The sequence below is a fragment of the Bufo gargarizans genome, chromosome 2 (genome assembly GCF_014858855.1).
Source record: "Bufo gargarizans isolate SCDJY-AF-19 chromosome 2, ASM1485885v1, whole genome shotgun sequence".
Lineage (NCBI taxonomy): Eukaryota > Metazoa > Chordata > Amphibia > Anura > Bufonidae > Bufo > Bufo gargarizans.
Window position 1 is genome coordinate 647,802,978 of NC_058081.1, and position 144,179 is coordinate 647,947,156.

Here is a 144,179-nt window from a genome sequence, read left to right on the forward strand (position 1 = left end):
CACATGCTGGGAGGAAAATACCTGTTTTCCCAGACCAAGCCTCTCACTGTGTCACAATACATACTAAATGGTAAAACACTGGGTACAGGGCTGCACCGCCAATTAGACGAGGTAAGGCAATCTGACACAGCTCAGGTGACAAGTGAGGGGCGGCAGGGCACAGGGAGATGAGCGCTTCCATTGTGGAAGCGCTCATCTCCATAGTCATCTGTATCGCCGTCCTCAGGACAGCGATACAGATGGATGCTGTGGGGCAGGGGAGAGGCGTCTTCCTTCCCCGTTCTTCTGATAGGCTGCAGGCACTAAGCCTGGAGCCTATCAGAGGCCGGTGCAGGCGGCATGATGACGGAATCGCGCCGCCTTAGCCGTACAGCGCGGGACATAGTCCGGAAGAGGCATGCATTGCTGCCAGCCTGATGAAGGTAAATATGTGAGTTTATTTTTTTATTTTTTGGTACAATACAGGAGAGGAGCGCTACGGGGGCACTTCTTGCTGGCACATGATTGGGGGGGCATCTATGGGGGCACTTCTTACTGTCACATGATTGGAGGGCATCTATTGGGGGCACTTCTTTCTGGCACATGATTGGGAGGCATCTAGGGGGGTACTTCTTACTGGCACATGATTGGGGGACATCTATGGGGGCACTTTTTACTGGCACATTATTGGGGGGCATCTATGGGGCACTTCTTACTGGCACATTATAGGGGGGCACTTTTACTGGCACATTATTGGGTGGCACTATGGGGGCATCTATGGGGGCACTTATTACTGGCACATTATTGGGGGGCACTATGGGGGCATCTACTGAGCCCACAAAGAAGGGGTATTTTATACGGGGGGCACTATGGGGGAGAGGAACACTATGGGGGAATCTACTGAGGCCACAAAGAAGGGGTATTTTATATGGGGGGCTCTGTATAGGGGCATTTTAAACTAGGACACATTATGGTGGGTACTATGGGGAAGGGGGGAGAGGAGTACTATCGGGTCATCTACTGGGGAACTAAGAAGGGGTATTTTATACTTGCAAATTATGGGGGACATTGAGGGCATCTACTGGGGCACAATTTAGGGGCATTTTATACTGGTACATTATGGGGGGCACTAGGAGGAAGGGGGGAAAGGAGCACTCTGGGGGCATTTACTGGGAGCACTATATAGGGGTATTTTATACTGGCACACTATGGGGGCACTAGGGGGACATTAGCTCAACTGGGGGTATATTTTTGCACTGTCACATTATAAGGAGAATTATTACTACTGGGGGGGCCTTATGGTGGGCTTTATTACTACTGGGGGTCTATGGGGAACATGATTACTAGTATGGGCACTATGGGAGTTTTATTACTTCTGGGGCCCAGTGGGGACATGTTGGGGGCACTGTAGGAGCACCATTACTACCATGTGTGCTCTAGCAGAGCATTATTGCGATTAGTGGGACTTTTGGGAGCACTATTACTGTGGGGGCACCTTGGCACAGTATCAGCTTACCACAATTATATTTGGGGTTCGTTATGTTTACACTATTAGTGTCAGGGGCACTATTTGCTGGGCGCAGTTATTTTAGGTCACTGTGTGCCAATAATTATTGAAGGGCACTATCTCTGTGGTACTAGTATTATCAGGGGGTTTATCTTTTTCTGCAGTATAATATTGGGAAGCACGGCAGGCAGAGTATTGGAGGTGGTAGGATGATTTGTCCAGAAGATGGGAGGATAATGGAAAGTAGTAAACTAAGAATTTTTTTGTCAAACTGCAGACACAAGAAATGGCTAAAAAATGGTGGTCTGGTCTGAAGGTCTGGTCTGAAAGGAAAAGATGAGGAAAGAGAACATCTACATCAAAGAGACATCACTGGATGTAAGAGGTATGGGGCGCTGTATTACCCTGTATGTTCTGTAGCGATATACATAATGTTAGGAGGGAAGGGGTTAGGTTGAGAATTTGGTATTAAGGGGCACTTTTTCAATTTTCGCCTCAGGCAGCAGAAAGGCTGGGTAACACTGGCATGGAAAAGGATCTAGGAATTTTAGTGAACCAAAAACTAAGCTGTAGAAACCAGTGTCAGGCAGCTGCTGCCAAGGCCAATAAGATAATGGTTTGCATCAAAAGGCTTATAGATGCCCGTGATAAGAACATAGTCCTACCACTTTACAAATCGCTAGTCAGACCACACATGGAGTACTGTGTACAGTTCTGGGCTCCTGTGAACAGGGCAGATATAGCAGAGCTGGAGAAGGTCCAGAGGAGGGGAACTAAAGTAATAACTGGAATGGGGGGACTACAGTACCCTGAAAGATTATCAAAATTAGGGTTATTAACTTTAGAAAAAAGACAACTGAGTGGAGATCTAACTACTATGTATAAATATATCAGGGGTCAGTACAGAGATCTCTCCCATCATCTATTTATCCCCAGGACTGTGACTGTGACGAGGGGACATCCTCTGTGTCTGGAGGAAAGAAGGTTTGTACACAAACATCGAAGAGAATTCTTTACGGTAAGAGCAGTGAGACTATTAAACTCTCTGCCCATATTACGCGATCATTACTTTGCCGATTTTTCGAGTAAAAATGCAGAATATAACGAATATTCAAATTCGCGAATATTCGACGAATGATCGACGAAATATTTGCGAAATATCGCCAATTCAAATATGACCCCTGCCGCATCAGGTACTCATGCACCTGGCCAGAAGCCACAATAGCAGTTGTCTCTTGTGTTGCCTTCTGTCAATTTGGACTCGTCTACAACTTGAGGCCACTTTACCAGTCAGCTCCTGCGCGAAAAGTTGCCATTGTCAGACGAAAAGGGTCTAAATTGACCTCCAAAATCTCTAATTTAGGTCAGCACCTCCGGAAGTTACATATTGATGAGAAGGAGAGAGAGAATTTGACCCCTTAGCTAGATAAGAAAGTGACTCAACCCCACATTTGCAGTTGCTTCTATGCAACGTTGATAAGAATTGTACCTACTTCTGAAAAGTATACCAACTTGGACCATCAGTTAAGAAAGGCCGAGTCCCTTCCTTCACTGTGTTTGTGTGCATGGCCCAGGGACTGCCAGAGCAGAATTGCAAACATGAGTACTACCACCCCCATCACCCCCCATCATCCTCTCCACCTTACGCCTCCCATGCGGTCTGCCACTCGCTTCAGATCTTTAATATTAAAGGGAATCTGTCACCAGTTTTATGGTGTCCTAACTAAGGGCAATATAAACTAGTGTACGTTATATAATTGTACGTTATATTGAATCATTACACAAAGGAACTGTATATCAACCCGCTCAGCTCCACCTGCTTTATAACCTGTTGCCTCCAGCTCAGATACCAAGTTCAACATGACAGATTCCCTTTAAGGAGATGGGGCAGGACTTGAAATAAAGTCCACATACCAATGCAGTCTCAGTCTAATATAACTATAGGGGATGTAGAAGATGAAGTAGCACCTTTGCTACACTGTTACACTAACTGAAGTGTAATAGTTGGAGGCTACGGATGACATTTTGGAATCCAACCCAAATAAAAAATAAATAAAAATCTTTAAAAAATGTATTAGAATCAGAATTTCATGTCATTTGATTCAGCAGAATCGAGGAAGAGAGAGAGACTTTTCCAGGCAAACAGAACACGTTCAATTCGAGTAGAATTTATTCAGACCAGAATCAAATCAAATAAGTGATTTGGTTGAATTGCACCAGAATCAAATTTATAACAATTTTCTCATCTCTGTTGGAGGCCCTTTAATACATTTTGCATTAAGGGCCCAGGAGCCTCACGTTACGCCCTGTAGTCTCATAGATCCGAGGCATCCCTATAGTCCCATAGATCCTAGTGAGCTTGGACACAGAGCTTGAGATACAGATACAGAGCTTGGAGGACAGAAATAACTGACTTGTTCGAGATTGTTTCACACAGAGAACTGACCATCATCCAGAGCCATCCTGGCATTGAGGTGCATTTTCTCTCTATCTCCTGCCTCCCTCTCTCTGCTCAGCCCCAGCCTCTTTTTCTCATTCAATCCCTCATGCTGAGGAATTTCTAGGTCACAGATCTGTGCATCTCCAGTGTTTCCCTGTGTTCTCATGCTTTCTGTTATTCATCACCCCCCACCCCCATTCATGGTATTCCACCCTCCCTCTGCTCTGTATGAGATCTGCCCTCCCTTTTGTTTACCTGCTCTCTCATCCGTCGCCCTCACAATACATTTTAGTCTTTTTGTTGCGCCAGTTTCCCTTCTTGTCCTCAGCTGCATCTATTCCCTTCATTGCCCCTAGCGTAACCATTGCCAACTGTGCCCAGTGCCCTGCTTTTTTGGCTTATGTTTTTATGCACTTATCCTTACAGTACCTTTCCCTCACATTAAACTACAAATGACCTCAGTTCCATGGGACCATAGTGCTTAGCTTCATACAAAAAAAATGTTTTTCTAAAAGTGTATCAAAAAAATTGTAGTTTTCAAATATAGAGAAACCAAATGTATCATGACATAAAGGTGGTCCAGAGAACAGTTGTGGATGGTTGATGGTTCCAACAGCTCCCCAACTTCGCGGGAAATGTAGTACGATATGGCAGTCTCACGGACGTATCGAGACAAACTGACATCCCGGCAACAGTGAGTGTCAGGAGATCTGTGAGACTGGCAACACATGGTTTGATCTGACAGGTTTTCCTTGTGGATCAATAGGTGTCTGTGCTGTTTCTGTAGTGGCCACACCACTTGCCTCCAGGTGTTGCTTATGTGGTCATTTAACCTTCCTTATTTATGGTTTCTTCTCCCACTATGATGTGTGGTTTATAGCTTCTGTGCCTGTGGATTGTTTGTGGTTGGATCTCGGCTGAGTTCCTGGTGCTTCCATAGCCTCTTTGAAGTTAAGTCTTTCCTTTCCCTTTTGTATTTTGTTTGGGTTTTGTGTTGCATTTCCCTATTCTTTGTATTAGGCCTGAAAGAGACTCCTGTTCGTCCTTCCTTTTGGAGGAACATATAGTATCATCCCTGCCATGAGTACCAGGGTCCTATAGGGCCAGATAGGACTCTAGGTATTCCTGTGTATGAACTCACCTACCTTTGGGGTCTGTTCATACTGGTGGTCAGTCAGGATTTTGGTTAGGGTTTCCACTAGGAGGTGTCCATCTTCCTTCCTTAGTTCTCAGGCCTGATTCCCTGTTTCCCCCCTTCCCTCCTATGCTCGGTGTGGTGTTTCCCTCCCACACCGAAGCGATACAGGCAGGCGGCAGCAATTCAAAAGAACAGTGGCCTAGTGGCTGATAGTTGGAGGTCTCAAGTAGGGAGACATCCTCTAAGGTCATGTTCATTCACATTGTGGATATTTCACGTGGATTCTGAACAGAGATGAGCAAATCAAAATCAAAAATTCAGAAATTCAATCTGAAATTTGCCCAAAATCGACACATTATTTTTTTTTATCTATAATTTTGGCACATATTTTGCTCTGGTGGGGATAAAAAATAAAGGGACATGGTGATTGGTCACTTCTTGATGTGAAATTTGCATGGAAACCATGGTGGGTGGGCGGTCACATGCGTAATAATCTGTATGCCGATCCGAAGAATGGCAAACTGAAAATCCACCATTGATTTTTCCGATGGACAAATCGACCACGTGTAGAAATCCTAAGACATTCATATTCTCCAATAGAGCATATGGATATGAATTGTGTACATGGTAGATTTTTGTGTCTGAAAAATTTGCTTTAGCATCCAGTGCTGACCCTTACTTGCCATGGATCCGCACACAGATTAGTCACATTCAATGGGGCTAAGCTCTGTGTATCCCCTACAGCAGGCATGCTCAATCTGCGGCCCTCCAGTTGTTGCAAAACTACAACTCCCAGCATGCTCGAACAGTCTACAGCTATCAGCCTACAGCAGAGCATTGTGGGAATTGTAGTTTGAGGTTGAGCATGCCTGCCCTACAGTATGCAGGGCGGAATTCGGTGGATTCCAGCTTTTGATTTCTTGTTCTTTTCGAGATGTGGTTTTCAAATCAATACTATCATTCAAAATTGCATTGAACACAATGGGAGAGGGAATGCAAGCAGATTTCATTTAGATTTCGGAAAGGAATATGCGTCAGATAGATTCCATGCAGAATTTTTACTGTGTAAACGGAGCCTTAATAGAGGTCAATAGAGGTCCTCACTCAATTTTCCCAGGAACAGATATAACTGGGCCGTATGGTGGCACAGTGGTTTGTACTAGTGTCATGCAGAGCTAGATTCAAAACTGACCAAAGACAACATCTTCCTATGTTTGGGTGGATTTCCTCCGAGTACTCCGCGAGTAAAATAAATAAGCTAAGAAACTGGCACATTACAGGGGTATTCTGTTTGTTACAAATGATCCCATATCCACAGGATAGGGGTTAACTACTAGATCGGTGTAGACCTCCTGAAAAGAACAGAGCGGTCGGTCCCACATGTGCGCGGCCGTTGCATTCTATAGGAGTTCCGGAGACAGCCGAGTATAGCGTTCGTCTATTTCCGGAACTCCCATACAAATAAATGGGGAGGCTGTGCGCATGGGGAGCTGCAGGGGACACTGGGCCCCATTCTCGTGATCGGTGGGGGTCCCAGCAGTAGGACCCCCACCAATCTAATAGTTACCCCTGTGGATAGGGAATAGCTTGTAACAACCGGAATACCCATATTTTTCAGTGTGATTTTTTTAGGGATAAATGTTCTTTACAATTAGCCAGGCCACCATAAATTGTTAGTATTTTCAGGAAGTCTACAATTCACAATTGTGAGCTTTGTGAGCCGCTGGATATTTGACCTATGTCCTGTCTTGACATGGATGTTTGTCATTAAATGCCACAGCTAATTCATCCAAACAGTGATAATAAGATTTACTGCAACATGGTGGGTTGCAGCTGTCTTCTCCCTCCAGTCCAGCAGGGTGGTCTTCTTGGTTATGGATGTGGCTGATATTATGTAAATCTTAATAATGTACAGTAAAATTCTGTATCAGCTGTGAAAAAGGTCTAAAAACTAGGTCACTTATACAAGAATGCAGCCTTCCTATGTGGTTTCTATATGATTATAAAAAAGTGAATACAAAAGTTTTTTAATTGACCTTATAAAATCAGAAGCTTCTAGCTTCTTTGATATATGGATGCAATACTAATGAATTACAAATCAAGCAAATTTGGAACGTTGTAAACAGTGTAATAAATAGACCGCGCTGGCTGTCCAGTGTACAATCGTAACTAGTGGTCAATATGTAACACAAAAGATAGTGTCCGCCGCTGTGTCCAACTTAACTAATTAAAGTAATGTCCGGAGTTACTTGTCAGTAAGTTTTTCCAATAAATCATCTATTTCTACAGATAAAAAAGGAGTACTGGTATATGTATATATAGTCACTTGCCTGTGTTGCACTGTTTTTCGGACTCCTTCCTGATCTTCCTGGTGCTTGTGTTGGAGGGTGGTTCTGACGGCTGAATCTTCAGGTTTCCTCTTACAGACGCGCACGATCCCGGCCGGTGACTCGTGCACGTGAGGGAAGCCCAGGTTGGTGATCCACGAGGACACTGTTTTCGTGTGACGTCACACTTAGGATGGATGCTCTCTCGGACCAAAATACTCGCAACGCGTTTCGAAATTACCGAATTTCTTCATCAGAGATCGCGGTGTAGGAGTCCCACTACCGGAACAATTGTACCACATTGTGAATGAGGCCCACCTTTATGTGATATACAGGTTGTATCGGAGTGCCTCTTCCTTGTAATTTTTGGCAGCACTTGCACTTTATATACAAGTAAATATACAGGAAAGAATGTTTCCAAAATTTTTCCTCTAAAATCGATTTTATCTTTGGTTTGGTGCACATTATTGTCAGTCTGTAAAAGTGGTGTACTACTTGGACAACATAGTTCCCAGCAGCAAACTGGGAGTCCAAGATGCATCCAGAAATCCTCCCCATGCTGTTCCCGAACCATTTCAGTGGTGTTTCCATCAATTTCTGCCCTTTTCCTATGAACCGGGGGTGTCTGGTTTAATCTCAGGTTCTCCTATTGACTCGGTAGAGCACCCAAGCATCCCCTAGTGTTCTACTCGAGCACCCGAGCACTTTGGTGCTCGACCAATACTAGAAACTAAATGTAGAGTAGACAAGCCCAGGAAAGTGGGGCCGGACTGGGGCGAGAGCTAAGGGGACCCCAGCATGTCGCTGGTTTGGGTAATTAAAGGGTTAATTGGCCAGAGACAGCCTGGGGTGAGGAGGTTACTAGGGCAACGGGGGAATGGTAAGTGTCAAGGACGGTGTACAGGAAACAAGGCAAAGCAACATGTATAAATGACTCGCTGGATCCAAAAGCTAAGGAACCAAGGGAGACCCCTGCAGAAGACCTGGCACTTTCCCTGGCTGCTCAGCCTATGCAAAGATCCGAATGGTGGAGGTTTGCATATCCACGAACCTTGACTATAAAGCCCTGAGCACTCTACAATAGTGAGGGGACACGACCACCGGCTCCCTACACAAGATACGGAGGGAGTCAGGGTCACCTGGGATCCAGCAAACAAAAAATAACAGATAAAGGTACAACACTTAGCTTTGAAGCAAACAGGAGAACAAAGTCAGCATGCACACACACTCCAGGAAGTAGTATAAGCCGCCCAGAAAAGCATTCTGGGGAGGAATTTAAAGGGAAGCAATTAGTCCAACACATGACAGCTGAGAGAGGCTAACGAGAGGAGGAACTGAATACCACAACACAGAAACTCAAGGAGGAGGTTCTGAAAGGCCTCTGTCAGAGCTTCTCAGCTGTCTGGTTGTGACAGTAAGGAAGGCTTTATAAGGGGAGAGTTGGGGGGGAAAGAGGAGCCAATTTGAGTAATTAGGCAAACTATCAGCTCACCTGCCATGTCTTTGGAGGAGCTTCTGGCCTAGTTCAGGATAGGCACAGGTGCGGGGTCTGGACACGATAGGGGAGGTTTATCGGGTGTATGGCGATACGGGTTAGCTTCGTTATGACGAGTAATTCAGACAGAGAAAAGCAGTGCGGCCCAATATTCGTTGGGATCACAAGGATATTGGGCTTTGGTTAAAGGTGATGGCGCCAGTACGATCTGGGCAGCCCTTACAGGGGAAGGCCAGAGGGTCGGGACAAGGTAGTTTTGCAACAGCATCAGCGAAAGGGTTGTGTTTCCTATTTAATGAAGGAAACTGTAAATTTGGGGCGAAGTGCAAATTTAAGCATGAGTGCACCACATGTTGTGGTTCCCATGGAGTCAATAGGGGGAAGACAAAAAGGGTGGGACAACGCTGGAAAAGGGTCAGACACCGGTGCAGGTGGAAAGGATGGGGTGGTTTCTAAATATGTACCCAAATCGGGAGGCAGCGGCGTTGTTGGAAAAGGATTTTAAGTGGGGTTTTCTCATTCCCTCAGTGCTGTCGTCAGGGGCCCTAGTGCATAAGAATTTTAGGTCGGCGTTAGAGCACCCTTAAGTAGTTTCTAAAAAATTGGCTATGGAAGTCACATTGGGGAGGATGGCGGGGCCGTTTCAAGAGCCACCCTTGGCTAATTTGAGAGTTTCCCTTCTAGGGGTATTGCGCACGAAAGATCCGAATGAATTTTGGCTTTCCTTCCCTAAAGGAGCATCGGTCAATCATGGTATCGATCCTAAACTATGATCAGTGGTGTGTACGTCATTTGATGTGGCTGTGGCTTGGGTAAGGAAGCTGGGCCCAGGGGCATTGTTGCCAAAAACTGACATTGAAGTGGCGTTTTGCTTGTTACCGGTTCATGCGGATAGTTTGCATTTGTTAGGTTGTTTTTGGGATGGGGGTATTTTGTGTTTTGATGTTTACCTATGGGGTGTTCTTTGTCTTGTGCTTATTTCGAGACTTTTAGTTCGTTCTTTGAATGGGTAGTGGTGGACGTCTCGGGTTGCTCGTCCATTATTCAATACTTGGACGATTTTTTGTGACGGCAGATTCAAGGGTTTGTTCATTGTTGTTACATACCGTGCAGTCAGTTTTTCAAGAGTTTGGGGTACCAGCGGAAAAGACTGTAGGGCCTATGACTGAGTTGTGTTTTTTGGGGATTGTGATTGACACGATGAGAATGGAATGTAGGTTGCCGGATGACAAGTTATTGAATTTTCGGCAGGAAATTGGTAGGGCGAGGAGATCGGTAAAGATTAGATTTCGGGATTTACAGTCCTTGTTGGGTAAACTTAATTTTGCTTGCAGGATCATGCCGATGGGGCGTATTTTTTGTAGGAGCTTGGGTTCTGTTACTGCGGGTGTAACTGCACCGCATCATTTAATTCGATTGTAAAAATAAATAAGGGGGGATTTAGAAGTTTGGGAGAAATTTTTAGAGGACTATAATGGTAGAATGCTGGTGATGGGGGCGTTTGTAACAATTATATTTGGACACTTCGGGGGGGGGGGGGGTTTGGTCCATTCTGCCATGGTCAGTGGTGTGTGGGTAGTTGGCCAGAGTTTTAGGTTGTCAGGGGTTGGGTGAGAAATGTGGTGCTTCTGGAGCTTTTTCCAATTGTCATGGCAATAGTGTTGTGGGAAGAGCGATTTGCGAATAAGAAAGTCAGCTTCCATTGCAACAATTTGGGGGTAGTGCAGGCTATCAATAGTTTGACGGCATATTCCCCACCCGGTGGTTAAGCTGTTGCAATACTTGGTGCTTAGATGTTTATCTATTAATGCGTGGAAAGTGGCCGTTCATGTGCCGGGAGTTTCTAATGGTGTGGCGGATGCCCTTTCTCATTCACAGCGGAAGGGTTTTCGTCAACTGGCGCCATAAGCGGAGGAAGAGGTCTTGGTGTGTCCAGCTTGGCTGTGGAAAATCTTGGAGGAACGGTAACGGAGCTTCTGCGGGCGTCTTTGAGTCCGGGCACGTGGGAAGCATATGGTAAGGCTTGGGAGACTTGGGAACGGTGGTGTCTGCAATTAGGCGTAGGAGGGGTGGTCAGTATCGCAGTTAAACAAGTGCATGGCGGGTTCTCACGCTATGTGCAGTCTTCACAGATGACAGCCGAGGACCAGGAAGAAGAGAGAGCAGGTGGTGAGGAGCTGTGAAGTTCAGGAGCAGGAAAAATAAGTTGTTTATTTATTTTGTTTATATATTTTATATATACATGAGGCTGGGGGCTGATATATGAGGCTGGGGGGCTGATAAATGAGGCTGGGGGGCTGATACATGAGGCTGGGGGGTTGATACATGAGGCTGGGGGGCTGATACATGAGGCTGGGGGGCTGATACATGAGGATGGGGGGCTGATACATGAGGATGGGGGGCTAATACATGAGGCTGGGGGGCTGATATATGAGGCTGGGGGAGTGATATGAGGCTGCAGGGCTGATATATGGCATTGGGGGTTGTTATATGGCATTGGGGGGCTGATATGAGGTCTGATTGAGGGTCTTAATAACATTGTGGGTCTGATTGGGGCTGTCAGCTGAGGTCTGATTAACATTGGGGATCTGATTGGTAGTCTGACCTGAGGTGTAATGGAAAATATTTTTTTCTTATTGTCCTCCTCTAAAACTTTATGGGCCGGTGCGTGTTATAGGCTGAAAAATAAGGTACTTGCTTGATCCTCCTCCTGACCTCCCCTGCCCTTTGCGTACGCCGCACACTGTGACGTCACGCGGAGGCACTGCAACGCTAGGGTGAGCTGAGTCCCGGTCTCCTTCCTAAACTGCAGAGAGGTGCCAACTTCCAGCCCTGAGCCCAGCTACCCAGAGCACTGATCCTGAGCCTGTTGGAGTCTTCAGAACTGTAAGTATTTACAGTAGTTCACTGTAAGCTATATTATATATGTGTGTGTGTTGTGGTGGAGGGCGTGATTGCATGTTAGGGTGTGGGAAGGCAGGATATAGGGGGCCCAAGTAAATTCTTGCCCAGGTTCCAATCAATATTAAAGACGGCCCTGGGTTAGGCAGGTGTTAAAAGGTTAGCAACGGGACAAGGTGGCTGAAGATCGGAGAAGGCCAGTCTCGTTTAAGTTATTATTGGAAATCCGCTCAAGGTTAGGATCGGTTTGTAGAGTGTCATGAGAGGTAAGTTTATTTGAGGCGGCTTTTTCACTGGCATTTTTGGGGGCTTTTAGGGTTGGGGAACTGGTGAGTAGTAGTGTTAATAGGGCTGGGGGATTGAGGTCTGAAGATATAGACCTGTATTTAGACAGGGTGGTGGTACGCCTCAGGAAGTCGAAAACTGATCAGGTAGGGAAGGCAGTTGATTTTGTTTGAAGTCCCGGGTTGCACACTTTGTCCGGTTAGGTGCTTGCAGGGCTATGGGGGGGTGATTAGGAAAGGCACAGCACCTCTCCTTCGGCATGAGGATGGGTAGTTTCTGTTGCAGTTTCAATTTCTTGCCATTTTCAAGAGATGCTTGAAAGTCTTGGGGGTTAATGAGGAGGGTGATACAGGGCATTTATTTAGGATTGGGGCAGCGACGGAAGCAGCTCGTTTAGGTTTGAGCGATGATATAATAAAAAGCATAGGTCGATGGGAATCAATTCAATTTCGCTCATATGTGAGATTGAGTAGATTGTAAGTTATGAGGATATTAATACAAAGTAGTTAATGTTTCTTGTTTTACTGTTTTTAGGTTTGCAGGTGGCATTGGTTTGGATCCTGGGTTATTCGTTAGTGTTCTGGGGGGCGATAAGGGCAGACGTGAGACCGAACGGGTGCTAATGTAAAGGGGGAAACAGCCACCATTGCTTAAATACGGTTTCTAATTCTGTTGATGTGGATTTTGTACTTGTTAGAGTTGTCATTGTGCTCTTTAACCACTAGAGGCCACTGTTCCTTCACACAGTTAAGTTTGGCTAAGTATTTGAATATGCTGATGACTCATGCTGGTGCTGCTGCTGTGAAGAAGCAGGAAATGGTGAGCTGAGCAGACATGTCTGGGCAGAGACTGGAAGACAGCATTGTGTGCCCTCCTTGCGTCAGTGGGACTTGGAGTGGCCAGAGTCACTGTTGGAATTGACTGATGGCTGTCAGTGATCCAGATGGCTTCCAGGAGAGAGAAGATCGGTTCCTGGAAGGCTGGAAGAGCTGTGGAACGGTCTGGGCTGCCATAAGAGGAGAAATTACTCAGCCTGGAGAAGAAGCAGTCCACCATTTCGTGAGCTGTATGAGAGGACTGTGTGGATCCAGATTCTGTTCCTAGGGATGAGCATCGGCGTCAGGAAGCTGATCAGAACAGAGGGTCAAAGTTACAGGTCCTGCAGGATCACATGTTGTGGCAGGGACTTGCTGTTCGGTTTGGAGCAACCAGCGGATACAATAAATACTCAGGTCAGTGATTCAGTGGCATGGTATTGATTTGGACTTGTAGGCTCTGCCATGTGTGCCATTGGTCAGGTCTGTTCTCCTGCGGCACAGTATTGACTTGCAGGCTCTGCTGTGTGCGCCGTGGTGTTAGAGTTGTTCAGTTGGACAGGAACATTGACCCTGAGCCTGGAGTATAGGATAACTTGTGTACTTCTATATTGCTGTGTTTGTTACTACTGTTATTGCTATGTTTTTTACTACTGTTAGTAAAATTTCTGTTTTTGCACAAATGCTGGTGTCGGTGTCACTTTTCTCATATGTGACTTTGCTGTATCCTGGGGAGCCATCCCCGGTTCACGGTTTTACACCAACTGGGTTTCGGGCAGGATGTGGCGGTGTTGCGGTGGCTGGGGACCAGAGGTATGCTATGGGGTGGGGTATTGCGTTAGCTGCATCGCTTTGTATGGTTGGATCGTCTTCCAGATATTTTAGTGTTACATGTGGGTGCAATGATCTAGAGTTAATTCGGGACATCAAGTCCGATTTACTACGGTTGTGGGCGTTATTCCAGAGGATGGTCATGGTGTGGTCGGACATAGTGCCGAGGAGGTCTTGGAGGGGTGCGAGGTCGGTTGAGCAAATAAATAAAGTTTGGGTTAAGGTAAATCGGGCAGTGGGTAGATTTGTGGCAAGGAACCGGGTGGTGGCGGTGCGGCATTCAGAGTTGGTGGTAGTTGAGAATGGGAGGGCCCCCATGGGTGGAGCTAGACTCTCATGGTTTAACTGGAGTGGAGGAATTAAGGCTTCCATCATTTGGTGCCTCCGAGATAGCGTTCATCGGCGGGGGCGAGATGGAGTTGCCAGTTTATTGTGGTGCAATTGTGTTATTGGGGCTTCTAGGACCTCCCTTGTCATTTATTCAGGTTTCTGCGGGTTATGGTGAAGTTATTTATGTAGGATAAACTAAGATATGTAATTCAATACCAATAAGATTTATTCCACTGCCAGCGTGCCAACCAATACCATCCAGTCTGCTCCCCTAAGGGGGCCAGGTCTTAATTATGACCATCCTCATATTTTGTTGGCTTTACTACTTCCAAATCATCCTACAAAAGTCAGCAAGAAGCAGAGAGAGGGGGAGCTAGATGTTCCTGATGACATATTCTCATTGATATTAGATGATGTGGAAAAGGAGGAAAAGCAGATGGTAGAAGAAGGGCTCCCACCTGTAGGGCAGGAGAGTGATGGGGTTAGAGAACAGGGTATGCCAGAGCTGATTAATATTCAGTGTTTACTGTCAAATAATCTGCAGGAGATTGCAGGCCAGAACAGCAATAATATGCATATTGTGCCCCCACCTAACCAGCCAAGCCGCATACGAGCAACAGCCCCTGTTTAAAGGTACATTAACAATAAAGATCGACTATACAATGCGGTCTTCATTGTTAAATGAAAGGTAGCTGTAGGCTAATTGGCCTCATGGTTCTTCACCGCAGTATGGCCTCAACCCGCCCGCAGCACAGCCTCTCTGTGTGGTTGTACCCTAAGGCAGAGTGGCCTGGGTACACTTAATTTATAGTAATTTGTGAAAAATTTATTCTGAATGAATCAAATTTCTTGGCAAACTTTGGTGAAGGTTCCGAATCAATTTTTTCAAAACGTCACTCATCTCTACTAAGGATGTATAATTGCTGACAGATCTCCTTGACACAAAGAGACAGACAAGATCGGCTGACAATCTAATGTGTATGGCAAGTGACTTCCCTAGCATAATGCATTTGTAACTTCTAAAGGTGTCCAACTCCCCATACACATACAAACTTGGCTGGTCATGTATGTGAGAGAAGAGAAAGCCACTGTCAAACACCTCTGAGGTGACTTATCTTCCAAAAAGAACAAAAGGATCCAGCATTAAAATTCCACATGCCTGATCCTTCTCTCCTCTGACATCATTTGTTGGAAACAGTCTGAAGCTCCCCATACATGGCCGGTTTGGCCAACAATACTATGTGTATGGGGTTCTTTAATCTTCAAACTTAAAGGTGTTGCTTATTGTGCCCAACCTTTTTACATAAAGTAAAAAACTAAAATCAGACATAATATAATGAATATGAAGTCATGAAACATAACATAACATGAAAATCTCTTTCTAACAAAGCTAGAACCAGTCCTGTACCTCACATGGATCCAGATATCTGTACATTCATTTCTCCAATTGCTCTGCTAGATTTATTTTAATTAATTTGTATACAAAATTTTTAAATATATGCAAATACTAAAGTATTCAGATCCAGGCACTGTTGAATAGTTTTCCTGGTACAATTCCATTGAAGAGCAATTCGTCTGTCACATGGATTATTTATCCCTTTGATAGCCAGCTCTTGTCCACACAAGGTAAAGCCACTGATTCTACATTAGTTTGACATTATCTTCTCTAGAGATGTGGTTCAGCACCATGTGTAAATACATTAGCATTTGGTTAATAATCCCTCATACAGTAAACCATAATATAAATGCTGAGTATTTTACCAATGGCGGCTCAGCTCTTGTTAATGAGATCCATCTGGATGGTCCTTATAAGACTGATTTTGTCTATTTTACATAACAGAGGTCCTAATGCATCTTAGAGGGCAAACAAAGAGATTGAGGGGATCCTTTTATTTGGACGGAGGTAGGGGTGGGATTATTCTAACATGAAGTATTATTCATTCATTTTAATAAATATAAATTTAGTTATCACCTCTTCATTTTGTTTAGACTAAAATTGGTCATACATGACCAATAGCTTTTCCACCAAACTGCTTTATCTCTATGTAGTGGCCATGTTTGGGGTGGCTCTAACACTACAATGGGACCTCCGGACACCGTTGAGGTATTACCACGTGTTGCTGCTCCCCGGAAAGGATGGTAAGATGTGGTGCACCCCAATTGGAAATAAGCCCATAGAGTCAAGGTCTACAGTAAACCAGTGTGCTTCTTTACTGGAGGAATTCCGATACAAAAAAAAATACAGAGGAGGCATGGGGCTGCCTTCTCCATTCTCCTCCCTGGCAGAAGAAGGGGTTAATGCTGAGGAAAGGCCTGTTCTAGCTGTTCTCTCTCTCAGAAGGCTGGTACCCTGGCCAAAGGCCGGTGATCCAGGTTCTGTTGTAGAATATCCCCATCTCTTCTTCTGGTCACTTAGTTAGTCTGGCATAGTCTCCTCTTCTAAGCACTGGTCCCTAACTGCAACACTAGGGGCTCTGACTGTTATCCTTTTATATAGTTTCTGGATAAAGTAGAAACTTCTAGTGGGAGAGGTGGAGTGGAGAAGCTCAGCACAAACAAATACAATGTTACTTCCGTCTCTCATACACATACAGTTTCAATTACACTTCAATTAAACAGGTTTTCAGATATAATAACAGAGCTAAATGAGACATCCAAAAGGTCAGACTGTCTGGTTTTGGTGGTAAACAAGTCTGACTTTTTTCTTCCAAAACATACACTTCTTTAAACATTATTGTAACTGTGGAAAATTACCAGCTTCTCATTATAGAAAGTCCCAAAAGTCTCCTAGTGTTTATTAATAGAGTTGGTAGAGTAGAAAACTTCCAGATGCTTGGGTGCTCTACAGAGCACCCGAGTACAATGGAAGTCAATGGGAGAACCCGAGCATCCCCTTCTCTAAAGAGGGGAGGGTGTCGGGACTCTAGTTCGGCTTAGGAGTCCCTGCTCTGACTCCATATATAGCTATGTCCATATATGGAGTCAGTGCTTGCGGACACCCAGTGTATTTAAATCTAATTTAGCCGGGGGCGTGGCTTGGCTGCTGAGAAGAATGGCCGCTTGAACGAACGGCTCCTGCACCTCAGCGACTGAAAAGCAGCTCCCTTCAGCTAGGACCGCTGCCATCTCCACATCCTCGCCGGCAAAGAAGCTGGACATTATCCAGGAAGCTATGGGGAAATCAAAAAGGCAGTTACCTAGACTGCTCAGCGGTAATCTGGACAGTTTCTTTGAACGGGGCCCGGCCAAAGATGGCGCAGGCTCCTGCGCCGGAACCCGCGCATCGTCTCCTCGGGACGGCGAATCGCCAAGGAGCGCTTCCAGATCTCCGTCACCTTTGCTTGAGCCCGATGCCTTCTCCCTGACAGAGGCAGAGTTCCCCTCGCTCCCACCAACTCCGAGCGATTTAGGAACTCCGGGGAACATGGAGACACATGATGGCGCCGCTGCAAACCGGAGCGAGATATCACCCTCCAGCAGCCCTCAGAAGCAGAGGCTGCGCCTGGACACTGAATGCTCCTCTAAGGTCAGTGAGGGACCCTGGGCTCAAACGGTGGAGCCTCTTGCAGCAATACCCATTGTCGCCTACCGTACCTCAGACAAACCACTCTGTGAGAAATCCATTAAAAACATGTTGCTGGCGCTGCATCAATCCATGCGCTCAGACATGGCTGGGTTAATTAACCCTTTGGCAGCTAAAGTCAAGGATAACGCGGATAAAATCCAGCATGTAGAGAACAAAATGGCAGACTTTGCCATGTCGCAAAATAGCATTATTGATGCCCACAATGACATGGCGGATGAACTGGAAACCGTAAAAAGCAAGTTAGCGGATCTGGAAGATCGTTCCAGAAGGAACAATGTTAAATTTAGGGGCATCCCTGAAGATGTAGCACCCCGAGACTTGCAACCATATCTTAAAAGCCTCATCAAGACACTGCTACCTAAAATTCCTGTTCCTGACATGATAATAGACAGGGCTCATAGAATCCCGAAACCATCTCACCTGAGTGCGGATATACCAAGAGATACACTCGCTAGAATCCACTTCTTTCACACTAAAGAAGCCCTTATGCTGGCGGCTAGGAACTGTGACAAACTCCCTGCTCCATTCCAAACTGTCAGACTTTTTGCGGATCTCTCCATGACGACCTTGAGACAAAGAAGGGAACTGCAGCCGATTACTCTTGCCCTTAGGGATAAGGACATCCAGTATAAATGGGGCTACCCACAAAAGCTACTGATCCAGAAAGACGGAAAAACACATGTGGTGAAATCGGTCTCGGATGGACGTTAACTGCTTTTAGCATGGGACATTCCTCTTCAAATGGAGAAAAGAGGGAACCGAAGAAGAGATGATCAGATGAATGCGGTTGGAGCTCAAGTTGGCTGATGCCTTCAATGAGACTGCCACAGTTCTGAATTGGTGATGTAGGAGACACCATAGTTGGCTGAAGTCGGTTTCTCAGTGGTTGGTGGAGTGGAGTTCTTTTGCTGTTTCCGCTTTCTTCTTGTGGGGTTTGATGTCTAACCTTTTTATCTAGGTGCAGATAGTGTTATATGCCTACATATCTAATACTCTTCTCAGCCTTACTAGTGGACTTACGCCACCTGTGCCATACAGGCGTGTTTCACCGTCTGGAGTCGTAGTCTCCTTCTCTGCCTTTGTCCCTACTCCCATTTATATTGACTCCCCATCTATTTGCTGCTTTGTCATATTTGCTCAGAGTTTTGTAAAATTTGCATATTGTTAGACGTTTGTCTGTTGTTAACAAAGTTGACTTGCTAATATTTGGTTGCCTGTCTACCCGCATAGACCTTGGCTCCTCCCCTCACTCCAATGGGTCTTAAAATATTGTCTTTGAATGCTAAAGGACTTAATTGTCCACAAAAGAGAACATATGTGTGGCGGGAGGCAGCCAAAGCTGGAGCGGACCTCATCTGTATTCAAGAAACTCACTTGCTTCAGGAGGATGCTAAACGTATGCATAACCGTTTCTTTCCTCATGTATTTCATTCTCATTTTAGCAAGAAGTCCAGAGGGGTATTCATAGCTGTCAAGAATTCAGTGGCGTTTACTACACTGTCCTCAAAAGTGGACTCCGGCGGCCGATACATCATTCTGGTATGTTCCATCAACAACATCACCTACACCTTGGTCAACGTGTATGCACCTAACGATCACCAAATCTCTTTCATGCGGAAAATACTGAAACAGGTGACCCGCATGAAACAGGGGAAGGTGATTATCTGTGGGGATTTTAACATGGTGATGAATCGGTCGTTGGACTCCACCAGCCTTAACCGGCGTATGGGGGGGAGACGCTGCTTCTTTGTTGAGAACAGAGGGCCTTATTGATGTGTGGAGGGCTCAGCATAGTGGAGAGAGAGATTACACCTTTTTCTCTGCCCCTCATCTCTCTTACTCACGTATTGACATGTTTTTTGTTGATCAAGCTACCTTGCTGCACACAATATCCTCGGATATTGGTCTTATACAATGGTCAGACCATGCCCCAATCACGTTGTCATTGGAAGATTTATACCAATTCCCACCTGCCCCTATATGGCGCAACGATACGTTTTTATTTTCCAACCCTGATGCAGTTAAAGAGATGTCCGCTGAACTGAGGGAGTTCTTCGCCTTTAATGATGGTTCTGTCACGGATAAGTATGTTTTATGGCAGATCCATAAGGCGTTCATAAGAGGTTCCCTGATTAGGTTGAAGTGCAAACTAAGGAAGGTCAGAGAGAAAGAGGTTTCTCGGTTGCTCCAATCTATTGCGGACCTTGAGACCCAAAATAAGGTGTCCCCTACAGCTAACTGCCCTTCTGAAAGCGGAAAGGGACAAATTATGTAGTCTACTGTCCCAAAATTATTCTAAATCCATGCTTTGGTCTAAAGCGAAGCATTATGCTCAGGGAAACAGAGCGGGTAGGCTATTGGCTAACAAACTTAAGGCTCAGCAAATTAAATCAAAAATCCCTTTCCTTATCCACCCGTCCTCTAATGCCAAATTGCTAGACCCTAGGGATATTGTAGAACAGTTCCGTACCTACTATCGGAGCCTATATAATCTCAAGGATGGAGTTGACCTACCTCAGAACTACTCTGAATTAGTGGAAAATTTCCTGACCCAATCTGAGTTGCCCACTTTATCCCAAGACCAACTCCAGTCATTAAATGCCCCTCCTACGCCTATTGAACTCCAGAAACTTATTGCTACTCTTCCATCAGGTAAATCCCCAGGCCCAGACGGGTTGTCTAATGAATATTATAAGCATTTCTGTCCTACACTGTCCCCATATCTCTTGGATATTTTTAATAAAGCTTTGGCAGGTACCCCGTTCCCACCAGAAATGCTCGCAGCCCTTATAGTCACCTTGCCGAAACCAGGTAAGCCCCCAGAGGTACCACAAAATTTCAGGCCGATTTCGCTGTTGAATTCAGACATCAAAATTTTTGCCAAACTGATAGCCAGTAGATTATCGGCTATGCTTCCTTCTTTAATTAAAGATGACCAGACGGGGTTTGTTAAGGGCCGGGTGTCGTCAGATAACACTAGACGACTGATTGATCTCTTTGAACATGTTGAACGGAATAGCCTCTCTATGGTAGCAGTGACCCTAGATGCGGAGAAGGCGTTTGACCGTCTTCACTGGTCATTCGCATTCTCAGTCCTTAGTAAAATGGGGTTTAAGGGCAGCATTTTAAACGCCTTCTATAGCTTGTATGCCTCCCCTTCAGCTAGCGTATGGGTTAATGGAGTAGTATCTGCTCCTTTCCAGATTACTAACGGCTCGCGTCAGGGGTGCCCGTTGTCGCCCCTCCTCTTTATACTGGCTCTTGAGCCTTTAGCCCAACATATCCGACGCACATCTAGTATTCAAGGGGTAGTTATTGGAGGGAGGGACCATAGGATATCACTTTATGCTGATGACATTATCCTTTCTCTCTCAGACCCCCTTCAGTCATTAGATTCGGCTTTGGATTTGATAACACACTTTGGCACCCTCTCGTACTATAAAATTAACAATTCCAAATCTCAAGCCCTATTGCTTAATATTTCCCGAGAAGAGGATAGAATGTTACGGTCCCGTTTTACCCTAGATTGGCAGGAAAAAGACCTTCCATACTTGGGAATTAAGTTGACGTTCCCCTGTATGCATTTGTACAAATTGAACTATGAACCTCTCCTCGACACCATGGCAACCGACTTCTCCCAATACTCCATGAGGGAGATATCCTGGGTTGGTAGAGTGGCGGCGTTTCAGATGATGACGTTACCTAAATTGATATACGTATTTAGAGCTCTTCCTATTCCGGTCCCAGATCTGTTCTTCCACAAAGCGCAGGCAGCATTGTCCAAATATGTTTGGAAATCATCTAAGCCCCGGATTGCCCAAAAGCAGCTCTTCTTACGGAAAAAAGCAGGAGGACTGGGTTTACCTTGCATTAGCGAATACCATAGAGCCATTGGCCTGTCGTTAGCCAGGGAATGGTGGAATATAGATTGTGACAAAGCCTGGCATCAAATAGAATCCTACTCGATTAAAGAGGGTTCCTTGAAAGACTGGTTGATTAGCATATTATGGAGCAGGAAGGTCCCTGATGTTTCCCTACAAACCGTGAGACATGTGGGGAGAATTTGGTTGCACTTTCATAGTTCCTATGCAGATTCTAAGGACACCCTGTTCTCCCACTTTGACATCTGCTCCTTGGAGTGGATATTGAAAGATATAAGTCTTCGGAAGTGGCGGAAACAGGGAATTGAGAAGGTCTCCCAACTCGTTAGCTCTGCAGGGGTCCTTCCATTTGCCACGGTCCAACAGACATTTCAGCTTCCAACAGGTGAAATATTTAATTATCTTAGGGTTAAACATCTCTTGTCATCAATTATTGCTAAACCCCCTTCTACGCACAAAGGGATACTCCAACTCTACTGCTTCCAAAACTTGCTGAAAAAAGGGGCGACAGGGCGTATATATGACTACATGGGGGATAAGTCTGAATTTGTCAAATCTAAATCATTCCAGAGATGGGAGAGTGTGTTGGGCAGCTCATATTCCACGGCTGAATGGTCCTCTGCTATTGGCTTTCTGGCCTCTAACTTCAAGTGTGTCACACATTATGAAGCTGGGGTTAAAACGCTTCTAAATTTGTATTATACGCCTGAGAGATTGCATGTTATTTATCCTACATCTTCCCCTTTGTGCTGGAGGGGGTGTGGAAGTGTAGGTTCCCTACTCCACGTCCTGTGGACATGCCCAGTTATCACTGATTACTGGAAACAGGTATTTCTATTGCTAGATGAAGTATCTGGCCAGCGCAGCCCTCCATCTCCAGGAATTGCTCTTTTGTTCTTGGGCATTCAGCAAATCTGCCCGTCATATAGACCAGTGGTAGGGCACGTTTTGCTTAGTGCCAAATTGGTTATCACCCGCCATTGGAAGGAGATGAGCCCCCCAGTGGTTGCGGAGGTGATTACTGAACTGAATAATACTTGCAGGTATGAGAGGCTGATCCCGCCTTCTGTGCTTTCTCCTTTGAAGTATAAACGCACCTGGGATTCATGGATGGCTCACCCGAAATTCGCCAGGTAGGCAAGCATTAATAATGCAACACCGTAGGGGAGATAGTCGTCGGTGTCTTCCTTGAGCATGCTTTCTAGAGGTCCCTCCTGCAATCTTGCCTTATGTGTAGACAGATTTGTGTTTGGCACTTGTTACTTACTGTTATCGTGTTTGATGTGCACTCTAAAGTTTGTATTTTGACAGTACAATAGGCCGGATCTCCTGGCTAAATGTAATGATTTGTATCTTAGGTGGCTGCGTCCACTTCAATATATCTATGCACTGTATCTATGCAATGCTTTGCTTATTTTCACTTGAAAAAAATAAGAAAATCTCAATAAAAACGTTGAACTCTAAATCTAATTTAGCCTCTATTTCTGAAAAATTTCTGGCAGGATTCAAACTCACAACCTTCTACATTATAGCTAAGAATCTTAACCACTACATTATAGAGCTGCATGGCCAGTTACTTTAAAAAAAAAAAAGAGACTTCTGCTGTATAGGAATACTTGCTAGTCAGAAATAGAGGCTAAATTTAAATTAAACATATATAAGTTTTTAGCCATAATATATTTACATATGTTATTATATATTTAGAATATATAATATATTATAATATATTAAGGCTAAAACATCAGTAGTAGTTTCCCACATATTATGCATTCATATACTGTATATCAGAAGTATAATTTTATCTATATATACATTTTTTTTGTAATTACAAATTTTTCACAATTACTAAAAAAGTAAGCGTCTATTTCTGAAAAGTTTCTGCAACACCCCAGAGTTGTGTTACGAAACTCTTTTACCCCGCTGTTAAGGACAGTAACATTGTCATCTTGTGAAATTTCACGTAATTAACTCACAAATGTGCATTCAAATCTTTGTTAAATGTATTTTGTTGTCATTCTTCATGTTCACCAGCAGGTGGCAGCAATGTGTTCAGCAAGGACTTAGCTACAGTTTACTGTTTCTGAGCTGGAATAGTACATTCTTGTTCAGCTCCCCTTTCTGTAAGCAGAAGTGGGCTGCACCCATATCCTGCCTCATGGGTGGGGAAGGAAGTTAAGTTAGTGTGCCAGCCACCCCTGCTAGGGGAAGGCTGTGCCTGTAGGAGCTCCCAGATATAGGGATCCAAAGCCAGGATCTTGTCTCGGCTGAGACATTGATCATCATCTCCAGCCTGAGCCTTGCAGTCTCAGCTGGAAGAAGCAAGCAGACAAACTCCAGAACTCCAGGAAGAAGCATACCCTGTAAAGATAGCTGTGAGTAAAGTCCAGAGACCCAGGAGAAGCCATATTCCTACTCAGCTAGTCAGTCCCCAGACAGCAGAAGATAGAAAGCGCAGAAGCCAAATTCCTGCCACAGTTCAGAGCTACTAAGCAGACGTCCTTTCCTGCAAAGCTCCAGGTACATGATAGAGCAGAATATCTATTCCTGCCACACATTGCCAATACCTGCTGGGACCAAAAACTAATGCTGTATCTTGCTTGGATGAAAGCTACAACCAGTAAAGACAAGTTTTACCAATAGTCTGGATCTCAATTACTGCTGCAAATTCCTCTATTACTCCTACTAGCACCACACTCAATTTATTGCAAGTGAGCCAAGATCCAGGAGTCCAGCCGTACCCAGGTAGGAGACACCATTGACACCATTACCACTACCATACAGAGACATTACACCACTCTGGCATTCCTAACCTGGTGCGTGAGTTACAACACCTTAAAGGGCCCTGCGAAAGTACCCTGCACACGCTGCAATTGGCGTCACAAACAAAACTATAGACTATCACTTACATCTGACCCAGCCATTGCATATTATTTGTGTCAGAGTGCATACCCCAATCCAGCTCTATTGCATTTCTCTCAGGATTTAAACTCACAACCTTCTATATTACAGCCCAGAATGTTAACCACTAAACTATAGAACTGCATGACCAGTTGCTAAAAGAAATGTAAATATGAGACTTCTGGTGTATAGGAATACTTACTACTAGTACAACTTTTTTTATTTTTTTATTTTAAAGTAACTGGGCATGCAGCTTTATAGTGTAGTGGTTAACATTCTTGGCTGTAATTTAGAAGGTTTTGAGTTCAAATCCCACCGGAAACTTTTCAGAAATAGAGGCTAAATTAGATTTAAATACACTGACTCGAGCATCATACTCAAGCACACGCGATATTCAGCCGAGCATAATGGTGTTCGGCCAAGCATGCTCTCCCAACACTATTATTAACTCTTTCCACAGTGCTGTGCAAACATAGTGCAAATGAAAAGGACACTGTATATATCACAACAAACATATAAAATACTGTTTAAACAGTAGAAGTCAATGCAAGTTGACCCTTTACAATTAAATAATGTCAGGAGTTGATGATTTTGGGGAAACAGGGGCAAATGTCCGCAAATGTCCAGACTTTAAAGTACCTTTGCTCCAGGGCACTACATCTATACCCAAGAACTCCCAAAAATATAATCATTATATATTTATTTGAATGTTGGAAAATGTTACTTTGCTCAATTGATTAGAAAATGTTTACAAAATAAATTATATTTGTATCAATTGGAAGATCATTGCTCCCTTAATGTTAGTGTCAGCAGGTTTGACTATGTTACATTGCTAACAGTACTGCAGTGACCCAGTTGATCACTGCTGAATGGGTTAATACCGTGATTCACTGTCAAAAGGTTAATATTTAGGTTCATTGCTGCACAATGTGTAATATGATGATGATTTATGCGCCATCAATCCCAAAAGGTTATATATGGGTAGGAACTAGTTAATCTGGCATTTATTTGGTTAGTTGCCGAGAGACAGACTGGTCTGTTTCTGGTTAGAGCTGGGGCCCCATGGTTGTCACTTTGATATCCTTTTTGGGGACATCCTTTAATTTGAAACTGTTCACTGTACCACTACAGTATAGACCGATGGTGCAGCTGGCCGTATGCAGCCAAGCCATGCCCGGTCACAGCATCCAAAATCGTGCACCCCTTTGTCGCTCTTGGTTGGCAGCCAGAGGCAACATGGGGCCGTATACTTACTAATGTGCATAGTGAGCGGTATATTCAAGATTTTAAAATAATGACACCCACAATAACATAAATGCATACGTATGACATACAAATAGCATATAAAAGTATGTAAAGAAAAGAACTGTAGAAAGCTATAAATTGTGCTAAAAGCTTTTTTCTGTATTTTCCGAGACATTCGTCCATTGCGGCTCTAGCCTTTGTCTGAACACAGTAAATTACATGAGAGGGTGATGCTTTGTTTGACCTCAGTCATTGCCTTATCCCATGTGCATCCAGGAAAGCTGAGTCAGAAGAGAAGCGTGTGAATCACAGACAAGCCTCCCTTCTCCTTTCACTGTGGACTCAGTCTTGGCCTTTGTCCATTGTGCTCCCATCTCCATTTTTCACCTGTGTGTCATAGAAACAGGTTCAGCACACATTTCACAGCTCTTTGACCCTTTTGCTCATCATTCCCTGAGGAGATCTACTTAAGACGGCATTTCTCCGTCCTCAGGGGAACATCACTCCTGCAGGAAATCCAGTGTCAGCTTCAAAATGCTTTCCAAAATCAAGGACTTGTGCTAGTACTAGTGCATGCATTACATTACGATGCCCTCTTCTCTGTCCAAGTAGAAGCGTAACAAGACATACAGTCATGTGAAAAAATTAGGACACCCTTTGAAAGCATGTGGTTTTTTGTAACATTTTTAATAAAAGGTTATTTCATCTCTGTTTCAACAATACAGAGAGATTAAAGTAATCCAACTAAACAAAGAAAACTGAAGAAAAGTCTTTTCAAGATCTTCTGTAAATGTCATTCTACAAAAATGCCTATTCTAACTGAGGAAAAAGATAGGACACCCTCACATGTATTCCCTCTTAAATTGGCTCAGATCTCACACAGGTATATCACACCAGGTGCACATAATTAGTAGATCGTTACTCTGCATGTTGAATGAGGCTTGCCCTATTTAAACCTCAGACATTTAGTTTGGTGTGCTCCTGACTGTTGAAGTGAGAGTGAGCACCATGGTGAGAGCAAAAGAGCTGTCAGAGGACTTAAGAAAAAAGATTGTAGCAGCCTATGAGTCTGGGAAGGGATTTAAAAAGATCTCAAAAGATTTTGAAATCAGCCATTCCACTGTCCGGAAGATAGTCTACAAGTGGAGGGCTTTCAAAACAACTGCCAACATGCCCAGGACTGGTCGCCCCAGCAAGTTCACCCCAAGAGCAGACCGCAAGATGCTAAAAGCGGTCTCCAAAAACCCTAAAGTGTCATCTCGAGAACTACAGCAGGCTCTGGCTACTGTTGATGTAGAAGTACATGCCTCTACAATCAGAAAGAGACTGTACAAGTTTAACTTGCATGGGAGGTGTGCAAGGAGGAAACCTTTGCTTTCCAAGAGAAACATCGAGGCCAGACTGACATTTGCCAGAGATAAAGTTGACAAAGACCAGGACTTCTGGAATAATGTTCTTTGGACAGATGAGTCCAAAATTGAATTATTTGGACACAACAGCAGAGGACATGTTTGGCGTAAACCAAACACAGCATTCCAAGAAAAGAACCTCATACCAACTGTGAAGCATGGAGGTGGAAGTGTCATGGTTTGGGGCTGCTTTGCTGCAGCAGGACCTGGTCAGCTCACCATCATAGAATCCACGATGAATTCTACTGTGTATCAGAAGGTGCTTGAAGAACATGTGAGACCATCAGTTAGAAAATTAAAGCTGAAGCGGAACTGGACCATGCAACATGACAATGACCCAAAACATACTAGTAAATCAACCAAAGATTGGCTGAAAAAGAAGAAATGGAGAGTCCTGGAATGGCCAAGTCAAAGTCCAGATTTGAATCCCATTGAGATGCTGTGGGGTGACTTGAAAAGGGTTGTACGTGCAAGAAACCCCTCAAACATCTCACAGCTGAAAAAGTTCTGCATTGAGGAGTGGGGTAAAATTTCCTCAGACCGATGTCGAAGACTGGTAGATGGCTACAAGAACCGTCTCACTGCAGTTATTTCAGCCAAAGGAGGTAACACTCGCTATTAGGGGCAAGGGTGTCCTATCTTTTTCCTCAGTTAGAATAGGCATTTTTGTAGAATGACATTTACAGAAGATCTTGAAAAGACTTTTCTTCAGTTTTCTTTGTTTAGTTGGATTACTTTAATCTCTCTGTATTGTTGAAACGGAGATGAAATAACCTTTTATTAAAAATGTTACAAAAAACCACATGCTTTCAAAGGGTGTCCTAATTTTTTCACATGACTGTAAGTAGTATAGGGTTAGGGGCCAAGCAATGGCATGCAATCCTGACAGGAAACAGGTTGAAGGGTTAAACAGAATTAACTGTGTGATCTGTATGAAGGACAAGAGGTTGGGTGACATCATATTGAAGGGTGACTATGTATACAATTTATGCATCTGTCATTGACACGTTCTCCAGACGTCTGTCTTCGGGGACACAGAAAGGAATCACGGTGCATAGAGAGAAGGATGATATTCTTTCACAGGTGACATGACCTAGGCTAAATCACAATGGGCAACTTGTTCAACCAGCGTTCAACTGGATCTTCTGGTGGGCCCATGCTCTGTTACCATAGTGGGCTCCAGAGGTCTAGACTCCAGAGGAAAAAAAAAAAACATTTGGAGCTGCCTTTGAAGACAATACATTGCCACTAGGGTCTATTTCTTTGAATCAAAATCTATCAGACTTTTTTGATGATATGGGGGTTGGGCCCTGAGAATAATTTCCTCTGGTGGACCCAAGGAACCCCAGTCTGACCCTGTGCACAACTTTTCTCTATTGAGATGCACTCCAACAGGGATACAATAGAGTTTAGGGACTCTATTATACAGACTGATCATTGGCTAAGTGGGCACACATTTGAACACTTTTTAGCAATCATTGCCCTCAAGCAAAGTGGGCAGAAGGCAAAAAATTGTATTCTTGTCAGCAGCATATCTCTGCATGTAAATGAGGGAGGTGCTGTCGAAATGGGTCAGATTTACTAATAGTGGTGCACTTTGCATTGTCTAAGCATACGAATCACAGTCTTAATATTAGACACTAGAGATGGACTAACATCGGCCGGGACGTTTCGCGAACGCTCGTTCGCGATCAAATGTTTGCGAACTGCTCGTTCGCGGCGGGCTGCATTCACTTTAATGGCAGGCGAACCTGAAAAACCTTCAGGTCATATTTGCAGCCACCAAATACTTACTAGAAGTGCACAAATAGTCCAACAACATGTACAGTGACATACCAGAGGGGGATCATTAGTAGAAATTTCCACAAAAAATATGTATTTTAATCAGGGGCCATTTTTATGCGTTTTAAAGGAAAACTCTCAAAAATGTGCCCTGCTGGAGCCTAGAAAAAAATGTTTAGGCCACGAGAGTACAGGCCCCAAAAATTAGGCATTCACCTGACAGAAAATAACTTGTGATGATGTGGCTGGAGGTACATTAGGCAGTCACTGGATACTAATTTTACTGTAGGCCACTGGAGTACAGGCCCCAACAATTAGGCATTTATCTGACAGAAAATAACCTGTGATGATGTGGCTGGAGGTACAGTACATTAGTCAGTCACTGAATACAAGTTTTACTGTCGGCCAGTACAGACCCCAAAAATGAGGCATTCACCTGAAAGAAAAGAACTTGTGATGATGTAGTTGGAGGTACATTAAGCGGTCACTGGATACAAATTTTACTGTAGGCCAGTACAGGCCCCAAAAATTAGGCATTCACCTGACAGAAAAGAACTTGTGATGATGTGGCTAGAGGTACATTAGGTGGTCACTGGATACAAGTTTTACTGTCGGCCAGTACAGACCCCAAAAAAAGGACTTGTGATGATGTGTCCATGGCCATGTAAGATCTTTTAAAATGGCCAGAGATTTTCCTGGCCTGCCGCAAGACGTCCTGGACCCCGGGGTATTTGGCAACGAATCGCTGCACAACTAAGTTCAGGACGTGTGTCATTTTGCCCTGGGGAGCTTGGGGGGCGCAGCGGAAGAGGCTGTAGCAGTGGAAAAGGTGGAGTCAGCTGAGGAGGAGATGAAGGATGGAGTAAAAGGAGGAGAAGAAGAGGCAAGCCTGCATGCAATCTGTGGAGGTAACACCAAATCCACACTAGAGCCACGGGTTACATGCTTGACGGCTGTCAGAAGGTTTACCCAGTGGGCAGTGAAAGTTATGTACCTATCCTGCCCGTGTTTGTTAGACCACGTGTCTGTGGTCAGATGTATCTTGGCACAGACACTGTGTGCCAGAGATATATTAAATTGCTGTTGAACGTGGCCATATAGCTCTGGGATGCCCTTCTTGGACACATATTTCCTTCCGGGGACCTTACATTGCGATGTGCCAATGGCCACAAATTTTCTAAAGGCCTCTGAGTTCATCAGTTTAAATTGCAGTAGTTAGCGGGCTAGCAGTTCCGACAAGCTAGCGGTCAGCCGTCATCAACTTTTTACGCTTGAACATTTGGGCCACAGAATCCTGCCTTCTGTCAGATGAACGCAACAACGGCACGGTGGAATGTGAAGTGAAGGACAAATGGGAGGAGAAGGAGAAGAGGCAAGACGTGGAGTGCCGGGAGTGTGGCTTTGTGGGTTCTGATGGTGTTGCTGCCACTGGGCTCGGTGATGGGAGGCCAGGTGCCTTCTTAAGGGGGTCGTCCCAAGGCGAGTGACTTATGCGTTAACAGCACAGGCTGCAGATGGCAACACTATTATCAGCAGCTGACACGTTAAAAAAAGCCCACACTGCAGAGCCATGTGCCGGCGTTCTGGGAGCGCCAGAAGTGACCGTGCATGGTGGATGGCTCACTCCAGATACATTTGCAGTCTTCTTTTTGCCTCCTGTGCCCTGCGAGCTTTGCCTGATTCTCCTCCTTCTCCTCCCTCTTTGCTGCTCCGTCTCTCCCTCTGAACTTCCCTCCTCTTCCTCTCTTGTGGGCACCCACGTGACGTCCATCGACACGTCATCATCATCACCTTCACCACCACTGACATTTGAGATCTCGGAGTAGGCAGCAACAGCGGGGACCTCCCTCCTTGGGCTAATCTGGGTACTATCGTCAGAACGCTGGGTGGAGGCCATTGCTACCTCATCTTCCTCATCCGATGTCAATGGCTGTGCATCGGTAAGGTCTGGGAATGGATGGGAAAATAATTCCTCTGACTCGAGTGGAGGGGCTATGGTGGTGGAGGTATCTTTGGGGGTGCACACACCAGAGAGTGAGAAGGGTGCAGATACAGAGGATGAGGAGAGTGCAAAAGCAGAAGGCTGAATCAGCCACTCAACCAAATCTGGTGCGTCTTTTGAAGTAATCGCACGTGCCTTCTTAAACTTCCCACTTAGGCTCAGGACTTGTGCACCTGCCCGACCCCTACCACCCCTGTGGAATGGCCTGCCTCTTCCCCTGCTTGTCATTTTCAAAATAACCCTGTGCCTAAGTCCCTAGAGAAGAGCAGCATTTGTGGAAGCAGGCATATCGCAGGCCTCAATCAATATTTTCGGGAAGCAGGCATAACAATCCCCTTAATCAGTATTTTGGGAAGCAGATATATCGCAGGCCTCAATCCATATTTTGTGGAATCAGGTATATCAAACACTTTAATCTGTATTTTGTGGAAGCAGGTATCTTGCAGACCTCAATCAATGTTTGCTGGAAGCAGGTATATCAGTCCCCTTAATCAGTATTTTGTTGAAGCAGGTATGTAAATCCCCCTAATCAATATTTTGTGAAAGCAGGTATCGCGTAGGGCTCAATCAATATTTGGTCGAAGCAGATATATCAATCCCCTTAATCAGTATTTTGTGCAAGCCGGTATATCGCAGAACTCAATCAGTATTTTATGGAAGCAGGTATATCAATCCCCTTAATAAGTATTTTGTGGAAACAAGTATATTGCAAGCCTCCATCAATATTTTGTGGAAGCAGGCATATTAAACCCCTTAATCAGTAGTTTGTGGAAGCTGGTATCTCGCAGGCCTCAATCAATATTTGGTGGAAGCAGGTACATCATTCCCCCTTAATCAGTATTTTGTGGAAGCAGGTATATCGCATTCCTCAATCAGTATTTTATGAAAGCATGTATATCAATCCCCATAATCAGTATTTTGCGGAAGCAGGTATATCGCAGACCTCAATCAATATTTTGTGGAAGTAGGCATATAAAAACCCTTAATCAGTATTTTGTGGAAGCAGGTATCTCGCAGGCCTCAATCAATTTTTGGTGGAAGCAGGCAAATTAATCCCCTAAATCAGTATTTTGTGGAATCAAGTATATCTCAGCCCTCAATCAGTATATTGTGTAAGCAGGTATATCAATCCCCTTAATCAGTATTTTGTGGAAGCAGGTATATCGTAGGCCCTAATCAATATTTTGTGGAAGCAGGTATATCGCATGCCTCAATCAATATTTTGTGGAAGCAGGTATATCAAACCCCTTAATCAGTATTTTGTGGAAAAAGGTATATCGCAGGGTCTCAATCAATATTTTGTGGAAGCAGGTATATCAAACCCCTTAATCAGTATTTTGTGGAAGCAGGTATATCACAGCCCTCAATCAGTATTTTGTGTAAGTAGGTATATCAATCCCCTTAATCGGTATTTTGTGGAAGCAGGTATTGTCATGGATGAGAGTGGGGGAAACCCTCATTCGTGCGATGTTAGGGAATAGGGAAGCTGCTCGGCCTGGACAACAGAATTAGGGAGCTGATCACCTCCTAAAGCGTCCCTAACTCTGACCCTGACTCCTAACTGTATGAGCCAACCCAGATGGTAGGAGGGATCATACTCAGGAACCTCGGGTCCCTACTAGGCCTCAAGAGATCCCTGAGCTAGGAGCTGGGTAAGACAACCTGTTCCTCCTAGACACGGACGAACAGGAGTCTAACCTGGCCAAGCTGCAAGGAAAGGGGAACATCAACAGCATATGGATATGGCAGGCGCGTGAAACACTTCCACACCTACCTGCCACAGACACACTGACTGGAACCCTTGCTCAAATGCTGTTGTCCACACCTAACACAAAAGGACACAGCACACAACATAACTCACACAGGAAACCAGATCCATAGCTGCAATAAGGTGAAACATCATAGGAACATAAACTAAACATCACGACATTTGTTTTATGACCACAAGGGTGGCCCTCACTGGCAGATGGTAAAAGAGACCAGGAGGATGACTCCAGCTTACAACAAGGCTGGAGTACCCCTCAGATTCAGGTCTCAGCAGAAGCTAAATAGACAGTAGCCACACCCACACAGACACACACTGGAAAGGGAATTAACCCTTCAAACACTAGACAGGGTAGTGAAGCCACTTAAAGGGAAAGTGCACACACAAATAAACCCCGTGCACACCAAACAGATAAAAGGCACACCTACAAAGACAGGTTGCTAGGTGCAACCGCATGCACTTGACAGCAAGCTGCTTAGCAACAGCTCAGGCTGCTATACTGCCAATACAACATGTTTCCGGCAGCAACCACACGTGAGGCTGCATACTTCAGCCCTCACCTGTGATTGACCACAAGACAAGACCGCAGGCAACTGCATGCGGTTCCAGGAGTCACGGCCATGACCATGGTCGTGACAGGTATTTCACAGGCCTCAATCAATATTTAGTGGAAGCAGGAATATCAAACCCCTTAATCAGTATTTTGTGGAAGCAGGTATCTCGCAGGTCTCAATCAATATTTGGTGGAAGCAGGTGTATCAATCTCCTTAATCAGTATTTTGTGAAAGTAGGCATATCTCAGCCCTCAATCAGTATTATGTGGAAGCAGGTATATCAATCCCCCTATTCAGTATTTTGTGGAAGCAGGTATATCAAACTCCTTAATCAGTATTCTGTGGAAGCAGGTATCTTGCAGGTCTCAATCAATATTTGGTGGAAGTAGGTATATCAATCTCCTTAATCAGTATTTTGTGAAAGCAGGTATATCGCAGCCCTTAATCAGTATTATGTGGAAGCAGGTACATCAATCCCCATAATCAGTATTTTGTGGAAGCAGGTATATCGCATGCCTCAATCAATATTTTTTGGAAGCAGGCATATCAAACCCTTTAATTATTATTTTGTGGAAGCAGGTATCTCGCAGGCCTCAATCAATATTTGGTGGAAGCAGGCATATCAATCCCCTTAATCAGTATTTTGTGGAAGCAGGTATATCGCAGTCCTCAATCAGTATTTTGTGTAAGCAGGTATTTCAATCCCCTTAATCAGTATTTTGTGGAAACAGGTATATCGTAGGCCTCAATCAATATTTGGTAGGAGCAGGTATATCAAACTCCTTAATCAGTATTTTGTGGAAACACTGATATCGCACCCCTCAATCAATATTTGGTGGAATCAGGTATATCGAACGCCTTAATCGGTTATTTGTGAAAGCAGGTATATCGCAACCCTTAATTATAATTTTTTTGCCTAAACAGTTATATCACACCACCCTGTTTATTTAGGGCAACAGGTATATCGCAGCCCTCAATCAGTATTTTGTGGAAGAAGGTATATCACACCCCTCAATCATTTTTGGGGGGGGGCAACAGGTATATAACATCCATTGTAATTAGATGTTTCAATAGCGCTCTTCTCTCTATATAGCTGCGGTATCACAGCAGAACCGCATAGAACTGCTGCACAATACAAATGCACTATATACTTTCTATGTTAGAAAGTATATTATAGATATATCACACCCCTCAATCAGTTTTTTGGGGGGCAACAGGTATATAACACCCGTTGCAATTAGTTGTTTCAATAGCTTTTGTCCCTCTGTATAGCTGCTGTATCGCAGCAGAACCGCACACAACTGCTGCACAATACAAATGCACTATAATATACTTTCTATGTTAGAAAGTATATTATAAGTATATCACACCCCTCAGTATACCAGTCCTTAAAAGGACTTTTCTGGCCCTATTAGCTAGTGTTTGGTGCCCCTAACAGCTTGTCCCTGCTCCACAAAGCAACCTCTCCCTACACTGGAAAAACACAGAATGTAAAATGGCTGCCAGATCGGGTTCTGTGATAGGGTTGGGGTTTGTCCATGTACTGAAACGTCTCAATTGGCTGTCCTGTCACACCTGATGTGTCATGGGTCAAATTTTGGCGCAATGCAAAAGAATATGGCACCAGCGGACATCGCCATATGTTCAAATGTTCGGCGAATCACGAAAGCGCAAACGACCGCCGGGAAAACCGCAAGGCCATCTCTATTAGACACATTTACTATACTGGAGCATAAACCTTTACAAATTTTGAGTGTCATAAATCCTGAGCTTCAATTCTGCCCGTACGCCCGTTAAAAAACTAAGCTTACACCACTTATACATTGGCGTAGTATTACTAAAAATATGAGCCAAAATGTTAACCCATTTGTGGCACATGGAGGTGCATTAACGCCATACCTTCTTTCCTGTGAAGCCATGTCCCCTTGTAGGGCGAGGCGTAAAAAGCTTAGAATGGTGAATGGTGCATTTTTAATAGTAAATCTGCCCATAATACGGTATACAGCACATAGTGTACAAATTAATGATTGCCCATTCGCCCACCCAGTAAAGTGAAAATGAAAGTAATGGGCACCAATCAAATTACATATGGTCAATCTGCACTTAATATGGGCAGAATATCTGCCTCTGTAAAAGGACCCTAATAGCCTACATACATAATAGTCTATAGCTCCCAACTCTCCCTCGATAGATAATGTCAAGGCAAAGAAGGATCGGGCAAAGTGAATATTCACCCTACCGTTTTGCTCTTCCTGGACATAATAAGTGTCTGGCAATGGCTTTCTCCTCTCCCCCCATTGAATACATATACACTCTCAACTCAACCTAATGTGTATGTGGGAATCAGGAGGGAGTCGAGATAGATAGCTGACATCTGAACTGAATCGTTTGGCCAACAGCTCTTGAATGCATATAACCACCTTACGAATGACAACACTGGACAACACTCCATCTTGTTCTACCTCTCACCTGTGACTAAAAAGGTCGTTTCTGGAGAAAAGCAATCAAGCTTTTCTAATCCTGGACGACCTCTTTAATGTACTCCGAAGAATACCTTCATAAAACATTTTCCTTTAAGTAGAAGACAATGCCCTCAACAAACATCTCGTCTCTGTGACTCACTTGCATTGATCCCTACCAGGTCCTAATGTCCTTGCGTCTGTCAGAAAAGTCTTGTTTAATGAGTTCTGTACATCTCAGGTTCTTAAGTCACTAATACGCCACCCATGTTGTCCCTAGTCCATTAGGATATCAAATAACTATGAAGTCTGGGTCCTCATCACCAGGACACTGACTACTCTGCACCTCTAGGGATAGGATCAAAGTTTGTTCACTGCTTCAGGCATCATTCACACCCCTCATTATGGGGTTAATTGTGTTGCTCTAACCTTCCGGGTCAATAGGTCAGGCCCCTTTAATGAGAGAACCAGTCCAAAAACAGAGAAGCCCAGCATCAGGTTTACTATCATGACAGGTATGTGCAAGGACGATGAGGAAGATGCTATAGACAGTGTAAGGGACTTCAGAGGAACTACTTTTTAGGTGAAAAAAGGCTATTGTGAGATACTTGTCCATCAAGGGCTTGGAAGGGGTAGCAAAACCCAGCACTGTAATGGGAAGCACATTTTGAATGTTGCTATGTGGTACTTTCTTTTCCATGTACGCTGCTGATGTGTTCTGTGATGCACAAGAAGAGCTTACACCTTTACTTTCCTTCAAGCAGAAAGAGTATTTTTATAAGAAACTAGATCAAATCTGCTGGTGGTGACCAAGCAAACATCTTCAGTAGGTTTCTTCTCTTGGAAGGCATAGTTTTTCTTTGTGGAGATCCAGTTGGTATAGGGGGTCTTACAGAAAGTGATGCTTCCTGAGAAAAAGTATGCAAATTTGCCCTCGTCAAGGAAGAAGAAAGCTGTCTCTAGTGCCACCTATAGGATAACGAGTGCTTGAACAGCTTCTCACCCAGCCAACCAGAACCATTCTCTGTACTGTTGACGAGCAAGAACTCCAGAATTGCTGACTGGCAATAGAAAACGGAAGCTAAAATGCTGAAATATTGCTTCAAGTATATAGCAAACGTGAACTGGATACTTAAAGAAGACTTGTCACCTCTCCTGACATGCCTGTTTTATTAAATAATTCAATTGCACATGAATTTATAATTCTGTACCATCTTTTCTTGTGACTCTATGCCGTGCCATTCTTCTTTTATTCATGCTAGCAGTTTATGGATAATGGGTATTATCAGTAAGGGGGGGGGGCTGCACAGTCTGAGCATGTCCAATCAGTACTGACTGTACAGGGACACACTCCCAATTGGTAACACCCATCTGGACCCTCATTGCAAACTGTTAGTAATTCATTCATAACTTCTAGTAGGAATAACAGTGGAATTGCACAACATAAAGCCATAAGAATAGAGGCGCTAGAATTGTTATTTCATGGGGGATGCAAGTAGTTACTAAAACAGACATGTCAGGAGAGGGGAACGCTCCTCTTTAAAGGGGTAATAAAAAACGTTTTACTGACACAGCTGCCAATGACTGGCACTAGAGGAGACCTGTGGCATGGGGACACGTCACCACTGAAGCCAAGCTCAGGCTGCAGCAGTAAGCATAACCATTGCTTATGCCCCGGCCAGAAGAAAACAAGCTGGGGACTGGAAAATGGACCAGAGGGTGCTAACAATCAGGACTGCAGCGGCTTGGAGCAGGTAAGCACGACTCTTTCAATAGGTGATGCAGGCTATGGGGCATATACGTCAAATGTGATTTATTACCGGAAAACCACTTCGAAGGGGATCGTAACCGCTTTCAAAAACAGTACAGTACCGTATCAGTCTACAGGTCACAGCTCAGCCCTATTCATGTCAATGAGGTGCAGCCGCAATACCAGACATGGCCTATAATCAAGTGGGGTGCTGTTTCTGAAAAAAGGCAGCCATGTTTCTGCATTCCTAAACCACCAATTTTAGCACAGGGTTGGGTTACGTTTTCTGCAACTGGGCAGTTGCGTACCAAGTTAAAGATTGCTACATCTGTACATGTCGGCACTCTGTTTAGAGTACTAGCGTGCATTAGACAATTCCGTACGATATATTCATTTGTTACTTATGTCTTTCTAAGGGTTTTTTATAGCCTAAACATAATAATCAGCAGCAGATTGAAATCACATCAGCCCCTGTGACCACTGGAGGGGCCAATTTACATTGCGTTTGTTTTTGAAATTTAGGAGAAACCCAGAGGAATCCTCTCATTGTCTATGGCCAGCGTTAGAGCAGCGCGCGGCTCGCCCCTGAGAGCTCCTTCTTTTACTCCTCCTCCTGCTCTTCTGAGTAGTATGAGCTCCTGCAAAGGAATGTCCCCCCTCTGCTATTGTACAGAGTCTTAGAGAGGGTGTGTGAGTCACAAATGGAGGGGCAGACTCCAAAGCTCAGAGACAATCCTTCCCTCTCACTCACCCGCCCCGTGTAAAATGCACTTCCCAACTCACTTTCTTTAAACCAGTCTGTGGAGTTTGCTTCTCTTTGAGGGAAGTTAACTTTTCAAAGTTGATTTCCTACGTTTAAACCTTTCATTTTTTACGCATTCTTTATTTGGCACAGATCTGTAGAGTTGGGATGTTTATTTGCCTTTTTTGGTTGTGTTGGTCCTGATTTTTTTCCTTTGAGAATTCACCGGCTTACATTGTTTTGGAAAAGAAAACATAAGTGACAGTCGGGAATTTGGATTTTTGGTTTTGAGTTTTGAGCTTTTCAGGGTCGGGTTCAGATGTGGAGTTAACATCTTCTTGTGTCGTCTGGAGGGGACTACATCTTGTCATCTTCAGGATGGGACTAATGTCTGGGGTGCTGGTTCTCCTGGGAACATTAGGAGCTGTATTAGCACAGAATGGTGAGTACAGACAGTCTATTGTCTACTGATTATCAGAGAAACAATGAGAAGAATGTGTTGTCTGAGGACTAGACAAACACGAGAGACCCCCGCCTCCCGAAAGAGACTCACCTTATCCCAAATAGAGACAGCAGAATGTAAACATTTCATCTCAATACACAGACAAGACGCCATATAATACATTGTCCTTGACTAAGATAGATTTCTGCAAATAGGTGGAATTTAGAAAAAGATCTCAATTTAGAGACATCTTCCTAATTCATCCTAAAACATAGACGCAGTACTAAAGTATGAACATAAAGACCAGGTATATCCCTCCCAAAATAAATAGGAGACACAACCTTCTCCTCTAATACACAGATGTCCAAGCACACACCTTAACCCTACCACGAATACAAAACCTCTGTTGTCCTTCTAATACACAGATCTATCACCTCTACGTAATAAAGGGACATCAAAGTATATACCTCTAACTACAAACTAATACATAGAGTTCAAGTTCAAACCAATAGTCTATTTCCATATCCAAGGCTGGTGAGAGATGTCCCATCATCACCTGAGGTCTGTCCCACTGGCAGGCCTCCTACAGTCAGCACAATAGTTGTGGAATCATCTCAGTGGGCAAAATATCTCATTATGTTACAAAACTTAGTATGGTGGCACCAGGATTCAGACCTGTTACCTCTTCCGAATTCCATTGACAGATGACTTCTTGAGACTGAGACTTTTCACCTCCGACACTGATAGTCATGCATGAAAGACAGACTCTAAACAGCTTGTCCTATAAATGTAGGTATAAGCTCAGTGTTGACATACATACAGGTGTATGCCTCCAAGGGATGGTAATTCAAGTCAAAGGAACATCTTTTACAAATGTCACCTCTAAACGGGCTTCTTTGGGACTTTTCAGTTTTTTGGCTTATCAGATTATACCCATTTGTCACTTCTAAAGCAAGTTCATAAAACATTTAGGGATATTTAGGGAAATTATGTGTACAGGGTCCTGCTTTTCCATATATATTAGGTGTTTCAGGCAGTAAACCAGATCAAATGACCTCTAAAGGACAGTTGAGAGGTTTCTGTATTTTCTAACATTTCAAATTTCTATGTATTTATTCAATTGGCACCAATATCCTTTGTAGAAAGTCATTCAATCAGCCCCACTGGGGGTTGCAATCCAATATCCTTATCTTATATACACATTAGGGCCAAAAGGTTAGAAATTAATATTTTCAACTAATCTAAAAGCAGCTTTGGACTAGCCCACCAGAGTATCAGAGGATTCTCAATAGGGACCCAGTGTCTGATACCATAATGGGGCCCAAAGGTCCAGAGGAGAAATAAAAAGTTTGGAGCTGTCTTTGGAGACAATAAATTGCTATTGGGGGTCTATCTCTTTGAATCCAAATCTATTAGACTTTATTGATGTTCCCCAGTCCGACCCTGCCTAGAAGAAACACAAAAAAGCACAGGGGAAACATACAGACTCCAAGCAGATGGTGCCCTTGTTGGATTCAGTCACACTGGGCCCAGTGATGATTGGCACTAGTATCATCTTCTGAGCTATCGTCCTACCATGTTCTAAGTGGAGAAGTCAGAAGAAATATGAACATATGATTCTGGTTTGAGTGTCTGAATCTTGAACTATAATTTTAAAACCCCAAAAAATTCTGTGTAAAAAGGTTTGTAGATGCCAGGATTATTGTATGACCCTAGAATGTCCACCTAGGTTGACCATACTCACGCACATTTGATTTGGGTAAATGTACATGTGTTGTGGGGAGAGGGGAGTAAGTTGCTGCTAGACATCTCTTGTGGCATCTTATCTCCCTTCTTTCCCCCAACATCTGCTGTCGAGGAAAATGATTAAAAAATGATTAAACCCAAAATGGTGCGTTCACCTTAGATTAATCTAATGTGTATGGAGAGTCAGGAGGCCCCATACACATTAATACTGGTGGCCAGTTCCATCAAATGTGTACAAGGGGTCTTAAGCGGTAAACTGTTATCAAAGTACCTTTTTGCAAATGCTCAACTACCCTCTAAAGCTTCTGATGCACATTATATATACGTTGGCACCTAAGTTGGGGAGTTATTTCAACATGTTTAATCCTTTGTTCTACAATTTGTCGACAATTTGTCCATCAGCTGTCATATGGCATAGCTATAGTGTAGGCAGGGGAAGTGGCTGCAGGGCCAAACTGGAAAAGGGGCCCCTCATCATTGATATGCAATAACATTATATACAGTGACAGTATATACAGTGACATGAGATACAGTATGTGTAGGAATCGGACAGAGCGGCTGCCAGCCCTTGTCCACAGAAGTTGGGGTTACTTGGGAGGAGGGGGTTGCAAAAAAGTTGCTGAGGGACAGCGGGTCCATTCAAAAAATTTCTCTGGGGCCCAGTCAGTTCTAGGTACTCCACTGATCATATGGGTATGGAAAGTTCCTGAATGCAAATCTTTCCATAAAAAAGTTCTCAACCTAAATGGCCAAAATCTGACATTTTGGCCAATTTTCATCCGTCCACCCATAGCACTCTAAAGTTAAAGGAGTAGTCCACTTTTTACTATTGATGACCTATCCTCAGGATAGGTCATCAATATCAGATCAGTGGGGGTCCAACTCCCGGCACCCTCACCGATCAGCTATTTGTAGAGAAGGCAGTGCTTCCTTCTCTGCTCTGTTTACCTACTCACCGCAGCAATTGCAGTGGTGAGCAGGTGTAATTACAAGTATGGTGTCCCCATTCACTTCTATGGGGTGGCTCTGTCTGTTAAAGTGACTACTATAGAACTGTCCCATAGAAGTGATTACTGCTGTGGCGAGCAGGTAAACAGAGCAGAGAATACAGCACTCAAACAAGTGCTGCCTTTGCTTCAAACAGCTGATCGGTGGGGGTGCCGGGAGTCAGACCCACGTCAACCTGATATTGATGACCTATCCTGAGGATAGGTGATCAATAGTAAAATGGGGACAACCCCTTTAAGAAGGCCATACACATAAGGTAAATATTATAAATTGCTCATCATTGGCCAGTATAAATAAATGAAAAAAGGGTGTTGTCTTGCACAGAATGGCAAATGATTGGCCGATCATGCCAGACACATGGAGTCTCATTTGGCTATGGCCAAAAATTTTCAACCTCGTAGATCACAATTTCGGTAGACAGAAGTCCACCATAGGTCATTGTAAATAATGGTTTGTGTTTAATTTTCATACAATGGTTGGTCAAAATGTCCCATTTTGGCCATTTTGAGAATCCATCGTATGAACTTTTTGCACAAACTATTGTTCACAGTGACCTATGGTGGACTTCTGTCTACTGAAATTGTTATCTTATGTGTATGGACAGCTTTAAGTTTATGGTCCACAAATATCTAATATTATACTGGTGGTCAATAAATAATATGCTCTGTATGAAGGTTCAAAAAGTTCTCAAGGCCCCCTGCTGAATGCAGCTTATGATACATTTACTGGTAACTTGCATCTCTCAGCATTCTATGATGGGGACTGGAGGTCTGTGACCCTGAAAAGTATCTTCTATCTAGAGAATATTTTGTCTTTTTGAATATTTTGTATCTTGATGGAGTAAACATGTTGAGTAGCTAAACCTTGGCAGAGCTGTTATCTTCACAGGGCTCAAGTGACTGTTGCACCAAACCCTCCACTTGGACAGAGTCCGTCGAGCATAAAGACATTTTCTGTATTGCTCTTTGCCAGCAATATAGGCAACCCGTAGCAACCCGTCAACCATTGGCTTGGATTGATCTTTTGTAATAAAATAATAGAAGCAGCGTGCAAGTCATCGTGTAGCATTCTGGTCACATAGCTCAATGTCACCCAACCAGTTTGCACTGTGTCTCATTTTTCACATATCTGTGATCCTTAACAGAACCTGCAGATTTTATTGATGTTTGTCCAATGAATAAGGCTTTTGCTTTGCCAAACACGAGACTCGGTGGAAGGGGAGTAGCACTTTTTGAACTCAGTGATTCTGCAGAGAAGTGTCTACTGCATAGAATTTTCCATTTCAAGACTAAACACAGGGGCCCAAACAGGACACTGTTGTAGGTGCAGAGGTATTATTAGGTGTAAATATACAAAAGATCATCATGTAGTTAAATACCCAATGCACGGGGTAGTGGAAAGAATCCTCATGGAATAGGGAGCAATGAGAGCATCAGTTTTCGGTTTTTCAGCAAGGCAATTATTGTGGCTTTTCACCTCAAATTTTATCCATGGGGTGAAATCTGCCTCAAAATCCTCCTGTAGCCCATCCAGAGTCCATTACTCATTTGCTTTTGCTGGAACACAGATATGAATGTCTCTTTTCTTTATTATCTGTTTTGCTGTTCTTTGTCCTTGTATGTCTCGCTAGCGTTACATGCCAGGAGCCTGAGGGCCACTTACAGCTTTAGTGGAAGAACGTAACCTGAAGATGGAAATGGAAGTGGTTTTCAGGTCGTTTGCTTGAATTGACCTTTTCAACACACTAATGAAGTTTTTCAAGATTCTTTTTTGGCATCTACTAAGTGCCTTTTCTTGAGGATGTATATGTTTGTTTCCATGTAACTTTGGACAGCATTGTCCCCTATAGCAGTTGCAAATAACTCTTTGCCCTTAAGCATTAGGCTAAAGTTGATGAAATGGTCCCATGCTGAACGTTCCTCGGGTGAAATGTGTCATTGGACAATCACTTTATCCGACTGACGACATACCCTCATTCTCTGGATAGAATTTAGTCATGTTTGATAGTCCCTAGTGGTTGACTGCAATTGGGTCGTATGGCCGATACATGGACAATGATTTGTGATCCTTCTATATTGGACGTCACTTCCGGCAATGCATCATTAGTTTATCTTCTAAACTCTATGATTATAAATTACATTCTGGATAAGGCCTGAGGTATACTACTGTATTTGGGGTCCGAATCCGATTCACATTTTCTGTGAGTCAGATGCTCTTCCTATTCATTTCTATGGGATCTTCAGATAAAACGGTCAGCACATAGATGTCTTGTACTCTACATGTGCTGACGGCAATTATGTAGCTGTTCTGCAAATGCTAGAACATGTACTATTGTTGTCCGTTTCGCACACAAGAATAGCGATTTCTATTGGATGGAAGTGCAGAAGGCACATGGATGGTATCCTTATTTTGCTGGTCCGTGGTTTGCAGACTGTATTAGGGACAGAGTCGAGTGCATGAGGCCTAAGAAAAACTGTCCCCTGACTGTAATAAAAAAAATTTGGTCCACCAATTGATATCCAACCAATGGATGTCTCTATGGCCCGACCACTCTTTTCAAAGTTGCCATCTTTCAAGGGGTTTTTCAGAACTTTTAGATTGATGTCCTATTCTTAAAAGGGTTGTACCATCTCAGACATTGGGGGCATATCGCTAGGATGTGCCTCTAATGTCTGATAGGTGCGGCAATGTCTATACATAGAAAGGAGACTGCAAAGTCCCGGAGGGGCACCACGCATGTGTGGCCGCCCTCCATTCATTCCTATGGGAGTGCCGAAAATAGCCAAGCAACACTTTGCTATTTTCAGAAGTCCCATTGAAATGAATGGGAGGAACTTCTATGGGGCTGACGGAAAAAGCCAAGCCAGCGTTCGTCTATTTTCAGCGCTCCCATAGGAGTGAATGGACGGTGGCCGTGCATGCGTGGTGCACCCTCCTTGACTTTGCTGGCTCTATTCTAAAGATAGGTGTCGATGCCAGACATTGGGACATATCCTAACAATATGCTCCCAATGACTGAAATGGTACAACCCCTTTAAGAGATAAGTCATTAATAGCTGATGGGTTAAGGACTAACACACCGCACCCCTGAAAATCAGCTGTTCTTAAATAGCACCAATGCCGTCACTACACAGCTCTGTCCACTTTGCAGAGGATGGACCTGGTTACCACAGCACTGCCACCATTGAGATGAATGGGAGTAACGGGGCAGTAACCAGCTCTGTCCACTACACCGGCATTGGAGCTACTGACAAATAGCTGGTCAGCGGTGGTACTATGGATATAAAAGTCCTGGAAATCCCCTTTAATACAATCTAAACAGTTCAAAGACAAAAGGTGGATTATGTTCCTAACTTTTGACTCCCTCCGAAAAAATGTAGTTTCACAGAATGTGAATAACTTCCTAAATCTTTAAAAATGGAAACAATGAGAGTAGCATTGGCCAGCAATCTCACAAAGTTCCAATTCAAGCTAAGCGCACTGATCGATGGTTCAACATAATCTTTAAGAAAATATTTAGGATTTTGGGGGACAGAAAGAATAGGGAGCTAGATTTCAACATGCCCGATCTTTCTGCTCTCGATCCGTCTGACAGTGGCTTAAAGGGGTATTCCCATCTGAGACAATGGGGGCACATTGTTAGGATATGACCCCATTGTCTGATAGGTGCGGGTCTCACCTCTGGGACCCATCCCTACACCAAGAATAGAGCGGGGAAGTTGCCATCTTTCAAGGGGTTTTTCAGAACTTTTAGATTGATGTCCTATTCTTAAAAGGGTTGTACCATCTCAGACATTGGGGGCATATCGCTAGGATGTGCCTCTAATGTCTGATAGGTGCGGCAATGTCTATACATAGAAAGGAGACTGCAAAGTCCCGGAGGGGCACCACGCATGTGTGGCCGCCCTCCATTCATTCCTATGGGAGTGCCGAAAATAGCCAAGCAACACTTTGCTATTTTCAGAAGTCCCATTGAAATGAATGGGAGGAACTTCTATGGGGCTGACGGAAAAAGCCAAGCCAGCGTTCGTCTATTTTCAGCGCTCCCATAGGAGTGAATGGACGGTGGCCGTGCATGCGTGGTGCACCCTCCTTGACTTTGCTGGCTCTATTCTAAAGATAGGTGTCGATGCCAGACATTGGGACATATCCTAACAATATGCTCCCAATGACTGAAATGGTACAACCCCTTTAAGAGATAAGTCATTAATAGCTGATGGGTTAAGGACTAACACACCGCACCCCTGAAAATCAGCTGTTCTTAAATAGCACCAATGCCGTCACTACACAGCTCTGTCCACTTTGCAGAGGATGGACCTGGTTACCACAGCACTGCCACCATTGAGATGAATGGGAGTAACGGGGCAGTAACCAGCTCTGTCCACTACACCGGCATTGGAGCTACTGACAAATAGCTGGTCAGCGGTGGTACTATGGATATAAAAGTCCTGGAAATCCCCTTTAATACAATCTAAACAGTTCAAAGACAAAAGGTGGATTATGTTCCTAACTTTTGACTCCCTCCGAAAAAATGTAGTTTCACAGAATGTGAATAACTTCCTAAATCTTTAAAAATGGAAACAATGAGAGTAGCATTGGCCAGCAATCTCACAAAGTTCCAATTCAAGCTAAGCGCACTGATCGATGGTTCAACATAATCTTTAAGAAAATATTTAGGATTTTGGGGGACAGAAAGAATAGGGAGCTAGATTTCAACATGCCCGATCTTTCTGCTCTCGATCCGTCTGACAGTGGCTTAAAGGGGTATTCCCATCTGAGACAATGGGGGCACATTGTTAGGATATGACCCCATTGTCTGATAGGTGCGGGTCTCACCTCTGGGACCCATCCCTACACCAAGAATAGAGCGGGGAAGGTGGTGGCTGCAGGACCCCGGGAAAGCGCTCTCCCCGCTTGTGCGGCCACTGCTCTCATTCATTTCTATGTGGCTGACTGAAGTGCAATGGACCGCCACAGCCCAGGGCCCTCTATATCGCATCCCAGGTTTAGTAGGAATGCCGAGTGGTGTGATGCGGCCTAAATGTCTCTTTATGTGTCACGGTGCTCCTGCCTGGATACAGCTGGACCCCAGGCTTTGGCTCCGAAGAGATAAATAGGGGGAATAATTGAGGGATTTGAAAGAATGACTTGAGTCCAGACCTTGAGATGAAGTTCAATGGCAGCTTTACTTCAATAAACGTTTCTCCAAACAGTTTTCAGGCTTTGTCTTGGTTCCAGCAGGCTTTCGCATGAACTAGCAGGCAAACTCAACTCTGCTTTATCTCTTTCTCTCTGCTATACTGACAGGCTAGCTTAATGACTTTCATTCCTTCCTTATGCTGCACTCCACTCTTTAGTCTGACATAGTTTCAGCCAAGGAATAGGTTAGTGTCCTGTCAGCTCCAACATGGAGTCTGTACCAGAATAATTTAGAACTGACCCACCTCCTTCTGGTAGCAAGCAGGACTCACCTACTTCTACCCAAAAGGGGGGAGAATGGAATGGTGAGCTCCATTCTGTCTAAGGGTAGATCTGCCATACTTGCTGCCACCTGCTGGTGAACCAGGTAAATTACATTTATAACAGTTACATAACAATATTATAGATGCACATTGTGGTGAACCTGGAACAGAATACATAGATGACACTGTGTTAGCCCAATAAAGACAGTAGCAGGGTGCAGGAGTGGTAACACCACTCTGGGGTGTTAGAGAAGCCCCATAGAAATGAATGGCGGGCGGTTTGCTCATGGGCCCTCCACGGCCTTCACAGCTTTCGCGGCTCCATTCTCAGTGTAGGTGCGGGTGTCAGAGGTGGGACAATGGGGGCATAGTGCTAGGATGAGATTGTCTGAGATGGAAAAAAACTTTAAGGCGGCACTACACTGCTGGATGGAGCAGCGGATTGTGGGGAACGATGCGTTCCTTCCCAAGAATAGCCTGCTTTTCAGTGGAGGAGACGGTGCATTTCCTGATGAACGAGCATGTCACACCTTTATACAGGCAGATTATCGCTAACGAGCATTCAAAAATCGGGCATTCAGAACATTCTTGGTCAAATCGAGTGTGCATGCGTATGGTGGGCTGGGGGAGACATCTGTCATTTGAATGAGCATTGGACCAACTGCTACATACAACAGTATATAAGCATCGTGTGGCATATTTGGACATATGGTGCCTCACCTACCCTGTCGAAGGTGGTGCCACTGATAGTCAAGGCTTAAAACTACCATAAAACTTAAAGTTATTTGTATGGCACCATTATTTCCACATTTTTCAGCACTCCTATATAACTTTATGTATGGAACGGTTAATTGGGCACTGCTAATTAGGAGTCGTCCATTATTTTTCGCCATACGGTTCTGTTAATTAGACACATTATGGAATGGGCTTATTATGACAGTACACCATATGGAAGATGCCCACAGGTACCTTTTTTGTGCCCAGATGACTAGCTGATAATGTGGTCATATCTGTAAGTAGCACTTAAGATCATACAATAAAAGTAGCTTATTTTGGTGTATTGGGAGAAGGCCATGATGATGGGCAGATGTCTAACAGGCCACCAGCACTGGCCAGCTTCAGTGTTGGTGGCAAGTTCTCATCAGTATGCTCTCATTATTTCTTCTCTGCTCAAAGCAGTCTCTTTTACCACAGCTCTCTCACCCACTCATGTCAAGACAGCGTCTCATAAACGTTCGTTATTAATGTGATAGAATCAATTTTCTGCCATGTAAGTGAATCATTCTCTGGAGCATCTGGACCTCCAGGCTGCTATTAGTCATAGGCCTCTTGGTTTAGGGGATCTCCGACCAACCTCAAGCAGCCAGCATTCTACCTTATTAGGGTACATCACATTCCTCTGACTTTTCACATTGTTATAGAAATCTCTTTCTCATAGTTGTTCTTGGAGAGCGCAGAGATATGGAGATAAGTTGTTCTTGAGCAAACTGCCTGCACTGTGGATGGAAAATATTTTATGTCTAATAATAGACCTTTTGAGGTCTCTCAAGCACCTGGGTCTCAGTGCAACTCATAGATCTGCACCCACTAAAAATACTCTGTTGAGGAGGCTGCAAAGGCTTTCACTCATTCATTTCTCTACTGTCTCCCAATATTTGCAGATGTTGATTGGGGTTCTATGCTGCTTCTGTGGTTAAAAGGGTTGTCCACTCTGGTCTGATAGGTCCTTTAAAAGGTTTATCCACTGCAATTTGATAGGTCCTTTAAAAGTGTTGTTCGCTGTGGTTTGATAAGTCCTTTAAATAATTTATCCACTGATGTATGATAGGTCATTTAAAGGGCTGTCCACTGTGGTTTGATAGGTCCTTTAAAAGGGGTTTTCACTTTGGTTTGATAGGTGCTTTAAAAGGTTTATCCACTGATGTTTTATATGCCCTTTAAAATAATTGTCTACTGTGGTTTGATAGGTCTTTTAAAAGGGTTGTCCACAATGATGTTATAGGTCCTTTAAAAGGGTTGTTCACTGTGGTTTGATAGGACCTTTTAAAGGGTTGTCCACTGTGGTTTGATAGGTCCTTTAAAAAGGTGGTCCACTGTGGTTTGATAGGTTCATTATAAGAGAAGGTGTGTCCTTTTCAGACTTGAGTTCCCTACGGTGCCACTACAAGATAAATTAGGTATTACATAGTTTCCAACTGACTGTCTTCATAATACAAGTTAGGTCTTTAACTGCTTACCAATCCAGTTGACAGATAAGGGTCCTGCACAGGGATCTTCCTCAAATAACACAAAAATTCCCTAAAATGTTATTTGAAAATGGGTTTCCTATTCTGAATTTAGGCCTGCACCTTGGTTGGTCTCACTACTTCATTCAAAGGGAGTCTGTCACCTCCAAAATCTATTTTGCAGTAAGCATACTACCATGTCGGGTATCTGCCCAAAAACATAACCATATACTTTCCTGCAAACACTATGCTTTCTTGTGAAAATCCACTCCTCTAAGGCCTCATGCACACAACCGTTTTTGTGGTCCGCATCCGAGCCGCATTTTTTGCGGCTCGGGTGCGGACTCATTAACTTCAATGGGGCCGCAAAAGATGCGGACAGCAATTCGTGTACTGTCCGCATCCGTTGCACCGTTCCGTGGCCCCGCAAAAAAAATATAGCATGTCCTATTCTTGTCCTTTTTGCCGACAAGAATAGGCATTTCTACAATGGGCCGCCCGTTCCGTTCCGCAAATTGCGGAAGGCACACGGGCAGCTTCCGTTTTTTGCGGACCGGAGGCCTAAGTGTGAGAAATAAGGTTTTTGGCGCATTGTGGGCAGGGCCTCTCTGTTTGGTACAACATCGCTCCCCCAGTAACGTTGCCCAGGCCTTCCACTGCTATTTGGTTAACAGTCCCTGAGATTTCATAGCAGGTAGTGATGATGGAAGCCGGGTGCACTAAACAGAGAAGCCCTGCCCATGGTGCACCAAATACCTTATTTGCACAAAAATAAGTATTTCTTAGGAGTAGAGGATCAGGTTTTCACAAAAAAAGATATGGCTATATTTTGGGCCACCAACCCTACATGGCAGTATGCTTACTTTGAAAATGATTTTGAAGGTGACAAACTCCCTTTGATGGTCAGGAGAATTTGTCCAGAGAATCCCGTTCTATGGGGCATAAAATCTTATGAAACATGGGTGCTGAATCAACCCCAAGGGTCAAGGAAAAAAGATTGGGGCAAACAAGCAAAAAAAAAAGTCTTCTTGTCCCAAGTCTGTAGGGCTGTAGTAATGTCAACTAGTAGAAGATGGGGGCCCATTTTGAGCCCCCTGGTTCATGGCAAATTATCAATATTATAATGTGGTATTTGAATTTTATGGGTAGTCCGGAGGATAATGTGATATGAGACAAGAGCAGTTCCCTGAACTATTCTTAAAATATGAAGATGAACCTGCCCAAGAGTTACTTCTCATTTCATGTAATTTCTGCCCATGTAATGCTTTGCCCGGAATTAGCGATCTAAAAACTGCGAAACTTGATGCGTCATCTTAAGTGTGAACATCATGTTCTTGTACCTTTAAATTATCGTATGTAGCGACAATCTAACTATATCAGTGAAATCATTACTGCAGTTTGTTGTTTTACTGACACAAGTGAGATCACACATATGTCCTCATGTACTATTGCAAAATTGTTCATTCCCTGGTAATTTCTGGTAATTAAAATGTTCTGATTTGATATTCGTGGTAAAAACGCTATGAAACTGAGAGGTCAGCAAACAGAGTTGCGCAATCTGTTAAGATGTAGTCGATAAACAATTTTCTGTCCACATTTTACCATGAGGTAATTTTTAGTTGCTTATTTTGCACTCATTGATTTATTTTTAGGTCTTCAGTGTGGTCAGAGCTCCAATTACCTTGCACAGACTGAAAAATGGAAAAAATTTGCAACCTGCAGCCACCACTAGGGGGAGCTTAGGAACTTGCTGAGTTCAATGGATACACTGTATGCAGTAACTTATTTAGCTCCCCCTAGTGGTGGCTGCTGAAAGACAGAATTTTATTGTCACGGTACATTCTGTGACAGAGGTTAGAAGATCAGAGAGACTGACTGCACGTGAGGTTAACTAACAGTCTCTTGATTCTAAGTGTGGTGGTTTGGTATGACCACACCTCTTGTCAGGTGCAGCCCGTGGTCATTACTGCATTCCCTACTTGGTTTGGTCTCACACTTTATACCATGCAGTTGATATTCTCTGCTTGGATTTGGAAGAGTTGGTGTGTGGACCTTATCTGTGTTCCTGCTCATCCATTTTCTATAAGATAAGTTGTACTGCTGTATTTGGTTGTTCCCCTGTGCTTGTTACTAGGCCTCAGGGAGACGCTGGTTTGTTCACCTGGGAAGGAACCAGTAGTCTAATTTCCTGCCACTACCTAGGGCATTTCAGGGCTCCTAGGGTCTAGGTTACAGCATATGTATTTTCCCACTTTCAGGGTCTATACATACTGACAAGAGTCAGGGTCAGGTTTAGGGGCTTCCTAGGAGGTCACCTTTATCCTCTCCCTAGCCTTGAGGCCTAGTTCTGTGTTCCTCTACTGTATTTGTGACGGTTGTTAGTTAACTTTGTTTATGCAAGTGAGCTTTAAAACACAGATCCAACCACTATTAGTACCCCAGATAAGCTCATCCAGGTATATCAGGATATATAAGAGCAGGGGCATAGTTAGAAATGACTGGGCCACATTAACATTTTTTTATGGGCCCCACCCTCCCGGATCTCCCACCCCCACATACCTCTCAGACCCCCACCCCTTCCAGAGCTCCCACCCAAACACCCTTCCAGGACCTCCCACCCCAACATCCCCACACCCCTCCTAGACCTCCCACCCTAAATCTCCCACCGCCAGTCCCCAGATATAATGGTTCAGACATCAAGTGTCCTGTTCCCCCCTCCTGCCTATATAATGATCCAGACCTCCAGGTTCATGCTTCCCCCTACTCCCCATATATATTGGTCCAGACCTCCAGGATCCTGCTTCCCCCTACTCCCCATATATAATGGTCCAGACCTCCAGGATCCTGTTTCCCCCTACTCCCAATATATAATGGTCCAGACCTCCAAGGTCCTGCTCCTCCCTATATAATGGTCCAGACCTCCAGGGTCCTGCTCCCCCTAAATAGAATGGTCCAGACCTCCAGTGTCCTGTTCCCCCCCTATATAATGGTCCAGACCTCCAGGATCGTGCTCCCCCATTCTCCTTAAATATAATGGTCCAGACCTCCAGGGTCCTGCTCCCCCCTTCTTAAATGTAATGGTCCAGACCTCCAGGGTCCTGATCCCCCCTTCTCCTTAAATATAATGGTCCAGACCTCTAGGATCCTGCTTCCCCCTACTCCCAATATATAATGGTCCAGACCTCCAGCGTCCTGTCCCCCCTCCTCCCTATATAATGGTCCAGACCTTCAGGGTCCTGCTCCCCCTAAATAGAATGGTCCAGACTTCCAGTGTCCTGTTCCCCCCTATATAATGGTACAGACCTCCAGGGTCCTGATCCCCCCTTCTCCTTAAATATAATGGCCCAGACCTCCAGGGTCCTGCTCACCCTCCTCCCCAGATATAATGGTCCAGACCTCGGTGATCCCACTCCTCCCTCCTCCCCAGATATAATGGTCCAGACCTCCAGTGTCCTGTTCCCCCCTATATAATGGTCCAGACCAGACCTCCAGGGTCCTGCTCCCCCTTCTCCTTAAATGTACTGGTCCAGACCTCCAGGGTCCTGCTCCCCCCTTCTCCTTAAATGTACTGGTCCAGACCTCCAGGGTGCTGCTCCTCCCTCCTCCCCAGATATAATGGTCCAGGACTCCAGAGTAAGTTTTACCAGTCCCAGAGTCAGCCAGCCCTCACCTCACAGCCACTTGAACGTCTGCGCGCCCACACTCCAGCAGCGCTGCCAGGCCCAGCAGCACGCAACTTCGCTGTACGCTCCGCATCCTCCACTTCTGGCCAGTTTGACTGCCGCCCAGACTGGGAGCGGGACCACTCCATCTCCTCATTGCAGGTATGCCTCTCTGCCTCCGGCCGCGCCCTATGGCACCGCCCTCAGCCTGCAGGCCTTATATATAATCCTCAGTTGGCGGCCCGGGCCCCCAGTGGCGTGGGGCCCCATAGCCATTGCTATGGCTGCTATGGGGATCCCTATGCCCATGTATAAGAGGACTGTGATACAGCATGTCAAGTAGGAAGTGAAAAATATGTTTTAAAGTGAACCTGTCTAGAGCTAAATGCTGCTCTAATTACAGGCAGCATGAAATAATGCCAGGCTCTTTGGTTACAAATCAGCTTTGTTGTGCTTTGAAACCCAGGCTTTTTGCAAAAAAAACAATGGTTAAAAAATGAGCCAGGAAAGGGGAAAAGAGTAGTTGTCAACTCACTGGATTCTCTCCGCCTGACTGATAGAATGACAGGTCTTTCCCTATACACAAATACCAAAAGTCCTATCTTTCTATCCTAGCCAGATGGGGAGAAGTCTGTGAGAAGACACCCAGATGACTTTTCTCCCTACCTATCTATCTTAGCCAGGTGGGGAGAAGTCTGTGAGAAGACACCCAGATGTCTCTTGTCCCCAGACTCCCCACCTATCTATTCTAGCCAGGTGGGCAGATGCCCAGATGACTCCTCTCCACCTGTCTAAGCTAGCAAGGTGGGGAGAAGCCTGTGGGAAGATGCCCAGATGACTCTTCTCCCCATCTATCTTTCCTAATCAGGTGGGGAGAAGTCTGCAGGGAGACACTCAGGTGACTCATTTTCTCACCTGTCTACTGTATCTATCCTAGCCAGGTGGGGAGAAGTCTGTGGGGAGACGCCCAGATGACGTCTCTCCACCTGTCTATGCTAGCAAGGTGGAGAGAAGCCTGTGGAGAGATACCCAGATGACTCTTCTCCTTACCTGTCTATCTATCCTAGCCAGGGCCGAGAAAAGCCTGTGGAGAGATACCCAGATGACTCTTCTCCCCTCCTGTCTTTCTATCCTAGCCAGGGGGAAGAGAAGTCTGTGGGAAGATGCCCAGATGACTCCTCCATATTCATCTATCTTTCCTAGTCAGGTGGGAAGAAGTTTGCAGGAAGACGCTCAGGTGACTCTTTTACTCACCTGTCTACTCTATCTATCCTAGCCAGGCGGGGAGAAGCCTGTGGAGTGATGCCCAGATGACTATTCTTCCCACCTGCCTATCTATACTAGCCAGATGGGGAGAAGCTTGTGGGGAGCCATCTAGATAACGTTCCTCCCTGTTCCCAGCTCATTTTCTAAACTATGTTTTCTCTGAAATGCCGCAGTGTTACAGCATAAAGCACAGCTCTCTGTAATGAGGGAGCCTGTTGGGATTTCATGCTGCCCATGGTTTGCTCACCATGAAGTTCCTGACAAGTTCTCTTTAAAGGGCTTCTGTCACCCCCCATTTAGCAATTTTCAGTATCGGACATTAGCTATTTGCTAATGTCAGTTGAGTCCATATATATCACTCTTACCTCTCTCTGTGCTGTAATTTCTTTAAAAATCTTACTTTTATAATATGCTAATTACTTCACTACCAGCAAGTTGGGCGGTTACTTGCTAGTAGCTGCCGCATCCTCGGACTATAAACACGCACCCTCCTCCATTTGATAGACAGGGCCAGCGAGCGCTCTCCTCCTCCCGCTGGCCCTGTTTGCCCATGAAATCCCGCGCCTGTGCCGTACCGATCCTCATTGGGCGCAGGCCGATGACGTCAGCCTACACCCGGAAAAGAAGCGATGATGGCAGTCTTCTTTTCCGGGTGTAGGCTGACATCATCAGCGCAGGCGCACTGAGGAAGGAGCGGGCAAGCGAGCGTCCTTCTCTCAGAGCGCCTGCGCTGAATGAGGACCGGTATGGCGCAGGCACTCTGAGAGAAGGACGCTCGCTTGCCCGCTCCTTCCTGCGCAGAATTTCATGGGCAGACAGGGCCAGCGGGAGGAATAGAGCACTCGCTGGCCCTGTCTATCAAGTGGAGGAGGGTGCGTGTTTATAGTCCGAGGATGCGGCGTAGGTAAGTAATTAGCATATTAAAAAAGTATGATTTTTAAAGAAATTACAGCACAGAGAGAGGTAAGAGTGATATATATGGACTCAACTGACATTAGCAAATAGCTAATGTCCGATACTGAAAATTGCTAAATGGGGGTTGACAGAAGCCCTTTAAGGTCCGCCATTTGGTATTTGTGTAATTCATGTTGTCATTGAGGGATTTGTTCATACAGAAAATACAGGTGCATCTTTTTTCTCTGGAAAAAAACTTGACCTACTTCACATTACAGTCACTTCTAGTAAAATCAGACATTTAAAACCTACAGGTAGGCGTCACGTTGAAGTCAAGCCTAGACAATGATTCTGAACACAAGCCAAGAATTTGGCACCGCGTGACCACAATCGGGGTGTAGTAGCAATGCAGCAGTGCCACTTCTTGGTATTCAAATATCAGTCTTTAAGTTTGCTTCAGATTCACCATGTGAACGGGGAGAACTGAGCTTCTAGTTAATATGGACTAAGGAGGCTGGAGGTCACTTTCTTGGAATGTTTTGGACTCTACAGAGGAATTTTCCACTTGTGCCATGGAAAGCGTACAAGGATCAAAATCTAAAATATTCATTAGAAAACCAGATTTCAACGAGTTTATCCGCTTCCATGTCATTAAAATGTAATCATTGTATAATGAAAAGTTATGCAACTTGCTAATACACCGCCCCTTCTAGTTTTTTAAACTTCTGTTTGCTGTCAGTGAGTAATGACATTCTTGCTTTCATTCAGAGACTATAAAAGTTACATAAAACTAGTCTTGCCCTCTGCTTAGAAGTATATTAAAGGGGTTTTCTGACCGTAGATATTGATGGGCTATTCTCAGGACAGGTCAGCAGTATCAGATTGGTGGGGGTCCGACTCTCTATGATCAGGAGCAAGTGTCCAATTTCCCTGCAGCGCCCTCACAGGGGGTATGAAACATAGCAAAGTCTCTGGTCCTCCAAAGCAGGAGATGATGTTTGCAATTGCCCTCTTCTCAGGCTAGTAGGAGAAGGTCGTTTGTGGGGGACTTTCTTTTATGAACTTCAAATTTTCTAATACATTATTAGAAAATGTTTTTTCCAAACCAGACGACCCCTTAAATTATCCAGCAATTATATATTGTCTAATACTGTTTTGCTCAAAGTTGCAGACCGCCATGCACCTTACAAATTGAACATATAGGGGGACATTTACTATTCAATTTTGTGTCATAATAAAGTTGCAGATTGTGTCACATGCCATATTTTTTGCAAAATCTGCCACTTTCCCCCTTCACTCTACTTTTTAGAAGGGGTGAGAAAAAGGGGTGTGGGGGCGTCACTGCATGTCCATACAAATCTACTGACAGATGCCCCTTAACTTAAGACCTTCACTGTAACCAGAGAGAGTGCCCACTGCTCTTCTGTGGACATCTTTATCTAGGACTATCAGAAGAGCAATAGATCTATCATACTGTTATCCCAATTCTACATAATATCTTCCCCTCACAGCAGTTGTAAACTGATAATAGATTAACTATCTATATGAGATCTTTTCATTTGTGTTCATTTAATTCTCAATAGTATAGTACTGCCGAAATAAAAAAATAACAAAAAATTATAAAAAATAAAAATGTTTTATCACAGTGACTAATGCTGGAACTAGGGCACCAGTAGACTGTGTAGTCTTGGTTTAATGCAAACCTCCCCCCCACAAAAAATCTTATATATCTTATGTGTATATATATATATATATATATATATATATCTTATCTTATATCTTATGTATATTTTGGTGTAAGCCATGTCCCCTTTGTGACTTCCTACTTCTTCTACGGGAAGAGGCGTCTCCCTTCCCGTTCTTCTGATAGGCTGGCTGCAGGTACTCTGGAGGGGGCACAGAGGGCATTGCTAATGTGAAGGGGCCACAGTGGGCATTTCTACTATGGAGGAGGCACAATGGGCATTTCTACTATAGAGGGGCACAATGGGCATTACTACTCTGAAGGGGGCACAGATCACACAGGGCATTACTACTATGAAAGGAGTATAGAGGGCAGTATTACTGTGAAGGGGCACAATGGGCATTACTAGCACAGAGGGCAATACTACTATTAAGGGGAACAATGGGGATTTCTACTATGGAGTGGGCACAGAGGGCATTATTACTGTGAAGGGGCACAATGGGCATTATTTCTGTGAAGGCGGCACAATGGGCATTACTACTATTAAGGGGGCACAATGGGCATTATTACTATTAAGGGGTACAATGGGCATTACTATTATTAAGGGGCATTATTACTGTGAAGGGGGCACAATGGGTATTATTACTATGAAGGGGGTGTAAGCCGTGTACCGAGGTGGGCTCTCCAGGATACAGTGAAGTCACGAACGAGGAAAGCAATCCCAACAGCAGCTTTTCGCAGCAGCTTCTCCCCATCTGGCAATCCCAACAGCAGCTTTTCGCGTTATCGGGAGGTTGAGCGAAGTGCGCATGCGCACTTCGCTCAATGAGGCTGAATCGTAAAGTCCGCACGGGCGCATCAGGCACAGGCCTGTGCGCACGCGCGAAATTTTGGAAAAGGAGGGGGGACTGAGGGAGAGCCGGAGGCGTATTTCTTCACATTCAGGCGGCGCAAATTCAAGGCAGAGGAGGAGCTAGGCACCAACGGCGGCGGCGGCGGCATGTTCAGACCGGGAGAAACGCCCTGGGCACCTTATCCTCATGACTGACAGGTTAGATAAAAGCTTTTTTTATCAAAACGAGCCTGCGGATTTCGCATATAACAACACCATTGAAATCACAGGGGCTCCATGGACAGAACTATAGTTTTAAAAGTGGGGGTTAGAAAGTGGTGACAGAGTCCCTTTAAATTTGGCAATAAACACAACCACAAATGCTGGGAACATACAATCAATTTACATACACCCAGCCTGAAGGCTGAGACCCTTGTGCTGCACAGCACGGTGCCCTCCGATGGATGCAGAAGGAAAGTGCAGTAATTTACCTACTGGTGGGCACAACTAAACTGCCACTCCTTACCTGTTATTACCCTAAAAACAAGAACCACTGTATGGGTGTGTGTTGCGGGCTATCGTGTGGTGCAGCACAACAGCTTACAATCTTACCAAGTTCTACAGTATTCCCCCTCCCATAACTGGTCCTGTAGCACGTGCCTGAGTATTTCCCCTGAGCAAGAAAATGCCAACCTGGCTTGAGTTTGTGAGAATTTTATCAGCTCTCAAATGTGAAATGTCCCTTTAAGTTATGGAGTCCTTGAAATGAGCAGTAGTAACACTTGTGGTCTGACGCAAACAGAAACCCTAACTAACTATAGGCCTAGTTTCAGTCTCTAGGCGCCAACACTGTGATGAGATGCGTGCACGATCTTACCGACCTGGGTCTGCTTTGCATCCGCTGGTGACTCTGAACAGAACAAATGTCTCTCCAACAAGCATGCGGTACTGCAGTGTTGCTTTGTTACTCAGCTCTCATCAGCGTTCCTGGCAGCAATCCTCCTTCCTCTGCATAGAATCAGGATCTTGGACATGATCAGATTCACTTAGCTGCAGCTCTGGTTACTGAGGGATGCTCTCACACTTGGATGCCGTTGGATTCTCTGCTCACACAGTTCCTCAGTTTCACTTCCTTCTAAGATGGCTGCTCTCTCCTTCTCTTCTCTTCTCTCCGGACTATCTCATGAATATGGAACTATATGTGCAGTCTGTAGCTGTGTTTAGGAAACAGCGGCATCTTGAGGCCAAACAGCAGAATGTCAGTCCAGAAGATTTAATTTAATCTACACAAACAGTGTTCAGACAAGGAGAGCTGTTTCCCCATCTCACAGGGGCACAATGGGGATTATTACTGTGAAGGGGCACAATTATTACTGTGGGAGGGGCGCAAAGAGGGCATTACTACTGTGAAAGGGGCACAAAGTGTGCATAACTACTGTGAAGGGGGCACAATGAAGGAATAAGTACTTTAAGATGGCACAATGTGGGCATAACTACTGTTAGGGGGCACGCATTTGTACAAAACTACTGTGAAGGTTGTACAATAAGGGCAATACTACTGTGAGGGGGTACTTTTTTTTTAAAGTATTGGGGGGGGTGATGCCACCCCAGGTGCCAAAAAACCTAGGCACACCACTGATGGCACCTAAAATCCTTGTCCGTCGCAGCACTTCGTCCTATAAAACAGGGAGGCGCTACCAACAAGCATAGATATTGTATTGAGATGAATGATCGTAGAAACGGTCATTCTTCCCTGTACATTCTGCATGGAAATGAGCAAGCAACGATCGTGAATTAATGTTCATATGGACGTTTTGCTCCCAATTATTGCTGGCTCTATCGGCCAATGTAAATGGGTCCTTAGTATAATCTTCCTCCTGGAATTACCATGATGGTCATGCAGCCTGCGGTTTGTGTGTGGCCAGTATAATAGCCGGATTGTCTTCAATGTTTGCTTAAGCTCAGCAAGCTAAGCACATGAAAGCCCCTAGCACAATCAATCTTACACAGCCACTGCCTTTTGTCTCCAGAGCACTGACTAAAAGCTCTAAAATCTATTCTCCAGTATGACCATCAGTCATGTATAGAACGGCAGTGACCCTGACAATGGTCACTCTGGTCGAATACCCTGATAGCCATCAGAATGAACTGTAAATGTACACTCATAATGGTCATAGATAGGACCATGCCGTAAGTGCAAGCGGGATCTTCCATGGTGACTATTGTCAAAATGTTACAGTTTAATGCTGATTGTGTATAGATGTGTATGATACATAATACAGTACAATGCATTGTATAATACACTGTAATGCTGAGTGTGTATAGATGTGTATGATACATAATACAGTACAATGCATTGCATAATACTCTATAATGCTGAGTGTGTATAGATGTGTATGATACATAATACAGTACAATGCATTGTATAATACACTGTAATGCTGAGTGTGTATAGATGTGTATGATACATAATACAGTACAATGCATTGCATAATACTCTATAATGCTGAGTGTGTATAGATGTGTATGATACATAATACAGTACAATGCATTGTATAATACACTGTAATGCTGAGTGTGTATAGATGTGTATGATACATAATACAGTACAATGCATTGTATAATACACTATAATGCAGAGTGTGTATAGATGTGTATGATACATAATATATTACATTGTATAATACACTGTAATGCTGAGTGTGTATAGATGTGTATAATACATAATATATTACATTGTACAATACATTATAATGCTGATTATATAGATGTGTATGATATATAACACATTACATTGTTTATTACACTATAATGCTGACTGTATATAGATGTGTATGATACATAATACATCACCCTATATAATACACTATAATGCTGATTGTGTATAGATATTGTGGGGTTTCGCTCTGGTAGACAGGATTAGCGGACGCAGTATAGAGGCAACAACAAGTTCTTTGGATCAAACAGTTCAGTGTTTTATTCACACTTTAGGCAAGTGATAAAACAAGCAGTCATAATCAAGCAAAAAGTCCCTTTGTGATGTTGGTGGTAATTCACACCATGCGGAAATTCTGCCTCAAAGAGTCCTTGCTGACAGCAGCACCAACCTGTTTTCACACCAAACAGATAGCAAGTCTTCATCCAGACACAAGGCTCCCAGATCCCAACACAGAGACATGGCTTCTGAGCCCAGCTGCCTATTTAGGGACACCCAGGTGCTGCCAAAACCCAGACCGACATTTAAAATACGGGCCAGTATTTGACCTTACCTGGCTGTAAATCAGCCCAGCAGCACATGCTGGGAGGAAAATACCTGTTTTCCCAGACCAAACCTCTCACTGTGTCACAATATGTATGATACATAACACATTACATTGTATAATACACTATAATGCTTTTTGTATATAGATATATATGATACATAATACATTATATTGTATAATACACCATAATGCCTTTTGTATATAGATGTGTATGATACATGATATGTTACATTGTACAATACAATGCAGCATCTGTATCTGTTCTGTCCCTTCTGGTCAGATCGGCAGCTAGCCGCTAGTACAGAGAATTGCATGGAAAGTCATAGACAATTCCAGCGAAGTGTTTGATGAGTGAGTCAGTAGGTCTTTGGCAAGGCACACTCAGCTACCGCATGAGGAAGTTCATTCATCATTCAAAGGAAAAGAAAGATTTCACCAGAGAGAATTATCGGTCAAAAGCTCAGCCTTTCATTACAGCGTTACCCGAGGACAATGACATCTTTATAGATAAGGTCCACAACAAGGTTTTCTACTACTGTGTATGGTTTCAGACAAGTTTTGGGGCACAAGCCATAGATAAGTCCTTTCTCAGCATTAATTAGCAATATTGTGCTAATCAGTATTAAAAGGTCAGTTAACTATAAGGTTGTATGCGCCAGCCTGCAACCTGTGCTAAAACTGCTTTCACGCAAAGTAGCAGTTGATACAATTGGTTACTTTTCTTTATAGGGATTGTCAGCCTTGCACTATCCCTTTAAAGAGGACGCATCACTTCTTCTGACATTAGCAACTACTTGCATTCACCTTGTAATAACTGTTCTGCAGCATGTTATGACTGTGTTGTACCATAATTTTCTTACTCCTTCTAGAACAGGCATGTCCAAACTGCGGCCCTCCAGCTGTTACAAAACTACAACTCCCAGCATGCATGGATAGCTTACAGCTATTAGGGCATGCTGGGAGTTGTAGTTTTGCAACAGCTGGAGGGTCGCAGTTTGGACATGCCTGTTCTAGAAGTTTGTAAAGAGGTATCTCCCAAGAATGAGAACCATCTCACCAGCACCACCTATTAGAGGTGGTTCCCTATGAGTCAAGATCCTACTTTCCAACAAGCTGTCATGGTCTGTCATGTGACAGGGGTCAGAAGATCTAAGAGAATGGCTGCACGTGATGTGATCTGACAGCTTCTCTGTTTTTCCTTGCTTCTATGTTGTTGCTGGGTATGGCCACACCTCTGGTCTCAGGTGTAGCTTAAGTGGTCATTCCAACTCCTATTTAGTCTGGCCTCACCCATCATGCTATGCGGTTAATAGCTCCTTTTGGATGTTGGAAGTGCTGGTGTTGGTTCTCTTCTGAGTTCCTGCTCGTCCTCATACTTCGGAGTTATGTCTCTTTCCTTTATTTCTTATTGGTTGCTTTCCCCTACCTTTTGGTATTAGGCCTGAGGGAGTCTCCTGTTTCTTCAGCTGGGAAGGAACAAATCTTCTCTTGTCCTGACACTATTTCCAGGGCCCTTCAGGGTCAGATAGGGCCCTAGGTTCAAGCGTATGAACAGTCCTACATTTAAGGTCTATTCATACTGATAGTAGTCAGGACTCGGTTTAGGGATTAACTAGGCGATGAACTTTTCCCTTTCCTTAGTTTCCAGGCCTAGTACCTTTTGCCTTCCCTCTTGTGGTCGGTGTAGAGTATCTACCCACACCGCGCCGTGACACAAGCCTTGGGATTTCACAAGAGAATATAGGCAAGCTAGATATCCATCCATAGACAGCTGTTTTGGGGTGCTTGTGCAATAGAGCAAGGACCGCAGTACGTTGCAGACGATGCAGTGGGTCAGGATATGTATATATATTTTTATGAGTTGTTTGTGACGCCAATTGCAGCTTGCGCAGGTACTGTTGCAGGGCCCTTTAAGATGTTATAGCTCACGTACCAGGTGAGGAATGCCAGAGGGGGATAATGTCTCTGTGTAGCAGTAGTGCTAGTGTCAACGGTGTCTCCTACCTTGGTACAGCTGGACTCCTGGATCCTGGCTCACTTGCAATAAATTGAGTGTTGTTAATAGGAGTAACTGAGGAACTTTGGTAATAGTAAATGAGATCCAGACTGGAGATATAATCCAACTTGTCTTTTACTGAATAGCAGCATCAATCCACATAAGTTACAGCAGTAGTCTTTGAGGTCCCAGCAGGTATAGGCAATGTATGGCAGGGATTAATATCTCTTCTGCTTCTATACTATGTGCCTGGAGAATCTGGCAGGTATTTATCTTCTGCTCTGTCTGTCTTCTGCTTAGTATGGGCCTGACTAACTGAGGAGGAATTTGGCTTCTCCTGGACTCTGGATAGGTACTCACAGCTTGGCTCACAGGAAATGCTTCTTCCTGGAGGCTGGAGATGGCTGCTTTTCTTGTCAACCAGCTGAGGCTGATGGCTCAGGCTGGGAAGGATGATCTTTGGTCTCAACCGAGACAAGGTTCTGACTTGGGATCCCTATTTTCTGGGAGCTCCTACCAACACAGCCTTCCCCTAGCCCGGGTGGCTGGTACACTCAACTAAACTTCCTTCCCTCCCCATGAGACAGGACATGGGACCAGCCCACTTCTGCTCACAGAGAGGGGAGCTAAAACTGGAATGAACTATTCCAGTCTACCAATACTAAACTGGCTATGTTCCTGATCACACATTGCTGCCAACTGCTGGTGTACAAGGAAATTACAGCATAATATATGAAACAGGCCTAGAAATACATAAAATTACATTAATGACAATATAATTATATAGACGGACAATAAAATTACACTTAACATGTTGTAGCAGGGAAAAAGAGTTTGGTACATTTGCCCCTCATCAATACGTAGTAGGAGTCTGGCTGGCTTAGTGCGATGCTTTTGGAGTGGCTTAGCATATCAAGGAACTTCCAATAGCTGGCGCTGATGAGATGGCCCTCTTTCTTTGGATATACTTCTAATCATATCCCATGGAGCATTGCCAGTAAGTTTCCATACAGGACTGGCCTCTTTGAGGAGATTCTGCACAATGCGTAAGCCAAATTTAAAAGTTTATGAAGGTCCAGATGAATGCTACCAAAGATAGGCCAAGACACATGGTTTGTTTGTAGTCTTTAGCCAAGGAGACACATAGGTCTGCATATCACCTGTATACACATTTTTAAAAACTATTTTAATAATATCTTCAAAAAGAGCATGGAGTAAAGTCTACTGGACTGAAAGAAGCTGAGATCTTTCCTATGAAATGAGCACACAATCACAAATTACACAAATCCCATAAATCCCCTTTAGGACATACAGGTCCTTCTCAAAAAATTAGCATATTGTGATAAAGTTCATTATTTTCTGTAATGTACTGATAAACATTAGACTTTCATATATTTTAGATTCATTACACACCAACTGAAGTAGTTCAAGCCTTTTATTGTTTTAATATTGATGATTTTGGCATACAGCTCATGAAAACCCAAATTTCCTATCTCAAAAAATTAGCATATTTCATTCGACCAATAAAAGAAAAGTGTTTTTAATACAAAAAAAGTCAACCTTCAAATAATTATGTTCAGTTATGCACTCAATACTTGGTCGGGAATCCTTTTGCAGAAATGACTGCGGTGTGGCGTGGCATGGAGGCAATCAGCCTGTGGCACTGCTGAGGTGTTATGGAGGCCCAGGATGCTTTGATAGCGGCCTTAAGCTCATCCAGAGTGTTGGGTCTTGCGTCTCTCAACTTTCTCTTCCCAATATCCCACAGATTCTCTATGGGGTTCAGGTCAGGAGAGTTGGCAGGCCAATTGAGCACAGTAATACCATGGTCAGTAAACCATTTACCAGTGGTTTTAGCACTGTGAGCAGGTGCCAGGTCGTGCTGAAAAATTAAATCTTCATCTCCATAAAGCTTTTCAGCAGATGGAAGCATGAAGTGCTCCAAAATCTCCTGATAGCTAGCTGCATTGACCCTGCCCTTGATGAAACACAGTGGACCAACACCAGCAGCTGACATGGCACCCCAGACCATCACTGACTGTGGGTGCTTGACACTGGACTTCAGGCATTTTGGCATTTCCATCTCCCCAGTCTTCCTCCAGACTCTGGCACCTTGATTTCCTAATGACATCCTAAAAAAGTACTTTGGACCACTGAGCAACAGTCCAGTGCTGCTTCTCTGTAGCCCAGGTCAGGCGCTTCTGCCGCTGTTTCTAGTTCAAAAGTGGCTTGACCTGGGGAATGCGGCACCTGTAGCCCATTTCCTGCACACGCCTGTACACGGTGGCTCTGGATGTTTCTACTCCAGACTAAGTCCACTGCTTCCGCAGGTCCCCCAAGGTCTGGAATCGGTCCTTCTCCACAATCTTCCTCAGGGTCCGGTCACCTCTTCTCGTTGTGCAGCGTTTTCTGCCACACTTTTTCCTTCCCACAGACTTCCCACTGAGGTGCCTTGATACAGCACTCTGGGAACAGCCTATTCGTTCAGAAATTTCTTTCTGTGTCTTACCCTCTTGCTTGAGGGTGTCAATGATGGCCTGATGGACAGCAGTCAGGTCGGCAGTCTTACCCATGATTGCGGTTTTGAGTAATGAACCAGGCTGGGAGTTTTTAAAAGCCTCAGGAATCTTTTGCAGGTGTTTAGAGTTAATTAGTTGATTCAGATGATTAGGTTAATAGCTTGTTTAGAGAACCTTTTCATGATATGCTAATTTTTTGAGATAGGAATTTTGGGTTTTCATGAGCTGTATGCCAAAATCATCAATATTAAAACAATAAAAGGCTTGAACTGCTTCAGTTGTGTGTAATGAATCTAAAATATATGAAAGTCTAATGTTTATCAGTACATTACAGAAAATAATGAACTTTATCACAATATGCTAATTTTTTTAGAAGGACCTGTATAACATAGACATCAGGGAAGCATTGGTTTAGTCTTTCAAGCATGCATCTAACCTTATGTTTTTGTTCTCCTAGGCATTCATTTCACAATGGACCCAGCCAACATTACCTCCTCTCTTGGGAAGGACATTGTGCTGCGGTGCACTGTTACAGTCAGTGGGGATGCAGAGGTCCCAGACGTGGAGTGGTTGAGAGATGAAGAACCTTTGGCCTATGCTGATATCAATCAGATCCAGATGCCACAAGATGATGATACATGGTTGGCCATCAGTGAACTTAGGTTAGTGGAATGCTTCAATATTGATCCACATCCATGGTCCAAAAAAATCCCTTCTTATACTTTTTTCCCATTGTGACTAGCATGGAGACAAACACGTTATAGTATGGGGTCTTACATTTTTTTTGCTGAGAATGCACTGACCAGGTCTCTCTGGAGGAATCTGCTTCTTTTGGCCAACCACTTGGAGTGAATTAAAGAGTGAATTGGTTGTCAAAAATAATTTTTGCGGCTCATCTGTAACATTTTTATAGAGAGTACAGATGTGTAGACAGATGATTATTAGATAGATATATAGATAGATAGACAGAGATATTAGACAGACCCCAGTTCAGAAAAGCAATAGTTAAAATACAAAATTCTATTTCTACCAACATCAGAGCTGTGTTACTGCTAATATCTAAGACCGTCCTGTATATAATAGAGAAATGCTGTCATCCCAGGAGGAATGCAGCTCTTGACATGTGTAGCCGGGAGAATTTTATCAATGTAAACATGAATGGTATGAGTCAGATATAGGATGGGCGTAGATTTTATAGAGATCTTAGTGTAAGGCAAGAGGTCACATCAGAAAGTGGAAGGAAATAATGTCCCTAAATATCTCTGATAGTCATGGCCCTAGAGTTCTTGTTTATCCTTTCGGTGAACCCATCTTATTAATGCACACATAGCTATGAGTGGTGACGCTGGATTATTTATGTTCTTCCACATTTGTTCTCCTCTGCTGCCCCACTCCACCCCAGATACAGTAACCATAGACTCATCACAATACCAAACACCCCACCAAGTATATAGAATACAGGAGTGTTGGTAGACATGTGATTATTGCTTGTGCTTAGAGTCCCAGTACATGTGCCTTGGGTGCTCAGTGCTAGCACCACCACTCATGGAATATATGTATACTAATTATTAAGTCCTCAGGACACATAGCCTACTACAATTTGTTAACTGTCCTGCATAGTCCTCCCACACACATGAACAGCACTGTTTTTGAATGTAGCCTCCATCATAGACTGTGTTTATTTCCATATTATTCATGAGCTGAGCCTCCAGAGATGGTTCATTCGAGACAACACTACCAAGCACATATTTGTGGGCCCCACAAACCCACTTTCCTCTCTATACATACTACGGGACCTAAACTGGCCATACACATTAGGTTGGTCAAACCTGCTGATTTCAGCAGAACCGGACAACTTTCTATTTTGTAAGTCTCCCTACTCTACCCATAGATAGGGAAGATAAAGATCAAGCATGTTGGATTTTAACTGCTTAATTCTTTTTTCTCGGGGCGTCTTGCAGCAGCTTTCTCCCCATATTCCCTCTGAAGTGTGCTTAGCTGAGCCAGCCGGTCTTAGTGGTTGGACACTTCTTGAAGAACATGTCCACCTGATGCTTAGGGCAGAACCTAAGGGGGCAATACATGGACAAAGAGTTCAAAGAACACCAAATAGTTGCCTTTCAGTTGTCTTCTATTAGATCAATGTAGGCTGAACCCACCAATTTCCACAGGAACAACCAACCATCTAATGTGTATTGGAGGCACCACAGAAGAAACATACCACGGACAGCTATCTAATGTCTTTGGCTATCCGAAACTTAATGTAACTCCATATTTAATATTGTTTGTACTAAAGTCATGTTCACTTTCTGTCCCTTCCCAGCATTCATTCACTACAGTTGTCTGACTCTGGCTTGTATCAATGCGTGGTCGAGGGCGAGGACGAGAAAATCTTTTCAGAGTCAGCGTTTCTGCTACTAGAAGGTAAGCCATGAATTAGTTATTCTCAAAGAATAAGTTAAATGAATCACTGTTTACCTCAAATCGGAGTAAACTGGTTGTCCACTTAGTTAGAAGACCTGTTGGAAACCTTCAGTTTAGCTTTGGAGGAAACACGCTGCAAGTGTTTCATTTTCCTGTAGCACCACCACAGGATAAAGGAAGCAATACACAGGGACTGTAGTGAAATTGCATTAAAATCAATGAGCTGTCCCTATAATTAACAGAGATATTGGATTCCCCAAGAGACCCTTTTTGCAGGCACTCTCCACTCTGGCTAATAAATGATTGTTCTGAATAGGCAACCCCCATCAATCAATTCAAAATCCCCTTTAAGTGATAAAACTCTGTCTGTCCACGGTCACCACTAGAGGGAGCTTATGGGTTTACTGCATACTCTGCTGGTTGAAGCTTTCCCTATTGGTGGCTGTAGGCTTCCAGAACATTGTAGTGTAAAGGCTAGGGACATCTCCAGGACAATTTTTAATTGCATTTTACTCATTTTGGGCTAACATAATTTTTTTCAATTAGTCTTTATCAAAAATGTTCAGCAGTTTTTGTCATACAAGGGTTAAATCTCAGACTTTCACTTTCTGTTTACTCTAAATCTTCTCAAATGACAGCTCATGTGTAGCTCTTATCTCTGATCTCCTGACCTCATAAACACTCAAGCTAAGTTGTTATTAAAGTCATATGAATATGGCTTAAATGCCTGTTGGTCAGGTGCTCTACATAAGCATCATCTCAGTAAACAGAAAGTGACAGTCAGCAATAGACTGAAATTTGACCACTGTATCACAAAAACTGCTGACAATTTTTAATAAAAAAACAATTGAAAAAAAAAAAGAACTTTAACCCCAAATGAGTAAAATCTTAAAAAAATTGCTTTGAATGTGTCTATAGCCTTAATGCCACAATGACATGTTGTTTAAAGGAGGATAATTACTTTAGGCTTGCCATACATTTTAGAATGTTGGCCAGTCTTCCAGAAGTTCCACCAACTCCGCTCTAATGACTATGGCTAGCTTTAGATGTGAATAGAAAATGGAAGTGTTTCCAAGCAAGCAGTCCTGATCGATTGCCCCATGTCTTCTACTACTTTCCACTGATGTTTGCAATCCGCATTTTTTATAGTTTTAAAGGGCTTACTTCAGCTTCACAGTGAATATTCATTTTCGACCCATTCCACAGCTAAATATTTGTATTAGTCATGTCATTACAATCATGGTTAGAATGAGTCACCCCCATAACTAGAGACATCTGACATAGCTTGTGCAGTGGAGTCGATTTTCTAAGCATTACAAATTTCATTTGCAGGATACATGGGAGCCTGATGATCTCCAGTGTTAGCGCATCACTTAGTACAGGAGTCATACCTTTATATCTTGTTTTGCCCAGGTCTGCCCATCTTCATCGATGAACCAGAGGACATGCATGTCTACCCCAATGTGCAATTTAACCTCAGCTGTGATGCTCATGGTCCTCCTGGTCCTGTGGTGGTGATATGGCTACAAGATGGTTTACCCCTGAACTCCCTCGTAGATGAACTAGCTTCGACGCCTTCAGTGCTTCAAGTCAAAGGTAAGGGACCTATCTGGGGAATTCGGGAGTGTCTTTAGATCCAGCTCTTGGTAAAGTTTTTGATTTCTTGAATACTGTTAAGTACTACACCAGCAGATAAGGCAGACGATTGTCGAGAAGGAAGCGTTCCTTCTGACAATCGCCTGTTCATCAGTGAAGTAGACCGCTGCTATTACATGCAGCAATCTCCTCCACAGTATGGGGAGTCAGGATCACTAATGCCATTGCTTGTCCCCATACAAAATAATTATTTGCAGCAGACCGTGATTAGACAGCATGATCTGCCGCCGGCAAATGGTGATTTGTTAACCTGTTTAAAAATTGCGATTGCCCAATGAATGAGCATTTGTTCGTTCATCAGTATTACAGAGGCAGGTCATCGCTAACGAACGTTCCTACAAGTGATTGTTAGCGATGATCTGTTCGATTATCACTAGGCGTAATACAGCCCTAATTGATTTCCTAAGATAAGGTTTTATTGTACTGAACCACACTAGGTATGGCTGCCTAAGACAGCTTGTCTAACTTTATCAGTCCCATACAGTTGAACTGAGGGGCACCACTCATGCTCAACCACTGCTCCCTTCATAAATGGTGGGTGGGTACAGAACCCCAATAGATGGATCCCCAGTGATCAGAGGATAAAGGGATACATCTACATTGTGGAACAACCCCTTTAATCAAATTCAAGCTAAAGTAATGGTGGGCACATCTGCATGTGGTTTGACTTATATAAATGTCTGGACATAATTTAAAAAAGTCAATAGCCAGAAATAAGGACATCTCCTCCAAGAACCGTGTGATTAGAATTCTGTTTGCTCCAAGACCTGCTGGTTGCGAGCTAAATGTCCTTGAGTTTCCACCTACGCTTGAAGGTTCTTCATCGAGAATCTTGCAGACAACTGTTATTTTTATTTTCTGATATGGAGCTTTTACTCATTCGTTGAACATATTTCATATGCTACTCACCAAGGCCATTAGGTCAGGCTTCTGGTGGATACTTTCAGTGACATTTTCCAATATAAAGGATATATTTTGTAACCAGAGTATTAAAAGCAGACAATCCCATTTGCTCCTCAGTTTCATTTGTAGAAGTAATTGTAATGCTTGTATGTCAGATGTGCTGAAATATTTTTGACCATTTTCCAGATGATCGCAGATGTCAGGTGCAGACGTTTTCCTTCTGACGCCCGACTATTATTTATTACAGAGCTTTCCAGGCAGTTTCATTTCAGATGTAAACTTTAATCTGTCTCTGAAGTTGGCGATCACCCTTTTCTTGCTAGAACAGTCAAAAAAAATAAAAATGTTGGCTCACATCATCTGAGCTCACATGTTAAAGGAGTATTCCTATCCTAGGACGGGACCCCCCCGACCATCTTCCACCTGGAATGGGTGATCAGAGGTGGTCGGTTCTAGGAAACAGTTGAACAGGCTGTTCTATGCTGTTTCTGTAGCTCCCATACACATGAATGAAAGGTACCCACTCGGTTGGTTCATAATTCTGACCATCTCTAGTCACCACTTTCAGGGGTGTTGGAGAGGACCCATTCTTCTATAGTTACAGGCAGATCCCAGAGGCAAGACCCACATCTATTAGAAAATTGATGGCATATCCTGTGCCTAAGCCATAAATGGCTAAAATGGCATTGCCTATCCTGAGGGCAATGGGCAGATTCCATGACTTCAGATATTGAGCCAAAGACTGGCAGCCCCATAAACATTTGCACGAAAGATATTCTACATTTTTCAAACCAGCACCTGAGTTATTCAGTAAATTCTATCTGTATAGCTCCACCTGCTGATTGTTATTTTCCTTATATCTCTGTCCACCTCAGTAACATTGTTGAAGTGGACACACATGCTCAGTTCTATCTTTCAACTGCCACCAACCATATCTACTGTTCAAAGCTGTGAATGTAGCATGGAGAGCTCTTCAGCAGAAAGTGCACGCCCCTGTACTGTGACAGGGAATGAGATGCAGACAGGCCATGCTCCTGAGCTGCCAGCTTGAAGTAAATCTAGTAGGGCAATTGGAGCAATGAATGAGAGATCTCTGGATCCATGTGAGGTACAGGGCTGGTTCTAGTTTCGTTAGAAAGAGATTGTCATGTACTATATGATGTCTACTTTATATATTTTTTTATTAATCATGGGGATAATCCCTTTAGGCTTTTTGCTTGACCCTGCCAAAAAGCATTCATTTTTAACAAATATATACCTTATTATCCCCCCCCCCCCAATGCTGTAGTTCAGTGATGCCCAACCTATGGCCCGCAGGCTAAATCCAGCCCGCGAAGCTGTGTTATGTGGTCTGTACAGTTAGGCTGGACAGTCTGGTTTTAAGACTCCTGGTCCTCCGTCGGGCGCAAGGCCAGGACAGACAGCCAGGAGTCCTCCTTTAGTGTGGTACAGGGTCAGGGTCCGTTTAAGTTTACCCATGGCAGGGGCAGGCAGGCAGCACGTCGTCCGCACAGTGTGCTGTATGACATGACGACACAACGCTACGTCGTCGGAGAGAACTGTTATCTACAGCAGGCAGGACGGAGCGCGGGTGCCACTACCAGCAGTGTACGTCGGTTTAATGGCGGTGCATCTCTGACAGGTATTTGTACAGCGCAGTCACACCGCAATATTGTGCTTACACCATCATTAGTCTTCTGCCCCTCAATCTGTTCCTGAGCCACGTGTCCAAGGAGCTGCTCAGTCATCTGCACAACCATCAGTCTATAGGGGAGGAACATCGGATAGACGGGGTGAGGGGGGCGAGGCGCCCCTCAAATCACCACTGTAGCTAATAATATACATGCCCCCGTACAACACACAAAGAGGAGAGATTCGCTGTGTACTAGGGGCACATGTTTTACATAACTCCTCTTTACTAGTCCCAATGTTCCCAAAAATAAGTCACATACACCCCCATAACAGTGTGCCACCTATATATACCCCATACCAGTGTGCACCCCATATATACCCCATAACAGCGTGCCACCCATGTATACCCCATAACAGTGTGCCACCCATATATACCCCATAAGTGTGCCACCCATATATACTCCATAACAGTGTGGCACCCATATATACCCTATACCAGTGTGCAACCCATATATACCCCATAACAGTGTGCAACCCATATATACCCCATAACAGTGTGCAACCCATATATACCCCATAACAGTGTGCCACCCATATATACCCCATAACAGTGTGCCACCCATATATACCCCATAACAGTGTGCCACCCATATATACCCCATAACAGTGTGCCACCCATATATACCCCATAACAGTGTGCCACCCATATATACCTCATAACAGTGTGCCACCCATATATACCCCATAACAGTGTGCCACCCATATATACCCCATAACAGTGTGCCACCCATATATACCCCATAACAGTGTGCCACCCATATATACCCCATAACAGTGTGCCACCCATATATACCCCATAACAGTGTGCCACCCATATATACCCCATAACAGTGTGCCACCAATATATACCCCCATAACAGTGTGCCACTTGTATATACCCCCATAACAGTGTGCCACTTGTATATACCCCCATAACAGTGTGCCACCCATATATATCCCATAACAGTGTGCCACCCATATATACCCCATAACAGTGTGCCACTTGTATAAACCCCCATAACTGTGTGGTACTCATCAGGACGAGTCAGATGGGAGCAGGAGGTCTATAGAGGATGGTAGTGGAGGAAGTGATTGGACCTGAGCCTATTTCTTAATATGTGATTACTATGTCTGGTGCCCGTGTGAGAGGACATAATATTGTACCACAAGGCATTTCTAAAGAGTTTCCTGCATTCCACTCCTTAGTCTTGCTATGCCCAGAGATGTGTCACCTTCACAGTAATAATGCCCAGAGATGTGCCACCTTCTCAGTAATGCTCACATGCTCCCTTCACAGTAGTAATTCCCAGATGTGCCCCTTTTACAGTGGTAATTCCCAGATGTGCCCCTTCACAGTTGTAATGCCCAGATGTGCCCCTTCACAGTGGTAATGCCCAGATGTGCCCCCTTCATGGTGGTAATGCCCAGATGTGCCCCCTTCACACGGGTAATGCCCAGATGTGCCCACTTCACAGTAGTAATGCTCACACATGCCCCTTCACAGTAATAATGCTCGCATGTGCCCACTTCACTGTAAAAATGCCCAGATGCACCCGCTTTACAGTAAAAATGCCCAGATGTGCCCCTTCACTGAAAAAATGCCCAGATATTTGCCCCTTCACAGTAGTAATGCTCACACGTGCCCCCTCACAGTGTTTTCGTTTCTTTCCGACAAAGTTACCAGGTTCTGGCCCACAAAATGTATACCGTGTCTAGTGCGGCCCTCAGACGAAAAATGTTTGGGCACTACTGCTGTAGGTAATGAATGAGCAAGTTTTCTACAAGCTACTTCACATCTATGATCAGCCACACAGGCTTCTTTGGTCAATATCTAGCTTCTCAAAACCTCCCCATGTGGAGAGGGAGGCAAACCAGAACCTGACACTTCAAGTATTGGCTTATCTCTGGCCAGAATAAAAAGATCAAACATGTTGAAATCCAATAGGAGAATTGACAGGACCAGTTCTAAGGTTATCACAGAAAGAGATCCGTAAATTGCGACCAATTCTGGGCACCTCAGAGGACTGAGGAGCAGAACAGGAGGGATGTTAATAATTAGGCTCTTCAGGCTGAAAAGGAGTCTGTACTCATCGTTCCCCCCATTTTGTAACTGTGTTCCAGGGACTTTTCCATTCTCATACTATTCTTAGAATTCTTGCATTTGTCTGTTTTGAAGGGGAAATTCACAATTTCCACAAACATCTGTCTTGAAACTCTGAGGGAAGCGAAAATTCTGCAGAGTTGGCAAAGGGAAGAGATTTAGAAACCAAATGTAAATCAGAAGCACTTCACCATCGCAGGGGTCAAGAAATGTCTTTTAAAAACACTTAACCAAGGAGGAGCCTTGTTTACTAGGGAGTCACCAGAGGATACTAACAGATGGGGCAGATATTTTTGGGAACTTGCCTTCAATCTCAGAAATCCTCATCTTCCATTGAAGGCCTCCTTTAAATGATTATGCTTATTGTATTATGGAGCATTTCCAACCAAAACAGGAAAATTCAGTTTAGGTTTGAGTCTAGTGTCAACAGAGGACCCATGTGCAAATGTGTGGGCCCCTTGTCAACGCTACAGATGGCCTTGCAGTTCGCCCGACGGTCGTTTCACAGGGAACTTTGCGCGTTCGCTGAACATGCGAACATATGGCGATCTCCGCCGGCGCCATATTCTTTTGCATTGCGCCGAACTTTGACCCATGACACATCCATCAGGTGGGACAGAACAGCAAACTGAGACGTTTCAGCACATGGACACACACCCCCACCCTATAACAGAACCCGATCTAGCAGCCATTTTACATTCTGTGTTTTGCCAGTGTAGGGAGAGGTTGCTTTGTGGAGCAGGGACAGACTGTTAGGGACACCAAACGCTAGCTAATAGGGCCACAAAAGTCCTTTTAAGGACTGGTATAGGTGTGATATCGATAGGTGTGATATACTGAGGGGTGTGATATACTTATAATATACTTTCTAACATAGAAAGTATATTACAGTGCATTTGTATTGTGCAGCAGTTGTGTCCGCTTCTGCTGCGATACCGCAGCTATATAGAGGGACAAGCGCTATTGGAACAACTATTTGCAATGGGTGTGATATACTGATTGAGGGGTGTGATATAACTGCTTCCACAAAATAGTGATTGACGGCTGCGATATACCTGTTGCCCTAAATCAGGGGTGCACAACCTTTTCTGGTTGGGGGCCACATGTTCAGCCTGAACCAATTCCAAGGGCCAAAAATAAAACTTAAAATGGTATTACCAACTGAAATACTGTATTTATGGCATATTGAACATACCATTAATGTCTATTTACACTTCTAGTACTCCCATCTAAATGGGAGACTACATAAAGGATATATATGAGCATTCACAAGACATAGACATACATGTCTTTTGACAGATGGTTGAGGGCCGCACAGAATGGTATCGGGGGCCGCATGTGGCCCCCGGGCCGCAGGTTGTGCACCCCTGCCCTAAATAAACAGGGTGGTGTGATATAACTTTTGTGGCAAAAATATAATTGAGGGGTGTGATATACCTGCTACCACAAAATACAGATTGAGGGCTACGATATACCTGCTTCCACAAAATGCTGATTAAAGGGATTCTGTCACCAGTTTTTGACCCCCACATTCAAAAATATGGTTATGTGCATGGAGCCCTTGTGATTCCTAATGTGGTCTTATAAGCTAAATCTGTAGGCTCATTTAGTGTAAAAAAAACGTTTTATCTAACCTGTCATTCATCTCAGTAAGGTGCCCAGGGGGATGCTCATGTCTTCCAGATGCCGCCCGCACCCGCCGCCGTTGGTGCCCAGCTCCTCCTTTGCTGTCATCAGCGCCGCCTCAGAATCATTTGCTACTCCTCCGGCTCTCCCTCACTCCCCCCTCCTTCTTCTCTAACAACCCGCGCGTGCGCACAGGCCTGTGCCTGATGCGCCCGTGCGGACTTCTCCGTTCGGCTTCACTGAGCGAAGTGCGCATGCGCCAGCACTTCGCTCAACCTCCCGATGACCTGAAGGCTGCCGTCATCGGGAGGTTGAGCGAAGTGACGGCGCATGCGCACTTTGCTCAGTGAAGCCGAATGGAGAAGTCCGCACGGGCGCATCAGGCACAGGCCTGTGCGCACGCACGGGATGTTAGAGAAGAAGGAGGGGGGAGTGAGGGAGAGCCGGAGGAGTAGCAAATGATTCTGAGGCGGCGCTGATGACAGCAAAGGAGGAGCTGGGCACCAACGGCGGCGGGTGCGGGCGGCATCTGGAAGACATGAGCATCCCCCTGGGCACCTTACTGAGATGAATGACAGGTTAGATAAAACGTTTTTCACACTAAATGAGCCTACAGATTTAGCTTATAAGACCACATTAGGAATCACAAGGGCTCCATGCACATAACCATATTTTTGAATGTGGGGGTTAAAAACTGGTGACAGAATCCCTTTAAGTGGTTTGATATACCTGCTTCCACAAAATTTTGATTGAGGCTTGTGATATACCTGCTTCCACAAAATACTGATCAAGGGGATTGATATACCTGTTTCCACCAAATATTGATTGAGGGCTGCGATATACCTGCTTCCACAAAGTACTGATTAAGGGGTTTGATATACCTGCTTCCACAAAATACTTATTAAGGGGTTTGATATACCTGTTTCCACCAAACATTGATTGAGGCCTGCGAGATACCTGCTTCCACAAAATACTGATTAAGGGGTTCGATATACCTGCTTCCACCTAATATTGATTGAGGGCTGCGATATACCTGCTTCCACAAAATACTGATTAAGGGGTTCGATATACCTGCTTCCACTAAATATTGATTGAGGCCTGCGATATACCTGCTTCCACCAAATACTGATTAAGAGCTATGATATACCTGTTTCCACTAAATATTGATTGAGGCCTGCGCTATACCTGCTTCAAAAAAAATACTGATTAAGGGGTTTGATATACCTATTTCCACCAAATACTGATTGAGGCCTGCGATATACCTGCTTCCACAAAATACTGATTAAGGGGTTTGATATACCTGTTTCCACCAAATACTGATTGAGGCCTGCGAGATGCCTGCTTCCACAAAATACTGATTAAGGGGTTCGATATAACTGTTTCCACCAAATATTGATTGAGGCCTGCGATATGCCTGCTTCTACAAATACTGCTCTTCTTTTGGGACTTAGGCATAAGGTCATTTTGAAAATGACAGGCAGAGAAAGAGGCAGGCCGTTCCGCAGGGGTGGTAGGGGTCAGGCAGGTGCACCAGGCCGGAGCCTAAGTGGGAAGTTGGAGAAGGCATGTGCGATTACTTCAAAGGACGCACCAGAGTTGGTTAAATGGCTCATTCAGCCCTCTGCTTCTTCACCCTCCACATCCTCTGTATCTGCACCCTCCTCAATCTCTGCTGTGTGCATCCCCAAAGACACCACCACCATAGTCCCTCCACTCGAGTCAGAGGAATTATTTTACCATCCATTCCCAGACCTTACCGATGCGCAGCCATTGTTGACATCGGATGAGGAAGAGGAGGTAGCAGTACCCAGATCAGCCCAAGGAGGGAGGTCCTCGCTGTTGCTGCCCACTCCGAGATCTCAAATGTCAGTGGTGGTGAAGGTGACGATGATGACGTGTCGATGGACGTCACGTGGGTGCCCACAAGAGAGGAAGAAGAAGGGAGTTCAGAGGGAGAGATGGAGCAGCAGAAAAGGAGGAGATGGAGGAGAAGCAGGCAGAGTTAACAGGGCACAGGAGGCAAAAGCAGACTGCAAATGTATCTGGAGCGAGCCATCCACCATGCACGGTCACTTCTGGTGCTCCCAGGACGCCAGCACATGGCTCCGCAGTGTGGGCTCTTTCCAGTGATGATCGGCAGGGGCAATAATTTAATTCGCGAATATTCATCATATATTCGCGAATTCGTGATCTCCAGTCATTATTTTCTTGATTGCGAAAGTCGGCAATCGGAAAATTCGCAATATGAAAATTTGCGATCAACACTACTCCTAAAGTCAAAGATATTGCAGCCTTCTCATTGGCCTAGAAGCAAGAAGCAGTGAGGGATCATGGGTACTGATAAAAAATATCTTGAATATTAGCGATTACGAAGATATAGCACTATATTTTAGATATTCGCGAATTCTCAAAGTGCCAATATTTGCGATAAAAATTTGCGAATACAATGCTGTACTGCGGCTGTTGTGCCTGGAAGCTAAGAGCCACACCAGTCCGGCACTGCTTTCAGCTCTTCGGTCACAGGCCGATAAGTGGTTAACCCCGCTCACTTTGACAGTTGGTAAAGTGGTGTGTGACAACAATGCCAATCTGCTGAGCGCGCTGAAACAGGGCAAAATGACACACGTGCTGTCCACTGCACATGTCCTGAACTTAGTCGTACAGAGATTCGTTGTCAAATACCCCAGGGTCCAGGACGTCTTGTGGCAGGCCAGTAAAGTCTCTGGCCATTTTAGAAGATCTTACACGGCCATGGCTTACCTTGCTGACGTTCAGCGGCGACACCACCTGCCCGTCAGACATTTGATTTGTGACAGCCCGACGCGCTGGAACTCCACCTTGTATATGCTTGATAGGCTGCTCCAGCAGCAACGTCCCGTTAACGACTACCTGTACGAACTCAGCAGCAGGACAGGTTCTGGGGAGCTTGGTTTCTTTTCACCGCGCCAGTGGCTGCTTATGCACGACGCAGGCAGACTTCTGCGTCCATTTGATGAGATAACCAAACTGGTCAGTCGCAGCCAGGGCGCCATCAGTGACATCGTACCCTACGCCTTACTGGCCTACAGTAAAATTTGTATCCAGTGACCGCCTAATGTACCTCCAGCCACATCATCACAAGTTCTTTTCTGTCAGGTGAATGCCTAATTTTTGGGGTCTGTGCTCCCGTGGCCTGAAATAAAAATTTTCTAGGCTCCAGCAGGGCACATTTTTGAGAGTTTCCCTTTAAGATGCATAAAAATGGCCCCTGATTAAAATACATATTTTTTCGGGAATTTTTGCCAATGATCCCCCTTTGGTATGTCACTGTCCATGTTGTGGGTATATTTGTGCACTTCTAGTAACTATTTGGTGGCTGCAAATATGACCTGAAGGTTTTTCAGGTTTGCCTGCCATTAAAGTCAATTGGGCCAGCCGCGAACGCGCGGTTTGCGAACATTTGATCGCGAACCTTCCCAGCCGAAGTTCGTCCATCACCAGTCAATGCTTATAAGATGCCTTTACTCTGATAGGTCTCAATCAACCTATGGTTTTAGAGAGGTCTCTATAACCCATAAGAACAGAGTTGAACTGGGGTTCCTCAGGCTCACCAGAGGAAATTATGACTCTGGGCCCAAACCCCTATATCATTAATAAAGTGTAATAGCTTTTGATTCAAAGAAATCAACCCTATGGCAAGGCAGCTCCAAATGTTTTTTTTTTATCCTGGACCTTTGGGGGCCCACTATAGTTTCAGAGCTTTGGCCCACCGGAGGACCCTCTGGTACTCCTGTAGGCCGATGATGGAGTTTGTTCTCCCAGGGCGGGGTCCCTCTTTAGCAAGATGATACATGCCTAGTCAATCAGAAGTATCAGGTCAGTAACGTAGGCCAACAGTATTGTATAACATTTCAGTACAAGGATGTCAGGAGCACATCGCCATATGAGACGTCATTGGGCTGACCACAAGACAGCTGTGTTGTTGTCTCTATGTCTGGAGAGGATGGGTGGGTGGGTTGGTTTCTGATCAATTCCAGATGCCTCAGTCACTTTGCAGCACATCTGGCAGAAAACCAGGGACCTGGAGCCCAGATGAGGACAGATTTCTGAACACAGTACCCCCAGGAGTCTGTATAGTGGTCTAATGTCCAGTACAGGTGGCTGGAGGAGATGTTGGTTTGATAGGCGAGAACTCCCCCCCTCCAGAGTGTCCCATCACCCTTTCCATGTCCCTACGCTCCCCCTTCCCACCCCTCACTCATTGTCTGCTTCACATTCCTCGCTCTGTGGTATTTTCACTCTCGATCTCACGCTCTCGGGGCACATCGTTCTTATTAAAAGCATTTCCTTCCAGCTAAATTTACACACAACCGATTGACGCTTGTTATCAAGACGCTTAAAAAACAAATGGGTTAACCCGCAATTCTCTGCTAATTATGCAATTACCCACAATGCACATCTGGCGGTAAAGATCCGTTTGCTTTATCATATGTTCAGGGTATAGCTATGCAGTATATATTTGCGACTTACGCAGGCGAGAGAGGGGCTCATTCTTGTAGGGACTAATAATATTAACCCTTCCTAACCCTTATAGAAGAAAAAATAAATACAGAAATATGATGTAGGGTGATGCAACTGACCTCCTGGAATACTGCTCCTGCTTATCTATTTCTGAGACTGTCTATATAAGGCCACGTGCACACGACCGCGCCATGTTTTGCAGTCTGCAAATTTGCAGATTCCGCCCATGTGCGTTCCGCACCCAAAAATCCCTAAAAATCATACAGGTAAATCTAGTCCTGCATGTAAATAGGAGGCGTATGACGGATTTGCATGGAGAATTATAGAATAGTTACCATCTCCTTATTCATACTGCATTGGTCTCAGTTCACATCCCATAAACAGAGGACAGTTCTACCAGGGTAACAGCAATCTCAGTCTTGACGGCCTGTTATTCACATGTAAATATCGTCCTTTATTTGCATTTTCGCATTCCTCAAGTCTTGCAGACCCCCGACCTGCACGTGGGGGCAGATACCGATTATGACGTATGAATTGTTTGCTTTGGAGAGGTTCACCTATTAGATCATGTTAAATACGACGGTTAGACTTGCCTGTGAAGGATTTGGAAGCAAAATGACTTCCCTCAGGGGAACATATATATTCATGCCTTGCCAAAAATAATATTAATTTGGAGCACAAGACGGGGAGTGGCAGCGGTTGTGCCACGGTATTATCTACAAGCTTATTTCTATGGAAAAACAAAACAAAAAACGTTAAAACATTTTAACACAAAAAATTGCAATGCTCAGAGGTGTATACCCGAATATCATATTCTACTCCAGGTCATACTCCTAGGTGTCTTGAAAGCTGAGATATGGAGGATTGATAAGTGAGGTCTATATACTATATACAAATGCTTTAGCTATCCCTGTGCCTTTCTCTGACATGAAGGTAACGGGATGGTCACCTGCAAGTAGACACAGAAGTAACAGGATGGTCTTCTGAGAGTAGACATGGAGGTAACAGGATGGTCACCTGCAACTAGGCATGGAGTTGACAGGGTCGTCACCTGCGAGTAGACATGAAGGTAACAGGATGGTCAGCTGCAAGTAGACACAGAAGTAACAGAATGGTCATCTGAGAGTAGATGTGGAAGTAACAGGATGGTCACCTGCAAATAGACATGAAGGTAACAGGATGGTCACCTACAAATAAGCATGGAGTTAACAGGGTCGTCACCTGTGAGTAGACATGGAGGTAACAGGGGGGTCATCTGCAAATAGAAATGAAGATAACAAGGTGGTCTGCTGCGAGTAGACACAGAAGTAACAGGATGGTCATCTGAGAGTAGACATGGAGGTAACTTGGTGGTCATCTGTGAATAGACATGAAGATAAAAGGATGGTCACCTGTGAGTAGACATAGAGGTAACAGGGTGGTCACCTGTGAGTAGATATGAAACAGGGTGGTCACCGGCAAATAGATATGGAGCTGACAGGATGGTCATCTCCAAATAGACATGGAGGTAACAGGGTGGTTATCTTCAAATAAGGTAACAGGATGGTCATCTGAGAGTAGACATGAAGGCAACAGGGTGGTCACCTACCAATAGACAAAGAGGTAACAGGGTCTTCACCAGCAAATAGACAAGAAGATAACAGAGTGTTGGTCACCTGCAAATAGACAAGAAGGTAACAGAATAGTCACCTGCGAATAGACATGGGGGTAACAGGTCATGAATCTTAATATATAAATCCTTTGTTCTTATGGGAGATAAGTACATGTCAGAAGTGTCTATTCCACGCACCCTGTTGAGAACACAAGCATGTTTTGTCGAGCACGCATGTGTATAGGGGGTTCAGGAGGAATAGCTGTTGATATAGCGACCTTTGACATATAAGACAAGTTTATTTCAGTTTACTCCCTCTTTAAACATCCAGAACCAAAATACTGAACAAGCAGGAATGAAGACAGTACGTGTAAGGGCCACCAAACAATTCTCCATATCACAACTTCCTGGCCTCCTGTGAATATGACATGGGAGCGAGAGATACTGTGGCCAACTGCATTCGCACATAAATATTACAAGGATCCGAGTCTTATTCACGTGCCCATAGTAGTTCCTGACTATAGAACTAATGTCAGTCACCGTTCATATTGTAATATTTCCTATGACCCATTTCAGATACTGAAATTGTCCATGTTCAGTCCACATGAATTGTCCATAGGAATGAGGACAGAGGCTTTTATTGCTTCTAGTACAGGTCAATAGGCATAATATCATGGATGTACCCAATGTGTAAGCACTTGCTACCTCTCATAGGGTACGGCCACACAATCAGGTTTCTGGATACAGTTTTTGAAGTCAAAAACAGGAGTGAACTCAAAAAGGAGGAGAAGTCATATCTATACTTTATACTGTCTCCTTTATAATCCTCTTCTGATTTTGGCTTCCACACCTGATTGTGTGGTCATGCCCTTATGCTTTTTGATAATACTCCAGACCCTACTTCCCTATGAATGATGTTGTCCTGTACCTCCAATGATGCACGCATTGCTCTTCTCAGTAGACCGTACGCTTGACACAACCAGTGTGATAGAGGTTCATATACACGTCAGTGTTGGTATATGTCCTCAGAGCAGATTCTGACTTGTTGCCGTACGTTACATTTTTGTACCACAGAACACTTATTGTTCCCTCTCTTCCCTCAGGTCTTAATAAATCCTCTTTGTTCTCCTGTGAAGCTCATAATGGAAAAGGTGTTACTACATCCAGGACCGCAACTATTAAAGGTAAACTACAAAGAAGATCAGATCTTATGTTGTATACTGTGGAGGAGATCAGACTTTGTACACTTAGGAGTGAGGTTGACATAGTGCGGAGAGAGTGGATCAGATCCTATACTGATGTGTAATTTGAAGCCCCTGGATTCCAAAATTTTCAACCTTGATCCCAACCTGCTATTGTGTCCTTTATAATACTGGTATCTTCTTAGGCTACTTTCCCACATGGGTCAAAGAAATCCGGCAGGATGTTCTGGCAGAGAACAGCCTGTCTGAGTTCTCCAGATTCAGCATAGCCAGATAGTGACGCGTGCCTGCAGGACACCATTGACTATAATGGGGTGCGGCATGGATCTGGCCACTCCCTGGCATTTCCGCCGGGATTGGGCTGGAAAAAAACTGCTGCTCGCAACGGTTTTTATATATGCCAGATTCTCACTGCATCCCAGCATGGTCAATATGGTTGGGTGGGCACAAGGCACTATCTCTGACGGAACAGCCTGACGGATTTCTTTGACATGTGTACTACTAGCCTTATGTGGCAGAGGAGCCTTTGAGCCCCAGCAGACACCATAACCGACCATAAACACTGAAAAACGTGTTGAATAAATTCAAAACAGCTACTCTTCATCAATCTTTTTTGAATAAAAAAGATTGATGAACAGTCGCTGTCCCACGTGCCGTATATCTCCATCCTGGTACGACCGGAGCGCTACATGCTACAGGCGATCCTGGCTGGGGGTTGTGCTCCAGGTGTCTTGAGCTTTATCCTGGTGGCACGCCCCCTGTGAAGTGAGTGCTTCAGGGTGTCTCCTGTTTTGAATTTATTCAACACATTTTTCAGTGTTTATTTGACCATTATATGCTTAATTTATGCTTGTTTTCTCTTCATAAATATTGACAATACGTAGCCCAAATAGCACGCTAGTTGTATTGTTATTCACTTGGGTGTTATATTTATTCACCCTGAGGCTTGTATTTGGCCCATTAATATCACCCTTCTTTGCTGAGAGTGGCGCTGTCATTTGTTTGTTTGTCCTTTGTTTGTCATATATGTGAGTAGGGCCGTGTTTTGAGACGTCCTTCTTGACGTTCCAGCCGTTCACGGCCCAACTTTTCTCCTTCACCATCCTCTATAGCTACACCCCTAAGGGCTTTTACACATCAGCTTTTTGTTCTTCTGATCCATCAGAAGAACCAAATGTATTTTTTTAAAGTGTTCATGTTTCTTTAGAGCATCAGTTATGCCCAGTTACTGTGCAACCCATCAAGTATCAACAATTTTTTGTAGGAAGATCAGCTCCTGTATTGTACAGTGTGGAGGAGATCAGATCCTGTATTGTACAGTGTGGAGGAGATCAGATCCTGTATTGTACAATGTGGAGGAGATCAGATCCTGTATTGTACAGTATGGAGGAGATCAGCTCCTGTATTGTACAGTGTGGAGGAGATCAGATCCTGTATTGTACAGTATGGAGGAGATCAGCTCCTGTATTGTACAGTATGGAGGAGATCAGATCCTGTATTGTACAGTGTGGAGGAGATCAGATCCTTTATTGTACAGTGTGGAGGAGATCAGCTCCTGTATTTTACAGTGTGGAGGAGATCAGATCATGTATTGTACAGTGTAAGGAGATCAGATCCTGTATTGTACAGTGTGGAGGAGATCAGATCCTGTATTGTACAGTGTAGAGGAGATCAGATCCTGTATTGTACAGTGTGGAGGAGATCAGATCCTGTATTGTACAGTGTGGAGGAGATCAGATCCTGTACTGTACAGTGTGGAGGAGATCAGATCCTGTATTGTACAGTGTGGAGGAGATCAGATCCTGTACTGTACAGTGTGGAGGAGATCAGATCCTGTATCGTACAGTGTGGGGGAGATCAGATCCTGTATTGTGCAGTGTGGAGGAGATCAGCTCCTGTATTGTCCAGTGTGGAGGAGATCAGATTCTGTATTGTACAGTGTGGAGGAGATCAGATTCTGTATTGTACAGTGTGAAGGAGATCAGCTCCTGTATTGTACAGTGTGGAGGTGATCAGATCCTGTACAATACAGTGTGGAGGAGATCAGATTCTGTATTGTACAGTATGGAGGAGATCAGATTCTGTATTGTACAGTATGGAGGAGATCAGATTCTGTATTGTACAGTGTGGAGGAGATCAGCTCCTGTATTGTACAGTGTGGAGGAGATCAGCTCCTGTATTGTACAGTGTGGAGGAGATCAGATCCTGTACTGTACAGTGTGGAGGTCCTGCATTGTGTGGTCCATTATTAGCAGATCTTGTATTAATGTGCAGCACTTCCAACCATGAAGAATCAGTGTCTCAGCAGGTACCATAAGGTGCAGATAGAAAAGACCCTTTTATAAACCCATGGGCTTTGGTTTCACGCTGATCATTCCCACCTGTTTATTGACTCGGTGACACATCTCTGCGGAAGATTCCTGCTGCAAGAATGTGGCTGATTCACTTGTTTAGATCCAACGTGGTCTGACTCAGTGCCCACTAACCTCACTGGCATCTGAGGGAGCATATGGGGGGGGAACGCCGGCTGGAGTTAACCACTTCTTACCTTATCGTAATCTCTCCTATGAACTTACAATTTATATTGAATGAATCAATTCCATGCTAGACGTCTTTTTGGGGTGCCGCTGCTTGTAGGAGCACCTCATCTGTTGTATTGTTTTATTGGGATCGGTGTGGAATATGACTTATGCCACCCTGGACAATGCTTAAGGATCTCCTAAGATGCCACCTTGATCATTTAGACGTGTTTGTGTTTGCCTTTTTCTTTGGTGGTTCCATACTTTTGTCTATTGAAGAAGACAGGTAGTTATTGTGGCCACCATGATCTCAGTGACCCTTCTGGTCACATTGAGTATATTGCAGAAAACTGAACAACATCTTGGTTGTGCATCTATCATACCCTTGGCCATCTCTTGACCACCATATCAATACTTTTTGTCCACATTGAAATAGAGTTTAGATATGGTTTTTGGGCGATGTTAATAACGTAACTCTTTCTTTCCTCCATATATTGTAGTTCTACCCAGGAGGCCAAAAGATTTGACGCTGGTGACTCGGAGTACCACTCAACTGGAGATATCCTGGCAGCCTGGAGACAGCGGTGCTCACCCAGTGTATGTGTGTACAGTGCAGGTGGGTGCAAGATCAGGTCAATATCATGTTATTAGGGATGGAAAAAAACTATTGGACCAATGAGCCAATCAGGGCTGGTGGTATAGATAAAGGGTATCTAGACAGAAATCAAAGTAGACCCCCTGTCCACCATTTTGCAACTTGCGTTATCCTATTGAACCAATGAACCAGTAAGAGCGGGTGATATTCAAAAGGGTATCAGGGCAAAAATCCAAGTCGAGCCCCCTGTCTACTTTTTTTAAATTAAAGACTACGCAACGAAACTGTATTCAAGTGCTGGAACATTTCTTCACGTTTTTCTACAATCCAAGAACTTACCTGGTTCATTCCATGCCTTTGGATTAAGATAGAGATGAGCTTTTTACTTAGACACCTGTCCACTTGCCTTATCCTACTGGACCAATGAACCAGTATGGGTGGCAAACCAAAAGGTATCAGGGCAAAAATCTAAGTAGACCCCCCCTGTCCACCATTTTTGCTACTTGCCTTATCCTACTGGACCAATGAACGAGCTAGGACGAGTGGTATACAAAAAAGTATCAGGGCAAAAATCAAAATAGAGCCCCCGGTCCACCATTTTTGCTACCTGCCTTATCCTACTGGACCAATGAACCAGTCAGGGAAGGTGGTATAGAAAAGGGTATCAGGGCAAAAATCAAAATAGAGTTCCCTGTCCACCAGTTTTGCTACTTGCCTTATAATTTTAGATGCACTGTCAGTTTTCTGCTTGGATGTCGGTCTCATCGGCAGGATTTGCTAAAAAAAAAGAAAGGAGCCTTAGGCAATGGCCCAGTTTGCCACCAACAAAGCAAAATCTTGAGTGAAACCATCCATACTGTACAGAATTCCTTGCTAATTGAATTAACAGGTTAATTATGGGACCTAATTGGCTTGTTGCATTCCTCCGGAGGCGCTGTTTTCAGTAAGGGGTGACGGATTATCTCGGCCAGGCAGGGATAATCATTACTCACATTCAACAATGGTATCAAGTGAATGTAACAAGGGAGACCCGTCTTTCAACGCCTCATCTGTAATGAGTGGAGGGAGGGGGTGAAGGATCTACGGGTGGGGTTGGCATGTTTTGTTAGGTGGGACATAAAGAGCTGAGGAGACATTGACAAGCCGATAGAACACAAGAGATTACACAGAGTAATTATCACTGGCGTGACAATCACCGTGCAGGATGAGAATACTGAATGCTGTCTGTGTCAGATGGCTGCTGTAAAGCATCATGGATGTGGAGGAGGCGGATCATCAGACATAGACCAATATTTGGCCTCCTCCTTCCACTCCTGGAGATACAATCGCTCTGATTAAGGCCTCATGCACACAACCGTTTTTCGGGTCCGCATCCGAGCCGCAGTTTTTGCGGCTCGGATGCGGACCTATTCACTTCAATGGGGCCGCAAAAGATGCGGACAGCACTCCGTGTACTGTCCGCATCCATTGCTCCGTTCCGAGGCCCCGCAAAAAAAAATATAGCATGTCCTATTCTTGTCCGTTTTGCCGTCAAAAATAGGCATTTATACCATGGGCCGCCCGTTCTGTTCGGCAAATTGCAGAAGGCACACGGGCAGCTTCTGTTTTTTGCGGACCAGAAAAAAACTGAATGGTCGTGTGCATGAGTCCAAATGGTAACGGAACAGACATTATATTGTAAATTCAGAACATTCATGTACCCTCTTAAAAACCTTATTACCTATCATGGTAATATGATTTGTTAAGGAGGACCTCTAACTTTTCCTGATATGTCTTTTTAGCTAATACGTGCACCCCCCATGGAAAACAGTTCTAAGGCATCTATTCTTACGACTGTATATTGTGCTTTCCCTTTATTATTCCTGCTAGAAGTTATAAATGAATTACTGGCAGTTTACAATGAAGGTCCAGTTGGGTGTTACCAATTGATTGGTGTCCCTGCACAGTTTGACACTATCCATTCAATCCTGCCAGTGTCACACTGTGCAGGGACACACCTGAACTGATAACACCCATGTGAACATTCATTGAAAATTGCACACTACAACTGGTAGCACCCATCTGGACCTTCACTGCAAATTGCACACGCCATCTGTTAACACCCATCTGGACATTCATTGCAAAGTGCATACACCAACTGGTAACACCCATCTGGACCTTCATCGCAAAGTGCACACACCAACTGGTAGCACCCATCTGGACCTTCACTGCAAATTGCACACTCCATCTGTTAACACCCATCTGGACCTTCATTGCAAAGTACAGACACCAACTGGTAACACCCATCTGGACCTTCATCGAAAAAGTGCACACAGCAACTGGTAACACCCATCTGGACCTTCATTGCAAATTGCACACACCGCATGGCAGCATAGTCCATACAGGCTTGATGCCCATGACACCTAAACCTATGGACTTGATTATCTATAAATTGATTATCTATAAATAGTAAATTGAAACAAGTGATTGTGTCAGGTCTCCCATGGTGTAGGTGACACCGTGGGTTAGACAAGAGTTCAGTTAAACCGAAGATCATACTGCCCCCTATTGGTAAAAAGAATTGCAAACAAAGAGCTCAATGGTTCCCATTCATGAATCATGGTCCTCACTGCTGCATGAATGAAACTTCCTGTTCATGGTTTCTAAAACGAGATCGAAAGGGGAAGAATTAGCTGCTGACGGTGGTGACTTCTCCATTAGTAGAAACAAAGACAAAGGGAAATCAGATTAGTGGACGGCGGCCAGTGCTTCATTCTTTGCTAATAGCATCCGACGGCAGGGAATGTGATGGAAGAGGTCACCAGCATCTCCAACAATTGTCCTACACTTTTAGGCCTCATGCACACAACCGTTTTTCGGGTCCACATCCGAGCCGCAGTTTTCGCGGCTCGGGTGCGGACCCATTCACTTCAATGGGGTCGCAAAAGATGCGGACAGCACTCCGTGTACTGTCTGCATCCGTTGCGCCGTTCCGAGGCCCTGCAAAAAAAAATATAGCAAGTCCTATTCTTATCTGTTTTGCGGACAAGAATAGGCATGTCTACAATGGGCCGCCTGTTCCGTTCTGCAAATTGCGGAAGGCCCATGGGCGGCTTCCATTTTTTGCGGATCCGAGGTTTGCGGACCGCAGAAAAAAAGGAACGGTCGTGTGAATGGGGCCTTACAATGTGTCATCAGAAAATGACATGGACGGATCCGTTCAGATAATACTACCGCATGCATCCGTTCTGAAAGGATCCGCTTGTATTATCTTTAACATAGCCATGACGGATCTGTCTTGAAAACCATTGAAAGTCAATAGAGGACGGATCCGTTTTCTATTGTGCCAGATTGTGTCAGTGAAAACGGATCCGTCCCCATTGACTTACATTGTGTGCCAGGACGGATCCGTCCCCATTGACTTACATTGTGTGCCAGGATGGATCCGTTTGGCTCAGTTTCATCAGATGGAATAGAGACGGAACTTAGGCAAACTGAGCGGATCCTTTTCCATTCAGAATGCATTATAATACAAACTGATCCGTTTTTGACCGCTTGTGAGAGCCCTGAACGGATCTCACAAACGGAAAGCCAAAGCGCCAGTGTGAAAGTAGCCTTAGACATATTTTTTAATAATTTTTGATGGTGGTTATTTTTAATTTTCCATGATAATATCTATTTTTAATAGAAATCCTAAAATCCTGCAGTTTTTACTTCTGGCCACTAAGCCTAATAATAGGCACTACTTCGTGGTCTGTACAAATCACTTTACTGCAGTCATCTGCTTATCATTACAGGCAGGATTAGAATAGCAGATAACACTTATATGTATATGGATAACACAGGAGCCATCATTCACAATAGGTGATTGTCAAAGGTTATCTGCTCCCCCTCCCCCTGGAGTCCCCTCCAGTCCATTGTGTCTATGGCCCATGGAGGCTGCTGTAAAGCATATCTCTAAATGCTGTTAAGAACAACTCAGGCAAGATGGCCGCCCCCATAGTCATGTTCAGGAAGTAGAAATCAGAAAATAAAAATAGATTAGAAAAAAGGATATGGTCACTATCTGTTTTTAATTGGCAGAAAAAAAAGGTTGGTGAGACATTCCCTTTAAACAGTCGTGTCCTAAAGATAACTGTAAGGCCAGGAGTCCCCAGATTGTAGACTGCTCTATGTGTGTAGTGTACAGATTGTATACAATTTTCTACTAGAATGGTAGAAGACGGAGGAGGATTTGGTTGCCTTGAATGTAGCAGCAGTTCTTTTTTTTTTACCTTGTGGTGGCTGAAGGTGGACATCTAAGCAGGGTTAGACTGGCCCACCAGATTATGAGAGAAAACAAAACATTTGGAGCTTCCTTTAGGGCTAATCACCTACACTAGGGTCTAATCCTTTAATACAAAACCTATTAGACTTTATTGATGATAAAGGGCTTGGGCTCCGGGAATAATTTCCACTGGTGGGCGCAAGAAACCACAAAGGCTAGCTCCATTCAAGAACCTCATCCATAAAAGCTTTGTAGATCTTGACACAATAAACCCTTTAAACGTAAACCCAACGCTTATTATCCTAGCTACACCTCCAAAAATATCCTTAGTTAGAACCCCAAGACCATCCTGTTTTTTTTTAGCAGAAAGGATCACATATGTCTACACTCCAGGACTGTGCTATTAATCCAGGACTATCTTACTATATCTTAGGCACTTGAGGTGGGTTTGGGTAGCATGGAGACAAATGAAAGATGTCCCCATACCACACTTGGTTATATGTGGTCACCTAGTGATGGTTTAGTGTCCATACAGAGACCGATACATATTGGACCTGTGTAGTTAAAGTCTAGGAACAGCCTCTTCTGGATGATACCGTTTATTGCTAGTCTTTCCAGGCAGGAGATATTGTGCCCATTGTTCCTTTATAGTTTAGTAATGTTAAGGTTGCATGTATTGGTCTTCTGATATTGGTTTATAAGAGTAGTCTTGTTCAGATTGTTAATCGAGTAAGGTCCAGTGTTCAGAAGCCCCTTGTATCAGCTAGAGCTGAGAACACCTACAACAAGTGTCTCTTGGCCTGAAGGACCTAACTCATGAATTACACAGGTTTTAATGATAACTGTTGTATCATGAACATGTATACCAGGACGTCACAATAGGTTTCTAGTTTTGTTTTCTTCTCCTGCCCCAAGTTCCTTATTACTGTTAGACTGTGGTTTGAATTGGGGCTTTTCATTGTTACAGGTTAAAAAAAGAAGAACTACAGCAGTGACTTTTTCAAAAATGTTCAGCTTCTAAACATTTTCTGTTTTGTGTTGTCTTCTAATTGGCCTTCTTTTCCTCCCTTAGGCTACTGCTCCTCATAGCCACCTCAGTACCACTCCTCACCATAAGATCTACAACCAGAACATCAATGTGCCCCCTTATACTCATATCATCAGTGACCTTGCTCCCTACTCTGTTTACAATGTGCGTGTGTCCTGCCTGAACCACGAGGGGGTATCCCACTGGACAGAATGGGTCCCAATGGAAACCTTGGAAGGAGGTATGAGAGTCTGGGAGGGACTGGAAGTTCAGATTTTTTTTTAATGTTTAAGAGTATAAGAGGAGCAAAGAACTTACCAGTTTATATGGGAACATCTTCAAAGAGCAGGATCAATCCTATTAAACCAGAAATACCTCATGGTAGAGTTGAGTCTGCTGACTTAAATGATTCCTTTCTTGTAAAAAAATCGGTTTGATGCGTTCCTGAGGAAAAAAATAAATAAAATTGTCTTCTTTATAAAAATTTGATCTGCAGTGCACTGGGGGTGGGGCTTAGCCCTTGAGTGCACCTGAGCACCTCAGCTTTCCAGTCTTCATTGTCCAAGATGTGGCTAAGACAGGTATCATTTTAATCAGGAGGATCCAACCTACCAGGCAAGGTGCTAGTTCTATAAGGGTAATCCTGCTGACAGGTGCACTTTAAAGGGGTTTTCAGAGTTATTTTTTTTATTCTTTCTATGTTTCTAACTAGGCAACTGTAACAGCTTTCCAATTAACTTACTTTATCTCCAGTGGCTGGTTTCTCAGATTTCACATGACCTGTGATGTCAGCTTCTCTCCCTGCTCTGATAATGTTGGTGCACAAGCCTGAGAGACCTGTACACCAGATCTGTCACTGTTCTGGCCACACCCCCCTGCACTGCAGGCTGCTGCTTGTTGCTCTCTCCCAGGATTCTTAACCCCTTCAGCTGCACAGACTCAGGGCTGAAGTGTTTACTGTGTAGCTGCAGACAGCGAGGAGACAAATGCTGGGCACAGGAGCTGAAAGAGAAGTTCTGCAAAGCATTGCAGGTAGAGGGAAGATCCTGTGTGTATTAGCAGTTCTACACATACAACATGCTGCTGAGTCTCCCAGCAGGCAGACATGTCACTCAGGGCAGCTCTTGTATCCATTCCCTTAGCAGTGTCATTATACAGCTGGGACTTGTAGTTCTACACATACAACATGCTGCTGAGTCTCCCAGCAGGCGGACATGTCACTCAGGGCAGCACTTGTATCCACTCCCTGCAGGGGGAGGGGCAGAAATTGTTTTTATTGCAAGTAAACAAAGGGCTGGAAGAGTACCAGGGAAATGAGGAAATAGATATTTTTTTGCCTAAAACTTGCTTAGCTTAGTTATATATTGCGGACCATCAGATTTACAGTGCTATATTTTTTTTTTCCATAACTCGGACAACCCCTTTAAGATGCCCATACAAAAGTGAAACATTTAGCTACTAAGCGCTTAAAGAGGTTCTGCAGTTTTCTTAAACTGATGATCTACCCTCTGGATAGATCATCAGCATCTGATCGGCAGGGGTCCGACACCTGGGACCCCTGCCGATCAGCTGTTTGAGAAGGCAGTAGTGCCGCGGCCTTCTCACTGTTTACCGCAGACCCAGTGACGTCACGACTAGTATCAATGGCCTTGGGCAGGGCTAAGCTCCATTCAAGTGAACACAGCTTAGTCCCGCCCATACCATTGATACTAGTCGTGACGTCACTGGGTCTGCAGTGATTAGCGAAAAGGCAGTGGCGCTACTGCCTTCTCAAACAGCTGATCGGCAGGGGTCCCGGGTGTCAGACCCCCGCCGATCAGATGCTGATGATCTATCCAGAGGATAGATCATCAATTTAAAAAAACTGCAGAACCCCTTTAAATTATACAGCTCTGAGGACTAAACTTTGTGTCTATATAGCGTGCTTTGCATCTAGCTGAAATGGACAGAGCAGAGGAATTGTTCGGAGAGACCTGTTTCTGAGCTTCTCTAGCCAATCACTATTTCTGAGATCAACGATGGCTGTCGTGATTGTCTGAGTGCAGCTAACTGACCGCAACTGCCAAATGTCTTTTCCAGATGAATGCCAGGCATTCTAAGCAGCCACTAGTTTAATGGGCATCTGTCAGCAGATTTGTACCTATGACACTGTCTGACCTGTTACATGTGCGTTCGGCAGCTGAAGACATCTGTGTTGGTCCCATGTCCATATGTGCCCGCATTGCTGAGAAAAATTATGCTTTAATATATGCAAATGAGCCTCTAGGAGCAATGGGGGAGTTGTCATTACACCTAGAGGTTCTGTTCTCTCTGCAACTGCTGCGCCCTCTGCACTTCGATTGACAGGACCAGGCGGTGAAAATGTCATCACACCCAGACCCAATTAAAGAGCAAAGGGCGCGGCAGTTGCAGAAAATGCTGAGCCTGTAGGTGTAATGGTAACGCCCCCGTTGCTCCTAGAGGCTCATTTGCATATAGTAAAACATAATTTTTCTCAGCAATGCGGGCACATATGACCATGGGACCAACACAGATGCCTTCAGCTGCCAAGCGCACATGTAACAGGTCAGCCAGTGTCACAGGGACAAATCTGCTGACAGATGTCCTGTAAGGAAAGTCATTTATAAGATAGTCATGAAAGGCTAAAGTGCTTCGAAACTGAAAATGGAGATTTTATTTAAATTTTGAATTTTCACCTCACAGATGGTTTAAAAAGTATCATCCGTTTCCTTGTGGCGCTCACTCCTCTGCGCGTTCTCCTTCCCTTTGGCAGGAACTTGCAGGATTATGAGGGGGGCCCCCTTTCAGCCCCGGACCCTTGTAGTAATTAGTACACAAGACACAATCGATACTGTCTGTGTCAGCCGTCCTGCTGACTCTGTTTTCTTCTACTTCTCCTTGTGAAGCGTCTTGTTTTCTCACTTCAACTTGTACCACAGGTCCCACTTTATTTTTTTATGTTAAAGGGTTGTCCGAGTTATGAAAAAAAAAATATAGCACTATAAATCTGATGGGCAGCAATATATAACTGAGCTAAGCAAGTTTTAGCCAAAAAAAAAAAGATATTTCCTTATTTCCCTGATTCTCTTCTGGCCCTTTGTTTACTTGCAATAACAACAATCTCTGCCCCTCCCCCTGCTCTGCAAAGGGAGTGAATACAAGAGCTGCCCTGAGTGACATGTCTGCCTGCTGGGAGACTCAGCAGCATGTTATATGTGTAGGACTGCAAGTCCCAGCTGTACAATGACACTGCTGATATACACAGGATCTTCCCCCTACCTGTTCTTGTGCAATGCTCTGCAGAACTCCTCTAGTCTGTCAGCTTCTATGCCCAGCATTTGTCTCCTCACTGCCTGCAGCTACACAGTAAAGCCTTCAGCCCTGAGTCTGTGCTTCTGAAGGGGTTAAAGTTTTCTCTGAAGAATCCAGGGAGAGAGCAGACAGCGGATGGGCAGTGCAGGGGGGCATGGCCAGCACAGTGACCTCTGTGTACAAACACATATCTGCTCTCTTAGGCTTTGTTCACATCATCGTTTAGCCTTTCCGTTCTCCTGCTCCATTTAGGACCAAGAGAACGGAAAGGACAGATTCGGCAGATAACTGAGACGAACGGAACCTAAAGACCCCTTAGACTACAATGGGGTCCGTAAGGTTTCCGCTCAGAAGATGATTTTGAAGTTGAGACAAAAGTAGTGCATGTAGGACTTTTATGTCTGCTTCAAAAATCTTCCTCTGAGCAGAAACCTAACGGACCCTATTATAGTCTATGGGGTCCTTAGTAGTGTTGATCGAGAATATTCTAATTGCAAATTTTTATCGCGAATATTGGCACTTCGAGAATTCAGGAATATCTAGAATATAGTGCTATATCTTCGTAATCGCGAATATTCTAGATTTTCTTTCATCAGTACCCATGAACCCTCACTGCCTTTTGCTTGTGGGCCAATGAGAAGGCTGCAATATCTTTGACTTTAGGAGTAGTGTTGATCGCGAGTTTTTGTATCACAAATTTTTCCGACTGCCGATTTTTGATGCTCATCACTAGTCCTTAGGTTCCGTTCAGCTCAGTTATGTGCCGAATCCATCCTTTCCATTCTCCTGCTCCGAAACATAGCAGGAGAACAGAAAGGCTAAACGGTGATGTGAACGAAGCCTTAGGCTTGTGCTCTAAACATCATCAGAGTAGGGAGAGAAGCTCTCATCAAAGATCATGTGACCCTCAGTGATATCTGAGAAAGCAGCAACTGTAGATGCAGTAAGTGCATGGTAAAGCCTTTACATAGAAAGAACAAAAAAATAACTTGGACAACCCCTTTAATGTCTCTTAAAGGGATGATGAGGATTAGAAAAGCATAACTGCTTTATTCCTAAAACAGCTCCATGCCTGTCCATGGGTAACGTCAGATCCATTGAAGTGAATAAGGCTGATCTTAAAGTGGTTGTACACTCATTTCCAGACCTCTTAGACTTACCTGATCCCCTGTGCTGGGTCCCGGCCTGTTATCTACCCGGCCTCTGCTACTTGTCTCGGGTCCCTCCATGTAAACTTCCTGTTTGACTCTACTGCTGCCAATCACTTGCTCCTCTTGCATTATGTCAAATGGTCATGTGAAGCAAGGGGAGCTTATAACCGCTGCAGCCAATCACATCAAACCGGAAGTTTACATGGAGAGACCCGAGACAAGCAGGGGTGGAGTTGTGACAAGTTGGGACCTACAGCCAGGGGGTCAGGTAGGTATGATCACCGATGATGCTCCCACCAGTCTGAGCAGTTTGCACAACCCCTTTATATCCCACATTCAGGTGTGGAGATGTTTTTGGAAGAAAGCAGCCATCTTTTTCTAGTCCTTTTTCTAGACAACACTTTGGATTAGCCAATGCTTAAAATACTTATTGCCATTTTAATCATTTTAAGGGGTTACCTGACCACAGTATCCCTCTTGTCCATGGGCTGTGTCTGGTATTGCTGCTCAGGCCCATTCACTTGAACGTGGTCAAGCTGCAGTACCGGACACAACCCCCCAAACAAAAGTGGCGCTGTTGGCTTTTTGGGGGGGAGGGAGGGACCCTTTCTTGTAACCTTATTTAATTTCCTTCTTAATGACACACTTTAGCTTAATTCCAAGAATATGGATCCATGTCTTAGGCTCATGAGAGATTTCTGTTTCTCTTCATAGTTCCGTCTGGTCCCCCTCAAAATGTCACTGCGATTAGGAACGAGACTCTTATTATAATCACATGGAGAGAACCAAGAGCGCCACTGAATGGTGTATTACAGGGTTACAAACTAGCTTATCAAGCTAAGGACCAACCAGAGGTACCAGACTCAAAACTAACCCGTGCAGGTGGTCTATGTATCATCATAGTGTGCAACGTGATTTGTGTGCATGGGTGTCATGGCTGAAGGCAACCAGAACCAACACCAGCTGCAGGTCTGTCAATGAGAACCTTAGACGATATGGCCTACCAGCCCCTTACCTATGACCTATAGTTGAATGAGGTCACTACTGCATCCAGATGTGTAGCTTCAAACTCCTAGGCCCCACACCATGTACAATTTATAACACAGGGGCCTTTGGTCTTCCAGAGCAACTGCCACCATCTATAGCTACACCCCTGCCTCTATCCATGCCATGAGGTACATAGCAGTATTGGACTTGGCATGGGCAATGAGTAAACCTGCTGCGGAGCTTTAGTGTCTACAGACTGAGTTGTGTATGTGTATGTAGTATAGTATTAAACGAATGTAGCTTTATAATGTGTATGTTTACGGCTCTTCGGGAATGGCTGGTGTCCATGCTTGGTCAAAATTAAACGTTGGCTCTGGTTGTGTATGTCAACCCTTGGTGATATTATACAACAGCAATGTTGTGCATAGTACTGTATGTACTAGGCTTAGAATATACAAATATTATATCACATACTCAGTGTAGGGTTTTTACTACACAGGTTGTGGTAGATGCTGGCCTGACCAATGAGGTGATGATGGATATGTTGCAGCCTGTGGACAATCTGACTGTTAGGATCTCCTCTTACACAGTCTCCGGAGATGGTCCTTGGAGTGATCCAGTTGTTGCTATACTCAGTAACTATGGTAAGATGCATCAGCCAACCATTTTCTATATTATATGTATGGTACTGTTGCCTGGTGTCTCATGTATGTCAATTTGCTTTTATTCCAGAGTCTCCGCAAGGTAAGGAACAGAACCGAATACTGACAGCAATGGAGCCCAGATCCGAGTGACTATCAATATTTTATTTTGCGTGCCGTACAGACTAGTTGCCCAGCCTATATCCTATATGTGTACCCCATGCTATGTCTCCAAGGGATGTATTCGCACTGTCACCATGCTATGCTTTTAATGGGTTCAGCAGAATGTAAGATCATGGCCTTGGGTAGGGAGCACTTGGTTGAGTAACATTGAGAAGTACTGCCATTGGGTCTCCTGACTATTCTCCGAATGAATTGCTTTGCATTGGAGAGTCCTTGTCCTATACATTTCTTCTCAAGATGACACCATTCAATGGAAGATTAAAACAAACAAAAAAACAAGCTCATATTTTTATTCAACAGCTGTCAGAGACATGGCATCATCTATTTTCTCCTGGCATTGGTGGTATGTAATGCTGGTGGTTGCTGTGGCAGTTTTCGGAGCCATCGTAGGTGCTATTTTCCTCGCCCATGTCCGAAAGAAGGAGACAAGATATGGGTGAGTCCGCACAATTATATAACAATGAGGCTCATGGAAGACATTGGGTACAGGCCGATGATACTGATATTGTTTTATGTAAATATTTAGGGAGGCCTTTGAACCAACCATGGAGCAAGGAGAACTGGTGGTCCGGTACAGAGTACGGAAGTCTTATAGCAGAAGAACCACAGAAGCCACCTGTAAGTCTGACATGTTCCTCTGTATACCACCATGTATATGGTCAAAGATCTCCAAAAATGGGTCTTCGTATGTTTCGATTCATAGTACCTAGCTCAAGAACATTTAGAACCCATATTTAGTATCTTTGACTGCTAGTGCAATCTGATGGCCTTTGACCACACAACCTCAAGCTCGAAAGCTACAGATGTGGAGGGTTAGAAAACTATGGGAATATCCTGTTGCTTTCTGTTGAAATTCAGTCTTATGTAACTAATAAATATTTATGACGCCACATGTCAGGATAGCCCCTCGTGCACAGACTGTAGTCGTGGGAGCTAGCACAGGGATAGGTGGGGTTGCCTGTTGGACCAGACTGATTGATGCAAGATCTGGAGCAGTCGTCAGAGTATCTGTGCATACTCCATCCACTTGGCTGAACATCAGGAAATTTCTGTTCATGTTTTGTGCTGAATAACACTGGGATCCAGGCTGCTCCATGGTTACAGAGAGACCTTTCTGCTGGTGATGGTTTCTTCCACGCAGTCAGTCTAGCTTAAGCCTCTTCTGGGACCAGCAGGAGAAGGCTGTTTCCCGAGAAAAACATTGTATAAATTTTAATGGAGGACTATTGCACAACTGATAAACCTTATAAGTTTCATATGTTTTCCAGTGTGGTCATTGTTTCTTATTGCATTACATAGTAACATAGTACATAAGGCCGAAAAAAGACATTTGTCCATCCAGTTCGGCCTGTCATCCTGCAAGTTGATCCAGAGGAAGGCAAAAAAAAGCTGTGAGGTAGAAGACAATTTTCCTCACTTTAGGGGAATAGAAAATTCCTTCCCGACTCCAAGGTCAGGCAATCAGAATAACTCCCTGGATCAACGACCCCTCTCTAGTAGCTATATCCTGTAATATTATTACGCTCCAGAAATACATCCAGGCCCCTCTTGAATTCCTTTATTGTACTCACCATCACCACCTCCTCAGGCAGAGAGTTCCATAGTCTCACTGCTCTTACCGTAAGTCAGAATTTGGTAGAAACTTCTGTACTTTTAGCATTATTAACTGTACAATCCTGTTGATATACTGCGATGTCCTTGCCGCCCATCTATAAACGGAGCGCTCTCAGCGGCCGCGCCACGGCCGTCATAGAGCCGGAGGCCGTGCTACTCTGTGCTGCACGTGTGGCGTCTCCAATGCGCAGCACTGCTCCCTGTTCTTCCCAGTATACAGGAAACGCCAAGTGTATGGGCGATCTGTATCTGGGTGACGACAACTCTGGTCCTGATGAAAGGCTGCCCTGAATAGGGTAGCATAGAAACGCGTAGAGTGGACGCTACATTAGGCAGGGATCTATGTTTTATGCACAAATCTAGGTCATAGGGCTTGACAGTGACATTGGGGTATGATTGGTGGCTACATGTGCAAATTAGACCAATCCCCCACCTTTCAGAGAACACTGTCATTAGCTCGGAATGACCTGTTTGAGTAACAGATACACATCGAGCGAATACAGTGCATGTAAGTGTGTGCAGTGGAACTGTGGAGGCAACATTGTATCTCTAGCACCACACACAGATCTTTTTACTCATTAGTGACTATGGGGATAGTGGCTGGACATTTATACTAATAGTCCACTACCCCATTGCACTCTTTGTTGGTGGGTAGCCACTACAATTTTAATATCATGATAATAAATTATTTATTTTAAGCGTTCTTCTCAGGCAGTAAACCATTTATCTATTGTTAAAAGTATGCAAACCAGTATTTACTTCAGTTACTTACTTAATTCTGTGATATTTTTAGATACAGAGCTTCAAATCCCCATCATCGACATAGATTTAAAGGGAGTCTGTCAGCAGCTTTGACCATGCAAAACTGCTGACAGCACTAGGTAGGGGCTAAAGAGATGGGAGGAAAACATACCTTTTATACAGCTTTTATTATCAGAGCAGTGTAAATATGAAGTTGTATTCTGCGAGGTTCTTTTTAGGCGAAGCTTCGCTGTTATGTGCTGTCTACTCCCTGAATTGAGCTGCTTCACATCCCCTCTGCTCTCAGTGACAACTGTCATGGTCTCCTGTTTGGATGCTACCTCAGAGGAGTGGGGTCTGTAAAACACCTCAATGCAGAGATGACTTTATAGTGAAGCTCTGCCTCCAGGGAACTCGCAGGAGCAGAACCTGGCAGAAGAAAAGTTCCTATTCACACTTCTCCTGATAATAAAAGCTCCACAAAAGATATGTGGAGCTTTCTGTCGGCAGTTTGGCGTGGTCAAAACTGCTGGCAGACTCCCTTCAAAGGTAATTTTTTGACTGCCTTTACTTTGGTAAGTGTCTGTGTTGACCTAGGTTAGAACAATAGTTTTTATGAAGTACGTAAATAAATTATTGTTCTCCGCTCTCTAGTGAACAGACTGGGCATTAGTGATGATCTTAAAGAGAAACTTCGAGATGTTATGGTGGATCGACACAAACTTACACTCGGCAAGACCCTTGGAGAAGGTAGGCAGTGCCACTGGCTATGTTGTATGGACCACGTGATCAGATCTTCTGATGTCATCTTTCGTAGGTTGACAAGCAAGTCCACCTACTGCCATTATATTCCTATTGCAACTCCTTTCCCATATATCCTATAAGGGTATATGGACACCATAGATGGGGTCAGCTGACAATCGCTGATAGGTCCGCCCACTGGACTCCTAAGCATAGAAATAACACAAATTTAAATAAACTAATTACAAATTTACACTAATCTTTTACCACAAAACTATACTATATATCAATCTGCTCAGATTCTCCTGCTCTATAACGTCCTGCTCATGGGTCAGACATCATGTCTAAAGTTATATGATCCCTCCCTTTAAATTTACCCTTTAGTTTAAACACAGCCTTTAAACATAATATTAACCACGTACCTCTATGCAATTACTATGCCTGTGGTCATTATCTCTAATAGGATTTAAAGGGGTTATCTAATCTCACACATTGATGCCATATCGTTAAAATATGTCATCAGTGTCAGATACAGGTCCCTCCTGCTCCTATCTAGAGAATGCCCCCCCCCCCCCCCCAAGGTAAACAGAGAGCATGCAGCGCATGCGTGGCGTGCCCTCCATTCATTGCTATATGAGTTCCGAAAAAAGCCAAGCAAGAACTTTCTTATCAAGCTATGTTCAGAGCTCTTATAGCTGCTCACCATTCACTTCAGGGACTTCTTTCTGGATATAGGAGCAGATCCTAGAGGTGGGGTCCGCTTCTAACCAACATTTTTGGCATATCCTAGCGATATGCCATCAATGTCTGAGATGAATCAACCCCTTTAACAATTGTTATAGCCTTCTGAATTTTTCCCTTATACGTGATATAAAGACATTTATGAGTACACACTGCAGGGAACCATGAGAGAGGGCCTCAAAGGTCCCTTTCACCATGAGAGAGGTCATCTGAGGCTTCTTCCTTGTAAGAAAAAATATGATGTATTATAAGAAAATACAAGAATAATATGCAAGAGCAGTTGTTGATATAAGGCAATCATTTTCATAAAATATGTGCCCCCTACTTGGTCAACCTTTTTTCTATGGCACTGTATGGACAACAGTGCTTTATTCTACTGATTCTACTGGTTCATAGTTGTGTCTAGAACTAGTTACATTCTGTAGGAAGCAAAGTAAAATAAAATCTTCTCTGGGACTTCCTATGCAATTCTGAGACTTTTATTTTTCTCCTCTCATCTTTCCCATCAAACCTCAGTTCTGCAGCTCACAGGACAGGTTCTTGCCGTCTCATCTACACTGTGTTTTGCTTCGTGTGGGAACAGTAACACGAGCCGAGCAGGCCCCACTTCCGTTCCCTGTCTTATCCTACACAGTCTGGAAAAGCTATCGGAAAACAGCTCTTGGTCTAATGGCTTCCTTTAGCTTCCTCGTGAGGGACTGATCTCCTGCCAGATTTGTCTCAGCTATTCCTAAAGGGCAACTTGTTAACACAGCGGCTGATGGTTTCCTAGGTCCCAGAGGGTCAACAACAGCTAGAATGCAATAGAATTTGCATGGATCATTGTTATAGGTCAGGGAATCTTCTCGTCTCCTTGTGGAGATCCAGGTGAAAGTATGCAAACTAGCTGTCCTCCATGACAAAATGGTCTTTCTATGGTTACCTAGTGTTACCTATAGATGACTACTCTGTAAGTCAACGTCAAACCCATTAGGCTACTTTCACACTAGCGTTCGGGCGGATCCGTTCTGAACGGATCCGCCCATAATAATGCAGACGGAGGCTCCGTTCAGAACGGATCCGTCTGCATTATATTAGCTAAAAAAAGCTAAGTGTGAAAATAGCCTGGGACGGATCCGTCCAGACTTTCAATGTAAAGTCAATGGGGGACGGATCCACTTGAAGATTGAGCCACATTGTGGCATCTTCAAACGGATCCGTCCCCATTGACTTACATTGTAAGTCTGGACGGATCCGCACGCCTCCGCACGGCCAGGCGGACACCCGAACGCTGCAAGCAGCGTTCAGCTGTCCGCCTGTCCGTGCGGAGGCGAGCGGAGCGGAGGCTGAACGCCGCCAGACTGATGCAGTCTGAGCGGATCCGCCTCCATTCAGACTGCATCAGGGCTGGACGGCTGCGTTCGGGTCCGCTCGTGAGCTCCTTCAAACGGAGCTCACGAACGGAAACCCGAACGCTAGTGTGAAAGCAGCCTTAAAGAGCCCTAAAACATGACATGGAACATCATCTAAGCTAAAAACACCCATCTGTAGCTTCGTCATTACTGTCATGTTTCAAGGTTCTTTAATGGGTCAAACATTGACAAACAGGGTAGCTATGGAGAGGTGATACTAGGTATTTTTTTTCTTCTGGAGGGGAGCTAATCTGCATACTTTTTGAGACTGAACATTGGTGACCATAAACCTTCGACTCAAGAGGTGCAGAAGTTTTGAGCTAGTCTTCTTCCCAAATGTTATAGATGTTGTTGCTCTACAACATGATGCACTCCAAGTTAACCACCATTTGCATGGATATTTTGTGCAACCTTTTATGAGGGTCTTTGTGTTGGACGTGTATAACAAAAAAAATGATAAATATGATTCATGATCTTGTTTCTTAGGAGAGTTTGGCTCTGTCATGGAGGGTCAGTTAAATCAAGACGACTATATCCTTAAGGTCGCTGTGAAGACCATGAAGAGTAAGTGATAGTCTGTATCGATGGGTTCCAGAGCCTACCTCTCCTTATGCTCTACTTTAGATCTACTTTTTGTCTCCTTTCCCCCTTGTGGTGCCAAGGACTAACTCAATGCTCTATGATGTTAAAAATATCTATAACTTTTGAATAAATATCCTTCTTCGAAAGTATTTTGAGATTATAACCTGGGGATCTGGACGGTTTCTGGCATGAGTGGCCGGTTTCGGCTGAACAAAAAACAGCGCACGCAATGTTTTTTGTCTGGCCGAAATCCACCACTCATGCCAGAAGCCGGCCAGATCCCACTGCAGTTAATGGGGTCCACCAGTGAAAGGCAGTATCCGGCTATGTCTGATGTGTTCCTCTGCTGGATTCAAAAACTCAGATGTGAAAGTAGCCTAAGCCATGCAAAAACATATGGGTGCCATCTGCAGCTCATGGGTTTAAAGACAGGCAGCCACCATCTTAAAAAAGACATCTGCCTGTCTACGGCCATCCATACTGCTCTTTTTTCTCCCTATTGTCCCCGGTGTCAGATATTTCTCTATTTTTATGCCCTTTATTTTTTCTCCTCCGACAGTTGCCATCTGCACCCGCACCGAGATGGAAGATTTCCTGAGTGAGGCTGTGTGCATGAAGGAGTTTGATCATCCCAACGTCATGCGTCTCATCGGTGAGTGATGGGACCAGTGTAGTCTCAACCAGCTGAACTCAATAAGTCATCAAAGTCAGTATCTAAAATCTCTGCATGCTGTCAGTGAAATAAGTAGTAACCTTTTAGTATAAGACTAATCTAGGAACGTTCCTGTTGTTGGTGCTAGTGGTCGCATACAAAGCCGCGGGGAATTTTCCTTTACCAAATAATTGGGTGTTCTAAAGGAGAGTCCGAGGTCTGTCGAGGTCTACTATTAGGGAATCATTTCTAACATGCCTGTATTACAAGATATGTCTGTGGGTTTTCTTCTGTTATTCCTACTGGAAATGTTTTCAAAATTTGGCAACTGGGTGTCACTATCCCTCCTGTCTATGAGTCTAACACTGTCCAATCAATGTAGGGGCACAACCCTTTGACAAGGGAAATAGTAACATCCCGTTGTGAATTCATACATTTCCAGGAAGAATAACTGAGGAATGGTACAATGCAAACTTGCAAAGCCCTAAGAAAAGATGCTCCAAAATAATTTTATGGGAAATACAAGTATTTACTAAACCAGACATGTTAGGAATGCTGATAGGTCCATCTTCACGGGGTTGTCCAACTTTTAAACTCTTTTGGTCATCCCCTTCCCCAGTAGACCTGCGTAGAGAAGCATGCTTACCTGCTTCTTCAATTTCTTACTTGTCAGCTTCTGGAGCCGATGGGGATCACGCGTGCCGCTACAGCTTGGTCGGGGGGGTTGGGGGCAAAACGGTTTGAAAGCTAGACAACCCCTTTAAGGAATATCCCATAACACAAGGTGAAGTGATCTCACACTTTTAAGCAGCTGCTCATTTATGTGATGTGTCCACCAGTGCATATTCATATCCTATGACATGATTCCAGAATTTGGAGACGAACCCCTGTTCTCTTAAAGTAGTAATAAGTCACACAGGAGTTTACTTAAATGTTTTGACCAGGAGCAAATTTTATGACATTGATTAATGTGAAATAATCAATAAAATCACTAAAATGAAGTGGCCTAAATAATCAATACCACAACATTTAGGAGCATTCAGAACTGGGTGCATTGAATGCAGCGCAATATATCTCTTGTATCATCCGATAGTCTGTTCTTTATATGTCAAACAGATATCATTTGTCGCCCCCTAGTGTCAGAGGTTGTGTACTGCACTGTTCTGAAACATCTGCCAATGCACACAGCTGCCTCCACCCTCCTCACTTACACAATCCATCATTTCTAATTCCAATCCCTAGATTCTTACAAGATATTTTCCTCAACTGAAACCATCTGATTTTGGGCGTGCCACCATTACCACTGTGTTTTTTCAGCTTGTAATGGATATTATATGTTTAAGTTACGGCATCCCTTTGGCCATTTAACTTTTATTATGTTTTGTGCTTTTTTTTTTAGCTTTTTCCTCATAGAATTAAAGAATTAATAGATTTTCTTGTTTACCAAATGTAATATGATAAAATAATTATTGAAGCGGACGCATTATCTTATTTCAAATCTGTTGAGGCCGTAGTTATAATAACCCCCCCCTCACTAAGTGATGAACTCAGAGACTGTGTCTTCAGGGAACAGATTGCTTATTTGCTTTTATATCCGTATAGGTTAGGTGGGAATATAGAGAACACCGGTTCTATCCTGGACACAGGCCACTTGTAAGGATGTGATTTAAAGCCCATCTGTCAGCAGATTTGTACCTATGACACTGGCTGACCTGTTACATGTGCGCTTGGCAGCTGAAGGCATCTGTGTTGGTCCCATGTTCATATGTGCCCGCATTGCTGAGAAAAATGATGTTTTATTATATGCAAATGAGCCTCTAGGAGCAACGGGGGCGTTGTCATTACACCTAGAGGCTCTGCTCTCTCTGCAACTGCCGTGCCCTCTGCACTTTGATTGACAGGGCCAGGCAGTGAAAGCATCATCAATCCTGATCCTGTCAAAGTGCAGAGGGCGCGGCAGTTGCAGAGAGAGCTGAGCCTCTAAGTGTAATGGTAACGCCCCCGTTGCTCCTAGAGGCTCATTTGCATATAATAAAATATCATTTTTCTCAGCAATGCGGGCACATATGTACATGGGACCAACACAGATGTCTTCAGCTGCCAAGTGCACATGTAACAGGTCAGCCAGTGTCCGAGGGACAGATCTGCTGACAGGTGGGCTTTAAACATAGAAGATCTCCTTGCAGCCATGACAGACATGTACAATTTGTCTATAAAATTCCAGCGGTTGCCCTGCAAAAAAAAAAAATGTTCTATATTTTTTCAATACAGCACCTGGATCTAAATACTTTTGTAATTGTATGTAAGTAAAAAATGTAGTGTAGCCCCTGAAAATCTATCTGTATAGCGCCACCTGTTGGCAGGGCCATCTTTAATATTGATTGGACCCTGGGCTAGAATTTACTTGGGCCCTCTGGATCCCGCCTTCCCACACCCCCTGGCATGCAATCATGCCCTCCACCACAACACACACACACACAAAAAAAAAATCCATACACAGAGTACAGTGAATACCTGTAAATACTTCCAGTTCCGAAGACTCCAGCAGGATCAGTGATCTGGGCTCTGGGCTGGAAGTGGGAACCGCTCTACAGTTCAGGAAGGAGACCGGGGCTCGGCTCACCCTAGCGTTACAGTGCACCCCAGCACCCCACAGTGTGCAGTATAGCACCCTATAGTATATAGCACCCCACAGTATGCAGTATAGCACCCTATAGTATATGGCACCCCACAGTATGCAGTATAGCACCCTATAGGATGCAATATATATTATAGCACCCCACAGTATTTAGTACCCCACAGTACACAACGCCCCACAGTATATAGTACCCCACAGTATGCAATATATAGTATAGCACCCCACAGTAAGCAGTATAGCATCCTATAGCATACAGTACAGCAGCTCAGTAGAGCAGTATAGCACCCCACAATATACAGCACCCCACAGTATACAGTAGAGCAGTATAGCACTCCACAATATAAGTAAAACTTGTACCGGATAAAAACAGATGAACCTCTTCTGCGGGCGCTGCCAAGGATACCATATAGATGAAGCGTGTAGTTAAAATGGTTTTAATTTGTCTACGCATTTCAGGGGTGAATTACCCCCTTCATCAGGGAAGTAAAAACTTTTACTGTCCTGATAAAGGGGGTAATTCACCCCTGAAACGCGTAGACAAATGAAAGCCATTTTAACTACACGCTTCATCTATATGGTATCCTTGGCAGCGCCCGCAGAAGAGGTTCATCTTTTTTTATCCGGTCTAAGTTTTACTTCCATTCCAGCACCCGTATGATTTTGGGCAGCTGCCCCTTTTGCCCCGCTTTAAAGACGGCCCTGCCTGTTGGTGTATTTTCTGTATTTCTCTGTATACCTCAGAGAGGTGGACGCACATGCTCAGTTCCATCCTTCAGCTGCCACCAGCTGTAGTTCCTGTTAGAAGCTGTGGCAGAAAAAGAGTTGTAGCAGAAAAGCCCCCCCCCCCCCCCTCCCCGAGCTATGATAAGGGAAAGAGCTGTAGCAGAAAGGACACCCCCCGAGCTGTCATAAGGAAAAGAGTTGTAGCAGAAAGGACACCCCCCCGAGCTGTGATAAGGAAAAGAGCTGTAGCAGAAAGGACACCCCCCAAGCTGTGATAAGTAAAACAACTGTAGCAGAAAGGACACCCCCCGAGCTGTGATAAGGAAAAGAGCTGCAGCAGAAAGGACAACCCCCTGAGCTGTGATAAGGAAAAGAGCTATAGCAGAAAGTACACCCCCCGAGCTGTGATAAGGAAAAGAGCTGCAGCAGAAAGGACAACCCCCTGAGCTGTGATAAGGAAAAGAGCTGCAGCAGAAAGAACCCCCCCTTGAGCTGTGATGAGGAAAAGAGCTGTAGCAGAAAGGATCCCCCCCCCCCCCCGAGCTGTGATAAGGAAAAGAGCTGTAGCAGAAAGGACCCCCCAAGCTGTGATAAGGAAAAGAGCTGTAGCAGAAAGGACACCCCCTGAGCTGCCAGCCTGAAATAAATCTAGCAGAACAATTGGAGAAATGAATGGTGAGATCTCTGGATCCATGTGAGGTACAGGGCTGGTTCTAGCTTTGTTAGAGAGGGACTGTCATGTATGATATGACATCATGTCCTTTAATGCAGAATTTCTTCTTCTCTTCGTCATTGCAGGAGTTTGTCTTCAGAATACAGAAAATGAAGGCTACCCATCCCCTGTTGTTATTTTGCCATTCATGAAACATGGAGATCTCCACAGCTTCCTTTTGTATTCACGACTTGGAGATGCCCCCCTGGTATGTAACTGTTTTTATAGCAAGGTTTAATGCAGACGGAAATCCTGTTATTCCTCCTGGAAATGTATGACTTGAGAAATGCTTGTGATCGGGGCGGGTCCCTACAAAGTCTGCCGCTGTCCAAACCGTGCTGGCGGCGTCAGGGTGTGTAGAGACAAGCCCTATACAGAAGGAGAATGGGAACATCCAGTTGTCCAATTTCCAGGAGGAGTAACAGGAGTTATAAGAATGAATGCCTCAGCAATGATATTTCACGGAGAATACAGATATTTACTAAAACAGACAGGTCAGGAGATATCTGAGAAGCTGGCTCGGCACTGCGGTTTCCACGTGGTGCACGCGTCCAGGGAAGGCGTCCCACAGACGAATGCGAAGAAGGACCGGCACTCACTTTTCTTGCAAATGAAGCTATGCTTTTATTTAGTGCATAATAGCATCACATGTGACGCGTTTTGGCTGAAGCCTGATCAGTTTGAAACGAGTCACTTGTGAGGCAATTAGGCACTAAATAAAAGCATATCGTCAGGAGAGATAACAGGTCCTCTTTAAAGGGCAGCTTTCAGCGCTATCAACCCTATTAAATTAGACATACTGCCTGGTAGGGTTGATCCTATTCCTAGTGATTAAAATGATATCTGTCTTGTGGATATCAGTTGGGGCGTTCCCCCCAAAAAACAACTTTTATTTTGAATGCAAAGGAGGACATCAGTGCAGGGAGGGTCATGACCAGTATTGGAAAGCTGAGGAGCACAGAGAGGCTCGGCCTTGCCCCTTGGTAACGCCATAACTGATTTTCCCAGGAAAGGTACCGTTTTAATCAGCACCAGTGGCGTAGCGTGGGTTGCCAGCACCCGGGGCGAGCCATGTATTGCGCCCCCCCTCCCAACCTGTGGACACGCCCCTTTTACAGCTAATGTAGCAGTCCTATGTAACACCACAGATAACATGGTGACAACGCTCTAAGTACAGATGATGTAGTAGATGGGTATAAGGCCCCAGAATTCAGAACACGCACAGTGTGACCTGAAGTCTGGGGCCAGGATGCAGCAGGGATGCGCCAAATTCTCAATCCACCCCCCCCCCCCCAACCCTACCGTATAACAAATATGTGTTTGGACATTACATACATCACTACAAAATATACAGTATAATACAGCACCACATACCTCATCCATCCAGTGACGTCTCCTGTGATGTAGACTTTCCTCAGCATCTTCATTCAGAGATAAGACCGCCATGACACCTTCTTTCAGCCACGTCACATCTCTGCAGAGTTTTATTAATATTAGTTATTATTATTATATATAATGCCCCACTCTGTATAATGACCCCTCTGTAATATTAGGATATATAATGGGCCATTATATATCCTAATAATACAGAGGGGGCCATTATATATAATAATTATCCAGAGGGTCCATTATATATCCTAATATTACAGAGGGGTCATTATATATAATAATTATACAGAGGGGCATTATATATATATAATATTAATACAGAGGGGGCCATTATATATCCTAATATTACAGAGGGGTCACTATATATAATATACAGAGAGGCCATTATATATTATAGTTATACAGAAGGGGCCATAATAAATAATAATTATACAAAGGAGCCATTATATATTATAATAATACAGAGGGGCCATTATATATCCTAATATTACAGAGGGGCCATTATATATTATAGTTATACAGAGAGGCTATTAATAATGGGCCCTCTGTATAATTATTATATATAATGGCCCCTCTGTATTATTATAATATATAATGGCCCCTCTGTATTATTATAATGGCCCCTCTGTATAATATATAATGGCTCCTTTGTATAATTATTATTTATTATGGCCCCCTCTGTATAACTATAATATATAATGGCCTTCTGTATAATGTATAATGGCCCCTCTGTATAATATAAAACGGTACCCATTCTTTAAATATACTGGCCACCTCCATAGTGCCCCCAGTATGGCCCCCAGACCAGTACTTACATAAAAAAAAAAAAAAAAGTACTCACCTCTCTTCATCACCTCTTGCAGTCTTTGCTTGGGCGTCCCGGCGCAGGCGGTCAGGAACACATCACCGTGGCCTCCTGCGCCGCGTCATCGCGTCATCTCGCGAGACCCGGCGCAGGCAGTCAGGAACACATCACCGTGGCCTCCTGCGCCGCGTCATCGCGTCATCTCGCGAGACCCGGCGCAGGCAGTCAGGAACACATCACCGTGGCCTCCTGCGCCGCGTCATCGCGTCATCTCGCGAGACCCGGCGCAGGAGGTCACGGTCATATAATCACGATCTCCTGGACTCCTGCGCCGCTCTACTGCGTTTTAAAGCTTGAGGCCAGGCGGAACGGAGGGGATGGGAGCCATAGGCTTCCATCACCCTCATTTTACTGCCTTCTGCCTGGCGCCCCCTACAATTTGGCGCCCGGGGCAACGGCCCCCCTGGCCCCCCCCACGCTACGCCCCTGATCAGCACTATGCCTGGTTTAATAGGGTTGATCCTGATGGCGGTTGTCCTTTAAAGGGAATCTGTCACCACCAACCTTCCTAATCAGCTGTTCACATAGACACATAGCTGTGGTTCACCTGTTTTTCTTTGGTTGATCAGAAGCTCCTTTTCCAAGTTTCTCTTAATATGCAGAATCAACCCTACCCTGTCAATAGGGTTTAATAGGGTTGATCCTGCAGTCAGATGCTCTTTTAAAGGAATCTGTCACCAATGTCCTCCCTATCCCGCTGTTTGCATAGACCCATATCTGTGATTCGCCTCATTCTGTTTTGCTTTTGTTGATCGGAGGCGCCGTTCCTGAGTTAGGATACTTTTTCTTAATATGCAAATTAGGCCTCATGCACATGACGTTACGTAGCCCCGCAAAAAAATATATAACATTTCCTAAGAAGAGACATTTCTACAATGGGCCCCCCCCCCCCATCATTGTACCCCTCAGATGCCGTATTCATACATGATTGCGGTATCGGACAGTAATAATACAGTGTAAAATAAAAAAATAAAAAATTCACTGATAATAAAACAATATGAAAAGGTATACGTCTCAATTGACAATTACTTTCACGGGTAGAAAGGAGGCGATAAAACGAATATATTTTATTAATGATTGATTAAAAACGGGGAAATTGTATAAAAAATCCTGAAACAATATAAACAACTGACCAAACACTTACTGGCCAAACAATATCCGTCACTAAGGAGGCCAGAGTGTATGTCCAAGAAACCGCACTAAAAATACGCAGTCACTAAAAAATCAGCAGACATACAAAAAGTTGGGTAGGTAGTATAGTAACGGTATGGGAAAAGTAGGTGGTCGTATTGAGTATATCCAGCTATAGACTAGGTCTACACAGCGACATTTGTCGCACCAATGTCGCACAGCAATTTTTATAATGGTAGTCTATGGTGTCGCTCTACGACATGCTGCGACTGCGACGCGACAGTCGCAAAAAAATCCATTCGAGATGGATTTTTTTGCGACTGTCGCGTCGCAGCATGTCACATGTCGACACCATAGACAACCATCATAAAAATTGTCGCGCCACAAATGTTGCAGTGTAGTTGTGCCCTATCTGTCACACGACACGTGTCGTCGTGTAGCCCTAGCCATAAGGTTAATGATCACCTGTTTCTAGCGATCAAACCGGGAAAGCCAAAACCCAATACCTAACTACCTGTCCCCACTAGCTAGAACTCCCACATGTAGTGTCTACAATTTGGCTCGACGCGTTTCATCATGAGAATCATCAGGAGCAGCGTTAAAAGTGCACGTGGTGAGATTATAGCAGTCGCTGCCACACTGATGGTGTGTGACCGCGTATCCGGTGCTTTTGGTGACTGCGAACTGGTCACAATTTTGTAAGCAGGCAGCACTGTATTTTTGGGGCGGTTTCTTGCACATACACTCCGGCCTCCTTAGTGACAGATGTTGTTTGGCCAGTAAGTGTTTGGTCAGTTCTTTATATTGTTTGAGGATTTTTTATACAATTCCCCCGTTTTTAATCAATCATTAATAAAGTCTATTAGTTTTAGCACCTCCTTTCTATCCGTGATAGTAAAATAAAAAAAAATGAATAAAATCATACTTACCTCTTCCATTTGATCGTCGCCGCCATCTTGATTGAAGATCTAGAGCAAAATCTCGCATGGCCCATGATCACGTCAGCCGGCGTGGTGATGTCATACGTCACCGCGCACGGGATGTCGCGCAGGATCTTCAATCAAGATGGCGGCGGCCATCTCTTCGCGCTCAAACAGATGAGGTAAGGCTACTTTCCCACTAGCGTTTTTTGCGGATCCGTCATGGTTCTGCAAAAAAACGCTTCCGTTACAATAATACAAGCGCATGCATCCGTCGTGAACGGATCCGGTTGTATTATGTCTTCTATAGCCATGACGGATCCGTCTTGAACACCATTGAAAGTCAATGGTGGACGGATCCGTTTTCTATTGTGTCAGAGAAAACTGATCCATCCCCATTGACTTACACCGTGTGTCAGGACGGATCCGTCTTCTTCCGCAGCATATCACGGACAGCAAAGCAATGGTTGCGGCGTTATTCTGTCCTCAAAAAGGGGGATGCAACCAAACGGAATGGAATGCATTTTGGTGCATTCCGTTTCGTTAAGTTCAGTTTAGTCCCCATTGACAATGAATGGGGACAAAACGGAAGCGTTTTTTTCCGCTATTGAGATCCTATGACGGAAAGTAGCCTAAGTATTTTTTTTTACCACCGTTCAGGGAAAACCGATTTGTAACCACGAAGCACAAGGAAATTTGGCTTTGCAGCGAATCGACTTTTCCCTGAAATTTGGATGAAAGTCCACTTCGATTCGCTCAACACTAATGACCATGTGTCACATATTTGCTTGCAGTTCCTCCCAACACAGATGCTGGTGAAGTTCATGACGGATATAGCTAGCGGCATGGAGTATCTAAGCAGCAAGAACTTCATCCACAGAGATCTGGCAGCCCGGAACTGCATGTAAGGTTCTTGTGATAAACGTCTTATTATCTGGACATTGACGCAACAATTATCTTTAATGATCTGGAGATGCTTACTTCTGCTTATCATGGTTGCACCTTATTTCTCATCTTCAGAAGGATAGGACCTTGGTGCAAAAACTATTCCTAGTTCCCCCAACAATATTTTTGAGTGTGCATCTAGGGCAAAAGTAGACAAATCCCATCCATTGTGTCGCACACAATCTTCTTACCTTTGGGGCTCGTTGGGTTGTTGACTCCCAACGTGCCATGGCCTAGTTGTGATTATTTCCTCACTGACAATTTCCATGCCCTTCGGCTTTCGTCTCACACATTAATCTTTGTTGCTGCACCCAGGTTAAATGAGAACATGAACGTCTGCGTGGCGGACTTTGGTCTGTCCAAGAAAATCTACAATGGAGATTATTATAGGCAAGGTCGCATTGCCAAGATGCCAGTCAAGTGGATTGCAATTGAAAGTCTTGCTGACCGCGTGTACACCACCAAGAGCGATGTGGTGAGTCAAATCTCAACGTAATTCTGTAAGGCCATATGTTAGTCGATTTGTAACCAGCGTGCTTGGAAAATTAATTAATATACACTATTAGGCATTCAGAGTCAATATAGGGGTTCCCCTTAACGGGATTGCCCAGGATTTTTCCTTTAATTCTTCGCACCCACCCACCCAGGACCTTTGAAAGCTGTACTTTCTCTGTTCCGGCTGCTTAACTGTTTGCACTAGACCTCCAGTTCCTGCGCATACGGAGTCAAGAGTGCTGCTGCAGCCAATGACTGGCCTCAACACTGACGTGTCCTGAGGTGGCATTAACATGGCACCAGGAGGCCAGTCATTGGCTACAGTGGTGCACGTGAGGATGTCCATGTGGAAGTTAATGAAGGAGGGGGCAGGAAGTGAAGACAGCCCAGGAACCACAGAACCGAAGCACCTTTCCTCCTCAGGATTCAACATGTTTATGCAATACATAGACAACTCATTTCTATGTGAACTGTGTAATGCCTTATTTCACCTGTGGGGGCACTGAAGGGAAATTGAACACCTCAACTGATTACAATTGATTCCTGAAGGTCCCAGCAGTGGGACTATGCAAGATTAGTTAATTGTGAGGGGAACCTTTTAGGGAAAAAAAAGAATGATCCAAAGTTGCACAGAGTGACTAATATTCTTCTTCTGCCAGTGGTCTTTTGGAGTCACCATGTGGGAAATTGCAACACGGGGCCAAACGCCATATCCTGGGGTGGAAAACAGTGAAATCTATGACTACTTGAGACAAGGGAATCGGCTAAAACAGCCACCAGATTGTCTGGATGGATTGTAAGTATTGTTGTTTATTGATGTCATGTAACTTGTACTAGAGACTGAAATTTCGGGAATGTGTCAGAAAATGACATTTTGTCTAAACAGAACATATATTTTTAAGATTTTTTTTGTGATGTTATTGGTAATTTACCATCTTAAAATCCTGCAGTCACCACTTGCCGCTAGACCTAATAATATACCAACAGTTCCTGTTCTGTAGAGATCACTTTTCAGTAGTCATCTCATTATTATCACAGGCAGGATTACAATGACTGAGATATGACCTCTGTACAGAAAACACAGTATTCGCCATTGACAGTAGATGATGGTCATAGTTTAGCCGTTATATTCATGAATAAACCCAGTATATTGGTACATTCTGCCTTTTGCCTTTAGACCTGACTGTAGGTTCCACAGGGTAATCAGATACCAAATTTTTCTTTCTTTTTTTTAGTACACATCATTTTTAATAATGCAAATTCTAATGATTTTACTTTTTTCGTGAAATTTAAATATATTTTTTTTTTTAATGTATTGCTATCCAACTATGAGTTTCCCTCACATGTTAACTTCCCGTAGGCATAATCATTAACTTGCCTCAAATCCCTGGTTGCCGTCCACCTTGGTTATGAACCAGAACGGGAAATTATTTCATTCCTGATCTGAAAGCCGTTAAGCCACATCCTGTTGCTCAAACCTTCTAGGACATCTGACAAGAGATTCCCGACAGAAGCTTTTGAAGTCCAAACCACATGATCTATGAAGGAATGCGAATGTGTTGGTGTGCCACAATTTAGCCCACTATGATTCTTCCAAAGTAACAAAAATATACCAAAAAAGTTCAAATTTTTGTATTGTAAAGACAGCACTTAGAATATAAATCACCAGACTGTAGGAGGAACTTATCATGAGGAGAATATTTCAAATCAGTCTTGATGGAGTCTATAATTGGGTACTTTATGCCACATTTATGAAATGTTTCATGTGGTTTGATAAATTTGTCTAATTCTTGAACCTAACACTTTAGTCTAGAAAAACTACTCCAGTTTTTCTACTCTACCCTCCTACTGGAGTGAGATTCAGGCCTACTTTCCTACCCATATTTCAAAACTGGAGTGAATGGTATAAAAATGATAAAAGTCACAAAGGTTTTGTGCAAGTGAGTCCAAAAAGCCAAAAAAGCCCCATTTTGTGACTTTTTGAAGCCAGAATTCTGGAGTGAAGACCTGATAAATCAGGGTCCAAGTGCGTTACTGATCATGAACAAGCAGGGAATGTATGCAAAGCAAATAGACTTTTCCCAACTCACCTATTTTTGACTAGGGGTTATCTAGGGCATTATCATCCTTAGGGCTCGTTCACACGACCGTGCCGTTTTTTGTGGTCCACAAATTGTGGATCCGCAAAACACAGATGGCGCCCGTGTGCTTTCCGCAATTTGCAGAACGGAACAGGAGGCCTATTATAGAAATGAACATTCTTGTCAATAGGACAGGACTCAAAATTGTTGCGGGGCCACGGAACGGAGCAGCGGATGCGGACAGCACACAGAGTGCTGTCTGCATCTTTTGCAGACCCATTAAAATTAATGGTTCCATATATGGACCGTATGTGGAACGCAGAAAACGGCCCATATACGGAATGCAAAATACATTCATGTGAACGAGCCCTTAAGATGGACCATCAGTGCTTGCTAGGTGCAGGGTCTAAAGGTGGATTTACACGTCCGATTTTCAGACAGATTATGGGAAAAACCATTCCTGCAAACTCTCGTTCCTGACAATCTGCTCATCTAAATGGTCTTCAAAACCATAAAGCAGGGACTATTAATGCCATTTTGGTGTGCATATGCATTTTTACGCTCTTCGAATGTGTCTAGTAAAAATAAAAAATAAAAAATAAAAATAAAAACTATGAAGAAGAAAATCCCTTTATTGTCCCTCGGTGGAGAAAATTTTGGCATAACAGCAGCAACCACATTCACAACAGGAGCAAAAATAAGAGTAATTAAAGAGTAAAAATACAAGAAAAACATAACGCAGGAACCCAGGTTCTTTTTTGTTTATGATTGAAGCTCAGTCATTGCTATGTTGCAATTTTAAATTATTTTTATGTCCTTTTCACTTTCTAAATTACCTTCAAGTTTTTTGATGATCAGCAATCTCTTTCTTCTTTCTAGGTATGAGTTGATGGCTAGTTGTTGGCAGCTAAATTCCAAGGATCGGCCAACTTTTGAAACCCTCCATAGAGAACTGGAGAAAATTCTTAAGAATTTACCTCCAGCCAAAGACCCTGAAGAAATTCTCTATGTCAACATGGAAAAGCCCCTTTCCTCTTCTTTAAGTGATGATGGGGAACTTGGAGCTGTGGGTGGTTTGGATACCAAGGATTTTGGTGATGACCTATTCTTAAAAGCCACTTCTGTCACAGCCGAGGTTCATCAGCCCGAGAACACCAACCGCTACGTGATGTGTCCCAGTCGTGAAGCCACAAGACTCCTCACAAATGTATCCACAGAACATGCACGTTACAGTTCTGCTTTAGAGGAAGGAACTTTGGAAGAGCTCTTAGCTGGACAAGGGTCCAGATAATAAGCACACAATACATGTCTCTTAAAGAGTTTTCCAAGAGTCTTGCCTTAGATGAAATACTACCTTCTTAAAGAACTCTTCTGGGCATTCCTTTTCTACAGTATACTAAGGCAATGCCCAAACAAAACATTTTCTTGGTCTTCCACCTTTCCAATACTTCCAGTGGCAATGACCAAAAACTGGTTAAAAGAAGATGATACCTGAGGTTTTCAGGCAACTTTTGAAGAATGGATAGACAGTCATGACAGAACAACCTTGACAATGGTTTCACAAGCCATTTATATTATTGTACAATTGACTATGTAAAAATTTGTAAAGAAACTCAGAGAATCCCAATAATACATGAATTCAACATACGATGAAATATTAGTGGGTTGAGAGGGAGGATTTACACTTCTAAAGATGTTCCAGGGCACAAATAATGCATAAAGTCATTTTCTCGTGCTTGATGGTTTCACCACTTTCTCTAAAATCGACTGTTCCATGCTATAGTCAGAGGGAAATTGAATGAACGAATGATTACATGGACAAAAATATTTCTTGATTTTGTATTTTTAAGAATTACAAGAGTGTGGAAGAGTCAGACCACACTTATTTACAGTATTTGTTCTCCATGTATCTATCTACTATCATGGGTGATAATATGCAGAACATAAGGGTAATGTGTATATTTTTCCATGTAGCTATCAGTTTTTACTTTGCTTCTGTAGAACCACTAATGTTTATGGGCAGATGAGTGGTTTTAGGTAGCCCTAAAGGGTTGCCCTGTGGACTATATCTATAAATGGACAGCAAGCAGGGAACCAGGGAATCCCAAATGAAATCTCACAACTGGTTGGTTACAGTCTACCACACCATGGCATTGAGTAAAGGATCACCTGTGTAGTGCAAACAGAGTTATATTTGTGGTCTTTGTCGTACCGCTTCTCAGCCAATGCTCAAGGGATGGGTGTGAACCTGCGCCGCCTGAGAACTGTCCTCCGCCCATCTAATAGAGATATGGATAGGTCATCAGTATGCTGATGCTGGAAACCCACTTTGAAGGGGCTGCGCTTCAATATGACACACAACTTGTAGACAGGCGTAGCACTGTTTTTGGAAAAAGCATCCATGTTTCTCTAATCAATCACAACCGCTTTAACATCTAACATCTCATATAGTCTTATCTGTGTCATCTTTCCTCAAGGTACCAGGACAAAGTCACAAAATTGGAGTAAATGCAAAACATTACTTATTCCCTTAATTCCATCCTTGAAAATCTACTGACTTTCCTTAAGGAGACCAACTGTGTATCGAGACTTACTGGCAATGCTTCATGGGAATTTTTTATTTTTTTTGCAAAGAGGTATCTCCCAGAGAAAGACAACCATCTCACTAGTGCCACCTTTTGTGGCTCCCTGTGTCAAAGTCCAAGATTTTAACCAGCTTTGGAACTTGACACAAGAAAATAGGACAAATGGCTTGGCTATTTTCCCTCGTCATGTTCCTAGGCTTGTTAAAAAGATAAGACTTTGACTCACAGGGAGCTACTATCAAAATGTGGCACTAATGGGATGGTACTTTTTTCTGGGAGATACCTCTTTGTATGTCATTTTACAATGATAAGTGAAAACAGATGAACATTGCCAATAGGCCAACAAGTGAAATCCCTTTTGCAGGTTCTCATAACTGATATATAAAACAATAAAAGTTAAGATACTTTAATATAGATCTCTAGTTCAGCCTCTGTTATCTTATACAAGGAAAGTATGGTTCCTACGAGTTGACGGATTCCTAGGGATTAATGTTAGCGGCTTTAAACACCTTTGCACCGACCCTGTATGGCAGGACACAGAGTTTGCTTACCCACATACCATGTTTCATTGTTACCAGTGTCTTTTTATGTGGTAGAGAGGCCTTTGTGTCCACTTAGGCACCAAGATCCAGGTTTGACTGCGACCTCTGTACCTCCTTTAGGGGACTTTCACACTAGCGTTTTTCTTTTCCGGCACTGAGTTCCGTCCTAGGGGCTCAATACTGGAAAAGAACTGATCAGTCTTATCCCCATACATTATGAACGGAGAGAAATCCATTCAGGATGCATCAGGATGTCTTCAGTTCTGTCACTGAACGGCGTTTTGGACGGAGGAAATACTGCAGCATGCTGCGGTATTATCTCCGTCCAAAATTCCGGATCAGTTGCCGGATTCAGCATTAATTTACATTGAAATGTATTAGTGCCGTATACGGTATTAAAAATACTGCAATGCCGGATTGTCCGGTAAAAATGTGAAAAAAAATATAGAACTGATCCGTTTCTCCGGATGACATCGGGAAAGACGGATCCGTTCTTGCAATGCTGTCCGTTTGCATGCAGATTGCAGGATCACTCTGCCGCAAGTGTGAAAGTAGCCTTAGCTATGTGCCTATAAAAATAGCTTGTTCCATAATTTGGCCATAGTTGTTTATGGGTAAGAGGTTCCTTGCCAATAGGAATGGCATGCACAACCAGCATCTGCTTCCAGGTAACTACAGTATGTTATTTACTAGCATTGCCTTTAGGTGCACATAATTTTTTTTCATATTGCCTGTTTTGGCGGTAAGGGTGGGCCAAAGAGGTGTTGACTGTAAAGGGGGAAGGAGAAGGGATGGTGCCAATAAGCCATTTTACCTTGCTCAAGGTCTTTAGATACAGGGCTGGGGCAGCAAATTGAATCTTTGCCTCAGGTGAAGGAAAGCCTAGCCACGATTCTGGAGAGCCAGCTAAGTCAACAAAATGTTTTCACTTGGGTTGATGCTCATGCCATTACTCTGCCAGTTCTACACAACGGTGGATTTTCCATGTGGTCTTTGCTACCATCAGTGTCGGAGTTGCTTCTTTTTTCTAGGGAACATCCCATGCTTGGTTTTCTTTGCAACCCGCATGGTCAATGCCACAAAAATGTCATAGTCGTCAGTATCATCACTGTAGATAATATCACCCAACAAAATGAATGCATCATATAAAATATGAAATCTTTCTTCAAAATTGTATACAGGGTTTATTTTCTTATAATATTTTGTAAGGATGTCTACAAAGGGCATTTACATTTTGAAAAAATTGTGGTGTAAATTATCGTTATTCCACCAAGTTTTATAAAACTTCCTTCTGCAGCATCCTTGTTGATATGCCAGTTTCAGTAGGATGTGCGGTTTGCAAATTTTATAATATATTGCATTCGGGTTGACCCTGTAGTGGTTGGGGTTACTTCTGTCTGTGGCCCTGTGACTCAATATCTTACTGATTTCTTGTGTTTTTATAAATCTACAATTTAAGTTGCTACCACTGTTTGTTTGAAACCTATGTAGCACCAGCTAGTTGTCACTGCCGCATACCCATGCACTCTTTGTATACTTTTTATTACTTGTCCCTATGCCTTTCTCCATTTTTTAAAGTGGGATGTCTAGGATTGGAAAGCAGTTTTGTGTTTGCTAGTCCTGCCCATTGACTTGGTTTGGAATTGTTCCGCATTCCAATTCAGGTGACTTGCAGTACCAGATACAAGCCATGCACAGGTGTGGTGCTGTTACTAGAAAAGTAAAAAACAAAAGGAGACCTTTTTTCATATCCTGGACAACCCCTTTAACAATGCAGAAGTAGGCTATTGTCTTGTCGGTGCTGGAGAGGAAATACCACATAATAATATTTTAGCTTTACCAGCCAAACCTCAGCCATATTGAATATGCACATGAGGCATCCGAGTTCTCTTGTTTAATACGCAGCCATAGTATGGTCTTCTTTAAGTGTTCATATCACATTTGCAACACCAGGACAATCTGAGGTTCTTGAATTGAACATAAATCATTAGAGAACTGTATAGTGATCAAAGTTTGGTTCAGTAGAACGTGTCGACTTGGGGTGTTATGGCCACCTTACAGTCTAATGGTATAAAGACCATGCATATGAAGAAGACATACTAAGAACGGGTGCACCTGGGAAACCACTATTCTGTGAATGGTGCCATAAAAAGGATCTGTCCTGGTGGGACATCTTCATTAAACCTGAGTCCAACCATAAGGCTTTGGTCTGAAGGAGTCAACTCCCTGACTTGTGGCGTTCTAATGGTAAGCTTTCCGCTTTTTTCTTCAGAGCATAAGGCTCCATGCACACGGTGCTGCATAACTGTATACGACTTTCCATATGTGTGCTTCAATGTGGCGCCACCATATGGTACTGTATTATGGAGAAACTGACTTACCATGCCAGATCCTCTGATCGAGAGAATCATTTTCATCATGACGAACTTCACAACCATATTTTTTTAAATTTCCGCCAATGTATCTAAAATAGTAAATAATGCACCTTTGGGAATCTCTTAGGAAGACCTGTGCGTCTCCATGGTAACAGACTACAAACAAACAATGTGTAGTCTGACTATGCAGTCATATTTTCTTGTATATGCCACCTACTTTCTACCAGTTAGGGAGCAGGTGGGTGGCAGGATGACTGTGGGATCAGACAGGTTTTGGAGCCAGTTACCATGGAGACAAAGATTAGAGGAGCTGTAAACACCATTTTTTTTATTTATTTTTTGTAATGCTATTTGCAAAGTTGCTTTGTTTATTCAGTTTAGATACATTGGGAAAATTGGAAAAAAAATATTGCAGTGGTGTTCGGAGCCCTTAAAGGGAACCTGTCATCAACTTTATGCTGACCTCACTGAGGGCAGTATAAAATAGTGACAGAAATGCTGATCTCAGCCGTGTGTCACTCATCAGCTAAAAGTAAGTGTTTGCCGAGAACCAGCATCATAATCATTGCAGCCCAGGCCTTGACAAGAGTCAAATCTACCTGAGAAGAGTCCTGGTTATTCATAGTCTCCTGCTCTCCGTCCATCTGCTGATGATTGGCAGTTCTCTCCTAGATAGAAAGGGAGAAAACTAGGTAGAAGCCGGTCAGTCATCAGCAGGTGGCAGGAGAGCAGGAATTCATGAATAGCCAGGACTCTTCTCAGGAGGCCGGGACTCTTTTCCAGGCCCAGTCTGCAATGATTGAGATGTTGGTTCTCGGCAACCACTTACTTATAAATGACGGACCACTGAAATCATCTCACCGGTCTCTACTTTATTCCGCCGTTAGTACGGGCAGCACAAAGTTGATGACAGGTTCCCTTCAACCTTCAGGATAGTTGGCTGCACCCTCTGAAAGCAAAGGGACCACTTATTACTTTGTGTTCCATTCCACTAGTAGTACTAATTGTACAAGTGCAATCAAGTGTTAATATTTTCCTTAAAATAATGTCTGCGTGAACAAACCTCTTTGGGACAAAGTGACGAATTTATGTTACAGATGAGGGGATATTCTAGTTACGTGTTACAATCAATTTTTTTATAACTGTATTGTACATACATATTTTTTTGTATATGAAATGGAATATATATTTCTTTACACTTTGCTGATAGAGAAGCTTGAATGTCAAATAAATGCTTATTTTTAATCAAATATTGTCGATATTTGCATTTATTTCTTATTTGCTAAAGGTTTAATTAAAAGGGATTATTTTAGACAAAAAAAAATGTCATGGCCAGTCAATAACAGATTGGCGGTGGTCTCCCACCCATCAGCTGACTGAAAGGGGCCATGGCAATTCAGCAAGGGCTCATGCACACGGCCATAGTTTCAGTCCGCATCCAATCTGCATTTTTTGCGGATTGGATGCGGACCCATTCATTTCAATAGGGCCGCAAAAGATGCGGACAGCACACCGTGTGCTGCCCGCATCCGTATATGTCTGTTCGGCGGCGCCGCAAATTAAGATAGAACATGTCCTAATCTTGTCTGTTTTATGGACAAGGATAGGACATTTCTAGAGGAGTGTGAAAAAAAATGCCCAGGATCCATGTTTTGCGTATCTGCAATTTGCGCACCGCAAAATAGATACGGTCGTGTGCAAGAGCCCTTATTTAGCAGGCAAATCTTTGTATGATCTGTGTGCTTTTCACATCTGTATGTCTGTCCTCTACTTGGCCGCAAAATGGGTCCGGAAAAAAACAACGATGAAACATGGACGTCAACGATTCGCAGACCGCAAAATACATACGGTCGTGTGCAGGAGCCCTAAGCTCCAATACCGGACATAGCCCATAGACGAGATTGGTTGGGTTTCTGAAGAGAAAAGTAGACTTTTGTTTAAAGAGGACCTTTCACCTGGAAAAACATTGTGAACTAAGTATCCTGACATATACAGCGGCGCCCGGGGATCTCACTGCACTTACTATTATCTCTGGGCGCCGCTCCGTTCTCCCGTCATGTCCTCCGGTATGTTCGGGGACTTGGTTATAGTAGGCGGAGTCTGCCCTTGTTCTGCTGGGTGTCTCTTTCTCCTAGGCTGTAGCGCTGACCAATCGCAGAGCTCACAGCCTGGGAGAAAAAACCTCCCAGGCTGTTAGCTCTGCGATGCGATTGGCCCGTGCTACAGCCTAGGAGAAGGAGACGCCCACAGGACAGACACCGCCTACTATAACCAAGTCCCCGAACATACCGGAGGACATGACGGGAGAACGGAGCGGCGCCCAGAGATAATAGTAAGTGCAGTGAGATCCCTGGGCGCCGCTGTATAGGTCAGGATACTTAGTTCACAATGTTTAGACCGATGAAAGGTCCTCTTTAAATCCTGGACAACCGATTTAAGATCTGTGGTTTCAGTCTCCTGCCAGCAGTTACATATTAAAAACAGAAAAAAATAGTCTAAAGGGAGCCTGTCATCTCCACACATATAAAACCGACATCATTACCTTACAGTAGCCCCCAGTGTGTTCCCAATTATTCTTCCATCGGTTGCTGCATACTGTAAAACAAACGCAGTTTGAATCACCCTTCTCGCTATCTTCAGAGTCAACTTGAAGTCAAGGAGGCAGGATGTCAATCAAAGTGAAGAGGACGGGTAAGGGGCGGGCTTATTTTTACTTGACGCAAGGAGGCCATTGCCTGTTATTTTTCTATTATTCTAGAAGATCTTAGGAAAACAAATGTCTACAGGGCCAGGTTTCTGCGTAGTCGTCTTGCCTGCCCCTGTCAATTGAGAAGAAGGAGGAGCTGGCGGAGCAAGGGTGCACCGAAGATGGGTCCAAGCCACCTGTGCACACTTGCTTCTCCTGCTTCCTCCCTCTCTTTGAATGACATGGCCAGGCCAGATGACCATGCAGGAACATGCATCAAGGAACATCTGCCAGGCCGCCGTGGCCATCTTGATTGACATATGACTTCACCACGCTAGCCAGCGTGATGATATATGTCATCACCCGCCGCGCGAGATTTCACGCGGTGTCTTCAATCAAGATGGCTGCGGTGGCCTCCTCTTGCTCAAATGGATAAGGTAAGTGCTATTTTTATTTTTTTTACCAGAGTGACCCCTGAAAGCCCTCATTATTAAGGCTCATGCACACTGCCGTATTTTCTTTCCGTGTCCATTCAATTTTGCGGACCGTATGGAACCATTCATTTCAATGGGTCCGCAAAAAAATAAAGTTACTCCGTGTGCATTCCATTTCCATATGTCCATATGTCCGTTCCACCAAAAAATAGAACATGTCCTATTATTGTCCGGATAACTGTTCCATTAAGGGCCAGCTGTTCCGTTCTGCAAAATACTGAATGCAAACCGGCGTCATCCGTGTTTTTTTTTTTTTTTTGCGGATCCGTTTTTTTTTGCAGACTGCAAAATAGATATGGTCGTGTGCATGAGCCCTTATTCTCAGCTGCCGCGATCAGCAATGAACGAGGTATCTGAGGAGTTCAATAGGGGGGGGGGGCACAATCACCGTTCCCCATCATTGGGCTCGCTAGTTACAAAGAAATGCGCTTAACAACGAAGTAATTCGTCATGAAGCTAATTTCTTTTGTGAAATTCGGTGAAGCAGCCGTAATGCTGTAATTTTTCAAAAATTCGCTCAAAATTTATTGCAATAATGAAAGTAAACCATCGGTAGTAAACATCCTTTATTACAGTTTATTCTGTAAAAATATTCTACAGTTTTCAAACCAGCCCCTGGATCTGAATACTTCTGTAATTGCATGTCATTAAACATTTATAGCCACTGAGTTAATCAATAAAATGTATCTGTAGAGCGCCACCTGCTGTTTGATTTTTAGCTTATTTCTTTGTCCTGCTCACTGAGATGGACGCACATGCTCAGTTTCATCCTTCCACTGTCTCCTGAATTGTGATAGGTGCAGCAGAAAGGACACGCCCCCTGAGCTGCCAGCTTAGTATTTATCTAGCAGAACAATGAATGGGGAGATCTCTGGATCCATGTGAGGTACAGGGCCGGTTCTAGCTTTGTTAGAAACAGATTGTCATGTTACTGAATGATGTCTGATTTTCTTTTTTACATTAGTCATGGGATAACCCCTTTAGGAATATTACATGAACATTTGTAAAAGAAATTCTCCACATCTTATCATCTTATCATCGTGTGTTACCAGGGTCGGACTGACCATTCGGGCACTCGGGCATGGCCTGATTAGCCCGTGGCCACTAGGGGGCCCGCCTATGGCCACCTGCAGGGCTGTCCACGGGGCAGCTGCCCCGCTGGGTCTGTTATGTGCTACTCACTCATGACGCGACGAGTCACTAGCAAAGTAGCGCAGCAGGCAGGTCACCAGGGTGTGTGTGACAATAGTCACAATACATGAGCGCCGAGCCGCAGCCGCTGACCATGCCCCCGGACAGAAGATGGCACAGGTGGATATATATTACCTTAGTTAGTATTAACATAACAGTTACTGCTTCAATGCACAGATGAAATCACAAGGACACAAGCCTCATATATCGGGTGACATGTTCTATAGTTAATGTCTACAGGTCAGGCTGGCGCCAGCTTTCCATCTTTGAAATATGGCTGCAGCCACAGTCCAGAGAAGAACATGATCTGTGGCCTTGCCGCCTTTTGTAGAAACTTACTGGCGTGTTTGAGCTCTGCTGCCCTCTTGTGGCTGTTTTGAAGAATGCAAGTTTTCTGAAAACAATGGGAGAATTGTTGTAGTCAGTTAAAGAGGGCCTTTCATGGGTCCGGACTTTGTTAACTATTTAGCAGGACATGTAGAGCGGCGCCCAGGGATGTCCCTGCACTTATTGTTATATTTGGGTGCCGCTCCGTTCGCCCACTGTGGCCCCCGTTACCGTCTGCCACGCTGTATGCTAATTACTACTATCTTCGCACAAGACAGGAGACATCAGCTTCTGTCCCTGGGCGTTCCTTCTCCCTGGGCGTTCCTTCTCCCTGGCTGTGACGTTCTGCGATTGGACAGTGCTACAGACAGGGAGAAGAAACGCCCAGGAGAGAAGCTGATGTCTCCTCCCTTGTGTGAAGATAATAGTAATTAGCGTACGACGCGGCAGACGGTAACGGGGGCCACAGCTGGCGATATAGATTTATAAAGTTTTATGATATAGATTTATATTGATAAATACCCTACATAGATATACATTTAAAAAGAAAGAGGGTCATTTTTAAAGTCAGCTTTGCAGGGGTGCGGGTCAGCATCCCCCTCTCACCATTCCCTGTGTGCGCTGCATACAACTAGAGGGAGCATTGGCGCCTAGTGCAACCACAGAGTGCAGTGCAGCAAGTTCGGAAATGAACCCTACCATAGCGTGTTGTCTTTTAAAGGCAATGGGGTAATTTATTAAGACCACAGTTTTAGACACCGGTCTTAATAACCCCTACATGTGGAGGTGGATCCGCCAAAGATATGAAGAGGCGCCGGCGTCCACATAACTTCGGCGCATCCAGCGCTAGGCTAAATGTAAGTCAGCTTCCTAACTGTCTTACATTTAGACCATTTTCTATGCCGAAAACCGGTGTAGAAAATGATGAATGAGACGGACATCCCGTCCCCTTTCCCACCCACGCCTACTTTTTTAGACCTGGTGTGAGCGGTGAGAAGCAGCTGAAATACACCTACGTTTTTTCTGGATAATAAATGACCCCCGATATGTTCTTAGGAAATTAGGTATTGTTTAAATCAAAGACAAACGTAATGTCGCACTAAAATGAGGTGGAGAACCACACAGAGGTGCACCCACTAATCAGACAACACCCAGTCTGAAAAGTAGTGAATAATATAAATAATGGAAGTGGGGCACACTCTAAAAGTAGAGGGATCTTTAATAACACTATTAATAACAATACAATAAGATATCAGCAAGTATAAGATTGAGTGAAAAGCAGCAGATAAAATAATACCGACAATACGACAAGTAATAAATTGCAATAAAAAGAAGTAGTAAAAAGAAATATATAAATATATTAAATTATATTCGGTCTGTATATGGATCCCAATATGAACTTATAAGATAAAAACAATTCAGTGGTTCAAGGAAGGGGTCATTCTCGTAAATCCCCGAAATGCGTCTGGTATCAAATCCCCCCATCAAGTAGAGAGACCCTGCAAGACCGAGGAAGTCTGGATAACCGCTACTTTAACCAGCGAATTGCCGAAGTGAGTTACTGCACTATACGAAAGGTAATCATACCACGTGCAGCAAACAAACCCCACTGGCGCCAAATTCGAATCTGGACATCAGCTCTTGAGACCGGAGTCAAGGCAGACACGCCGAGTCGAGAGCACACTATCCAGCATTAAAAGACCCTCGGGTAAGCCTCTACATATCTCCAGTAAGCGATTGCTTTTCATATTAAATACAGCGGGACGCCGCTGTGCGCATGAACAGCCTGACTATTGTATAACCAAACTCTAAGGCTGCATACGCTTGGGATTTTTGATTATTGCCACTATTTGCGACCAAGGACTGTTTGCAAGGAGAGGATTATTATCGCATAAATCCTGCATGGAACATTATACCAAGCATAATCAGTGATTTACATTATCTGATCGAACATTCAAATTCAATTGCTTTTATCTTAAAAGTTTATATTGGGATCCATATACAGACCGATTATAATTTAATATATTTATATACTTCTTTTTATTGCAATTTATTACTTGTCGTTTTGTCGGTATTATTTTATCTGCTGCTTTCCATTCCATTTTATCTGCTGCTTTTCACTCAATCTTATACTTGCTGATATCTTATTGTATTGTTATTAATAGTGTTATTAAAGATCCCTCTACTTTTAGAGTGTGCCCCACTTCCATTATTTATATTGTTTAAATCAAGTTTTTAGATTGAACAGATTTAAGAATCTTTGGTGATGACTAGTGTTGAGCAAGGCGAGCTTCAGATGCTTCATCCAAAGTCGCATCGTTCAAAACTTCGGAACAATACTGTACGGATATCCGTCTCTGTACAGTATTAGAATGTATGGGCTCCGATGAGCCGAAGTTAGTTTTTCACGAAGTCGTGTGTTACTTTGTTGAATAACTTTGGTAGTTGATTTTTAAAGTGAAAAACCACTTTAAAACTTGAAAACAAACTCAAGTTCGGTTTCAATACCACAGTGCAACACAAAGTACCGCCCCAGCAGAACCAAATACCACAGGACAGCACAAAATACTGCCGCCACAGTATTCAACTGTGTCACCATCATGAGGATGGTAATACAGTTCAGCTGAGGAAGGACCTGTGGCCATTGAGCATCACCAGGAGGCATCGGTACCGGCCGCCTGGCCGCGACATCAAGTAGGAGCAGACGCGCTCCCTGAGGCCCAGGCCCTGTTCGTAGTTGCCCCTACACCGCTTCCTGTGGGTCCCGATACCCCAAACAGGCCTAGGCCTGCTCCGCTAAGGACACCTACTGGTGCGGTGGAGGCGGACGGAACTTCCACTCCGCCGCCCAGTGCTACGGCTACTGCCGAAACGGGATGTCTCAACCCCGAAGTTCCATTGGAGATCACTGCTTATGCCCAGACCCCATGGGAATATAAGACCAACATAGAGGAGTGGGTCAAACAAGTCCTAGACGACCCCCAGCCTGGCAACCCTAAGCTCACCAGATGGACAGGGACAGTCCTCTGGTTTTCCGTACAGCGAGGAGTGGGCTTCCTTCAGGACAATTACTCTGGAACAGAGATGTTTGTGGGCCGCCGCTCTGTTAAGCGCCCCTATTTGCCGCAGGCCCGCCACAGTCTGTATGTGGGCGACCAAGTGGAGTACACCCCTATGCGCTCCATCCAAGGCCCCTTTGCTGCCAGTGTGACCCTGCTGGCCAAACCGTTAACCCCTGCAGTCACCCCAGAGACCTGGCAGGAAGACCCAGGCTCTGCAGGGAAAGTCCATTGTCTACAGGAGACCCCAGACGGCAGGTTAAGGCTCAGAGAACAGCCCCAGCCAGGACCTGAGCCACTAATCCCTGACCTGGCCGCACCAGCAACACTGCGGGTGGGCCAAATCAACAATTCAGTGCTAACTTTTAACCCCAGGGTGCAACCGTATGTCCTACCATGGAAACAGCCGGAGGTTTTAACCGCCTCTGCACCGACTAGGGATCCCGGCTTGCAGCAGGTTGCAGCTGCTTTCTCCAGGCTGTCTGCACAGTCACCACCAAAAGCCACCACTAGAGGGCAGTGGCATACTACAACAGCTGCAACCCTGAGCTACCAGAGGCAAGAGCGCCCCCTGATGCGCTTCAGTAGCTCGAGCAGCGAGGAGGACATGGATGTCCTTCTCTAAAGATGCATCCTTCTAAAAAATAAGGACTTATGGGAGCCATGTCGTGGACTGTTCCTGACGGGTGAGGACCCATTGGCATTGTTTTAATGTTTTTCTTTTTCAGGTTGCCCTATTTTGTCCTCACCCTGATGGTCATGTGCTGTAAGGACCCCCTCCATCATCATTTAACCCCTTACATCCAAGTTCACATTGTTTTATCCCCTTTCTCAGGTTACTTGATACCCTTATGGAACTAAGGTTCGAAAATATGCTGCTTTTATATGACATTTTATACCTTTTATTGGATTACAATTAACTCATTAATTCCTGTGGATTACAATTGACTTTTGCCCTGTTTCCAGAGGATTCAACATTAAGCACTTCAAGCAAAAGGACTCAAGCTTTATTTGAGCGTTCTTAAATTGCACTATTTTCAAAAGGGGTTTATTGCAACGTAAAAAGCTTGCACCCAAAGAAAAGACTCAAACGATTACCTGAGCTCTTTGTGATTCCTATTTAATGCTATTGCACTAATTACCAGCTTACAAGTTATGTAACGTTCAAGAATAATATGCCCATTATGTGTATTCTCTTCTAGGTGCCGCAATGTGACATTAATGCACTTATTGTGACAATTGCACTTAACATTGCACTTAACCAAAAATGTAGCAACTTACTCCAGTATGCCCTATTTTACAGCTCATGTTCTCTCACCCCTTCATACAGACTGCCTTTATGCGGAAGCTTAATACTAATGGCCTACATCTGGAGTCATATATCCCGGGTATCCAGGTAGGACCAAGTGGTAAGTCCCGGCAGGTCCAGTAACTACACGGGTAACCCCGCTGCTTCTGGAATGGTCAGAAGTCATAGACCCCTCCTTCCCGCTTGTTATATGTTCAGGATTGCTCCCATCCTGAGGTGTTACTTCCAGGAGTTCCATGGGATTGAACTACCCTCCTCCTGTGACATTGCCAGAAGTGCATGGAGACGCTAAATACCTCCCCTTCTGAGCCTTTGCCTAAGGTATGGCGCCTCAAACCTTAGAGCCACATTTTAGCTACCCATAGTCACCATAGTGATCGTGCTATAAGCCATATTTTTCAGACTTTGGTGCAGGGAAGGGAATACAGGATAAATCCACCCTTTCATTTGCGGGCATTCCATTACATAATGGTGGGATTATGGAGTAAAGACACCCCCATGCTTTCTTTGGTGTTTAAAGGATCCAGAACACTACAAAGTCAGTCAGTAATGTTTGCTTAGTGCAGTACTTGGTTAACTGGTTATACCGAGAGAGGGAAACTGTTAATTAGGACACCCTACTCATGCGGGCAGGAACCTTGGGATAGCCGTTATATGTTTTGTCTTTGTATGTAATACATGCAGCACTTTGTACTTATTTGGGTACCCCAGAGCTGGTTCTTCTCCCTCCTAAGCATAAGCCGAGGGCGGCTTAACTCGAAGTAAGGGGGATGTCGCTGAAGGTGTACAGAAACTAGAAGACACAAAATGAAGATCCGACTGACTGGATCCAAAACTAAGGAACCAGAGGGTAAGCCCTGTAACAGACCTGGCTCTCTCCCTTACTGCTCAGCCTATGCAAAAATCTCTATGGTAGATGATTGCATATCCTTGTTCCTCAACTGTATGAAACCTGAACACCTTATAATAGTGAGGGGACACGACCACCGGCTCCCTACACTTAATACGGAGGGAGTCAGGGTCACCTAGGATCCAGCAAACAGGAAAACCCAAATGAATGAACAAACCTATCTGTAGAAGACTCAGTAGTAGCATCCAGCATGCACACACTCCAGGAAGTAGTATAAACCGCAAAGTGATGCAGTATGGGAAGGGATTTAAAGGGATGCAATCAGTGCAACTACATGACAGCTGAGAGAGGCTAACGAGATGAGAAAACGAAAACAAAACAAAAGGAACCTCAAGCAGGAGTTTCTAAAGAACGTCTGACAGAGCTTCTCAGATGTCTGGTGGTGACAGTACCCCTCCTTCTATGAGTGGCCTTAATGTCCGTCACTGGGACCCACATCCTCTCCTCAGGACCATAACCCTCCCAATGAACGAGGTACTGGAGAGAACCGCGGACAACCAGACAACCACAATCGGAGGAGGAGGCAAAGACGAGGGTACAATGGGTTGGACATAAGGTTTTAAAAGGACTTATGAAAAACATTATGGATCTTCCAAGTCTGAGGAAGATCAAGACGGTAGGCAACAGGATTGATGACGGACAAGATTTTGTAAGGCCCAATAAACTTAGGACCCAACTTCCAGGAGAAAACCTTCAATTTGATATTCTTAGTAGACAACCACACCAGATCACCAACATTCAGGTCCGGACCAGGCACACGTCTCTTATCCGCCACACGCTTATATCTCTCACTCATGCTCTTAAGATTATCCTGAATCTTTTGCCAAATAGATGACAAAGACGAGGAGAATCTGTCCTCATCAGGTAAACCAGAAGACCCCTCTCCAGAGAATGTCCCAAACTGCGGATGAAACCCATATGCACCAAAAAATGGTGACTTATCAGAGGACTCCTGACGACGGTTATTTAAAGCAAACTCAGCAGCATGGGCTCCTGCTCAGAAGGCATTGAGAGCGACTGAGACCCTTATGCACTGAATGAGACCGCCGCACTGTCCTTGGACTGAGTATGACAGGAAGGAGTGATCTCTCCTCTCTCTCTAAGACGCCTGTCAATACGAACGGCCCGAGACATGGCAGTGTCCAAGGAGGTAGGTCTCTCATGAAAGGCAAATGCATCTTTCAATCCCTCTGAAAGACCATGGCAAAATTTACTTCGGAGTGCAGCATCATTCCAACCAGTATCAGCTGCCAATCTCCGAAATTCTGAGCAGTATATTTCTGCGGATTGTTTACCCTGGCATAAAAGACAGTCTAGACTCAGCCAGAGCAATACGATCCGGATCATCATATATCTAACCCAGGGCTAAAAAAATTCATCCACTGAACAGAGGGGCCGTGCCCCGACCGGCAGCAAAAAGGCCCAGGACTGAGCGTTATCCCTAAGCAGCGAGATGATGATCCCCACCCTCTGCTCCTAATCACCAAAGGAATGGGGAAGTAGGCGAAAATGGAGTTTGCAAGCCTCTCTAAAACGAACAAAATTCTCACTACCCCCGGAGAAAGTGTCCGGGAGCGAGATCTTAGGCTCAGAACAAACTCCATGAACGCAAGCTGAACCGGTCACCTGAAACTGAGAAACAGTTTTACGGAGATCTGCTACCTCCAATGAAAGACCCTGCATGTGTTCAGTCAAAAGTGAAACCGGATCCATGCTTGAGACGGTTTTGGCGGTTTATAATGTCACGGAAGGTGTACAGAAACTAGAAGACACAAAATGAAGATCTGACTGACTGGATCCAAAACTAAGGAACCAGAGGGTAAGCCCTGTAACAGACCTGGCTCTCTCCCTTACTGCTCAGCCTATGCAAAAATCTCTATGGTAGATGATTGCATATCCTCGTTCCTCGACTGTATGAAACCTGAACACCCTATAATAGTGAGGGGACACGACCACCGGCTCCCTACACTTAATACGGAGGGAGTCAGGGTCACCTAGGATCCAGCAAACAGGAAAACCCAAATGAATGAACAAACTTATCTGTAGAAGACTCAGTAGTAGCATCTAGCATGCACACACTCCAGGAAGTAGTATAAACCGCAAAGTGATGCAGTATGGGAAGGGATTTAAAGGGATGCAATCAGTGCAACTACATGACAGCTGAGAGAGGCTAACGAGATGAGAAAACGAAAGCAAAACAAAAGGAACCTCAAGCAGGAGGTTCTAAAGAACGTCTGTCAGAGCTTCTCAGATGTCTGGTGGTGACAGGGGAATGTAACATTTCAGAGTTATGTTACGAAACTCTTTTACCCTGCTACAACCTGTTAAGGGCATTAACTTTGTCATATTGTGTAATTTCATATATGTGCATTATAAGCCTTGTAAATATATATATTGTTGTCATTCTTCATGTTCACCAGCAGGTGGCAGCAATGTGTTCAGCAAGGACTTAGCTACAGTTTAGTATTTCTGAGCTGGAATAGTACATTCCAGTTTAGCTCCCCCCTCTGTGAGGAGGTGTGGAATGTTCCCACATCCTGCCTCATGGGGAGGGAAGGAAGTTCAGTTAGTGTGCCAGCCACCTCGGCTAGGGGAAGGCTGTGCTTGTAGGAGCTCCCAGATATAGGGATCCAAAGCCAGTATCTTGTCTCGACTGAGACAAATTATCATCATTCCCAGCCTGAGCCTTGCAGCCTCAGCTGGTAGAAGCAAGCAGCCACCTCCAGTATTCCAGGAAGAAGCATACCCTGTGAGCGCAACTGTGAGTACCGTCCAGAGACCAAGAGAAGCCAAATTCCTCCTCAGCTAGTCAGTCCCCAAGACAGCAGAAGATAGTCAGTGCAGAATATAAATTCCTGCCACAGTACAGAGCTACAAGCAGATGACTTATCCTGCAAAGAGCTCCAGGCACATGATAGAGCAGAAAATAGATTCCTGCCACACATTGCCAATCAGTGGCGTACATATAGGGGTCGCAGGGGTCGCCTGCGGACCCCTGGCCCCTGCTGCAGCTCCATCTGGCATCCGATTCCCATCCCAATTCCAGTTAAGTTGCCCCAGCCCTCCTCCTTGCAGTTAGCGCCTGAACTCAGACGGGATCCGGAAGGACTGAGAGAGGACGCACAAGAAGAGGACCGCTGAGGCGCCGACCGACCGGAAGAACAGAAGAACTGAAGTTCCCCTGCCCTGCCAGCTGGTAACTCGACAGTAGGTAAGTAAGTAAAAGCTGGGGGGGAGGGGAGCGGACCGGACCCTGGCAGCCCGCAACAGGGCACACTGAGGCCCCCAGCCCCCCAGGCATCCCCCCCTGGCAGATGACGGGGGGGGGGCGACGACTCGTCTCGTCTCTGGCAGCAGGAAAAGCCCGCACACTGAGGCCCCCAGCCCCCCAGGCATCCCCCCTGGCAGACCGGGGGAGGGGGGGGTTTACAGTCACTGGCACTCGTCTCTGGCAGGAAAAGCCCGCAACAGGTCACACTGAGTCTGACTGTAAACCCTCCCCCCCTCCCCCGGTCATCTGCCAGGGGGGATGCCTGGGGGCCTCAGTGTGCCCTGTTGCTGCAGGCTTTTCCTGCCAGAGACGAGTGCCAGTGACTGTAAACCCCCCCCCCCCCCCCTCCCCCAGTCATCTGCCAGGGGCCATCTGCCTTGCTTTGATGGGATTGCCAGATTGGGGCCTGGGCTGATCTGATCTGTGCGGCGGCGAGTTGGCCCATGGATCAATTTCGCACTAGGGCCCCATGGATTGTGTGTACGCCACTGTTGCCAATACCTGCTGGGACTTCAGACTAATGCTGTATCTCATGTGGATTAATTCTGCAAGAAGTAAAGACCCGTTTGAACTTTACCAAAGGTCTGGATCTCAATTATTGCTGCAAATCCCTCAATTACTCCTACTATCAACACACTCATTTTATTGCAAGTGAGCCAGGATCCAGGAGTCCAGCCGTACCAAGGTAGGAGACTCCGTTGACACTATTGCCATTACCACACAGAGACATTACACCACTCTGGCATTCCTAACCTGGTGCGTGAGATATTACATCTTAAAGGGCCCTGTGACTGTACCCTGCGGACGCTGCAATTGGCGTCACGAGCAAAACTATTAACTATCACTTACACCTGACCAGCCATTGCATATTATTGGCGTCAGAGTGCATACCCTAATCCGGCTTACTGCATTACCTCATCCATTTGATCTCGAAGAGCCAGCCATCGCCATCTTGATTGAAGATCTTGCGTAAAATCTCACACAGCCCGTCATCATGTCAGCCGGCGCGGTGACGTTATATTTCACCACGTACTGGATTTTAAGCCGGATCTTCAATAAAGATGGCGGCTGGATCTTCGTGGTAAGTAAGATTTTGTTTATTTTTTACTTGCAGGATGACAGGCCAAACTGGACGGACAAATGTATTTTTTCGGCCTTATGTACTATGTTACTATTCAGGGAAAATCGAAAAGCATGAAGAAATTTGGCTTTGCGGCCAATAACATTTTTCATGAAATTTGGATCGCACAACACTACAGCTGACACTCACGTTGGTATATTTGCCTGACCCACATTTGATCAAAAATGTGCGCAAAGAGCTTCCATTTTTCATGTGTAGTAGGTATAGTACCACTGTAATCCAGAATAATGTCTAATCCTTAGTTCTATTGTTTGCATGTATAACAGAGTGCTGCCATATTTTGTTTGCTGTTTGTATGTTAGCTTTATGGATGTGCATCGGCGACTTTGGATGTGCTAGGATTTTCCTGCACTCACCGGGAACGGAGATAACTCTGATCCCGACCCTTTAACACCACAGATGGCACAGTCAATAATGACCAATGCATCTAAGACTACTTTCACACTAGCGTTCGGGCGGATCCGTTCTGAACGGATCCGCTCATAATAATGCAGATGGAGGCTCCGTTCAGAACGGATCCGTCTGCATTATTTTTAGCATAGAACAGCTAAGTGTGAAAATAGCCTCGTACGGATCCGTCCAGACTTTCAATGTAAAGTCAATGGGGGACGGATCCGCTTGAAGATTGAGCCACATTGTGGCATCTTCAAACGGATCCGTCCCCATTGACTTACATTGAAAGTCTGGACGGATCCGCACGCCTCCGCACGGCCAGGCGGACACCCGAACGCTGCAAGCAGCGTTCAGCTGTCCGCCTGTCCGTGCGGAGGCGAGCGGAGCGGAGGCTGAACGCCGCCAGACTGATGCAGTCTGAGCGGATCCGCCTCCATTCAGACTGCATCAGGGCTGGACGGAAGCGTTCGGGTCCGCTCATGAGCTCCTTCAAACGGAGCTCACGAGCGGACCAGCGAACGCTAGTGTGAAAGTAGCCTAAGTGGTTATACAGAGGGAGAGGGCTCCTTCTGTCCTGTGATTTGCACCGTTGGGACATACTAGCAGGGTGCCAATTGGTTGCTATTGCAGCTGGGGTCCTTCTGAATGCCCCAGGCCTGCCATATCATGGCTATTATTACATCCGGCCTCTAGCAGAATATAATAGTCTGCAGGTACACAGAAGCTTTACTGTGAATAGTACAAGTGATTGAATGATCTCAAGTTTAAGTCCCCTAAGTGGAGTAAAAATCAGCTGAATTAAAATGTTAGAAAAACAAAAATATAAAAAGTATTTCCTATTTTAACTAATACAAAAAAATTAAAACATAAACATAATTGGTAAAATATCATGTTATTTAATATCATAACAAACAAAAAAACAAAAAATATCCAATGTCAGATTTTCTTTTTTTTTTCCTGGTTCACCTGCCTCCCAGTTGAATGAAAAATTATCAAAACATATACAATCAGTTAAAACTACAAGTTGCCCTGCAAATAAACTGCCCTCACATTGATCCGGAGGTAGAAAAACCAAGAAATTTATGGGTGTTAGCATATGAATGAATCAAATAAAACCGCAGCACTCCCAGGTCCTCAATCCATGCTGGTTTAGTCACCAAAAAATTGCGACGTTCCAACTTAACCGGTCTTTCTGAAGCAAGTGTGGTATGCACACCGAACTTGTTTGCTTGAGAAAGACTGGTTAGGTCAAAACGTCGCAATTTTTGGATGAATAAGGCTACTTTCACACTAGCGTTCGGGGCTCCGCTTGTGAGTTCCATTTAAAGGCTCTCACAAGCGGTCCCGAACGCATCCGTACTGCCCTAATGCATTCTGAAAAGGACGCGGATCCGCTCAGAATGCCTCAGTCTGGCAGCGTTTGGCCTCCGCTCCGCTCAGCAGGCAGACACCTGAACGCTGCTTGCAGCGTTCGGGTGTCCGCCTGGCCGTGCGGAGGCAAACGGATCCATCCAGACTTACAATGGAAGTCAATGGGGACGGATCCGTTTGAATTTGACACAATATGGCTCAATTTTCAAACGGATCCGTCCCCCATTGACTTTCAATGTAAAGTCTGGACGGATCCGTCTGCGGCTACTTTCACACTTAGAATTTTTTTTACAATATAATGCAGACGGATCCGTTCTGAACGGAGCCACCGTCTGCATTATATGAGCGGATCCGTCTCAGACGGATCCGCTCTGAGCGCTAGTGTGAAAGTAGCCTAAGGGCTGTTTCACACGAGCGGATGCCGTGCGTCGCATCCGCTCCGTGAAAGACAGCCAAAACCCGATGCAGACTTCAGAGGCACGGAGCATTATCAGTCATGTTAATGCTCCGTGCCTCTGAAGTCTGCATCGGGTTTTGGCTGTCTTTCACGGAGCGGATGCGACGCACGGCATCCGCTCGTGTGAAACAGCCCTAAACCAGCATGGATTGAGGACCTGGGAGTGCTGCGGTTTTATTTAATTCATTCTAGTGCAGATAGAGTCCGGGGGCGAGGTAACGGGACTGGGAGAGGAATGGAAGGAGGGACTAGAACAGTTCAGAAGGAAAAGTGTAGGGTAAAAAATATACATAAACCTCTCAAATGTATGTATACTAATGCCAGAAGCCTGACTAATAAAACTGGGGAGCTGGAATTACTGATGTGTGAGGAGAACTATGACATAGTGGGAATAACTGAGACATGGCTGGATGATAGCTATGACATAGTGGGAATAACTGAGACATGGCTGGATGATAGCTATGACATAGTGGGAATAACTGAGACATGGCTGGATGATAGCTATGACATAGTGGGAATAACTGAGACATGGCTGGATGATAGCTACGACTGGGCAGTTAATGTACAGGGTTACAGTCTGTTTAGAAAGGATTGCCAAAACCGGAGAGGGGGAGATGTCTGCCTTTATGTAAAGTCCTGTCTAAAGCCCACAGTCCGAGAAGACATAAGGGAGGGACACGAACATGTGGAGTCACTGTGGGTAGAGATACATGGAGGCAAAAACAATAACAAATTACTAATAGGAGTTTACTATAAACCACCTAATATACCAGAGCCCACAGAAAATATAATACTAAGGCTCCATTTAGACGTCCGTAGAATGTATCCACACACGTTCCACAATTATCCGGAACAGGTGCGGACCCATTCATTCTCTATGGGGCAGGAATGGATGCGGACAGCACACATAGTGCTATCCACATCCGCATTTCCGGAGCGTGGCCCAAACTTCCGGACATGTGAATGGACCCTAAACGAGATAGACGAGGCAGCAAATCATAATGAGGTGGTTATTATGGGGGACTTCAACTACCCAGATATAGACTGGGAAACTGAAAGCTGCATCTCTCATAAGGGAAACAGGTTCTTGGCAATAACCAAAGACAATTACCTCTCCCAACTGGTTCAGGACCCGACTAGAGGGACGGCCATACTGGACTTAGTATTAACCAATAGACCTGACAGAACAACAGACGTGCAGGTTGGTGGACACCTGGGAAATAGTGACCATAAAGTAATAACCTTCCAGTTTATCATTCAAAAGAGCGTTTCTACAGGGAGGAACAAAAATACCAAACTTCAAAAAAGCTAACTTTAGGCTACTTTCACACCTGCGTTCAGTTCAGAACGGATCCGTTTGCATTATTCTTTTTTTTAAAAGTCTAAGTCAAAATGGATCCATCCTGGCTTACATTGAAAGTCAATGGAGGATGGATCCATTTTCAATTGCACCATATTGTGTCAGTGAAAACAGATCAGTCCAAATTGACTTACATTGTAAGTCAGGACGAATCCGTTTGGCTCCGCATCGTCAGGCAGACACCAAAATGCTGCAAGCAGCGTTTTGGTGTCTGCCTCCAGAGCGGAATGGTGCAACAAAGCCAAACTGATGCATTCTGAACGGATCCTTATCCATTCAGAATGCATTGGGGCTAAACTGATCCGTTTTGGGGCTGCTTGTGAGAGCCCTGAAACAGATCTCACAAGCGGACCCAGAAACGCCAGTGTGAAAGTAGCCTAAGCCAACAAAGAGAGGCCATAGGCCTAACTAACTGGGACAAAGTCCTCAAAAATAAAAATACAGCCACAAAATGGGATATTTTTAAAAGCATCCTAGAGACCGAGAGATTAATTGCCAAAGAAAGCAAAACTAACCCTAAAATGTTCTTCAATCATATAAATGGTAAAAAGTATAAATCTGAAGGTGTTGGCCCTCTACAGAGTAATGAGGGGGGAGTTGCAGAGAGCGATGAGGAGAAAGCAAAGCTATTAAATATTTTTTTCTCCACTGTATTCACTTAAAAAAATAAGCTGTCAGATAAAATGCAGAATGTAAAAATTAATTCCCCATTAAAAGTGCCCTATCTGACCCAGGAAGAAGCATGTTAAAAATATTAAAATAGACAAATCGCCAGGGCCAGATGGCATACACCCTCGTATCCTAGGAGAATTTAGTAATGTCATAGCCAGACCCTTATTTCTGATATTTAAGGAATCTATACTGACTAGGAGTGTTCCACAGGATTGGCACATAGCAAATGTGGTGCCAATATTCAAAAAGGGTACAAAAACAGAGACGGGAAACTATTGGCCGGTAAGTTTAACATCTGTCGTGGGTAAACTGTTTGAAGGTTTTCTAAGAGATGCTATCTTGGAGGATCTCAACGGAAATAAGCAAATAACGCCATATTTACATAGCTTTATGAGGGATCGGTCATGCCAAACTAATTTAATCAGTTTCTATGAGGAGGTAAGTTCTAGACTTGACAGCGGCTAATCAATGGATGTTGTATATCTGGACTTTTCCAAAGCATTTGACGCGGTACCACATAAAAGGTTAATATATAAAATGAGAATGCTCGGACTGGGAGAAAATGTCTGTATGTGGGTAAGTAACTGGCTCAGTGATAGAAAACAGAGGGTGGGTATTAATAGTACACTCTCAGATTGGGTCACTGTCACTAGTGGGGTACCTCAGGGGTCAGTATTGGGTCCTATTCTCTTCAATATATTTATTAATGATCTTGTAGAAGGCTTGCACAGTAAAATATCAATTTTTAAAGATGACACTAAATTGTGTAAAGTAATTGACACTGAAGAGGACAGAATACTACTACAGAGGGATCTGGATAGATTGGAGGCTTGGCCAGATAAGTGGCAGATGAGGTTTAACACTGACAAATGTAAGGTTATGCACATGGGTAGGAATAATACAAGTCACCCGTACATACTAAATGGTAAAACACTCGGTAACACTGACATGGAAAAGGACCTATGAATTTTTGTGAACAGCAAACTAAGCTGTAAAAACCAGTGTTAGGCAGCTGCTGCCAAGGCCAAAAGGATAATGGGTTGCATCAAAAGGGGCATAGATGCCCGTGATTAGAACATAATCCTACCAATTTACAAATCACTAGTCAGACCACACATGGAGTACTGTGTACAGTTCTGGGCTCCTGTAAACAAGGCAGACATAGCAGAGCTGGAGAGGGTACAGAGTAGGGCAACTCAAGTAATAACTGGAATGGGGCAACTACAGTACCCTGAAAGATTATCAACATTAGGGTTATTCACTTTAGAAAAAAGACGACAGAGGGGAGATCTAATTACTATGTATAAATATATCAGGGGTCAGTACACAGATCTCTCCCATCATCTATTTATCCCCAGGACTGTGCCTGTGACGAGGGGACATCCTCTGCGTCTGGAGGAAAGAAGGTTTGTACACAAACATAGAAGAGGATTCTTTACGGTAAGAGCAGTGAGACTATGGAACTCTCTGCCTGAGGAGGTGGTGATGGTGAGTACAATAAAGGAATTCAAGAGGGGCCTGGATGTATTTCTGGAGTGTAATAATATTACAGGCTATAGCTACTAGAGAGGGGTCAGTGATCCAGGGAGTTATTCTGATTGCCTGATTGGAGTCGGGAAGGAATTCCTAAATTGGCTTCTACCTCTTTTTTTTTTTTTTTTGCCTTCCTCTGGATAAACTTGCAGGATAACAGGCTGAACTGGATGGACAAATGTCTTTTTTCGGCCTTATGTACTATGTTACTATGTTATTCTAAAGATTTGGGGGTACTACGGACTGGTACCCAACACCACGGGCACCACCACCATAGAGACTTAATACGCAGATTCATTATTGCTGCTACTTCTTTTTCTTCCTTTGAGTGTTAGTATATGAAGACACAAAGCAATTTTTTTTTTAAAAAAAAGGTTTTTAATTTTTTTAGATTTAGTAAAACATAACATTTTTATTTTATTTTGGTAGAGCTGTAATCATTAAATGTTATTTTTATCATATTGTAAATGCTGTAAAAAAAAACAATGGGACCATTGTTTTTTTTTTCCCATTTCCACACACAAAGGTTTTCTTCAGTGCAGTTTCCCAATACAGTATATAAACCATTAATGAATTTATGTAAAAAGTACAACGGGTAAGGCAAAAAACAAGCTATGTTGATGGAAAAATAAAAAAGTTATGACTTTTTGAGAGGGGTGGGGAAAATTAAAATGTTTTTCCATGGTCCATAAGGGGCTTAAAGAAGTCCCTCCACATTTTATCATCGTGTTGTTTTTAAGTGTTGATTAATTTTCTAATCACTGTCAAATTCCCTGAATACACTTCAAAGATATTACGTTGACTGTAACTTCCACAAAAGGGATCATTAATCTGAACAGAATTTTTAACTTATTTAGATTTTTAAAAATAATGTTCGAGGGAGAACATTGATCAGTATTTCAATGAACGGAAGCCATTGACTGGATTGTGCAGGATAAGCAATAACAAACACCTACATGGAGAAAACATTGGTGGTCTTCTGAAAATGAGGTCTTGATCTCCATTGCTACTTTAAGGTAAAACATTCATGTACATAAGCAGATTCCTAGACAGGTTTGGGAAGTGACTTAAAGGCAATATTGTATGTGACTAGGTAGCCATCATTGTACATGTAGAGTTTGTGATCATTAGGGTTGTAGGAAAGACTCTGCACATTCTCCATCATTTTGTCAAGGATGATGCTTATTTGACCTTCCTGGCTTGTCTTGGTGTCATACATGTAAAAGATTTCTTCTTTTCTGGTGCTAAGGGTTCTAGTGGCATACAGGACCCCACACACTATAAAGGCATTGGTGGCACCAGGCTTGTACTGGGATGTCATCCAAGTCTTCTCTACCACCAAGGTAACGGGATTTAGTTTGCCAATTACAATGTTTCCAGCGTTTTGCTCTGTAGAGTAAATGACCCAGGGGCCATTTTCATCACTGGCTAAGTCAATGTCCTGCCAGGCAGAGGAGGCGTAAGAGAATCGGTTGTTAAAAGTGGCATCTGTGAGGGTCTTACGCTCCACTGCATTGGTATCCGCATTGCATTTACAGATGTCCCTACTGTTATAGCAATTGTAATACAATGAATTGTTGAACATAATTATGCCTCCGCCTTGGCCACAGCTGGAGTAGTCATAATTATTGTAGGCCAGATTTTTGGTCAGCACCTTCTCTGTGGCTCCTTTGTAGAGCAAGAGATTATCGTATGTGGGGTAATATCGAATAATGTTCATCATACGGCCATCTACTTGAAGAGGGGTCACCCAATGCACATCTTGATTACCATTTGCATAAGAGTCTTTCCCCCATCCTCCAAATTTATAGTTAAATCCTAACCAATTCAACTGGACCACAAATGGTTTACTGATGTTAACAATTCCTCCATGACTGCAGGATCCTAAGGATATAAAAAAATGAAAAAAAAATATTTAAAACTATAGACATCACTTGCAATTTATCACAATCTGTTGTGTCATTATACAAATTCATATGTTGCCTGAACCAGTTCAAGATTTACGTGGGTCCTCTGGTGGCAAACATGGTGGATCACCTTTCTACCAATTCTTGACAGTAGAGCATGTTTATCCAGAGTGTAATGGGGCCACTAGCCCCTCTATAACCTAACATCTGAATGTTTTTGTCTGGTGCTAGTGCAGACTTGTCTATTGCTTATGTCATCTCATCAGACAACACTACAAACTTTAAAAACATTTTAAAACAGAAATACAAAGTCGACTTCATTCCTGTTTTAATTTTTTTTTTCAGTTGTAGAATCGAAGTCTCACGCAACTTCTAACTTAGCGGATTTTGCCTCGCCAATGCACATACATTTGAACGCTGTACAGAGACAGGTCTCCGTACACCATTAAAACGAGCTTTAGGAACGAATCAACTTCGATCTTGGATCCAAAGCTCGATTCACTCATCCCTATTAATAACCTATCCTGAGGACAAGTTATCAGAATGTAAACCTAGGCCTTCTAATGCCTAAGGATAGGTCATCATTATTCAGCCTCCTCTTAGTATACCAAGTCTGATGGCAGTGGCTGTGCTTGGTATTGAAGCGCAATCCCATACACTTTAATGGGATTGTGCTCCACAAAGGCCATGTGACCGTTGAACATAACATCACAGAGAGAGAAACAGGCCACAGAACTTCCCCGAATGTGACACACTGTCGAACAGCTGATCACCCGGGCT

The 144,179-nt window shown here is 44.1% G+C and overlaps 2 protein-coding genes across 2 annotated transcripts in view; one reads left to right on the top strand and one right to left on the bottom strand.

Moving 5' to 3' along the window:
* Positions 1 to 38,140: 38,140 nt before the first annotated feature.
* Positions 38,141 to 119,283, top strand: LOC122926902 (tyrosine-protein kinase receptor UFO-like). Its single transcript, XM_044278422.1, has 20 exons — positions 38,141 to 38,563; positions 65,578 to 65,782; positions 67,444 to 67,544; positions 68,958 to 69,140; positions 82,696 to 82,776; positions 85,814 to 85,929; positions 91,227 to 91,422; positions 96,359 to 96,498; positions 97,131 to 97,275; positions 97,364 to 97,375; positions 97,756 to 97,891; positions 97,982 to 98,073; positions 100,465 to 100,560; positions 103,170 to 103,247; positions 103,825 to 103,917; positions 108,077 to 108,198; positions 113,090 to 113,199; positions 113,556 to 113,715; positions 114,395 to 114,531; positions 116,696 to 119,283. The coding sequence occupies exons 1-20, from the start codon at positions 38,500 to 38,502 to the stop codon at positions 117,105 to 117,107; spliced, it is 2,679 nt and encodes an 892-aa protein (XP_044134357.1). The 5' UTR covers positions 38,141 to 38,499; the 3' UTR covers positions 117,108 to 119,283.
* Positions 119,284 to 141,894: 22,611 nt separating this feature from the next.
* Positions 141,895 to 144,179, bottom strand: part of LOC122926903 (olfactomedin-4-like) — a 7,292-nt gene continuing 5,007 nt past the window's right edge. Inside the window, exon 5 of the mRNA XM_044278423.1 lies at positions 141,895 to 143,376. Within this exon, the coding sequence (XP_044134358.1) occupies positions 142,538 to 143,376 (839 nt within the window). The 3' untranslated portion in view covers positions 141,895 to 142,537. The remainder of the gene's footprint in view (positions 143,377 to 144,179) is intronic.

Coding starts and splice junctions, on each gene's coding strand:
- LOC122926902 (XM_044278422.1), top strand. CDS start 38,500: ATGGGACTAATGTCTGGGGTGCTGGTTCTCCTGGGAACATTAGGAGCT. Junction 100,561..103,169: donor CGGCAAGACCCTTGGAGAAG/GTAGGCAGTGCC, acceptor CTTGTTTCTTAG/GAGAGTTTGGCTCTGTCATG. Junction 108,199..113,089: donor GACTTGGAGATGCCCCCCTG/GTATGTAACTGT, acceptor ATTTGCTTGCAG/TTCCTCCCAACACAGATGCT.